General features: G+C 49.6%; 2 protein-coding genes across 3 annotated transcripts in view; one reads left to right on the top strand and one right to left on the bottom strand.

Moving 5' to 3' along the window:
• Positions 1–23464: 23464 nt before the first annotated feature.
• Positions 23465–79459, top strand: LOC147096851 (galectin-9-like). Its single transcript, XM_085973537.1, has 10 exons — positions 23465–23646; positions 47062–47150; positions 49303–49513; positions 52555–52680; positions 54403–54453; positions 55581–55646; positions 61403–61435; positions 63063–63148; positions 70008–70173; positions 78271–79459. The coding sequence occupies exons 1-10, from the start codon at positions 23617–23619 to the stop codon at positions 78415–78417; spliced, it is 1005 nt and encodes a 334-aa protein (XP_085829663.1). The 5' UTR covers positions 23465–23616; the 3' UTR covers positions 78418–79459.
• Positions 79460–100829: 21370 nt separating this feature from the next.
• LOC147096850 (galectin-9-like) overlaps positions 100830–121027 on the bottom strand; it is a 126450-nt gene continuing 106252 nt past the window's right edge. Inside the window, exons 5-11 of one of the 2 annotated variants that reach the window (XM_085973535.1) lie at positions 118016–118066; positions 116825–116890; positions 116087–116161; positions 110939–110971; positions 109511–109596; positions 105829–105994; positions 100830–102384 (exon numbers count right to left, since the gene is read on the bottom strand). In XM_085973535.1, the coding sequence (XP_085829661.1) occupies positions 102238–102384; positions 105829–105994; positions 109511–109596; positions 110939–110971; positions 116087–116161; positions 116825–116890; positions 118016–118066 (624 nt within the window). In that variant the 3' untranslated portion in view covers positions 100830–102237. The remainder of the gene's footprint in view (positions 102385–105828; positions 105995–109510; positions 109597–110938; positions 110972–116086; positions 116162–116824; positions 116891–118015; positions 118067–121027) is intronic. The other variant, XM_085973536.1, reaches the window with a different exon arrangement.

Raw genomic sequence — 121027 nt, 5'->3', positions numbered from 1 at the left:
AAACCTGCAATTTTTTTCTCCTTCAAGTATTTACCCAATTCCTTATTGAATCTGTATCCACCGCCCTATCAGGCAGTGTATTCCAAATCCTAACCAATTGTTGCATTAAAAAAGTTTTTCCTCATGTCGCCTCTGGTTCTTTTGCCAATCACCTTAAATCTTGCCCTCTCGTTATCGACACTTCAGCCATTAGAAACAGTTTCTCTTTATTTACTCTCTCTTAATTCTTCATGATTTAAACAGCTCTATCAAATCTCCTCTTAGCCTTCTCTGCTAGAAGGAGAACAACCCCAGCTTAGAGTCATAGAGTTATACAGCACGGATAGAGGCCCTTCGGCCCATCGTGTCCGTGCCGGCCATCAAGCCCTGTCTAATCTAATCCCATATTCCAGCATTTGGTCCGTAGCCTTGTATGCTATGGCATTTCAAGTGCTCATCCAAATGCTTCTTAAATGTTCTGAGGGTTCCTGCCTCCACAACCCTTTCAGGCAGTGAGTTCCAGACTCCAACCACCCTCTGGGTGAAAAAGTTCTTTCTCAAATCCCCTCTAAACCTCCCGCCCTTTACCTTGAATCTATGCCCCCTAGTTATTGACCCTTCTACTAAGGGAAAAAGCTCCTCAGTATCCATCCTATCTATGCCCCTAATAATTTTGTACACCTCAATCATGTCCCCCCTCAGCCTCCTCTGCTCCAAGGAAAACAAACCCAATCTGCCCAGTCTTTCTTCATAGCTGAAGCGCTCCAGCCCTGGTAACATCCTGGTGAATCTCCTCTGCACCCTCTCCAAAGCGATCACATCCTTCCTGTAGTGTGGCGACCAGAACTGCACACAGTATTCCAGCTGTGGCCTAACCAGTGTTTTATACAGCTCCATCATAACCTCCTTGCTCTTATATTCTATGCCTCGGCTAATGAAGGCAAGTATCCCATATGCCTTTTTTACCACCTTATCCACCTGTTCCGCCGCCTTCAGGGATCTGTGTACTTGCACACCCAGATCCCTCTGCCCCTCCGTCATGCCTAGGGTCTTACCATTCATTGTGTATTCCCTTGCCTTGTTAGTCCCCCCAAAGTGCATCACCTCGCACTTTTCCGAGTTAAATTCCATTTGCCATTGTTCCGCCCATCTGACCAACCCATCTATATCGTCCTGCAGACTGAGGCTACCCTCCTTGCTACTTACCACCCTACCAATTTTTGTATCATCTGCGAACTTACTGATCATACCTTTTACATTCATATCCAAGTCATTAATGTAGACCACAAACAGCAAGGGACCCAGCACCGATCCCTGTGGCACCCCACTGGCCACAGGCTTCCAGTCACAAAAACAACCTTCGACCATCACCCTCTGCCTTCTGCCACTAAGCCAGTTTTGTATCCAATGTGCCAAGGCACCCTGGATTCCATGGGCTCTTACCTTCTTGACCAGTCTCCTGTGCGGGACTTTATCGAAGGCCTTACTGAAATCCATGTATACCACATCCACTGCGGTACCCTCATCCACACACCTAGTCACCCCCTCAAAAAATTCAATCAAATTAGTCCGACATGATTTTCCCTTGACAAAGCCATGTTGACTATCCCTGATTAATCCTTGTCTCTCCAAGTGGAGACTAATTTTGTCCCTCAGACTTTTTTCCAATAATTTTCCTACCACTGATGTTAGGCTCACTGGCCTGTAGTTCCCCGGTTTTTCCCTACTTCCCTTCTTGAATAATGGTACTACATTAGCGGTTCTCCAGTCCTCTGGCACATCCCCTGTGGCCAGAGAGGTCCTGAATATATGTGTTAGAGCCCCCGCAATCTCTTCCTTTGCCTCACACAGCAGCCTGGGATACATTTCACCCGGGCCTGGAGATTTATCCATTTTTAGGCCTGCTAAAACCGCCAATACCTCCTCCCTCTCGATGTTAATATGTTCGAGCATATCACAGTCCCCCCGCCCTATTTCTATGTCTACATCGTCCTCCTCCATAGTGAAAACAGATGCAAAAAATTCATTTAGAACCCCTCCTACATCTTCCGGCTCCACACACAGATTGCCACTTTTGTCCCTAATGGGCCCTATTTTTTCCCTAGTTATCCTCTTACCCTTAATATACTTATCAAACATCTTAGGATTTTCCTTTATTTTGCTCGCCAGTGTTATTTCATGGCCCCTCCTTGATCTCCTAATTTCTTTTTTAAGTATCCCCCTGCACTTTTTGTACTCCTCTAGGGCTTCCTCCGTCTTTAGCCTTTTGTATCTGCCAAAAGCCCTCCTTTTTTTCCTAATCCATTCTCGTATATCCCCTGACATCCAAGGTTCCCTGTGGTTTTTGGAACCACCCTTGAACTTTACGGGAACATGTTGCCATTGTATGATCTCAATCTCCCTTCTGAAAGCCTCCCATTGCTCCGATGCGGATTTTCCTACAAGTAGCTGATCCCAGTCCATTTTGGCCAGATCCTGCCTTATCCTATTAAAATCGGCCTTCCCCCAATTTAGAACCTTTATTTCCGGCCCATCCCTGTCCTTTTCCATGACCACCTTAAATCTCACCATATTATGGTCACTGTCACCAAAGTGCTCACATACTAGCACTTTTTCCATTTGGCCGGCCACATTCCCTAGAATTAGGTCCAGTGCCGCCCCCTCTCTTGTAGGACTTTCTACATGCTGGCTCAAAAAGCTCTCCTGGATGCACTTTAAGAATTCTACACCCTCTGAGCCTTTCACACTCTGACTATCCCAGTTAATATTGGGGAAGTTGAAATCCCCCATTATTATTACCCTATTATTTGCACATTTCTCTGAGATTTGCCTACATATCTGTTCCTCTATCTCCCCCTGACTGTTTGGAGGCCTATAGTACACTCCCAGCAAAGTGCTTGCCCCCTTTTTGTTTTTAAGCTCCACCCATATGGCCTCATTAGAGGAACCTGCTAATATATCATCCCTCCTTACTGCAGTAATTGACTCCTTAATTAATATTGCGACACCCCCTCCTCTTTTACCTCCCCCTCTGTCTCGCCTGACGATTCTGTACCCCGGAATATTGAGCTGCCAGTCTTGCCCCTCCCTCAACCATGTCTCCGTGATAGCAACAATATCATACTCCCATGTGTTTATCAACACCTTCAGTTCATCCACCTTATTTGCAAGACTCCTTGCATTAAAATAGATGCCATCCAGCCTTGCCCTTATATATTTGCCCTGTCTACCAAGCTGACTTGTTTTTTTCTCTATAATTGGCAGCACATCACCCCCTATTTCAGCTCCCCTCTGTATCCCATCCCCCTGCCAAGTTAGTTTAAACCCCCCCCAACAGTGCTAGCAAACCTCCCCGCAAGGATATTTGTCCCGCTCTGGTTCAGGTGCAACCCGTCCGACTTGTACAAGTCCCGCCTTTCCCAGAAGCAGGCCCAGTGATCCAGGAAACTAAAACCCTCCCTCCTACACCAACTCTTTAGCCACGCATTCATCTGCACTATCCTCCTATTCCTATACTCACTAGCACGTGGCACTGGGAGTAATCCAGAGATTACAACCTTTGAGGTCCTGCCCTTTAATCTGTTACCTAGCTCCCTAAATTCTTGATGCAGGACCTCATCCCCCTTCCTACCTATGTAGGACTTTGACAGGAAGACCTGTCAAATATATGAATGGAGATCACCCCCAAAACATAGTAAAACTTGAAATAATTTTTTTTTTAAATCACATTTTTCAAATGACTTGAAATTACAATATATTAAATATTTTAAACAAAAATTTAATTTTTTGAAAGAAATAGTTACTTTACGGGGCTAAAAATCAACTTACCTTTTTTAAATGATAAATCAGTGACATTTTTAAAAACTTTTTTCAACTCTTTTTACCAGGTGTAAGAATTGGTTTTCTGCGGGCGGAGGGTCTCCAAAAGGCGGAACTCTCCCCCCGCAGAGGCCCTTCTCCAGGGCAGGCGGAGGATCTGTCACGACCATTCTTGACTGATCGGAAATGCCGGTTTCCAGCGCATGCGCTGTGCCTGCCTGAAACCGGCATTTCCGATGTCCCTACGGGTGGGTACACAGCGCGTCAGAATATCTGGGATCAGAATATCTGGGCCCATACGTCTAATTTTTCCTAACCCCGCTGTTAGTTCTCCGATTGAAACCAGGGATTCTCTTGCCTCTGAAGCAACATCTCCTGTTTGTCTATTTGTTACTTGAAGGAGTCCCTTTAGGTGGTTGTGCATTGTTCCATCATGTTGCCCACATTGCCTACAGTGTCAGCCAGTGGCTCAGTGGGCAGCGCCCTCGCCTCTGAGTCAGAAGGTTGTGAGGTTCAAGTCCCACTCCAGAGATTTGAGCACACAAATCTAGGCCGACACTCCCAGTGCGGTACTGAGGGAGTGCCGCACTGTCAGAGGTGCCGTCTTTCGGCTGAGATGTTAAACCGAGGCCCCGTCTGCCCTCTCGGGCGGACATAAACGATCCCATGGCCACTATATCGAAGAAAAGGAGGTTAGTTATCCCAACATTTATCCCTCAATCAACATCGCTAAAAACGCGATGATCTGGCCATCGTCACGTTGCTGTTTGTGGGAGCTTGCTGTGCGCAAAATCGGCTGCCGCGTTTCCTACATTACAACAGTGACTACACTTCAAAAAAAAAAAGTACTTAATTGGCTGTGAAGCGCTTTGGGACGTCTGGTGGTTGTGAAAGGCGCTATAGAAATGCAAGTCTTTCCTTTTTCTCTTAACCCTGTTCCGTGCCACTGTAGCCCCAGCTGCTCCTGTACCCATCAATTAATTCTCTTAACTCTTGGACCCTTGACTTTTTCCCCGACTTGGCATCAAAGGGAGCCAGCGTTCATCTAAACCTCTCCCGAATTGCACTAGGTAAATGTCGTGGCCTATATCTTTTAGCATTGCCTGATAAAAAAATCAAGGTGCGTTTGATTGCACAATGTGAAAGGCAAAGGTACAGAGGAAAAGGTCAACGCTGTAGGACGAAGCGCGAATCATTGCGTAAAGCTCCGTGTGTATGTGTAACTACAAGTCCTTCCAGAAGATGGCGACATTCGGCCTGCTTTATTTTCTGCGCCTCTCATTTTAAAGTCTTGATTCCAATGGTCTCCGTTTTAGATCGGGTTTGCAATCGGGGATGCCTGCAGGGAAAAGTCCATGGGTCTGTGCCGGAAAAATGGAAAGTTCAAAGTTCTTATACACCACTGGTTCTCGAGACTCCTGCTGCACAGCAGCCTACCCTCATACCAGACTGATACCTGGGATGGCAGGAATGACGTATGAGGAGAGATTGGGTCGATTGGGCTTATACTCGCTGGAGTTTAGAAGAATGAGAGGGGATCTCATTGAAACTTACAAAATTCTAACAGGACTAGACAGACTAGATGCAGGAAGGATGTTCCCAATGGTCGGGGAGTCCAGAACCAGGGGTCACAGTCTAAGGATAAGGGGTAAGCCATTTAGGACAGAGATGAGGAGGAATTTCTTCACCCAGAGAGTGGTGAACCTGTGGAATTCTCTACCACACAAGGCAGTTGAGGCCAATTCATTAAATATATTCAAGAAGGAGTTGGATATATTTCTTAAGGCTAAAGGAATCGAGGGATATGGGGAGAAAGCAGGGACAAGGTACTGAATTTGGATGATCAGCCATGATCGCATTGAATGGCGGAGCAGGCTCGAGGGGCCGAATGGCCTACTCCTGCTCCTATCTTCTATGTTTCTATGTCTTCCAGAGCAAGGAGTCGTCCGCGACCGAGTGTTGCAGACTGGCACATTTCAAGGTCCAGGAGGATGTGCTGAAGGACGCACTAAAGGCTGGTGTCGCCGCCGCCAAGGCACGATGGGGAAGGGCCACAGTTTAAGGCCCTCCCGCCAGTGTACACCGAGGGGCTGAAACCAGTAGAAAACCCCCCTCTCGGGCCGTATGACGCAGAAATGGCTCAATGAAAATGTACTTGGAACCTGCTTGTGTACAGCGAGCACTGTTGTGTATGTACCTTTAAGGGAAGAACTGGTTTTAGACTGCAGTACCGGCAGTGACCACCCCTGTATAAAAGGCCCTAGCAGGCTTCTGTATTTCAGTCTGACGTTACCCTCCGTTCAGTAAAGTACCTGTTAAACTGTTCTCCCGAAGTCCGTGTATCATTGAGGCATGGACTTTACAGTGGCGACGAGTAAGTTCGAACTCACCTGCAGTGTTGCATCATCTCACGGGGATCTCACCCTGAGAGGAGGTTTCTTGGAGGTCGAAGTCTGAGCAACGGGCGTCGACTGCGGGCAACCGCCCAAGGATTCATCGGTGTTTGGAGAATTGCGGGAGAGGCTGTGGAGAGCTGAGCTTGGCTCCCCAGTTAAGGTGTTCCAGCAAATCGTGCTGGTAGTAGGTAGTGCGCTGACCCTTCCGGAATGCGGCGGGCTCGAGCTCGATCGAGCGGCTCTACAAAACGGGCCGCGCAGCATCGCCGGGAAAAGAAAAAAAAAAGAGAGAGGGTGGAGCGCACAGGGCGCGGTCGGTGCTCAAGAACCGGGCAGCAGAGAGAAAATAAACGGGGGGAAGGAAAGTGAGACGCGCCGAAGCCGCTGGTCGCCGCCATTACCCTGTAGAACGCTAGGAGCAGCGTGGCAGCAAGGGGAAGAAGGAAAAGCGCGGGAGGCGCCATTTTATCCCGTTAGGGAAGAAGGAAAAGCGCGGGAGGCGCCATTTTATTCCATTGGGGAAGAAGAAAAAGCACGGGAGGCGCCATTTTAAATCACCCAAGATGCCGAAAAGTGGCAGTATCACTGCTTTCGACAATGAGGTAGAAGACTGGACCACGTATGTGGAAAGAATTGAAGTGTACTGCAAGGCAAATGAGGTGGCCGATGGAAAGAGGGCGTCGGTATTATTCAATTTGATGGGCGCGAGTACGTACGGCCTATTGCGGAATTTAATTACCCCAGCTAAACCAATGGAGAAAAGTTTTGAGGAGATTGTTAATATCTTACAGGAACACCTAAACCCTACACCGCTGCTGATAGCAGAAAGATTCAAGTTCCATAAAAGAAACCAGCACAAAGATGAGAGCAATGCTGACTATCTTACGGAACTACGCAAGTTATCGAAGCACTGCCAGTTCGGACGGAGCAGGACTGGCAGACACCTTACGGGATAAGTTTGTCTGCGGGCTCCAGAGTGAAGGAACCCAGAAACAACTACTTTCGAAAAAGGACCTGACGCTAGAACAGGCTTTCAGCGTGGCAGTATCCTACGAAGCAGCAGCACGGGGAGCTGCGGAAATACAACAGAAACCACAAGAATACAGCGCTAACGAAATGGCGTATGGAGCAGAAAAGTGCTGTCGCTGCGGCAGAACAACCCATGGGCAGAAGGACTGCTGGTTTAAGGACAAAGTATGCAGGCAATGCGGAAAAATGGGACATATAGCAAGAATCTGCAGGTCGGGAAAGAAAACCAACACTACAAGAACTACTAAGGAAAAGTACAAGAAAGTAAAGAAATTGACAGACAGTAGTTCGGAAGATCAGGAGAGTGATAAGGACTTCGGGAGCAGGAGACTAAGTTGTCTAAAGTTACACAACGTGATCGCAAAGGAGGATCACCGAACCATTTGGGTCACCCTCATGATAGCAGGGTCCCCAGTAAAGATGGAATTGGACACAGGATCAGCCCTAACTGTCATGAATCGACGAGACTATGAGCGGCTATTCTCACACATACCCTTAAAGGACACGTCCATTGTATTGAAGACATACACGGGGCAAAAGGTCTACCCCAGAGGAAAAATAAGGGTGCCAGTTAAATATAACGGCAAGGAAACACAGAAACGATATATGTATATACTACAAGATGGAGGACCACCATTATTGGGACGTGAATGGATCCGAAAAATACAATTGGATTGGCATTCCATTCAGGCGCTAACTGTGACTGACAAAAAGGATGATGACGTCGCACCTGGACGTCTGTCACAAATTCTAACTGACGCGGAAGAGGTGTTCCAACAAGGACTTGGGACTCTAAAAAGAGTAAAGGCAACGATAAAGATCGAAGATAACGCAAACCCAAAATTTTTTAAGGCCAGACCGGTGCCATACGCGATCCGCCCAGCCGTTGAAGCTGAACTGGAGAGTCTGGAGCGTTCGGGTGTGCTGTCCAAGGTGGACTGGAGCGAGTGGGCCACACCCATCGTTCCTGTAATGAAGAAAGCATTGAGCAGCACGCCTGGGGAGCCGAAGAAGGTTCGCATCTGTGGGTTCTTCAAGGTGACGGTGAACCCAGTCCTGCACACAGTACAATATCCACTTCCACGGATAGAAGATATTTTCGCCTCACTATCTGGAGGGAAACGTTTTACAAAGATTGATCTGGCCCAAGCGTATCTACAAATGGAGGTGGAAGAAGCATCTAGGAAATACCTCACGATAAACACTCACAAAGGCCTTTACCAGTACAATCGACTGGTATTCGGGGTAGCATCAGCCCCGGCTATTTGGCAGAGGGCGATGGAACAAGTCCTGCAGGGGATCCCGGGGACCCAGTGTTATTTGGACGACATCCTGGTTACGGGCAAAAATGACAGTGAACACCTTGCCAACCTGGAGCAGGTGCTCACGAGATTACAGGAATATGGGCTACGAGCCAACCGCCCCAAATGCGAGTTCTTCAGGAGACAAATCTCATATTGTGGCCACGTGATTGATGAGGAAGGGTTGCATAAGTCGCCGGACAAGATTGAGGCTGTAGTCAAGGCTCCAGCACCGGAAAATGTGTCGCAACTGAGGTCGTTCCTCGGGTTGGTGAACTACTACCATAAGTTCTTGCTGAATTTATCTACTGTTCTGCACCCACTGAATGCCCTGCTGCAAACTGGAGTAACATGGAAATGGAGTGATGGGTGTAAGCGTGCCTTTCAGGAATGTAAATGCCTAATCACTTCAAAAGAAGTATTGGCCCACTACAACCCAACACTACCAATTCGGGTGGCATGTGATGCGTCACCCTACGGCATTGGAGCGGTGCTGTCACACAAATTCCTTGACGGTTCAGAGAGGCCAATAGCCTTTGCGTCACGCTCGTTAACCTCAGCCGAGCGTAACTACGCCCAGATTGACAGGGAGGCCCTCAGCCTGGTGTGGGGAGTGAAGAAGTTCAATCACTATCTGCACGGGCAGAAATTCACCCTACTGACTGATCATCAGCCCCTGGTCTCCATTTTTAACCCAAAGAAGGGCGTTCCGGTGATGACGGCGCAACGGCTGCAAAGATGGTCACTTTTTCTAGGGGCACATCAGTACGACATAGAGTACAAGGGTACGAAACAGCATGGAAACGCTGATGGGCTGTCGCGCCTACCGTTGCCTACGGTAGAAGAAGCACCTGCAGTGGACCCTGTTGAGATATTCCATGCGACCATAGTCGAATGTTTGTGTAGTGTATGTACCTTTAAGAGGAACTATGTTTTTGAGGCCCCTGTATACTGTGGTACTGGTAGTGACCACTCGGGTATATAGGCCTGTGTAGCGTCTTGTGTAGTTAGTTCACCTCCAGACTTTGTTCAGTAAACACTTGTTAAATCAACTCCTGCATTCCGTGTCTCCATTAACACACGGATCTAACAGTGGCGACGAGTTAGAAACGAACTTACCTGCAATTCGGCAGCACCTCAAGGGGATCGATTCCTCAGACGAAGGTCGAAGCCAGAAGCAAGAAAAAAAAACTGTGGTTTCACCAGCTAAACGGGCTGGTGGCAGGTAGTGCACTGATTCTTCCTGGGCTGCGGCGGGCTAGAGCTCGATCGGGTAGCTCTGCAACGGGGCCGGGCAGCGAGTCGGGAAGCAGAAGCAAAGAGAGAGAGAGGGTGGAGCACTCAGGTCGCGGCCGGTGCTGCAAAGCAGGTCGGCGTTCGGACCGAGCAGAGGGAGGGGAAAGTCCCAGAGGGTCCGCTCCATGACGGGAACGGTTACATAGATACATAGATACATAGAAGATAGGAGCAGGAGTAGGCCATTCGGCCCTTCGTGCCTGCTCCGCCATTCGATGAGATCATGGCTGATCTTTTAATTCAGTATCCCGTCCCCGCCTTCTCTCCGTAACCCTTAACCCCTTTTGCCCGTAGAAATATATCTAATTCCCTCTTAAATATATTTAATGAGCTGGCGTACACTGCCCTCTGTGGCAATGAGTTCCACAGGTTCACCACTCTCTGAGTGAAGAAATTCCCCCTCATCTCTGTCCTAAATGGTTTAGCCCTTATCCTTAAATTATGTCCTCTAGTTCTGTTCTCACCCGCCAAGGGAAACATTCCTTCTGCATCCAGTCTGTCTAGACCTGTCAGAATTTTATACACTTCTATGAGGTCCCCTCTCAATCTTCTAAACTCCAGTGTGTACATCCCTAAACTACATAGTCTCTCCTCATAGGTCATTCCCGCCATTCCTGGTATCAGCCTGGTGAATCGCCGCTGCACCCCCTCCATGGCAAGAACATCCTTCCTCAGATGAGGCGACCAAAACTGTACACAGTACTCGAGGTGTGGTCTCACCAGTGCCCTGTACAGCTGCAGCAAGGTATCCCTGTTCCTGTATTCTAACCCTTTTGCTATGAAGGCCAGCATACCGTTTGCCTTCTTGACCGCCTGTTGCACCTGCATGCTCGCCTTCAGTGACTGGTGTACAAGAACACCCAGGTCTCTCTGTACTTCCCCCTCTCCCAATCTATTGCCATTTAAATAATAATTTGCCCTCCCGTTCCTGCACCCAAGGTGGATAACTTCGCACTTGTCCACATTATAGTGCATCTGCCATTTATCCGCCCAATCGCCCAGTCTGTCCAAATCGCTCTGGAGCTTCCTGGTCTCTTCCTCTGAGCCCACCCCCCCTCCTAGTTTAGTGTCGTCTGCAAATTTGGAAATGCTGCATCCGACTCCCTGATCCAGGTCATTAATGTAAATTGTGAACAGCTGGGGGCCCAGGACAGATCCCTGTGGTACCCCACTTGTTACTGCCTGCCATTCAGAAAATGAGCCGTTTATTCCAACTCTCTGTTTTCTATCTGACAGCCAGTTCCCTATCCACGCCAAAACTTTCCCCTTTATCCCATGAGCCTCAATTTTCCATGCTAATCTTTTATGTGGGACCTTATCGAAGGCCTTTTGGAAGTCCAGGTACACCACATCTACTGGCTCTCCCCCATCTATTCTACCAGTTACTCCCTCAAAAAATTCCAATAGATTAGTCAAGCACGATTTACCCTTTGTAAATCCATGTTGACTCTGTCCTATCCTGTCCCCATTTGCTAAGTGCTCCGCTATTTCATCCTTAATGATGGACTCCAGCATTTTGCCCACAACTGATGTAAGGCTTACAGGTCTGTAATTACCTGCTTTTTCCCTACCCCCCTTTTTGAATAGTGGGGTAACGTTAGCTACCCTCCAATCCATCGGCACTGTTCCCGAGTCTAATGAATTCTGAAAAATCATCCTTAGTGCATCCGCTATCTCTAGGGCCACCTCCTTCAGTACCCTAGGATGCATGTTATCAGGCCCTGGGGATTTGTCCACCTTCAATCCCTTTAGCTTCCTTAACACCATATCCTTAGAGATATTGATTTGCGTCAGTTCCTCCTTTGCCAATGTCCCTATTTTTCCCGATATCCCAGGGAGGTTTTTTGTGTCTTCCTTCGTAAAGACTGACCCAAAGTATGCATTTAGTTGATCTGCCATTTCCTTATTTCCCATTATATATTCCCCCGTATCTGACTGCAATGGACCAACTTTGGTTTTCACCAGTCTTTTCCTTTTGATATACTTATAAAAGCTTTTGGAGTTAGTTTTTATATTTTCCGCCAGCTTGTTTTCGTAAGCTATTTTGCCCCTCTTGATTATGCCCTTTGCCCTCCTTTGCTCTATCTTAAACTGTTCCCAATCTTCCGCTCTGGCGCTTTTTTTGGCTATTTTATACGCCCTATCTTTGGATTTTATGCTGTCTCTAATTTCCCCTGTTATCCACGGTTGAGTCACCTTTTTAGATTTCCTTTTATGCCAGATTGGTATAAACAATTTTTGCAATTTTGTCATTCTATCTTTAAATGTTTGCCATTGTTTATCTACCTCCAGTCCTCCCAGGAACGTTGTCCAATCAGACCTACTCAGTTCCCGTCTCATGGCATCATAATTCCCCTTGTTTAAATTCAGGACCTTAGTCTCTGAGTCAATTTCTTCGCTCTCCATTTCGAGTGAGAAATCGATCATGTTATGATCGCTCTGACCCAAGGGTCCCCGTACAACAAGATTACTGATTAGTCCCTTCTCATTGCACAGTACCCAGTCCAATATAGCCTGTTCCCGAGTTGGTTCCTCGACATATTGATCCAGATAACCATCCCTCAAACACTCAAGGAATTCCTCCTCCTCATTATTTTTACTGATTAGGCTAGTCCAATCTATATGTAAGTTAAAGTCACCTATGATGACAGCTGTGCTCTTATTGCACGCTTCTCTAATTTCCCTCGTGATGCCCTCCCTAACCTCTATTTTACTATTTGGAGGCCTATATACCACTCCTATTAATGTTTTTCGCCCCTCGCTATTTCTTAGCTCCACCCATATAGATTCTGTATTAACTGAGTTAATATCCTTCCTTTCAATTGCATTTATCCCCTCTTTTACTAGCAATGCTACCCCTCCTCCCTTTCTTTTTTGTCGATCCTTCCTAAATACTGAATACCCCTGTATGTTAAGCTCCCAGCCCTGCTCACCCTGCAACCATGTTTCCGTAATCCCAATTAGGTCATAATTATTAACCTCTATTTCCACAGCTAATTCATCTACCTTGTTCCTGATGCTTCTCGCATTAAGGTATAAAACCCTCAGGCTTTTTTTATGCTCACATTTTTTATGAATTAGTTTGGCCCTTTGTTTTTTGTTCCTCACCCTTTTATCATTTATTTCTGTCTGCCTTTCACTTTCCTCTATTTCACTACATAGGTTTCTAGCCCCCTGCCATACTAGTTTAAATGCTCCCGAACTGCTTTATCAAAAATTACCCAAGTAACGGAGAAACTATTGAAGCGATATATAAAAAAAAAATAGAAATACCGCGAAAAGCTGCAGGTCGCAACGGGAACCACGGAGAACAGCGTTGGCAGCAGCGGCGGGAAAGCACGAGAGGCACCATCTTAACTCGGCGGGGAAGAAAGAAAAGCGCGGGAGGTGCCATTTTGATCCATCGGGGACGGAGGAAAAGCGCGGGAAGCGCCATTTTAGATTTTCAAGATGCTGAAGACTGGCAATATTACTGCTTTCGATAGTGATATAGAAGATTGGACCACATATGTGGAAAGAGTGGAGGTATATTGCAAGGCGAATGAAGTAGCGGATGATAAAAAGGCATCGGTACTTCTAAATCTGATGGGCGCAAGGACATATGGGCTGTTACGAAAATTGATCACTCCAGCCAAACCGATGGACAAGAATTTTAAGGAGATTGTTGATACCTTACAGGAGCACTTAAACCCAACACCGCTGCTGATAGCGGAACGATTCAAATTCTTCAGGAGGAATCAGCACAAGAATGAAAGTAACGCTGATTACCTCACCGAATTAAGAAAGCTGTCAAAGCACTGCCAATTTGGGGCAGGACTGGCAGATTCTCTATGAGACAAATTCATCTGCGGTCTCCTAAGCGAAGGAACACAGAAAAGACTACTTCCTGAGAAAGATTTGACACTGGACAAGGCTTTCAGTGTGGCTGTATCATACGAAGCAGCAGCAAGAGGAGCTGCAGAGATACAGCAAAAGCCACAGGACTTCGGCACCCATGAAATGACACGGGGTTTCGAGAGATGTTATCGCTGCGGCAGATCCACCCATGACCAGAAGGACCGCTGGTTCAAGGACAAAGCATGCAGGCAATGCGGAAAGATGGGACACATTGCACGTGTATGCAGATCTGGAAAGAAATCCGCTGACAGTAAAAAGGTCAATAAGGAAAAGTACAGAAAGGTACAAATTATGACGGACAGTAGCTCCGAAGACCAGAAGAGTGATAGCGACTCCGGAAACAAGAGACTAAGCTGTCTCAAATTACATAATGTAATTGCCAAAGAAGATTACCAGACCATTTGGGTTACCCTCATGATAGCGGGGTCCCCAGTCAAAATGGAGCTAGATACAGGATCAGCTCTGACCGTCATGAGTCGACGGGATTACGAGCGGCTATTTCCGCATATACCTTTGAAAGACACATCCGTTATCTTGAAGACATATACGGGGCAGAAAGTATACCCCAGAGGGAAAATAAAGGTGCCTGTTGTATAAAACGGCAAGGAAATACAGAAGTTGTATTTATACGTTCTGCAAGATGGTGGTCCACCGCTGTTGGGACGTGAATGGATCAGAAAGATACGTTTAGACTGGCACTCCATTCAGGCACTGACGGTGACCAGTAAGAAAAAAAACGATGATGACGTCATACCTGGACGATTAAAAGAAATCTTGGCTAACGCCAAAGAAGTGTTTCAACAGGAACTAGGAACCCTGAAAGGCGCCACCGCCTCAATAAAAGTGGAAGATGCGGCAATTCCCAAGTTTTTTAAGGCAAGGCCGGTGCCATACGCAATTCGTCCAGCTGTCGAGTCAGAGCTGGAGAATTTGGAAAAAGCAGGCGTGTTATCCAAGGTAGATTGGAGCGAGTGGGCAACATCCATCGTCCCGGTCATGAAGAAAACGTTGAATAATGATAAATCTGAAGAACAGAGAAAAGTTCGCATCTGTGGGGACTTCAAGGTGACTGTAAACCCGGTTCTTCACACGGTACAGTATACTCTTCCGAGGATAGAAGATATTTTCGCCTCACTATCCGGAGGGAAATGTTTCACCAAAATTGACTTAGCACAGCCATATCTACAGATGGAGGTTGAGGAGGCCTCTAAAAAGTATCTCACGATAAACACACACAAAGGCCTGTACCAGTACAATCGACTGGTTTCCGGAGTGGCATCAGCTCCGACTATCTGGCAAAGAGCTATGGAGCAAGTCCTGCAAGGGATTCCGGGGACTCAATGCTACCTAGACGACATCCTTGTAACAGGAGAAAACGACAACGAGCACCTTGCCAACTTGGAGCAGGTGCTCACGAGGCTGAGAGAACGGGGCCTACGAGCAAATCGCCCCAAGTGCGAATTTTTCCAGAAACAAATATCATATTGTGGCCATGTCATTAACGAAGAAGGGTTGCATAAGTCACCTGAAAAAATTGAAGCGGTCATAAAGGCCCCAGCGCCTGAAAATGTCTCACAATTAAGGTCATTCCTGGGATTAGTAAATTACTATCATAAATTTTTACCAAACTTGTCGACGGTTCTGCACCCTCTTAACGCACTGCTACAAACGGGAGTAGTTTGGAAATGGAGCGAAGACTGTAAACGTGCCTTCCATAAATGCAAAGGCTTGATCACGTCCAGGGAAGTGTTGGCTCATTACAACCCATCACTGCCAATCAGACTGGCGTGCGATGCATCCCCTTACGGCGTGGGAGCGGTATTATCGCATAGATTCCCTGATGGCTCGGAGCGGCCGATAGCTTTTGCGTCACACTCATTGAACTCAGCTGAGCGTAACTATGCCCAGATCGACAGGGAGGCACTCAGCCTGGTGTGGGGGGTGAAGAAATTCAACCATTACCTACACGGACAAAAATTTACCTTGTTGACTGACCATCAACCCCTCGTCTCCATATTCAACCCTAAAAAGGGCGTTCCCATTATGACAGCGCAAAGGCTACAGAGGTGGTCCCTTTTCCTAGGGGCACACCAATATGAAATAGAATACAAAGGAACAAAACAGCATGGGAATGCTGACGGGTTATCGCGCCTACCATTGCCAACGGTGGAAGAGGCGCCTACAGTGGACCCAGTGGAGATGTTCCACTCGACCATAGTGGAATGTCTACCGGTGACAAATTCTACCATTGAAAAGGAAATGCAAAATGACCCGACTCTCTCACGAGTCTACGATTTAACGGTGAAGGGATGGCCAGCACATGGCGAACCACTGTTGCCAGCATTCTCGCAAAGAAGAGAACAGCTGTCAGTGTGCCGAGGAACCTTGATGTGTGGATCCAGAGTGGTGATTCCACCCAAACTCAAGGATAGAGTGCTAAAGGAGCTTCACGAGGGGCATCTGGGTGGAGTGAAAATGAAGAACTTAGCCAGAGCGTTTGTGTGGTGGCCAGGTATCGATGGAGACATCGAAGAAATGACCAAGAGCTGTCTAGGATGCCAGAAGGTCCAAAACGCCCCACCACAAGCCCCTCTACATCCATGGGAGTGGCCCTCATCTCCATGGCAAAGGGTACATATCGACTTTGCTGGTCCATTTATGGACTCAATGTTCTTAATCGCGGTGGATGCACACTCCAAGTGGCCGGAGGTAATAAAGATGTCCTCCACCACCACGGAAAAAACCATCACAGTATTAAGGACCATATTCGCCAGGAATGGGCTGCCTGAACAGATCTGTTCTGATAATGGACCGCAATTTGTATCCGAAGAATTCAGGAAGTTCTTAAAAAACAATGGGGTTAAGCACTACACGTCCGCCCCATACCATCCCGCCACCAATGGATTGGCTGAAAGGTTTGTCCAGACCTTCAAGAAGGCCATAAAGGCCATGGGTAATGAAGACATAAATCTACAACATAAGGTAGATAACTTCTTGTTTGCGTACAGGAATGCAACACATGTGGTTACAAACCAAACCCCCGCCATGATGTTTTTCAATAGAAGCCTAAGATGCCAGCTGGATTTGGTCAAGCCAAACGTCAGAAGGGACGTAGAGAACCGGCAATTTCAAAGCATGAATGAAAGGCCAACTAGAACCTTCCAGATAGGTCAACCAGTTTTGGTCCGGGACTACCGTAGCGAGAAATGGCAGCCTGGAACTATTTGCACACGACTAGGACCGCTGATGTATACCGTGGACATTGGAGAAAGCATAATAAGGTGCCATGCTGACCAGATCATAGAGTCATCCGAAAAAGGACAACCTACACCACAACTCTATACGCCTAGTGATGAAGCAGAGATACCCATAGTATCTACCTCCGATCCGGTGATACTGGAACCAGATGAATCCGACACTGGCATTGAAGCCGAATCGACCTTGCCAAAAGAACCTACGACACCACCGAGGCGTTATCCGGACCGAGTCAGGAAGCCTCCAGAGAGACTGAATTTGTAATTGATTACCTTCAGCAAATGTGTATATTATTGTTCTTGTAAAAATGTTATTTAATGATTACTTAAAATGTTATGTACTATTTATCTAAAAGGGGAGGAATTGTAGTGTATGTACCTTTAAGAGGAACTATGTTTTTGAGGCCCCTGTATACTGTGGTACCGGTAGTGACCACTCGGGTATATAGGCCTGTGTAGCGTCTTGTGTAGTTAGTTCACCTCCAGACTTTGTTCAGTAAACACTTGTTAAATCAACTCCTGCATTCCGTGTCTCCATTAACACACGGATCTAACAGTTTGCCTGTTACAAACTCAAGTATAGAGAAGGAAACCCGAAATGATCCGACACTCTCTCGGGTCTATGATTTGATGGTGAAGGGATGGCCAGCATATGGCGACTCACTGTTGCCAGCATTCTCGCCAAGGAGAGAACAGCTGTCAGTGTGCCGGAGGACCTTGATGTGTGGATCCCGAGTGGTAATTCCACCCAAGTTGAGAGATGGAGTGCTCAATGAGCTTCATGAGGGTCATCTGGGAGGGGTAAAAATGAAGAGCCTAGCCAGGGCATTTGTGTGGTGGCCGGGAATCGATAAAGAAATCGAGGATATGACCAAGAGATGCACAGGATGCCAGAAGGTCCAAAACGCTCCACCACAGGCCCCGCTACATCCATGGGAGTGGCCCTCATCTCCATGGCAACGGGTACACATTGATTTTGCTGGTCCATTTATGGACTCAATGTTTCTAATCGCTGTGGACGCCCATTCCAAATGGCCAGAGGTCATTAAAATGTCCTCCACCACCACGGAGAAAACTATTGCAGTCCTAAGGACCATCTTCGCCAGGAATGGGTTGCCAGAACAGATTTGCTCCGACAATGGGCCACAGTTTGTGTCTGAGGATTTCCGGAGGTTTCTGAGGAATAATGGGGTGAAACATTACACATCTGCCCCATATCATCCAGCCACAAATGGATTGGCTGAAAGGTTTGTTCAGACCTTTAAAAAGGCCATAAAGGCGATGTATAACGATGACATACCACTACAACACCAGGTAGATAATTTCTTGTTTGCTTACCGGAATGCGACACATGCAGTCACCAACCAAGCTCCAGCCATAATGTTCTTCAACCGAAGGCTAAGATGTCGCCTGGATTTGCTCAAATCAAACATAAGACGAGATGTTGAGGATAAGCAATTCCAGCACATCAACGAGAGGCCAACCAGGAGCTTCAAGATAGGGCAACCAGTCTTGGCCCGTGACTACCGAACAGAAAAATGGCAGCCAGGAACGATATGCACACAGCAGGGACCACTAATGTACACAGTGGACATTGGAGTGAGCATCGTGAGACGCCATGCTGACCAGATTCTGGAGTCTCAGGAACAAGCCAAACCTATACCGCGAGCATGTGCACCTGGTAATGAGCCCGAAGTACAGATTGCGTCTACCTCGGAAGCAGTGGTATTGGAAGCTGACGAACCAACCAATGACAATGAGCCAGAATCCACTCCACCGCAAGAACAGGATACTCGGAAAAGGTGCTATCCAGTCAGGATTAGGAAGCCTCCTCAAAGACTGAACTTATAAATAATTATTTCAGTTGATGTATATAGTACCCAGAAAATTGTAATTGCAATTAGTTATTATTTAGTTGTTAAATGAATGTTATGTACTGTTTATCTAAAAGGGGAGGAATTGTTGTGTATGTACCTTTAAGGGAAGAACTGGTTTTAGACTGCAGTACCAGCAGTGACCACCCCTGTATAAAAGGCCCTAGCAGGCTTCTGTATTTCAGTCTGACGTTAGTACCTGTTAAACTGTTCTCCCGAAGTCCGTGTATCATTGAGACGCGGACTTTACAGGTACCATGTACTGCTTTCATCTGTAATATGATTTGTGGATTGTATTGTAATGTATTCCAACAAGCATAATGATAAATGTATTGTAATTTGTAAATTGAGTGCCATGTACTGCAGTTAATTTGTATTGTACCAAGTGTGGACTGTATTAGAGTCATAGAGTCATAGAGTAATACAGCACGGATAGAGGCCCTTCGGCCCATCGTGTCCGCGCCGGCCATCAATCCCTGTCTAATCTAATCCCATATTCCAGCATTTGGTCCGTAGCCTTGTATGCTATGGCATTTCAAGTGCTCATCCAAATGCTTCTTAAATGTTGTGAGGGTTCCTGCCTCCACAACCCTTTCAGGCAGTGAATTCCAGACTCCAACCACCCTCTGGGTGAAAAAGTTCTTTCTCAAATCCCCTCTAAACCTCCCGCCCTTTACCTTGAATCTATGCCCCCTAGTTATTGACCCTTCTACTAAGGGAAAAAGCTCCTCAGTATCCATCCTATCTATGCCCCTCATAATTTTGTACACCTCAATCATGTCCCCCCTCAGCCTCCTCTGCTCCAAGGAAAACAAACCCAATCTGCCCAGTCTCTCTTCATAGCTGAAGCGCTCCAGCCCTGGTAACATCCTGGTGAACCTCCTCTGCACCCTCTCTAACGCGATCACATCCTTCCTGTAGTGTGGCGACCAGAACTGCACACAGTATTCCAGCTGTGGCCTAACCAGTGTTTTATACAGCTCCATCATAACCTCCTTGCTCTTATATTCAATGCCTTGGCTAATGAAGGCAAGTATCCCATATGCCTTTTTTACCACCTTATCCACCTGTTCCGCCGCCTTCAGGGATCTGTGTACTTGCACACTCAGATCCCTCTGACCCTCCGTCTTGCCTAGGGTCTTTCCATTCATTGTGTATTCCCTTGCCTTGTTAGTCCCCCCAAAGTGCATCACCTCGCACTTTTCCGGGTTAAATTCCATTTGCCACTGTTCCGCCCATCTGACCAACCCATCTATATCGTCCTGCAGACTGAGGCTACCCTCCTCGCTATTTACCACCCTACCAATTTTTGTATCATCCGCGAACTTACTGATCATACCTTTTACATTCATATCCAAGTCATTAATGTAGACCACAAACAGCAAGGGACCCAGCACCGATCCCTGTGGTACCCCACTGGCCACAGGCTTCCAGTCACAAAAACAACCTTCGACCATCACCCTCTGCCTTCTGCCACTAAGCCAGTTTTGTATCCAATGTGCCAAGGCACCCTGGATTCCATGGGCTCTTACCTTCTTGACCAGTCTCCTGTGCGGGACTTTATCGAAGGCCTTACTGAAATCCATGTATACCACATCCACTGCGGTACCCTCATCCACACACCTAGTCACCCCCTCAAAAAATTCAATCAAATTAGTCAGACATGATCTTCCCTTGACAAAGCCATGTTGACTATCCCTGATTAATCCTTGCCTCTCCAAGTGGAGACAAATTTTGTCCCTCAGAATTTTTTCCAATAATTTTCTTACCACTGATGTTAGGCTCACTGGCCTGTAGTTCCCCGGTTTTTCCCTACTACCCTTCTTGAATAATGGTACTACATTAGCGGTTCTCCAGTCCTCTGGCACATCCCCTGTGGCCAGAGAGGTCCTGAATATATGTGTTAGAGCCCCCGCAATCTCTTCCTTTGCCTCACACAGCAGCCTGGGATACATTTCATCCGGGCCTGGGGATTTATCCATTTTTAGGCCAGCTAAAACCGCCAATACCTCCTCCCTCTCGATGTTAATATGTTCGAGCATATCACAGTCCCCCTGCCCTATTTCTATGTCTACATCGTCCTTCTCCATAGTGAAAACAGATGCAAAAAATTCATTTAGAACCCCTCCTACATCTTCCGGCTCCACACACAGATTGCCACTTTTGTCCCTAATGGGCCCTATTTTTTCCCTAGTTATCCTCTTACCCTTAATATACTTATAAAACATCTTAGGATTTTCCTTTATTTTGCTCGCCAGTGTTATTTCATGGCCCCTCCTTGATCTCCTAATTTCTTTTTTAAGTATCCCCCTGCACTTTTTGTACTCCTCTAGGGCTTCCTCCGTCTTTAGCCTTTTGTATCTACCAAAAGCCCTCCTTTTTTTCCTAATCCATTCTCGTATATCCCCTGACATCCAAGGTTCCCTGTGGTTTTTGGAACCACTCTTGACCTTTACGGGAACATGTTGCCATTGTATGATCTCAATCTCCCTTCTGAAAGCCTCCCATTGCTCCGATGCGGATTTTCCTACAAGTAGCTGATCCCAGTCCATTTTGGCCAGATCCTGCCTTATCCTATTAAAATCGGCCTTCCCCCAATTTAGAACCTTTATTTCCGGCCCATCCCTGTCCTTTTCCATGACCACCTTAAATCTTACCATATTATGGTCACTATCACCAAAGTGCTCACCTACTAGCACTTTTTCCACTTGGCCGGCCACATTCCCTAGAATTAGGTCCAGTACTGCCCCCTCTCTTGTAGGACTTTCTACATGCTGGCTCAAAAAGCTCTCCTGGATGCACTTTAAGAATTCTACACCCTCTGAGCCTTTCACACTCTGACTATCCCAGTTAATATTGGGGAAGTTGAAATCCCCCATTATTATTACCCTATTATTTGCACATTTCTCTGAGATTTGCCGACATATCTATTCCTCTATCTCCCCCTGACTGTTTGGAGGCCGATAGTACACTCCCAGCAAAGTGCTTGCCCCCTTTTTGTTTTTAAGCTCCACCCATATGGCCTCATTAGAGGAACCTGCTAATATATCATCCCTCCTTACTGCAGTAATTGACTCCTTAATTAATATTGCGACACCCCCTCCTCTTATACCTCCCCCTCTGTCTCGCCTGAAGATTCTGTACCCCGGAATATTGAGCTGCCAGTCTTGCCCCTCCCTCAACCATGTCTCCGTGATAGCAACAATATCATACTCCCATGTGTTTATCAACACCTTCAGTTCATCCACCTTATTTGCAAGACTCCTTGCATTAAAATAGATGCCATCCAGCCTTGCCCTTATATATTTGCCCTGTCTACCAAGCTGACTTGTTTTTTTCTCTATAATTGGCAGCACATCACCCCCTATTTCAGCTCCCCTCTGTATCCCATCCCCCTGCCAAGTTAGTTTAAACCCCCCCCAACAGTGCTAGCAAACCTCCCCGCAAGGATATTTGTCCCGCTCTGGTTCAGGTGCAACCCGTCCGACTTGTACAAGTCCCACCTTTCCCAGAAGCAGGCCCAGTGATCCAGGAAAGTAAAACCCTCCCCCCTACACCAACTCTTTAGCCACGCATTCATCTGCTCTATCCTCCCATTCCTATACTTACTTGCACGTGGCACTGGGAGTAATCCAGAGATTACAACCTTCGAGGTCCTGCTCTTTAATCTGTTACCTAGCTCCCTAAATTCTTGATGCAGGACCTCATCCCCCTTCCTTCCTATGTCGTTGGTCCCAATGTGGACCACGACCTCTGCCTGCTCCCCCTCCCCCTTAAGAATGCCCTGTAGCCGCTCAGTGACATCCCAGACCCTGGCCCCAGGGAGGCAACAAACCATCCTGGAGTCACGTTTGCGGCCACAGAAACGCCTATCTGTTCCCCTTACGATAGAATCCCCTACCACTATTGCTCTCCCACTCTTTTTCCTCCCTTTCTGAGCAGCAGAAGCGTCCCTGGTGCCAGGAAGCTGGCTGCTGCTGCCTTCCCCTGGTGAGTCATCCCCCTCAACAGTATCCAACTTGGTATACTTGTTTGAAAGGGGGATGTCCGCAGGGGTTCCCTGCACTTCCTGCCTGCCTCTGTTGCTCCGCCTGATGGTCACCCCCTGTGCAGCCCTACCCTGAGGCGTGAACAACTCGCTAAACGTGCTATCCACGACCCTCTCAGCATCGCGCATGCTCCAAAATTCATCCACCGCAGCTCGAGCGCCGCAATGCGGTCTACAAGTAGCTGCAGCTGGATGCATTTCCCGCACACATGGTCGTCAGGGACACTGGCAGCGTCCCTGATTTCCCACATGGAGCAAGAGGAGCAGAACACGGGTCTGAACTCTCCTGCCATGACTTACTCCTTTAATTAATTAAAAAATTTATTCAATACCCCAGTTACAGGTATACTCTAGGGCGCTTTATTTACCAACTGTCCCCACTACACCAGAGACCCTAGAAATTTAACACCACAGAATTTTTATGAGTAAAGTATATATTTTTGAAATGGTGAAGACAGGCGTGTAATCTTATCTTACAATTTAGTTTGATAGAGGGTGGCCTGATGTGCCCTTGTGAAAGTTCCAATGGAGCACGTTGCTGAGGAGAAGTGAAACTAGAGTTGAGTTTCGTTTCCCCTGGTGAGGAGGAGTTAGATTTTTTGATGTGGCTTTTCCTGTGGTTGAGATACAAGGGGAAGTGAATTTCACTCTCGCACACACATCGTCGCAAGTGCACGAGTTTTCCAATTGGAGCAACGGACAGGCAGCCGGAAAACCAGCAGCATGGTGGAGCAACAACCCATTTACAACCCGGTATGTGCCTGAAACCCTCCCCAGACCCAGACCCTGACCCTGTCCCTCCCCAGACCCAAGACCTCGCAGCAAAATAGGAACAATTGCATTAAGTATTTTGCTTGTTTGATGGTTGTTTCTCTGCAAATATCCGCGATGTTAGATTCATTTTTGCACCCCCTCACTTTCGCGTTTTTATTCCGGTGCTGGCGACCCGCGATTGAATGAGGGGTGGGGGGGGGTGAGGGAGAGAGAGGGGAAGAGGGGGAGAGAGAGGGGGGGAGAGAGAGAGGGGGAGGGGGAGAGAGGGAGGGGGGAGAGAGGGAGGGGGGGAGAGAGGAGAGAATGGGAGGGGAGAGAGGGGTGGTGGAGGGAGAGAGGAGGGGAGAGAGAGGGGGAGAGAGAGAGGGAGAGAGGGGAAGAGAGAGAGGAGGGGAAGAGAGGGGAGGGAGAGAGAGGAGGGGAAGAGAGGGGAGGGAGAGAGAGGGGGAGAGAGAGGGAGAGAGGGGGAGAGAGGGGAAGAGAGAGAGGAGGGGAAGAGAGGGGAGGGAGAGAGAGGGGGAGGGGGAGAGAGAGAGGAGGGGGAGGGGGAGAGAGGGGAAGAGAGAGAGGGGGGGAGAGAGGGGAGGAGGGGGAGAGAGGGGAAGAGAGAGAGGGGGGAGAGAGGGGAAGAGAGAGAGGGGGAAGAGAGAGAGGGGAGAGAGAGAGAGGAGAGGGGAGAGAGAGAGAGGGGAGGGAGAGAGAGGAGAGAGAGAGGGGAGGGAGAGAGAGGAGAGAGAGAGGGGAGGGAGAGAGAGGAGAGAGAGAGGGGAGGGAGAGAGAGGGGAGAGAGAGGGGAGGGAGAGGGGAGAGAGAGAGAGGAGGGAGAGAGAGAGGGAGAGGGGAGAGAGGGGAGGGAGAGAGAGAGAGAGAGAGGGGGGAGAGAGGGGAAGAGAGAAAGGGGGGGGAGAGAGGGGAAGAGAGAGAGGGGGAGAGACGGAGGAGAGTGTGAGGTGTGGGGACCACTAACACAACAAGAATTTGCAAAATGGGACAAACACCCAATTGAGATCCTACATGCAGAATTCTGTAAAAGTATCCTCCGGACTCAAAGGAAAACCGTAAACAATGCATGCAGGGCAGAACTAGGCCAATATCCATTAATAATTACTATCCAAAAAAGAGCCACCAAATTTTGGAAACACCTAAAAATGAGCAACCCCTACTGCTATCATTACAAAGCCCTGAAATGCCAAGAGAGGATCATAAAGAAGAATACCCTCAGTCAACTAGTCCTGGGACTCAGTGAAGTAACTACTAACACTACTAACAATAACCAGCCCCAGGACAGTGACATCGTAGCACAGAGAATTCGACCCAACACAATTGTCACTAAGCAAAAGGAAAAATATCTGTCATATTGGGCAGAAACAACAAAAACCCAAAACAAACTCAATTGCTACTTGGCCCTAAACAGACAATACAACATGGCTGAATACCTGACCACGGTAAAAGATAGCAAATTGAGAAAAACCTTGACTATGTACAGACTTAGTGAGCATAGTCTCGCCATCGAAAAAGGCAGACACAGACAGACCTGGCTGACAAGAGAGAACAGGATATGCTCTCACTGCAGTCAGGGAGTGGTGGAGACAGAGATGCACTTCCTCACAGCTTGTGGAAAATATCAGGGCATAAGGGAGAATTTCTACCCAAAATTCACAAAAATATGCCCTGAATTCAGAAATTTGTATTACGACCAAAAACTCCCATACCTACTAGGGGAACAGAGAAATTGTGTAACCTTAGCGGCACACTATGTTACAGCTTGCCATAAACAGAGGGACAACCATTAAATCTAAGAAAAGAGTATATACAAATTATATGAATGTATATTTATACACTCCGGGGTATATCTGTTTATACACTGGATGGATAGATCTGCGTTTATGTGTTCAACCATAAATGTTTTTCGATGCTTTGGCAACATAAGATGTACCTTGTCATCATGCCAATAAAGCGAATTGAATTGAATTGAATTGAGAGAGAGGGGGAGGGGGGAGAGAGAGAGAGAGGGGAGAGAGGGGGAGAGAGAGGGAGGGAGAGGGAGAGAGAGAGAGGGAGGGGGGAGAGAGAGGGAGGGGGAGGGAGAGAGAGGGGAAGAGAGAGAGGAGGGAAGAGAGAGAGGAGGGAAGAGAGAGAGGGGGGTGTTAAATCCGTGTATCTTGATACATAGATACATAGAAGATAGGAGCAGGAGTAGGCCATTCGGCCCTTCGTGCCTGCTCCGCCATTCGATGAGATCATGGCTGATCCTTTAATTCAGTATCCCGTCCCCGCCTTCTCTCCGTAACCCTTAACCCCTTTTGCCCGTAGAAATATATCTAATTCCCTCTTAAATATATTTAATGAGCTGGCGTACACTGCCCTCTGTGGCAATGAGTTCCACAGGTTCACCACTCTCTGAGTGAAGAAATTCCCCCTCATCTCTGTCCTAAATGGTTTAGCCCTTATCCTTAAATTATGTCCTCTAGTTCTGTTCTCACCCGCCAAGGGAAACATTCCTTCTGCATCCAGTCTGTCTAGACCTGTCAGAATTTTATACACTTCTATGAGGTCCCCTCTCAATCTTCTAAACTCCAGTGTGTACATCCCTAAACTACATAGTCTCTCCTCATAGGTCATTCCCGCCATTCCTGGTATCAGCCTGGTGAATCGCCGCTGCACCCCCTCCATGGCAAGAACATCCTTCCTCAGATGAGGCGACCAAAACTGTACACAGTACTCGAGGTGTGGTCTCACCAGTGCCCTGTACAGCTGCAGCAAGGTATCCCTGTTCCTGTATTCTAACCCTTTTGCTATGAAGGCCAGCATACCGTTTGCCTTCTTGACCGCCTGTTGCACCTGCATGCTCGCCTTCAGTGACTGGTGTACAAGAACACCCAGGTCTCTCTGTACTTCCCCCTCTCCCAATCTATTGCCATTTAAATAATAATTTGCCCTCCCGTTCCTGCACCCAAGGTGGATAACTTCGCACTTGTCCACATTATAGTGCATCTGCCATTTATCCGCCCAATCGCCCAGTCTGTCCAAATCGCTCTGGAGCTTCCTGGTCTCTTCCTCTGAGCCCACCCCCCCTCCTAGTTTAGTGTCGTCTGCAAATTTGGAAATGCTGCATCCGACTCCCTGATCCAGGTCATTAATGTAAATTGTGAACAGCTGGGGGCCCAGGACAGATCCCTGTGGTACCCCACTTGTTACTGCCTGCCATTCAGAAAATGAGCCGTTTATTCCAACTCTCTGTTTTCTATCTGACAGCCAGTTCCCTATCCACGCCAAAACTTTCCCCTTTATCCCATGAGCCTCAATTTTCCATGCTAATCTTTTATGTGGGACCTTATCGAAGGCCTTTTGGAAGTCCAGGTACACCACATCTACTGGCTCTCCCCCATCTATTCTACCAGTTACTCCCTCAAAAAATTCCAATAGATTAGTCAAGCACGATTTACCCTTTGTAAATCCATGTTGACTCTGTCCTATCCTGTCCCCATTTGCTAAGTGCTCCGCTATTTCATCCTTAATGATGGACTCCAGCATTTTGCCCACAACTGATGTAAGGCTTACAGGTCTGTAATTACCTGCTTTTTCCCTACCCCCCTTTTTGAATAGTGGGGTAACGTTAGCTACCCTCCAATCCATCGGCACTGTTCCCGAGTCTAATGAATTCTGAAAAATCATCCTTAGTGCATCCGCTATCTCTAGGGCCACCTCCTTCAGTACCCTAGGATGCATGTTATCAGGCCCTGGGGATTTGTCCACCTTCAATCCCTTTAGCTTCCTTAACACCATATCCTTAGAGATATTGATTTGCGTCAGTTCCTCCTTTGCCAATGTCCCTATTTTTCCCGATATCCCAGGGAGGTTTTTTGTGTCTTCCTTCGTAAAGACTGACCCAAAGTATGCATTTAGTTGATCTGCCATTTCCTTATTTCCCATTATATATTCCCCCGTATCTGACTGCAATGGACCAACTTTGGTTTTCACCAGTCTTTTCCTTTTGATATACTTATAAAAGCTTTTGGAGTTAGTTTTTATATTTTCCGCCAGCTTGTTTTCGTAAGCTATTTTGCCCCTCTTGATTATGCCCTTTGCCCTCCTTTGCTCTATCTTAAACTGTTCCCAATCTTCCGCTCTGGCGCTTTTTTTGGCTATTTTATACGCCCTATCTTTGGATTTTATGCTGTCTCTAATTTCCCCTGTTATCCACGGTTGAGTCACCTTTTTAGATTTCCTTTTATGCCAGATTGGTATAAACAATTTTTGCAATTTTGTCATTCTATCTTTAAATGTTTGCCATTGTTTATCTACCTCCAGTCCTCCCAGGAACGTTGTCCAATCAGATCTACTCAGTTCCCGTCTCATGGCATCATAATTCCCCTTGTTTAAATTCAGGACCTTAGTCTCTGAGTCAATTTCTTCGCTCTCCATTTCGAGTGAGAAATCGATCATGTTATGATCGCTCTGACCCAAGGGTCCCCGTACAACAAGATTACTGATTAGTCCCTTCTCATTGCACAGTACCCAGTCCAATATAGCCTGTTCCCGAGTTGGTTCCTCGACATATTGATCCAGATAACCATCCCTCAAACACTCAAGGAATTCCTCCTCCTCATTATTTTTACTGATTAGGCTAGTCCAATCTATATGTAAGTTAAAGTCACCTATGATGACAGCTGTGCTCTTATTGCACGCTTCTCTAATTTCCCTCGTGATGCCCTCCCTAACCTCTATTTTACTATTTGGAGGCCTATATACCACTCCTATTAATGTTTTTCGCCCCTCGCTATTTCTTAGCTCCACCCATATAGATTCTGTATTAACTGAGTTAATATCCTTCCTTTCAATTGCATTTATCCCCTCTTTTACTAGCAATGCTACCCCTCCTCCCTTTCTTTTTTGTCGATCCTTCCTAAATACTGAATACCCCTGTATGTTAAGCTCCCAGCCCTGCTCACCCTGCAACCATGTTTCCGTAATCCCAATTAGGTCATAATTATTAACCTCTATTTCCACAGCTAATTCATCTACCTTGTTCCTGATGCTTCTCGCATTAAGGTATAAAACCCTCAGGCTTTTTTTATGCTCACATTTTTTATGAATTAGTTTGGCCCTTTGTTTTTTGTTCCTCACCCTTTTATCATTTATTTCTGTCTGCCTTTCACTTTCCTCTATTTCACTACATAGGTTTCTAGCCCCCTGCCATACTAGTTTAAATGCTCCCGAACTGCTTTATCAAAAATTACCCCGAGAACATCAGTTCCATCTCTGCACAGGTGTAGACCGTCCCTTTTGTATAGGTCACACCTACCACAAAACTGGTGTATGGTGTCCTTCAATAAATAGACAGAGACTGCAGAGGAACAATCAACAGGTGTTTACTGGATGAGGGTTACGCTAAAACTAACAGTACAGATCCCTACTCGGTTTATAAACAGGTGTGGTCACTGCCGGTACTACAGTATACAGGAGCTGTAAACGTAGTTCTCCCCTTAATAAAGGTACATACACTACAATTCCTCCCCTTTTAGATTAACAGTACCATAACATTCATTTAACAATTAACACTTTTAACATGCAACATTAACTGAAAATAGTCCATTTATAAATTCAGTCTTTGGGGCGGCTTCCTGATCCTTTCTGGATAGCGCCTTTCCTGAGTGTCTTGCTCTTGGTGCAGAGGCGATTCTGGCCCCCTGTCGTCGGTTGGTTCATCAGCTTCCGATGCTACTGTTTCTGGGGTAGATGCTACCTGTATGTCGGGTTCATCACCAGGTACGCGAGACATGGGGTTGACTCGTTCCCGTGACTCTAGGATCTGGTCAACATGGCGTCTCACAATGTTCTCCCCAACATCCACTGTGTACATTAGTGGCCCCTGCCGTGTGCATATCGTTCCTGGTTGCCATTTCTCTGTTCGGTAGTTGCGGGCCAAGACTGGTTGCCCTACATTGAAGCTCCTGGTCGGCTTCTCATTGATGTGCTGGAATTGCTTATTCTCAACATCTCTTCGTACATTTGGTCTGAGCAAATCCAGACGAGATCTCAACCTTCCGTTAAAGAACATCATGGCCGGGGTCTGGTTGGTGACTGCATGTGTCGCATTTCTGTAGGCTAACAGGAAATTGTCCACCTTATGCTGCAGTAGAATGTCGTCATCGCACATCGCCCTTACTGCCTTTTTAAAGGTTTGTACGAACCTCTCAGCCAATCCATTTGTGGCTGGATGATACGGGGCGGATGTGTAATGCCTTACCCCATTCCTTTTCATAAATTTCCAAAATTCTTCGGACACAAACTGTGGTCCGTTATCAGAGCAAATCTGCTCTGGCAAGCCGTTCCTGGCAAATATGGTCCGTAGGACTGCAATCGTTTTCTCCGTGGTGGTGGAGGACATTTTGATCACCTCAGGCCATTTTGAGTGCGCATCCCTGGCTATCAAAAACATTGAGTCCATGAATGGACCAGCAAAATCAATATGCACCCGTTGCCATGGAGCCGAGGGCCACTCCCATGGGTGTAGAGGGGCATGTGGTGGTGCATTTTGGACCTTCTGGCATCCTGAGCAGAAGGCTTTTCATTTTCACCCCTCCCAGATGACCTTCGTGAAGCTCATTGAGCACTCTCTCCCTTAACTTGGGTGGAATTACCACTCGGGATCCACACATCAAGGTCCCCTGGCATACTGACAGCTGTTCTCTTCTGGATGAGAATGCTGGCAACAGTGAGTCGCCATGTGTTGGCCATCCCTTCGCCGTCAAGTCATATACCCGAGACAGTGTCGGGTCATTTCGGGTCTCCTTCTCTATATCCGCGTTAGTTACTGGCAAGCGTTCAATTATAGTTGAATAAAATATTTCGACAGGGGCCACTGCGGGTGCTTCCTCCGCAGTAGGCAGTGGCAGGCGTGATAACCCATCAGCGTTTCCATGCTGTTTCGTGCCCTTATACTCTATTTCATATTGGTTCGCCCCTAGAAAAAGGGACCATCTTTGTAGCCATTGTGCAGTCATCACCAGAACGCCCTTCTTTGGATTAAAGATGGAGACAAGTGGTTAGTGGTCGGTCAGCAAGGTGAACTTCTGCCTGTGCAGATAGTGGTTGAACTTTTTCACTCCCCACACTAGGCTGAGGGCCTCCCTGTCAATCTGGGCGTAGTTACGCTCAGCTGAGGTTAGTGACCGAGACGCAAAGGCTACTGTCCTCTCCGAGCCGTCCGGGAATTTGTGCGACAGCACCGCTCCAATACCATAGGGTGATGCATCACACGCCAACCGAATTGGTAGTGCTGGGTTGAAATAAGCCAACACCTCTTTTGATGTGATCAATTCTTTGCACTTCTGGAAAGCTCGTTTACATTCGTCATTCCATTTCCATGGTACCCCCGTTTGCAGCAGGGTGTTCAGTGGGTGCACTACTGTAGACAAATTTGGCAAGAACTTATGGTAGTAGTTCACCAGCCCGAGGAACGACCTCAGTTGTGACACATTTTTCGGTGCTGGAGCCTTGACTACTGCCTCAATCAATTCCACCAGAATGTCTCCTGCCCCACAAGAGGGGAGAACACACGATCAAGTCTACACGAGCATTGTAGACGCTTACAAGGCCATTCCCTGCCCCCACCTTGGGAAGTCTGACCACCTCTCCCTGTTTCTAGCCCCGGCATACAAACCGCTCATCAAAAGAGAGAGAACATCAATGAGAGCAGTGAAAGTATGGCCAGAGGGGGCAGTATCGGAGCTTCAGGATTGCTTCGAACGCACTGATTGGGGCATGTTTGCCCACAATGACATCGAGGAATACGCATCCACAGTGCTATTCTACATCAACAGCTGCATCGAGGTCGTCAGGACCCACAAAAATATCAGGTCATACCCCAACCAGAAACCCTGGATGAACGGAGAGGTCCGCTCACTGTTGAAAGCACGCGACGCAGCATTTAAATCTGGCGACGCGGCGGCTTACAGAGCAGCTAGGACCAACCTAAAAAAGGGTATCAGGACTGCCAAATGGAAACAGACACTGCGGATAGAGGATCACTTCCGCAACAACTCGGACCCCCGGCGCATGTGGCAAGGCATCCAGTCCATCACTGACTACAAGGGCAAAAACACCAGTCCCCCGGTCAGCGACGCCTCCCTTCCGGAGGAGCTTAACAACTTCTACGCTCGCTTCGACAGGGACAACAAGGAGCCGGCTACCAAAGCCTTGCCACCCCCGGAAGACCAGGTGCTCACTCTGTCGACCTCCGACGTAAGGGGCGCTCTACGCAGAGTGAACACACGAAAGGCTACTAGACCGGATAGCATCCCTGGACGGGTACTCAAGGAATGTGCTGATCAGCTGGCTGATGTCTTCACCGCCATCTTCAACCTGTCATTGGCCCAGGCAGTAGTCCCTACATGCTTCAAGACCGCCACCATCATTCCTGTGCCTAAACAAGCGGCTGTGACGTGTCTGAACGACTATCGACCTGTCGCACTCACACCCATCATAATGAAGTGTTTCGAGAGACTGGTCTTAGCCCACATCAAAGCCAGTGTTCCTGCCTCCCTTGACCAACACCAGTTTGCCTATCGGGCAAACAGATCAACGGAGGATGCAATCACAACTGCTCTACACTCGGCACTGAACCACCTAGATGGTAAGGAGACCTACATCAGAATGTTGTTTATAGACTACAGCTCAGCATTCAACACTATCGTCCCCAACAAGCTGGCCACCAAACTCCAAACTCTTGGCCTGAACACTTCCCTCTGCAACTGGACCCTGGACTTCCTAACAAACAGACCCCAGTCTGTCAAATTAGGTAACCACACCTCCCCCCCCCCCCCGACCCTGAACACGGGGGCCCCACAAGGATGTGTGCTGAGCCCCCTCCTCTACTCCCTCTTCACCCACGACTGTGTGGCTGTTAATGGTTCCAACACCATCATCAAGTTTGCAGATGACACCACGGTAGTAGGCCAGATCACCAACAACGATGAGTCAGCCTACAGGGAGGAGGTCCAGCATCTCGTGAAGTGGTGCGCCGACAACAACCTGGCCCTTAACACCAAGAAAACAAAGGAAATAATTGTGGACTTCAGGAAGTCCAAAGGCGGAAGTCACACCCCCATCCACATCAATGGGGCGGAGGTGGAAAGGGTGGCCAGCTTTAAGTTCCTCGGAGTCCACATCACGGAAGACCTCTCCTGGTCCCTCAACACCTCCTCTCTGGTGAAGAAGGCCCAGCAGCGCCTATATTTCTTGAGGAGGCTGAAGGGATGTAATCTGTCACCCCTGATCCTCTCTAACTTCTACCGCTGCACTATAGAGAGCATCCTGACAAACTGTATCACGGTATGGTACGGCAGCTGTAGCTCCCATGACTGGAAAGCCCTGCAGCGGGTAGTCAAAACTGCCCAATGCATTACCGGCACCCGGCTACCGACCATAGAACATATATTTCAGAAACGCTGCCTACAGAGGGCACGGTCCATCATCAAAGACCCTACCCACCCCAGCCACAGTCTGTTCACCCTCCTACCATCTGCAAGACGCTACAGATGCATTCGCACCCGTACGACCAGATTTAGGAACAGCTTCTTTCCCAGGGCTGTCATCCTACTGAACTCCACAAATAAACACTAAAGCCTGCACATCTGCCGATGCACTTTATTATGGTCATATTTATGCTAATATATATGTACAAATGTATGTTGAAATGTTTAAGTGTCCTAATCCAAATTGTACACTCTCGGGAGCCGCAAGCCTACATTTCGTTGTACTGCACTTGTGCACTAACAATGACAATAAAAGTTGATTTGATTTGATTTGATTTGATTTGATCTTTTCAGGGGACTTATGTAACCCCTCTTCATCAATAACGTGGCCACAATACGAGATCTGCTTCTGGAAAAACTCGCATTTGTGGCGATTAGCTCGGAGCCCATATTCCTTCAATCTAGTGAGCACCTGCTCCAGGTTGGCGAGGTGATCACTGTCATTTTCGCCCGTGACCAGGATGTCGTCCAAATAACACTGGGTCCCTGGAATCCCTCGCAGGACTTGATCCATTGCCCTTTGCCAAATAGCCGGAGCTGATGCTACCCCGAACACCAGCCGGTTGTATTGGTAGAGACCTTTACGAGTGTTGATCGTGAGGTACTGTTTCGAGGCTTGTTCTACCTCCATTTGCAGGTACGCCTGGGCCAGATCAATCTTAGTGAAGCGTTTCCCTCCAGATAGCGAGGCGAAAGTATCTTCAATCCACGGAAGCGGATATTGTACAGTGTGAAGGACTGGGTTCACTGTCACCTTAAAGTCCCCACAGATGCGAACCTTCTTTGGTTCCCCAGGTGTATTACTCAACGACCTCTTCATTACAGGAACGATGGGTGTAGCCCACTCGCTCCAGTCCACTTTGGATAGTACTCCTGAACGTTCCAAACCTTCCAGCTCTGCTTCGACGGCTGGGCGGATCGCATAAGGTACCGGTCTGGCCTTAAAAAACTTTGGGCTTGCATTTTCCTCTATTTTGATCGTCGCTGTTATGCCTTTTAGTGTTCCGAGTCCCTCCTGGAACACTTCTTGTGCGTCAGTTAGCATTTTTGACAGTCGTCCAGGTGTGACGTCGTCATCCTTTTTGGCATCTACAGTCAGTGCTTGTATGGAATGCCAATCTAGCTGTATCTTCCGGATCCATTCACGTCCTAGTAGTGGTGGTCCTCCATCTGGCAATACATATAGGTCAATTTTTGGTGTTTCCTTGCCATTATATATAACGTTCACCCTTATTTTTCCTTTGGGGTAGACTTTTTGCCCCGTGTACATCTTCAAGACAATCTTTGTATCTCCCAAGGGTATATGTGAGAATAGCCGCTTGTAGTCCCTTCGGTTTATGACTGTTAGGGCTGATCCTGTGTCCAATTCCATTTTCACTTGGACTCCGGCTATCTTGAGCGTGACCCAGATAGTTTGGTGATCCTCCGTTTTGATCACATTATGTAGTTTCAGACAACCCAGCCCCTTGCTTCCGGAGTCTGTATCACTTTTCTGATCGTCTGAACTACTCTCCGTCACCTTATGTACCTTCTTGTGCTTCTCCTGTGGAGATTTCTTGCTGCTGGTTTTCTTTCCCGACCTGCAGACTCTTGCTATGTGTCCTACTTTTCCACACTGTCTGCACACTTTGTCCTTGAACCAGCAATCATTATGGTCGTGTGTATTTCTGCCGCAGCGGTAGCACTTCACTGTTCCGTATGACATTTCATTTGTGCCATATTCTTGCGGTCTCCGTTGTATCTCTGCAGCGCCCCGTGCGGCTGCTTCATGTGATACTGCCATACTGAAAGCCTTGTAAGATCCTTTTCTGATAGAAGCCGTTTCTGGGTTCCTTCACTTTGAAGCCCACACACAAACTTGTCCCTTAAAGTATCTGCTAGTCCCGTCCCAAACTGCCAGTGTTTCGATAGCTTGCGCAGTTCCGTTAAATACTCAGCATTACTTTCATCTTTATGCTGGTTCCTTTTGTGAAACTTAAATCTTTCTGCTATCAGCAGTGGTGTGGGGTTTAAGTGGTCCTGTAGGATTGCCACTATGTTTCAAAACCCTTTTCTACTGGCTTCTCTGGGGTTACTAGGTTCCATAGTAAGCCATACGTTTTTGCACCCATTGAATTTAACAATACCAGCGCTTTCTTATCATCTGGCACTTCATTCGCCTTGCAGTACACCTCCATGCGTTCGACATATGTCGCCCAATCTTCGACTTCATTGTCGAACGCTGTGACACTGCCACTCTTCGGCATCCCTGGGTGTGGTTAGACTGGCTCAAAAATGGCGTCTCCCGCGCTCTCCCTTCTTCTCCGCTGTGGCTCAAAATGGCATCTCCTGCGCTTTCCTTTCTTCTCCGCTGCGGCTCAGATGGCGTCTCCCGCGCTTTCCTTTCTTCCCGCGCTCTCCCTTCTTCTCGGCGGACGCTGCTTGGCCCTTGAGCACTGGCTGCGCTCTGCGCGTTTTCTTGCGCGCCTCTCTCGTTGACGCCGCTCGGTCCTGAACCCCGGCTGCGCCCTGTGCGCTTTACCCTCTCTTTTTTTTCGTTGACGCCGCTCGGTCTTCAACCCCGGCTGCGCCCTATGTGCTTTACCCTCTCTCTTACCCGTCGACGCTGCTCGGCCTTTTTCTGTGCCGTCGGTCGGCTCCCGCCACTGCTGTCCGGGAAGGGTCTGCGCCATACCTGTTGCCAGCCCGTTGCGCTGGATCGTCGTGACTGGAGAACCAAGCCCAGCTCTCAACAGCCTCCTCTGCGATGCTCAAGTCTTCTCTGGATGGTCGACGCCCGCACTTCTGGACTCGGCCTTCTTTCACTGTTCTCCAGGAGCGAATCCCTGGGAGGTGATGCAGAGTTGCAGGTAGGTTCGAATCGACTCGTCGCCAATGTTAAATCCGTGTATCTTGATGTATGGTGTCCTTCAATAAATAGACAGAGACGGCAGAGGAACAATCAACAGGTGTTTACTGGATAAGGGTTACTCTAAAACTAACAGTACAGATCCATACTCAGGGTTTATATACAGGTGTGGTCACTGCCGGTACTACAGTATACAGGAGCTGTAAACGTAGTTCTCCCCTTAAAGGTACATACACTACAGGGGGGAGAGAGGGGGAAGCGAGAGAGAGAAAGGGGGAGAGAGAGAGGGGGAAAAGAGAGAGGGGGAGAGAGAGAGAGGGGGAGAGACAGAGAGTGGGGGAAGAGGGGGAGGGAGGAGGGGGGAGAGAGAAAAGGGGAGGGGGGAGAGGGAGGGAGGGGGAGACGGGGAAGAGAGAGAGGGGGGGAAGAGGGGGAGGGAGGAGGAGGGGAGAGAGAAGAGGGGAGAGGGAGGGAGAGGGGAGAGAGAGAGAGAGAGGGGAAGAGAGAGAGAGGGGAAGAGAGAGGGGGAGAGAGAGGGGGGAGAGAGAGGGGGGAAGAGGAGGGGGAGGGAGAGAGAGGGGGGAAGAGGGGGAGGGAGGGGGGAGGGAGAGGGGGAGAGAGATGGAGGAGAGAGAAGCGGAGGGGGGAGAATTGAGAGAGGGGGAGGGGGTAGAGGGGGAGAGAGAGGGGGAGAGGGAGGGATGAGAGGGAGAGGGGGAGGGAGGAGAAAGAGAGGGAGGGGGAGAGAGCGTGGGGGAGGGGGAGAGAGAGGGAGTGGGGAGAGAGAGAGGGGGAGTGGGGAGAGAGAGGGGGGAGTGGGGAGAGAGAGAGAGTGGGGAGAGAGCGAGGGAGAGGGGGAGGGGGAGAGAGAGAGAGGGGGGAGGGGGAGAGAGAGGGGTGGGGGTGAGGGGGGAGGGGGAGAGAGAGGGGGGGAGGGGGAAGGGGGAGGGGGTGAGAGGGGGAGGGGGAGAGAGAGGGGGAGGTGGAGAGAGAGAGGGGTGGAGGGGAGGGGGATAGAGAGGGGGAGGGGGAGGGGAGGGGGGGAGAGAGAGGGGGGAGGGGAGGGGGGGAGAGAGAGGGGGAGAGGGAGGGGGAGAGATGGGGAGGGGGAGAGAGAGGGGGAGAGGGGGAGGGGAGGGGGAGAGAGGGGGAGGGGGAGAGAGAGGGGGGACTGGGGGAGAGGGGGGACTGGGGGAGAGAGAGGGGGGAGAGAGAGAGTGAGGAGGGGGAGAGAGAGGGAGGGGAGAGAGAGGGGGGAGGGGGGGAGAGAGAGGGAGGGGAGAGAGAGGGGGGAGGGGGGGAGAGAGAGGGGGAGAGGGAGAGAGGGGATGGAGGGGAGGGGGGGAGAGAGAGTGGGGAAGAGGGAGGGGGAGGGGGAGAGAGAGGGAGGGGGAGAGAGAGGGAGGGGGGAAAGAAGGAGGGGGCAGAGAAGAAGAGAGGGAGGGTGGGAGGGGATGAGGGAAGGGGAGGAGGGAGGGAGCAGGGAGAGGTGGAGAGGGAGATGGAGGGGAGGGAGGAGGAAGAGGGAAAGGGGGGAGAGAGGAAGGTGAGTAGAGGGAGGGGTGAGGAAAGAGAGGGGAGGGAAGCGTGTGAGTGGGAGGGAGAGGGCGAGGGGGAGATAGATAGAGGGAGAGAGAAGGAGACTAGGGGAGAGTGAGGAAGACTGTAGGAGGGATAAAGAGAGAGAGAGAGAAGAGTGAAGGAGACTGGGGAGAGGGAAGGAGACTGGGGGAAAGTGAGGGAGACTCGAGGAGAGTGAGGGAGACTCGAGGAGAGTGAGGGAGACTGGGGAGAGTGAGGGAGAGCGAGAGAGAGAGAGGGGGGAAGTGATGAAGACTGGAGAAGAATGGTGGGGACTGGGAGAGCGAGGGAGACTCGGAGACCGGGCACTGTGTGGGACAGGGCCTGGCATTTACAGCCAGGACCAGCAGCAACGTGGTGAGTGGGAACGGCACTGAGCAGATAAGGAGAGAGATGGGGCCTGTTAAAAACGGCGTCGATTGTGGCGCCTGACCACAACCCGTTGAGTGCAGGGGGATTCTGGCTGTAGTTACAGGGTGAACATCAGTGGGTTATAGGATTACTACTAGTTATAGTGTGGAGATGCCGGTGTTGGACTGGGGTGGACAAATGTAGGAAGTCACACAACACCAGGTTATAGTCCAACAGCTTTATTTGAAATCACAAGCTTTCGGAGCGCTGCTCCTTCGTCAGGTGAAGTGAAGAGTTGCATATAAGCACAGCATATATAGTCAGAGAATAATGCCACAATGTCTTCACCTTTGACAACCAGTTCTTTACCCAAACACACGGAACAGCCATGGGGACCAAATTCGCACCCCAATACGCCAATATCTTCATGCACAAGTTCGAGCAAGACTTCTTCGCTGCACAGGACCTCCAACCAACGCTATACACCAGATACATGGACGACATTTTCTTCCTATGGACCCATGGCGAAGAATCACTGAAAAGACTACACGATAACATCAACAAGTTCCATCCCACCATCAAACTCACCATGGACTACTCCTCAGAATCGGTTTCATTCTTGGACACACGAATCTCCATCAAAGACGGACACCTCAGCACTTCACTCTACCGCAAGCCCACGGACAACCTCACGATGCTCCACTTCTCCAGCTTCCACCCTAACCACGTTAAAGAAGCCATCCCCTATGGACAAGCCCTGCGAATACAGAGGATCTGCTCAGACGAGGAGGAACGCGATGGACACCTACAGACGCTGAAAGATGCCCTCGTAAGAACGGGATATGACGCTCGAAAAGGGTGTAAAAGAAAAGACAGCCATCCGTGGCTAAGTAAAGAAATTAAGGATAGTATTCGACTAAAAACAAGGACATATAAGGTAGCCAAATCTAGTGGGAGGATAGAGGATTGGGAAAACTTTAAAAGACAGCAAAAAATAACAAAAAGATTGATTAAGAAAGGGAAGATAGATTATGAAAGTAAATTAGCAAAAATATAAAAACAGATAGTAAGAGTTTTTATAGTTATATAAAAAGAAAAAGGGTGGCTAAAGTAAATGTTGGTCCCTTAGAGGATGAGACCGGGAAAAGAATGGTGGGAAATATGGAGATGGCAAAAACACTGAATGAATATTTTATATCAGTCTTTACAGTAGAAGACACTAAGAATATCCCAACACTGGACAAACGGGGGGCTAAAGGGGGGGAGGAGCTAAACACGATCAAAATCACTAAGGAAGTGGTACTCGGTAAAATAATGGGACTCAAGGCGGATAAATCACCTGGACCCGATGGCTTACATCCTAGGGTCTTGAGGGAAGTGGCGGTAGGGATTGTGGATGCATTGGTAATAATTTTCCAAAACTCCCTGGACTCGGCAAAGGTCCCGGCAGACTGGAAAAATGCTAATGTAACACCCTTATTTAAAAAGGGCAGTAGACAGAAGGCTGGAAACTATAGACCGGTTAGCCTAACATCTGTGGTAGGTAAAATTTTGGAGTCCATTATTAAGGCGACAGTAACAGGACATTTGGATAATCATAATTTAATAGGACAAAGTCAGCATGGTTTTATGAAGGGGAAGTCATGTTTGACAAATTTGCTGGAGTTTTTTGAGGAAGTAACATATAGGGTGGATAAAGGGGAACCAGTGGACGTAGTGTATTTAGACTTCCAAAAGGCGTTTGACAAGGTGCCACACAAAAGATTATTGCTTAAGATAAAAAATCACAGGATTGGGGGTAATATTCTGGCATGGATAGAGGATTGGCTATCTAACAGAAGGCAGAGAGTTGGGATAAATGGTTCATTCTCAGACTGGCAATCAGTAACTAGTGGTGTTCCGCAGGGGTCAGTGCTGGGTCCCCAACTCTTCACAATCTATATTAATGATTTGGAGGAGGGGACCGAGTGTAACATATCAAAGTTTGCAGATGATACTAAGATGGGAGGGAAAGTAGTGAGTGAGGAGGACATAAAAAACCTGCAAGGGGACATAGACAGGCTAAGTAAGTGGGCAGAGATTTGGCAGATGGAATACAATACTGGAAAGTGTGAGGTTATGCACTTTGGCAGGAAAAATCGTAGAGCAAGTTATTATCTTAATGGCAAGAAACTGGAAAGTACTGAAGTACAAAGGGATCTGGGGGTCCTGGTGCACGAAACTCAAAAGGTTAGTATGCAGGTGCAGCAAGTGATTAAGAAGGCCAATGGAATGTTGGCTTTCATTGCTAGGGGGATAGAATATAAAAATAGGGAGGTATTGCTTCAGTTGTACAAGGTATTGGTGAGACCGCACCTGGAATACTGCGTACAGTTTTGGTGTCCATACTTAAGAAAGGACATACTTGCTGTCGAGTCAGTACAAAGAAGGTTCACTCGGTTAATCCCGGGGATGAGGGGATGGACATATGAGGAGAGGTTGAGTAGATTGGGACTCTACTCATTGGAGTTCAGAACATATAAGATTGTGAAGGGGTTGGATCGGGTGGATGCGGGGAGGATGTTCCCGATGATGGGTGAAACTAGAACTAGGGGGCATAGTCTTAGAATAAGGGGCTGCTCTTTCAAAACTGAGATGAGGAGGAACTACTTCACTCAGAGGGTGGTAGGTCCATGGAATATGCTGCCCCAAAAAGCTGTAGAAGCTACATCATTACATAAATTTAAAACAGAAATAGACAGTTTCCTAGAAGTAAAGGGAATTAAGGGTTACGGGGAGCGGGCAGGAATTTGGACATGAGTCTAGGTTCGGATCGGTCATGGCCCTGTGGGTAGCGGAGCGGGCCCAGGGGCCGTGTAGCCTGATCCTGCTCCTGTTTCGTGTGTCTAATTCTGTTAGATTCAGGAGATGGTTCTGTGATAGTGGATTGGTGGTTAGGATCAGGTCAGCCATGATCTTATTGAATGGCGGAGCAGGCTCGAGGGGCCGATTGGCCTACTCCTGCTTCTATTTCTTATGTTCTTATGACTCATCGATCGACAGTTCCGACGGGCCACAGTGAAAAATCGCATAGACCTCCTCAGAAGACAAACACGGGACACAACCAACAGTGTACCCTTCGTCGTCCAGTACTTCCCCGGAGCGGAGAAACTACGCCATGTTCTTCGCAGCCTTCAACATGTCATCGATGACGACGAACACCTCGCTAAGGCCATCCCCACGCCTCCACTACTCGCCTTCAAACAGCCGCCTAACCTCAAACAGACCATCGTTCGCAGCAAATTACCCAGCTTTCAGGAGAACAGCGACCACGACACCACACAACCCTGCCACGGCAACCTCTGCAAGACATGCCAGATCATCAACACAGATACCATCATCACATGTGAGGACACCACCCACCAGGTACATGGTACATACTCATGTGACTCGGCCAACGTTGTCTACCTCATACGTTGCAGGAAAGGATGCCCTGGAGCATGGTACATCGGCGAAACCATGCAGACACTGCGACAACGGATGAACGGACACCGCGCAACATTCGCCAGGCAGGAGTGTTCCCTCCCAGTCGGGGAACACTTCAGCAGTCAGGGACATTCAGCCTCCGATCTTCGGGTAAGCATTCTCCAAGGCGGCCTTCGAGTCACACGACAACGCAAAATCGTCGAACAGAAACTGATAGCCAAGTTCCGCACTCATGAGGATGGCCTCAACCGGGAACTTGGGTTCATGTCACGCTACATGTAACCCCACCTGACGTAGAGTCATCCAGACTCGAGTCATCGTTGGCTTGTTCTCTCTACACAGATGCGGCTGGACCTGCTGTGATTTCCAGCAAAAAAATAGTTTTTTGTTTTTTGTTTTTCATACAGACCCCAGCATCTGCAACATTTGACCCCTTGTGACCCCACCTCATTGTTCTTTGATGTAATGTTTTCCTGACTGACCTGTTTGGACACCATTCACACCTGTGATTGCTGTGATTATCTCTCTGCCGAGGTGTGATAAAGGGCAGTTAGAAAGATTACCTGTAATCATCTGGCAGTACACTCTGACTACATATGCTGTGCTTATATGCAACTCTTCACTTCACCTGACGAAGGAGCAGCGCACCGAAAGCTTGTGATTTCAAAAACAGCTGTTGGACTATAACCTGGTGTTGTGTGACTTCTTACATTACTAGTTATAGGATTACTACTAGTTACAGGATTACTACTAGTTACAGATTGGAGCATTAAAGTAATTACTACCAGTTATGCATAGACTATCAGTGAGTTATTTCATTACTGTTGGTTATGAGGGGAATCTGAGTGTTATCAGTATTAATATTAGTTATTGGTGCAACTTCAATGAAATACTATTAGTTACTGGTAGAACAAGGTAGGATATAATAGGAAAAATAGTTTTAACAATGCAGTATTAACATCTTTGTATTATGAGATGTATTCTGTGTGATAGAGACTTGATGCATGGGCCTGAAGTTTCTGCTCGGAGCACAATTGGGAAAAGCTACTCAAAATGCGCTGGGAGTTGTGCCGGTTTAGCCGAGGTGAAGTTAGGCTCAAGTTTCCGCTAAAACGCATTGGCATAAGGCCGAACATAAAATCCCCCGCGACTTGGCGCAATCAAGCGCCGTTATTGGCCGTAATGAGCATTGGCTGCAACACATGGCCAACGGGGACCCAAGATTACTGAATCAAACTAATTTAAACCGATAATGGGCCGTATTTTCCGATGCCTGCGGGTGTGTATGCGCTGTGTACACACCTGTAGGGACATCGGAAATGCCGGTTCCAGGCATACACAGCGCATGTGCTGAAAACCGACATTTCCGATCAGTCAAGAATCCTCCTGACAGATCCTCCGCCTGCCCTGGAGAAGGGCCTCTGCTGGGGGGAGAGTTCCGCTTTCTGGAGCCTGCTGAAAACCCTTAGAAATCTTACACCTGGTAAAAGCAGCGTAAGGCTTTTTAAAAAAAGTTTAAAAAAAAATGATTTTCAATTATTTATCATTTAAAAATACTTTTAAACAAAGGTAAGTTTATTTTTAGCCCTGTAAATTTTTGTTTAAAATATTTAACTTATTGTAATTTCAACTCATTTTAAAAATGTGATTTAGAGAAAAAATTTATTTAATGTTTTACAGCGTTTTTGGGGGTGATCGCCATTCATATATTTGACAGGTCTAATCTGTCAAGCGTATGAAGGGAGATTCCCTTCTCCTATTGGCTCCCCATGGCCCACGTGATCCCAGGGACGCTTGCGAACCGCCTGCGCCCCTGGGATACGTGGGCCCTGCGCATTTCGAGTTTGGAGAGAAGTGTACGCACCTCGGGAGCCCTCGGGTAAGTGCGTCGATTTTTTTCACAATCGGAGGCCTCCGCACGCGGGAAGCCTCCGATTGGAAAATACGGGCCAATGTGTTCAAATAATCGGAACAGCTGAACAAACAGGCCAGTCGGTGGTTTCAGGTCTCGGGTCTTGCGTACCGAGGGCAGATCTCGGCACATTCACTTTAACGGGATTTTAAATCAATTGTAGTATCAGGGAGAGAAACAGACCTGAGTGAGGCTTCAGTTGTTTGCTGGTTGCTGCAGGCCAGTAATGATGGATTCATGTGACCACGGGCGCTTGTGCGCCCGAGAATCTGGGTGCAAAGTGACGAACAGCCTCCTGAACTTGCCATGCCAACCTGGGCTGGGGGTGGTGGTGGGGGGGCGGGGGTTACATGGGCAGATTTGTGGGCTCCGACTGCTTCGGGAGAAGTGACCTTTAAACGTGAAAGATGGCGTAAATGGGAATGGATGTAACCTGTTATGTCGAGGAACCGATCAGGCCATCTTAGACTGGGTATTATGTAACGAGAAAGGATTAATTAGCAATCTTGTTGTACGAGGCCCCTTGGGTCGGAGCGATCATAATATGATCGAATTCTTCATTAAGATGGAGAATGAAGTAGTTGACTCAGAGACTTGGGTCCTAAATTTAAATAAAGGAAACTACGATGGTCTGAGGCGCGAGTTGGGTAGGATTGATTGGGGAATGTCACTCAAAGGGTTGACGGTGGATAGGCAATGGCAAACATTCAAAGACCGAATGGATATACTACAGAATTTGTTCATCCCAGTTTGACATAAAAATAAAACAAAAAAGGTGACTCAACCGTGGCTAACAAGGGAAATTAGGGATAGCATAAGATCCAAGGAGAGGACATATAAATTGGCCAGAAAAAGCAATAATCCTGAGGATTGGGAGCAGTTTAGGATTCAACAAAGGAGGACAAAGGGATTATTAAGAAGGGGAAAATAGAATATGAGAGTAAGCTTTCAGGGAACATAAAAACTGACTTTAAAAGCTTTTATAGATATGTGAAGAGAAAAAGATTGGTGAAGTCAAGCGTAGGTCCCTTGCAGTCAGAATCAGGGGAATTTATAATGGGGAACAAAGAAATGGCAGACCAACTAAATACATATTTTGGTTCTCTCTTCACAAAGGAGGACACAAATAACCTCCCAGAGATGCCGGGAAACATAGGTTCTGATGAAAGGGTGGAACTAAAAGAAATCAGTATTTGTAGGGAAATGGTGTTAGGAAAATTGATGGGACTGAAGGCCGATAAATCCCCAGGGCCTGATAATCTACATCCTAGGGTACTTAAGGAAGTGGCCTTAGAAATATTAGATGCATTGCTGGTCATCTTCCAGAACTCGATAGACTCTGGAACAGTACCCATGGATTGGAGGGTAGCTAATGTTACCCCACTATTCAAAAAAGGTGGTAGAGAAAAAGTGGGGAATTATAGACCGGTAAGCCTGACATCGGTAGTGGGGAAAATGCTAAAGTCCATTTTAAAAGATGTAATAGCAGAGCACTTGGAAAGCAGTGACAGGATCGGACAAAGTCAACATGGATTTACAAAAGGTAAATCGTGCTTGACTAATCTACTGGAATTTTTTGAGGATGTAACTGGTAAAATAGATAAGGGAGAACCAGTGGATGTGGTGTATTTGGACTTTCAGAAGGCTTTCGATAAGGTCCCGCATAAGAGATTAGCGTGCAAAATTAAGGCACATGGGATTGGGGGCAAGGTATTGACTTGGATAGAGAACTGGTTGGCGGATAGAAAGCAAAGAGTTGGAATAAACGGGTCATTTTCTGAGTGGCAGGCAGTGACTAGTGGGGTACAGCAAGGATCGTTCCTAGGACCCCAGCTGTTCACAATATATATTAATGATCTGGACGAGGGAATTGGATGTGATATCTCCAAATTTGCAGACGACACAAAGCTGGGTGGGCGTGTGTGCTGTGAGGAGGATGTCGTGAAACTCCAGCACGATTTGGACAGGTTGGGTGATTGGGCAGAAACATGGCAAATGCACTATAATGTGGATAAATGTGAGGTTATCCACTTTGGTGGCAAAAGCAGGAAGACAGATTATTATTTGAATGGCAATAGATTGGGAGAAGGGGAAGTGCAAAGAGACCTGGGTGTTCTTGTGCACCAGTTGCTGAAGGTAAGCATGCAGGTGCAGCAGGCAGTTAAGAAGGCAAATGGTATGTTGGCCTTCGTAGCAAGAGGGTTCAAGTACAGGAACAAGGATGTCTTGCTGCAGTTGTACAGGGCCTTGGTGAGACCGAACCTTGAGTATTTTGTGCAGTTTTGGTCGCCTTCTCTGAGGAAGGATGTTCTTGCCATGGAAGGAGTTCAGCGAAGATTCACCAGGCTGATACCTGGGATGGCAGGAATGACGTATGAGGAGAGATTGTGTCGATTGGGCTTATACTCACTGGAGTTTAGAAGATTGAGAGGGGATCTCATCGAAACCTATAAAATTCTGTCAGGCCTGGACAGACTAGATGCAGGAAGGATGTTTCCGATGGCAAGGGAGTCCAGAACCAGGGGTCATAGTCTAAGGATAAGGGGTAATCCATTTAGGACTGAGATGAGGAATTTCTTCACCCAGAGAGTGGTGAACCTGTGGAATTCTCTGCCACAGAGGGCAGTGGAGGCCAGTTCATTAAATATATTCAAGAAGGAGTTGGATATATTTCTTAAGGCTAAAGGGATCAAGGGATATGGGGAGAAGGCAGGGACAGGGTACTGAATTTGGATGATCAGCCATGATCGCATTGAATGGCGGAGCAGGCTCGAGGGGCTGAATGGCCTACTCCTCCTATCTTCTATGTTTCTATGTTATGATTCTTATGATCCATAAAGAAAGACTTATGAAATAACACTGGACGGCCAGCTGGTGGCGCCGTCCAAGGAATATAAATAATCGGGCGTGGGCCCAGCTCTCCAGGACATTTTGTAAGACAGGAACTAGTGAAGTACAACTAGACCTCCATGTTCTGAAACAAGTTGATTAAAGCCTTGCTTTATACTCAAACCAAGTGCGTAGTGAGTTTTATTATGTCATATCCCAACTCATGTTTCAAATACAGCGATCTTGCGCTGTTTCGGCCGGTTCTGCCCAGATTGCACGGATACCTGGGTCGGCTGAGGGTTAGATTGTTGGGGATTCCGCAGGAGAATGCCCAGTAAGTGGGAGATGTCAGGTTAATGCGGTATCCGGTTAATATTTTGAGCTGTTAAAGACCTCCGACTCCCCAACCGTTATATTATCCCAACCGCTTTGGTCATAGTGATGGGGGCGGGAGGGGGGGTGGTTGGGTTGGGGGCCTTTTGTTGCTTGAGCTGGAGTATAGAGACTTTCACCTGAACACGGAAATCCACGGGCGATGCTTTGTATTGTAGGTACATCGGGATTGTTTTGGTAGCGAGGGGGCTGGGAGCATCCGTCTTTCTTGGTGTGTTTAGATAAGCAGCAATTTTTAATGGAATTACAGGCATCCCCACCTGCTCTACTACACTGGTTCGGAGTATGGTGTTTTTCCAGCTAAAAATCAACATTTTTTAAACAAACATTTTACAGGGGAAGGAGTTGGGGGAACACTGGGAAGGGGAGTCTTGAGAAGTGGGGCGATTTTCTGCGGGAATTCCGCAGCCATAAAATCTTGGGGGTAAAAATGTGGCCTTGAGTATTATTCTAAGTCTATTTCTCCCTCCTTTCAGATTATCCCCTTCACTGGGGCTATATTTGGTGGACTGCAAGATGGGAAGATGGTGATAATTCAAGGACAGGTGCCTGGACACGCTAAGAGGTAAGGCTAGTGGGACTCGAAATCGAAGATACCGCGGCCCTACAACCCGCCGAGATATCCGCGCTCCTCCAATTCTGGACCTCTTGCACGTCCCCTATTTCCTTCGCCCCGCCATTGGTGGCCGTGCCTTCAGCTGCCGAGGCCCGAAGCTCCCTAAACCTCTCCGCCTCGCTCTCTCCTCCTTTAAGACGCTCCTTGAAACCTACCTCCTCGACCAAGCTTTTGGTCACCTGTCCCTAACATCTGCCTATGGAGCTTGGTGCCACATTCTATCCGACAATCGCTCCTGTCTTGGGCTGTTTTACTGTGTTAAAGGGAATGTATAAATGCAAGTTGTTTGATGTACGCGATATAACACCAATATGATCATCTCTACTTGCAACTGTCTGCAAGAATTTCCTTGACAATTAGAAGTTGCAGAGGCTGGGCCTAGTGCGAGTTAAAGCAATCCTTTCCAAAGGAAATCTCTCCCACGCCCTCTCCTTCCTCTTACTGTTTGACCCACCCAAACGGCTTTAATGGATTACGATTCGAGTGAACCGGAAAGAAATACTTTAAACTAGTGGAGAGAGGAAAAATAGGAATGGAATGTAGCATTTCTTCTTGTTAATTCCGAAGATTATTTTTTTGAGGGCTTGCTCCCCTTGATGCAGAAGTTCCGATGGGAATTGTACGAGTTAAGCTTCTTTTGGGTCAGTTACAACGCACCCAAGCTCTGTTTTGTGACTGTTCGGAGCCGAGGGTCCCAACCTCTCCAGATTTGGTCCAAGTGATTTCAGTACGATGCCCCAAGAATTCCAAAAATGGAAACTGGACCACCTCCACCGCTAATATATAATGAAAGAAAGAAATCTAAATTAAGACAAAGACATCAACGTCACGTGCAGTGCTTATCAAAGTCTTCCGTGTTGAGGGACCAACCATAAATAATAGTACTGTCCCAGGGACCCCTTCAGATAATGGCACGCTCCCAGGGACCCCCTTCAGATAATAGCACGCTCCCAGGGACCCCCTTCAGATAATAGCACGCTCCCAGGGACCCCTTTCAGATAATAGCATGCTCCCAGGGACCCCTTTCAGATAATAGGACGCTCCCAGGGACCCCCCTTCAGATAATAGCACGCTCCCAGGGACCCCCTTCAGATAATAGCACGCTCCCAGGGACCCCCCCCCTTCAGATAATAGGATGCTCCCAGGGACCCCCCTTCAGATAATAGCACACTCCCAGGGACCCCCCTTCAGATAATAGCACGCTCCCAGGGACCCCCTTCAGATAATAGCACGCTCCCAGGGACCCACTATATATAAGAACATGACTGCAGTCTGGTGTTGCAGGAACAGAGATATCTGGGGCACAAATTGTTGAAGGTTGCAGGGCAGGTTGAGAAAGCGCTTAAAAAAGCATACGGGATACTGAGCTTCATAAATAGAGGCATAGAGTACAAAAGGAAGGAAGTTATGATGAACCTTTATAAAACACTGGTTCTGCCTCAACTGGAGCATTGTGTCCAATTCTGGGCACCGCACTTTAGGAAGGATGTGAAGGCCTTAGTGAGGGTGCAGCAAAGATTTAGGAGTCGGATTCCAGGAATGAGGGACTTCAGTTACGTGGATAGACTGGAGAAGCTGAGGTTTTTGACCTTAGAAGGTTGAGAGGAGATTTGATAGAAGTGTTCAAAATCATGAGGGGTCTAGACAGAACAGATAGAGAGAAACTGTTCCCATTGGCGGAAGGGTCGAGAACCAGAGGACACAGATTTAAGGTGATTGGTAGAAGAACCAAAGGCGACGTGAGGAAAAACATTTTTTACGCAGCGAGTGGTTAGGATCTGGAATGCACTGCCTGAGGGGGTGGTGGAGGCAGATTCAATTGTGGCTTTCAAAAGGGAGTTGGATAAGTAAGTACCTGAAGGAAAACAATTTGCAGGGCTACGGGGAAAGGGCAGGAGAGAGTGGGACTAGCCGAAGTGCTCTTGTACGGGCTCGACGGGACTCCTTCTGTGCTGGAACCATCCTGTAATTCTGTGAACGCGTTCGCTGGCCATGCTGGTGACTGAGGCCGTTCCCTGGCCGATGGGGGAGCTAGGCCCGGAGCAGCGTGCGCACTTGGGAGGAGGCTAACTTGACTGAACTTGTCCCTTGTGCCTTGCAGGTTTGGGGTGGATTTTCAGTGTGGCAGCAGTGTGAAGCCGCGTTCCGACATCGCCTTTCACTTCAACCTGCGCTATGACGAGGGCAGCGTGGTCGTCTGCAACACGTTGGAGCGGGAATGTTGGGGGACTGAGGAGAGGAAGCACCAGATGCCCATACCCTGTGGCTCATACTTTGAGCTGATCTTTAACGTGCGCGCTTACTGCTTCCAGGTATGGAGAGGGGCTAATTGTCTCCATGGGAACAGGCTCTAGATATTTTCCCTTCTTCCTGTGGGCAAGTGCCTGGCTTACATGACTGAAATATAGCGCTCGCTGTCCAGGTGATCTCAGGCCCCACACCCTTATTCCATCCCTCTAAGGTGCTTTGTGTTCTTCTTCTTAGGCAGTCCCTCGGGAACCGAGGATGACTTGCTTCCACATTAAAAATGAGTTCTCAGGTGACTGATGAGTCCAATGCGGGACCTACAGTCTCTGTCACAGGTGGGGCAGACGGTGGTTGAAGGGATGGGTGGGTGGGGTGCTTGGGTTGACGTGCGCTCCTTGCGCTTGGCTTCTGCTTGCCCCCGGTGAAGAGACTCGAGGTGTTCGGCGCCTTCCCGGATGCTGCTCCTCCACTTTGTGCGGTCTTGGGCCAGGGATTCCCAGGTATCGGTGGGGATGTTGCACTTTTTCAAGGAAGCTTTGAGGGTGCCCTTGAAGCGTTTCCTCTGCCCACCTGGGGCTCTCTTGCCGTGCCGGAGCTCCGAGTAGAGCACTTGTTTTGGGAGTCTCGTATCGGGCGTGCGGACAATGTGACCCGTCCATCGGAGCTGATCGAGCGTGATCAAAGCTTCGATGCTGGGGATGTTGGCCTGAGCAAGAACACTGACGTTGGTGCGCCTATCCTGCCAATGGATTTGCAGGATCTTGCGGAGGCAGCGTTTGTGGTACCTCTCCAGTGCTTTGAGGTGCCTGCTGTACATGGTCCATGTCTCTGAGACATACAGCAGGGTGGGTATCACTGCTGCCCTGTAGACCATAAGCTTAGTGCCGGGCTTGAGGTCCTGGTCTTCAAACACTCTCTTCCTCAGGCGACCGAAGGCTGCACAGGCACAATGAAGGCGGTGTTGAATGCTTTGTGTTACAGCATTGCTGAGAGCGGACATCAATGGGGTTACAGGAGTTAGAGAGTACAGGAGCAAGGATGTCTTGCTGCAGTTGTACAGGGCCTTGGTGAGACCACACCTTGAGTATTGTGTGCAGTTTTGGTTGCCTTGTCTGAGGAAGGATGTTCTTGCCATGGAGGGAGTGCAGCGAAGATTCACCAGACTGATACCTGGGATGGCAGGAATGACGTATGAGGAGAGATTGGGTCGATTGGGCTTATACTCGCTGGAATTTAGAAGAATAAGAGGGTATCTCATTGAAACTTATAAAATTCTAACAGGACTAGACAGACTAGATGCAGGAAGGATGTTCCCGATGGCGGGGGAGTCCAGAACCAGGGGTCACAGTCTAAGGATAAGGGGTAAGCCATTTAGGACAGAGATGAGGAGGAATTTCTTCACCCAGAGAGTGGTGAACCTGTGGAATTCTCTACCACAGAAGGCAGTGGAGGCCAATTCATTAAATATATTCAAGAAGGAGTTAGATATATTTCTTAAGGCTAAAGGGATCAAGGGATATGGGGAGAAGGCAGGGACAGGGTACTGAATTTGGATGATCAGCCATGATCTCATTGAATGGCCTACTCCTATCTTCTATGTTTCAATGGGTTATTGCTAACCCTCTAGCTATGCTCTGGAGTCGCCGGGAAAGACCTGGACTAATTCCAGGACATTTGCAGAGAGCATACCGGGAGAAAAATCATAGGAGGAATAACAAATTGTGTTTTAAAAACATTTTCTTTGAACGCATTTGTTAAAAATAAATGTTGGACATGGGTGGTGGTGGGGTAGAAAAAAGGCTGTTTGGCCGACAGTCAAGAATCAGTTGGCCTTTGAAGAGTCTATTCTATTTCCGATTGGCCTGTGAGGGTGGGGCCTCCGAGGGTGGACATCGCGGGTGACCAATGTCAGTGGTGGGGGGGGGGTGGCGGCGGGGGCGGAGGCGGAGGAGGTCATGTGACGAAACCTCCTGGAATATGTCCGACCAGAATTGGCAACGCAATCCTCAAGCAAGACACGGGTTGGCGATGTGGCCCTGGATGAAGAGATAGTGCCACTGTGCTGCTGGGCAGTACGTGTGAGCTGTGTACAAACGTTTAGTCAGAAGCGCAACATCTCAGCACAAGTGGATTTAATCCTGAATCTCGGGAACTGGATTTAGGTCTTATACAGGGAAGGGCGGGCTAAGAAATCCAAAAAGGAATTCAGGAGAATCTTCTTTATTCAGAGAGTGGTGAGAATGTGGAACTCGCTACCACAGGGAGCGGTTGAGGCGATTAGCATAGATGCTTTTAAGGGGAAGCTGGATAAACACGAGGGAGAAAGGAATATGTTGATAGGGTGAGATGAAGAGGGGTGGGAGGAGGCTCGTGTGGAGCATAAACACCGGCATTGGGCCAAATGGCCTGTTTCCGTTGTCTATGTAATTCCATGTAAAGATTTCATTCCTTAGAAGGGAGGCCTTGAAGCCTTACTTAAGATAAGCACCTGCCTGAGAAAGACCACGGCCTACAGCCTGAAAAGTTAGTGAGTGTGATTCTTTTAGTCAAGTAACGGGAGTTAGAAACAGAGATGTTTTGAAGGATGTTATTTGTACCTATGTCAATCATTGTAACATGGATCTCCAGCTGCAAGGACAGAAGATAAACCAGTATTGAATGGTAAATATGTAATGAAGAAGCATGTGAATTGTCACATAGAAAGGTAAGAAAAAGGAACCGACACTTTAGAACTCGATTAAGGTTTGATCAACCTGTACACCGTGCTCGGAATTGGAATGTGTTTGATTTGAGAAGTAAATTCTAAGAACACACACATTTACCCCTCCTCTAACAGTATCAAAGGAGGTGTCCGGAGCCTGTGCCTCACAGGCAATAGGCCCTTTGCATATGCAGATAACAACATAAGAACTTAAGAAATAGGAGCCCCTCATGGATGAGATGAAGTAAGGTGGGCGGAGGCTCGTGTGGAGCTTAAACTCTGTCAATGACCTGTTGGGCCGAATGGCCAGTTTCCTGCGCTGTAAATTCTATGTAAAATGCCAAGATAGAGGGCTGAGGACCTGAGATTTCATAAGTAACTTGATTGCTTTCCTTTCTTGCAAAGGTTTCTGTGAATGGTCAGCATTTTCTGGAGTACAACCACAGGCTGGCCTACAATAGAGCGGACACGCTCAAGATTTCAGGAGATGTCCGTGTGAATACCATTACCGTCAAAAGCCTAAGCCCAAATGTAAGTAGCTCGACACCATTTGCCAAGTCCAAAACGGGACAGAGAGGCGGAGTCCGCGGTTTTGGTTGCGACGCTTTGCTCTGCTGGTGATGGAGATTTTGATTGAAAAATCTTCATAGCCAACGCAACCATGTCACAAGGCAGAAGCAAATGCGAAAGGCGTCTTTTATTTCAAAGCCAGACTCTTGGGTCTGGATTTCCCTCCAATACCCTGCCCAAAAATCGGGCGGGATGGCGGTTGGCAAAGGGGAAGAAAATCGGACAGTGGGGCCTACACAGCCTGACCTCAATTTCTCTTCTTCCCCGGCCCAAAAGGCATGACCGCAGCTGGTGGCTCCTTCCCTGCTCACAGCATGGGAATGCCAAGTGAGTAGCTTTACCCCCCCCGCCCCCCGAAGCGATTTAAAGTACAGAAGAACGTGGATTATATCAGACACACCTTGTCACATAGCAGGAAGTCCTTCTGTACACTAAGAGCAGTGAACAGTTGGAATGAACTGCCGGATAGCGTAGTGGAGGGGAAAACCCTGGAACCATTTAAGAAACGATTGTACGCTGTAATAGGGGCACGGTAAGGGCCCCCAGGATGGCTAAATTAAGATGGACCGAATGGTTCACCAGACTGGTTCCTGGGATGAGGGGATTGTCCTATGAGGCGAGATTGAGTAGACTAGGCCTATATTCTCTAGTGTTTAGAAGAATGAGAGGTGATCTCATTGAAACATACAAAATTCTTACTGGGCTTGACAGGGTAGATGCGGGGAGGATGTTTCCCCTGGCTGGGGAGTCTAGAACCAGGGGTCCCAGTCTCAGAATAAGGGGATCGGCCATTTACGACTGAAATGAGGAGAAATTTCTTCACTCAGAGGGTGGTGAATCTTTGCAATTCTCTACCCCAGAGAGCTGCGGAGGCTCTGTCGTTGAGTATATTCAAGACGACTAAACCTCTCTGCTTCTCCACCTCTCCTCCTTTAAGACGCTCCTTAAAACCCCCCTCTTTGACCAAGTCCCTATCCTAACATCTCCTTCCTTGGCTCAGTGTCGATGTTTATCTGATAATCGCTCAATTCAATTCAATTTTATTTGTCATATATGCAGCAGATGTGTGTACTGCACAATGAAATGTTGATTTTTACGATTCCTCCCAACATTGGAATAAATATGGCATAACAATGATAAAAATACTAATAGAAATACAGTAATAATAAATAAAACAACAGTAATAAATTATTCGTTCATGAGTCTTATGGCCTGGGGGTAGAAGCTGTTTCGAAACCTGCTGGTACGAGACCGTATGCTTCGGTATCGCTTACCGGACGGGAGCAGGGCGAAGAGGTTGTGGCTGGGGTGGCTCGCGTCTTTGATGATTCTCAGCGCCTTCCCCCAGCACCTCTCGGGGTAGATATCCTGCACAGCAGGTAGTTTAATTCCTATAGTATGTTGTGCAGCCTTCACCACCATCTGTAGAGCCTTGCGGTCTGTGGCGGTGCAGTTGCCATACCAGGTAGTGATGCAGCCAGACAGGATACTCTCGATGGTGCACCGGTAGAAGTTGGTGAGAATCTGGGGGGCCATTCCAAATTTCTTCAGTCTCCTGTGAAATACCTTGGGACGTTTTACTACGTTAAAGGCGCTATATAAATACAAGCTGTTGTTCTACTCTTGGAATTTGTTACTGTTTATCCTCCCCAATCCTGTTAACTGATTCTGTTTGTGTTATAGGTTCATCCAGCGTATGCTCCTCCTGCTTACACCCCAGTTCAGGCTTTCAGCGTAAGTCTTGCTTCTTTCTTGTTGTGGAGTATTTTAAACCAACACTCGACACAAGGTTTTAGATCGATAGTCGAGTTGTCTTTATTGCACCGGTGGGGAGACAGTCTGCTCTGTCTTTAGCCAGACTTCTCCAAATTGTTACAGCAACATTTTTATACATTAAAATACACATGGCAGCCTCATGCACAATTCATTCCTGCCACCTGATTGGATCTTGGCCCGCATGCACCTTCAGGGATTGGTTACGAATCTTAATGTAAACATGTGTAAGCTACCTCCTCAATCAGTCACTCAAACTGCTGAATGCTAATTAAAAGATACCTTGGAATGTGACCTCGGTAATAAAGCTGTTAAAGGCTAAAGTTGTTGAACTCTATGTTGAGGTCCGAAGTTTGTAAAGTGCCCAAAAAAGAAAGAAAGACTTGCATTTCTATAGCGCCTTTCACGACCTCCGGACGTCGCAAAGTACTTTATAGCCAATGAAGTACTTTTTTTTTTTGCAGTGCCGTCACTGTTGTAGGAAAGATGAATTGGAAAGATGAAAGCATTCGGCACTTTACAGCCTTCCGGTCTCAACAATGAGTTCAACTTTAGATTTTAACCACCGTTTTTTTTTTTTGCTTCTTTATTTGTCCCGTTACCTGTCCCTTTTGTCATTTAAACACTCCTGCCCTCCACAGTCCGTCCCCTTTTCATTCTTTCCTTCCTCCATCCCCTTTTCTCAAAGAATCGTAGAATGGTTACAGCACGGAAGGAGGCCATTGGGCCCGTCGAGCCCGTGCCGGCTCTCTGCAAGAGCACCTCGGCTAGTCCCACTCCCTCCGCCCTTTCCCCGCAGCCCTGCAAAAAAAAAAAAATTCTTCTCCGCCTCTGCACTTGCTTAAAAACTGTTAAATCTCAAACTTCTTTCAGTTTTGATGAAAGCTCGTCGACCCGAAATGTTAACTCTGTTGCTCTCTCCGCAGTTGCGCAGCCGGTTCCATGGAGAAGTCTTTAAAACTCGCTTCTCAGCTCCGAGTTTTCGATTTGCGTCAGCTCGGAGAGATGTGTTATTTTCCAAGTTTTTTGTTTTCTCTCTGAAACAGACTGCACGGATGACACAAGGCGTTGTTGCATTTCTCTCCTAGGTTCAGTCTGCATTCGGTGCGAATCCTCTCTTCTCCTCTCCCGCCCAATGTGGCAAAGGAACTGCTGTAAGTTTCGCCTTTTACGGCTGAGTTTTATTTTCGACGGCGCCTCGCGGTAAACAGTTACGTGAGTCGTGCGCTAATTCGCGGCCGTGGTCAGCGCTGAGTGAGCCAAGGTGACCGACCGGTTCAAGGTGCGGGCGGGACTGGCCGGCTGGGAAGTGGCCAAATGAAAGGGTTCAGTGTAAAATCACATCGCGTGCGTGACCGACAAAAAAAATAAAATGTGACTAAAATGCAAATGTGATTACGTGGAAATGACAACAGGCGGTTCGGCCCTTCCAGTCCGTGTTCTCCGGCAGCGACAGGAACCGAATTACAGCCGTAGAGAGTGTGAAGACCACTGGGACAGGAACTTCCTTGGGAGTTCTCCCGAGCAGCCCCCCTGTAATTTGGTGCAGTTTGGACAGCGGATGAGACCTCCCCCTCGAAGAAATTCAACCCCTCCCCCCCCCCACCCCCTCCAAGCACAGCAGCGATGCAATTGCCAGCTCGCGACAAAGGGAACGTTATAAGGGGAATGAATTCACCAGAGAGTTTTTCACCATCCAGTCACGCGAGCACTTGCAGGCAGGCAGCTCACAAGCGTGTGACTACTGTGAACTAGGAGCTGCCCATGTTTGGAGGGGAGCTTTATAATCATATTGACTTTCCCCCCCCCACTCATCACAGGCCTCTCATTTAGTGGGTAATGAAAACTGTACGAGCACCCCGTGCCGGACAGGCGGGAGGCGTAATCGCTCCAAGGTGAGTCGCACTGAATGGATACGGGGAACTTTTAAGTCGCTCGCAAAGTGTGTGGAGGCTCGCGAGTGCTTTGAAAGGATGAAACCCAAGTACTGTCAGATCTGCACAGCCATGTTTACCCGTAGTATTACCACGGCAACAAGTTCAAACTACTGCAGAAGTCTCTCGATTTCGACTTGATGGCTCAGTCGGTAAAGTACACGGTGCCGGTGGCTACAGAACAGGAAGGGCTCCGGCCCCTCGGCTCCTGCCCAGGTAGCGAGGAGGAGACTGTTTTTTAAATCGAGGAAATAAATACTTGCATTTCTATAGCGCCTGTCACAACCACCGGACGTCCCAAATCGCTTTACAGCCAGTGAGTTACTTTTGAAGCGTAGTCACTGTTGGAACATAAGAAATACGGCAGCCAGTTTGCGCACAGCAAGCTCCCACAAACAGCAGTGTGAGAATGACCAGATCATCTGTTTTCGTGATGTTGATTAAGGGATTAATATTGGCCAGGACACCGGGGAGAACTCCCCTGATCTTCTTCGAAATAGTGCCGTGGAATCTTTTACGTCCACCTGAGAGAGCAGACGGGGCCTCGGTTTAATGTCTCATCCGGAAGACGGCACCTCCGACAGTGCAGCACTCTTATACTCATTGGAGTTTAGAAGAATGAGTGGGGATCTTATTGAAACATCTAAGATTCTGAAGGGGCTTGACAGGGTAGATACAGAGAGGATGTTTCCCCTCGTGGGGGAATCTAGAACTAGGGGGCATAATTTCAGAATAAGGGGAAACCCTTTTAAATCTGAAATGAGGAGGAATTTCTTCTCTCAGAGGGTCGTGAATCTTTGGAATTCGCTTCCCTAGAGAGCTGTGGAGGCTGGGTCATTGACTATGTTAAAGGTGGAGATAGACAGATTTTTGAATGGTAAACGACTGAAGGGTTATGGGGATCAGGCAGGGAAGTGGAGTTGAGGCCAAGCTTAGATCAGCCATGACACAAATCTTCTGAATCCGAGGCGAGAGTGCTTCCCACTGAGCCACTGGCTGACACACGAGTGGGGGGGAAAACCCTATCCCAGGGAGCTGAGTCAAGTTACGTTACCCTTCCCAATCCCCTGACTGAACTCCGCTAACTCAAGACGGATTGGAGATTGAACCTGTGCCCTTCCTGTTCTGTGTCGATTAGATCCACACTAGGCTGTGCTGTTCCCAACTGAGCATCAGGGAGGGGGCCTTGTTGTATATTTATACCCCAGCGTGTTAATCCCATTATAACGTTGTGAAGATTAATTTTTATCTCATTTCCTTCACCAGCAGCCTCGCACAGTGCTGCTGCTTCGGTTGGGTCCAAGTTCGAGAAACCTTGGCGGTCAATTGACTTATTCCTCCTCCCTCGCCATCCCTCCCCCCCCCCCCCACCCGTGGCTGTGACTGGCAGAACTTTCCCCCTGTATGGAGTCTGGATTAGCTTCCAAGCTCCTGTTGCTTGTCTCTGGTGCATGCTCTGTTTTGGGCTTTTGATTGAACTCTGAACTCTGATCACTCTGGGTGCGTTCAGTTCTGCCCCGATTCACTTCTATTTCCAAGTAACGAGGGACTTCAGTGTTGTTCAGGGTCCAACAGAGCCAAGGACCAATGCGAGCTTCATCGTGCCCCGATCTTCGATTTGCCAACCCACGGAAATACTTGTGTTTCTCTCGCCTTACCCCCTTTATCAGCTTGAACACCCCTACCAAATCCCCCTCAATCCTCACAGGGCAAGAGAATGCAAGCCCGCAAGAGACAGACAGACAGACAGCGAGGGAGTTATACAGCACAGAAAGAGGCCCTTCGGCCCATCGTGTCCGCGCCGGCCATCAAGCCCTGTCTACTCTAATCCCATTTTCCAGCACTTGGTCCGTAGCCTTGTATGCTATGGAGTTTCAAGTGCTCATCTAAATGCTTCTTGAATGTTGTGAGGGTTCCTGCCTCTACCACCCTTTCAGGCAGTGAGTTCCAGATTCCAACCGCCCTCTGGTTGAAAAAGTTTCTCCTCAAATCCCCTCTAAACCTCCTGCCCCTTACCTTGAAACTATGCCCCCTAGTTATTGACCCCTCTAGTAAGGGGAAAAGTTCCTTTCTATCTACCCTATCTATGCCCCTCATAATTTTGTACACCTCAATCAGGTCCCCCCCTCCGCCTTCTCTGCTCTAAGGAAAACAACCCCAGCCTGTCCAGTCTCTCTTCATAGCTGGACTGTATAAAGTCACATTGTAAGGTGGACAAAGGCAGTTGACCCTTTCATCAGCCAGCTGTTCTTATTGAAAACAAGATTTACCTCGGCCATTGCTGAATCTGCTTTAAGTTGCCAATGGCGAGCACCTGTTTAAGTGTTCAAAGTGCTGAGTACATCGTAATCACTTTCAACCCATACTAGTACCCTGTGCGGTCGTTTTGTTTTACTCTAAAGACAGGTGCTAATGAAAGGGTTGCGCCTCATTTGCATGTCTGTGATTGCATCCAAATCCTCACTAAAATAAATGCCTCCATCAATGAAAAATCTGAAGTATCTAGTCAAGCTGGTACTGCCACCCCTAGCTATACTGGGACCGGTGCCAGATTCTTCATTCCTCCCCCATCAGAATTAACACTGATGGAGCCGACCATAGATTGAGAATCAAACCATCTCTATTATTCCCCACCAATTAATTCACTGTTCCTTTCAACCTTTCTCCCTCGCTGTCTGTCTGTCTCTGGCTCTTGCGGGCTTGCATTCTCTTGCCCTGTGAGGATTGAGGGGGATTTGGTAGGGGTGTTCAAGCTGATAAAGGGGATAAGGCGAGAGAAACACGAGTATTTCCGTGGGTTGGCAAATCGAAGATCAGGGCACGATGAGCGCGAGATACAGCAAGGTGGGGGCGATTAGAAAAAACATTTTCATGCCCATTAGATTGCGGAACATAAGCTGTGTTCGATTCAAAATCCATCCACACGGGAGAAAAAATGTGCTGGGTAATCACTTGAAGAATATCAATGGGAAGAAAGCGAAGAAATTGAAAATAAACAGGAAAATTTCTCCCCCTCTTTCTTCCCCTCCCTCCTTTTCCTTTTTCTCTCCCTCTTTTTTTTCCTCTTTTTCTCCCTCTTCCTCTCTCTTTCTCCTTCTCGTCCTCTTCCTCTGCCTCTTTTTTTCCACTTCCTCTTTCTCTTCCTCTGCCTTTCTTGGGTTAGACTTGTTTGGTGTCACTAATCTGGACCTTTGCTTCTTTGACTATCCCCTACCTCACAACTGCTGACCTGTGTCTTTGAAGCCCATCGCTCCCCAGGTTCCTGATATCCTGACTTTTTTTTAACGTTTTCCCCCCTCCTGGATCTAATGCATTTTCTGTGATCTCGGAGAGAGGGAGGGGGGAGGGGGAGCTTCACCTCTCTCGGAACTGGCCACTTGTGAGAATAGGTCAGGAGAGATGGTTAAAGTCCTGGGATGTGGTGAATCATAGAAATATAGAAGATAGGAGCAGGAGTAGACCATTCAGCCCCTCGAGGCTATTCCTCCATTTAATGAGATCATGGCTGATCATCCAAACTCTGTACCCTGTCCCTGCCTTCTCCCCATACCCCTTGATCCCTTTAGCCTTAAGAAATATATCTAACTCCTTCTTGAATATATTTAATGAATTGGCCTCAACTGCCTTCTGTGGTAGAGAATTCCACAGGTTCACCACTCTCTGGGTGAAGAAATTCCTCCTCATCTCAGTCCTAAATGGCTTACCCCTTATCCTTAGACTGTGACCCCTGGTTCTGGACTCCCCCGCCATCGGGAACATCCTTCCTGCATCTAGTCTGTCTAGTCCTGTTAGAATTTTATAAGTTTCAATGAGATCCCCTCTCATTCTTCTAAACTCTCGCGAATATAAGCCTAATCGACCCAATCTCTCCTAATACGTCATTCCTGCCATCCCAGGTATCAGCCTGGTGAATCTTCGCTGCACTCTCTCCATGGCAAGAACATCCTTCCTCAGATAAGGCGACCAAAACTGCACACAATACGCAAGGTGTGGTCTCACCAAGGCCCTGTACAACTGCAGCAAGACATCCTTACTCCTGTACTCGAATCCTCTCGCTATGAAGGCCAACATAACATTTGTCTTCTTAACCGCCTGCTGCACCTGCATGCTTACCTTCAGCTACTGGTGCACAAGGACACCCAGGTCTCGTTGCACTTCCCCTTTTCCAAATCTATTGGCGTTCAGATAATAATCTGTCTTCCTGTTTTTGCCACCGAAGTGGATAACCTCTCATTTATCCACATTATACTGCATCTGCCATGCATCTGCCCAATCACCCAACCTGTCCAAATCATACTGGAGTTTCTCTGCATCCTCCTCACAGCACACACGCTCACCCAGCTTTGTGTCGTCTGCAAACTTGGAGATTTTACATCTAGTGCCCTCGTCTAGGTCATTAATATATATTGTGAATAGCTGGGGTTCCAGCACCAATCCCTGCGGTACCCCACTAGTCACTGCCTGCCACTCGGAAAAAGACTCGTTTATTCCAACTCTTTGCTTCCTGCCTGCCAACCAGTTCTCTATCCAAGTCAGTACCTTACCCCCAATCCCATGTGCTTTAACTTTGCACGCTAATCTCTTACGCGAGACCTTATTGAAAGCCTTCTGAAAGTCCAAATACACCACATCCACTGGTGAGAAATAGATTCTGAGGCCTGGGACATCTGGAGAAAGGCAGGCCGTAGAGATCACATTCAAAGGCAGCCAACCACTAGAGCAGCAATAAGGAACACTTCACTCCCAGTCGTCCTGTCCGGGTGCCCTGTGGTGTTAGCTGGCATGCTTTCTTAGTATTATCTTGGGTAATTTTCCTACCCTGGGGAAATGCCAGTCCCTTGTTGGTTTGCAGTGTCTCCTGGTGGTGGTATCTACATATTGTGACTGTACTTTGGAGGTTAGCTGCATGTGTGGGCAGTGATATGCCAACCAGGACCCTCCGTTCAAATACTAACCCATTTATCATTGTTTTTCAGAACACACCCACCCAAGTGACTGTGTCTAGCCCGGTAAGTATTTGCTTAGGTTTTGTAAAACTATACCTTGTGGTTTCATTCTTCCATAATTGACGCTGAATTTAAGATAGAACTCCGGGGAGGGGGGCGGAATTCGGTTGCTTTTCGCCTCCCGCGAAATTCAGTGGGAGGTTAGCAGCGGTGGTAACAGTTAGCGTCCTGGGTGCACAACACCCCAGCCGCGACCTTCGATAGCGCCCCCTGACTTACCGCCGGACGCTATGCGACGGGGTCAGGGGGGGCCTATCTGCGGCCGGGACGGCGCTAATTAAGGGCGAGGTGCCGGGCGGCCATTTTTGTTGCTGGCCGCCTGCCAGCACCTGCCCCCGTTGCCGCCCCCCCCGCAGAGTGCCGGCTGCGCTCCATGAGCCCGGCACTTTTCTTGAGCGCCGGGCTCTTTTGCCGGCACTCCCGATCCCTGGCGGCCCAGCGGGGCCCCGGGTCTCGCTGCGCAAGGACCCTCTCCTTTAAGAAGGGGAGGAAGGCCTGCAATATGCGCTGCGGCATATAGCACCGCGATATCCACCCGCAGTGCCCCAAAAGGGAGGGAGGGCGCTTCCAGTCTCGCCCCACTTCCCACTTGGGGCGCTACCAATGCATTTCGGCCGCGGGGTGCTAATTTTTTCAGGGCGCTAAAAGTAGGACACCTGGGGAAGGTGCTGGCTAGACACCTGGGGAAGGTGCTGGCTGGACACCTGGGGAAGGTGCTGGCTGGACACCTGGGGAAGGTGCTGGCTGGACACCTGGGGAAGGTGCTGGCTGGACACCTGGGGAAGGTGCTGGCTGGACACCTGGGGAAGGTGCTGGCTAGACACCTGGGGAAGGTGCTGGCTAGACACCTGGAGAAGGTGCTGGCTAGACACCTGGAGAAGGTGCTGGCTAGATACCTGGGGAAGGTGCTGGCTAGACACCTGGGGAAGGTGCTGGTAGACACCTGGAGAAGGTGCTGGCTAGTCACCTGGGGAAGGTGCTGACTGGACACCTGGAGAAGGTGCTGACTAGACACCTGGAGAAGGTGCTGGCTAGACACCTGGAGAAGGTGCTGGCTAGACACCTGGGGAAGGTGCTGGCTGGACACCTAGAGAAGGTTTTGACTAGACACCTGGAGAAGGTGTTGACTAGTGTTGCTTGCGAATGTTACCTGCCACTTATCAGTCCAAGCCTGAATGTCGTCCAGGTCTTGCTGCATGCGGGCATGGACTGCTTCATTATCTGAGGAGTTGCGAATGGAACTGAACACTGTGCAATCATCAGCGAATATCCTCACTTCTGACCTTAATATGGAGGGAAGTTCATTGATGAAGCAGCTGAAGGTGGTTGGGCCCAGGACACTGCCCTGAGGAACTCCTGCAGCGATGTCAAGTTAATAGAGAACAGTTGGGCAAATTTCGATTCCATATTCTCCGAATCCAATGCGCGGGTACCTGAGAACCTCCAGGTCCGCTTTTGCCCGATGTGTCTGTGAAAATGGTTGTGAAATTTTGATTTAAGAAAGTCCCCCCACCAGCGCCCCCCCAGCTGAGATGTTGGCCGACAGACCAAAGCTTGGCATCCTCTGGAGGCGAGAGTGTACCTGGCCTGGATTGACCTCCCGTTCATGGGCGTGCCATTTCTTTTCCAGGTGGTTCCATACCAGGCCTACATGGGAAGTGTCCGGCCACAGCAGAAGATAAAAATTGTCGGGACTGTGAAGCCCACGTCTCACAGGTAATCGGTTGGCACGACAGGCCTTAAAGCAGAGGTTTGAGTTTCTTTACAAAGTGTGTGTGACTAGGACACTACTATAAGAAGAAAACCCAGTCCGGCAACGCCTCAATTTTAATATTGTTGTCCTTTTGTTCAATTCTCTCCATGGCCTCACCCATCCCCCCACCCCCATGTCCGTAACCTCCTCCAGCCCTACAACCCTCCGGGATCTCTGCGCTCCTCCAATTCCAACCTCTTGCGCATCCCCCAATTTCTCTCGCCCTTCCGTTAGCGGCCGTGCCTTCAGTTGCCTGGGCCCTAAGCTCTGGAATTCTCTCCCTAAACCTCTCCGCCTCGCTACCTCTCTCCTTCTTTAAATCGCTCCTTAAAACCTACCTCTTTGATCAAGCTATTGGTCACCTGTCCGAATATCTCCTTATGTGGCTCGGTGTCGAATTTTGTCTGGTAACGCCCCTGTGAAGCGCCTTGGGACATTTTACTATGTTAAAGGCGCTCTATAAATGAGGTGTATAAAATTATGAGGGGCCTAGATAAAGTGGATAGAAAGGACCAATTTCCCTCAGCAGTGGGGTCAAAAACAAGGGGGCACAGATTTAAAGTAATTGGTGGAAGGTTTAGAGGGGAAATGTTTTCACCCAGAGGGTGGTGGGGGTCTGGAACTCACTGCCTGAAAGGGTGGTAGAGGCAGGAACCCTAACCACATTTAAAAAGTACAGGAAACTTTTTTTTATCTGGCACGGACTGGACTGACGTGGTGCCGGTTCATCAAAAATTCCGGATAACCGAACGCTATAGTAAAAGATACGGAGCTGAGAGCTCCGTGTAAAGCAACAAACCCTGTTGCTTAGCAACAGGTTCAGAACAATGGCCACAAGTTCCAAGCGTCTCTGTAGCTTAGCAACAGCTGCAGCCACACCCTTGCACAGCAACAGATCGAGGAAGGCAAGTAATAAAACTTACCTGAACCTACCCCTGAATTTTGCCGGTTAACCGAGATTTCCGGTTATTTAGGTGCCGGTAAATTGAAAGTTTCCCGTACTTGGATGTGCACTTGGGATGCTGTAACCTGCAGGGCTACGGACCAAGAGCTGGGAAGTGGGATTAGGCTGGATAGCTCTTTGTTGGCCGGCGCAGACACGATGGGCCGAAATGGCCTCCCTCCGTGCTGTAACTTCCTATGATTCTATGAAATGCAAGTGGTTGTAGTGATCTGGTGCTCTGTGTACAACTATCTTTTGTTTCCAAGTCTTGTGTCTTTTTAATCCCTCCTTTAATTTCACCCCCACCCCACCCAGAAGGTGCTGATTTAGAATCATAGAATGATCCAGCACAGAAGGAGGCCATTCGGCCCATCCTGCCTGTGCCAGCTCTTTGGTGGAGCTCTCCAATTAGTCCCGCTCCCCCTGCTCTTTCCCCACAGCCCTGTAAAATTTTACCCTTGAAGTATTTATCCAATTCCCTTTTGAAAGTCACTATTGAATCTGCTTCCACCGCCTTTTCAGGCAGCGTGTTCCAGATCACAACAACTCGCTGCCTAATTTGTTTTTTCCCCTGGCACTTTTGCCAGTTGCCTTAAATCTGTGTCCTCTGATTAGCGACCCTTCTGCCGCTGGAAACAGTTTCTCCCGATTCACTCTTCTCAAAACCCTTCGTGATTTTAACACTTCTGTCAAATCTCCTCTTAACCTTCTCTGCTCTGAGGAGAACAACCCCAGTCTCTCCACCTAACTGAAGTCTCCCCCCATCCCTGGTACCATTCCGGTCAATCTCCTCTGCACCCTTGTGCAAGGCCTTGACGTCCTTCCTAAAGTGCGGTGCCCAGAATCGGACACAACACTCCAGCTGAGGCCTATTCAGTGATTTATAAAGCACTAGCTGAAGTGCCCGGCGGTGCCGAGGGTCTTTTGAGGGCGTGTTGTTGTTGGAAGAGAGAGAGAGAGCGATGGGGGGTGGGGGGGGGAAGAGAGAGAGCGACTGGGGGGTGGGAAGAGAGAGCGCGACTGGGGGGGGGGGAGAGAGAGAGCGACTGGGGGGGGAGAAGAGAGAGAGCGACTTGGGGGGGAAGAGAGAGAGCGACTGGTGGGGAAGAGAGAGAGAGAGCGACTGGGGGGGAAGAGAGAGAGAGCGACTGGGGGGAAAGAGAGAGAGAGCAACTGGGGGGGAAGAGAGAGAGAGAGCGACTGCGGTGGAAGAGAGAGAGCGACTGGGGGGAAGAGAGCGCGACTGGGGGGAAGAGAGAGCGCGACTGGGGGGAAGAGAGAGCGCGACTGGGGAGAAGAGAGAGCGCGACTGGGGGGAAGAGAGAGCGACTGGGGGGGAAGAGAGAGAGCGACTGGGGGGGAAGAGAGAGAGCGACTGGGGGGGCAAGAGAGAGAGCGACTGGGGGGCAAGAGAGAGCGACTGGGGGGCAAGAGAGAGAGCGACTGGGGGGCAAGAGAGAGAGCGACTGGGGGGGAAGAGAGAGCGACTGGGGGGAAGAGAGAGCGACGGGGGGAAGAGAGAGAGCGACTGGGGGGAAGAGAGAGAGCGACTGGGGGGAAGAGAGAGAGCGACTGGGGGGCAAGAGAGAGAGCGACTGGGGGGGAAGAGAGAGAGTGACTGGGGGGGAAGAGAGGGAGCGACTGGGGGGGAAGAGAGGGAGCGACTGGGGGGGAAGAGAGAGAGCGACTGGGGGGGAAGAGAGGGAGCGACTGGGGGGGAAGAGAGAGAGCGACTGGGGGGGAAGAGAGAGAGCGACGGGGGGAAGAGAGAGAGCGATGGGGGGAAGAGAGAGCGATGGGGGGAAGAGAGAGCGACGGGGGGGAAGAGAGAGAGCGACTGGGGGGGAAGAGAGAGAGCGACTGGGGGGGAAAGAGAGAGAGCGACTGGGGGGGAAGAGAGAGAGCGACTGGGGGGAAGAGAGAGAGCGACTGGGGGGAAGAGAGAGAGCAACTGGGGGGGAAGAGAGGGAGCGACTGGGGGGAAGAGAGAGAGCGACTGGGGGGGAAGAGAGGGAGCGACTGGGGGGAAGAGAGAGAGCGACTGGGGGGGAAGAGAGAGAGCGACTGGGGGGGAAGAGAGGGAGCGACTGGGGGGAAGAGAGAGAGCGACTGGGGGGGAAGAGAGAGGGACTGGGGGGAAGAGAGAGAGCGACTGGGGGGGAAGAGAGAGAGCGACTGGGGGGGAAGAGAGAGAGCGACTGGGGGGGAAGAGAGAGAGCGACTGGGGGGGAAGAGAGAGAGCGACTGGGGGGGAAGAGAGAGAGCGACGGGGGGGAAGAGAGAGAGCGACTGGGGGGGAAGAGAGAGCGCGACTGGGGGGAAGAGAGAGCGACTGGGGGGAAGAGAGAGAGCGACGGGGGTGAAGAGAGAGAGCGACTGGGGGGGAAGAGAGAGAGCGACTGGGGGGGAAGAGAGGGAGCGACTGGGGGGGAAGAGAGAGAGCGACTGGGGGGGAAGAGAGAGAGGGACTGGGGGGAAGAGAGAGAGAGAGGGGATGGGAAGGGAAGGGGGGAGGGGGGGAGGGGGGGAGGAGGGGAGGGGAAGGGGTGGGGGGGTGGGGTGTGGTGGGGAAGGGGGGTGGGGGTGTGGGGTGGGGGGTGGAAAGGGAGGGGGGGGAGATATACTTAAAGTACAGGAAACTTTGTGCTATCCGGCTTGCCTTAAAACTGCCCTACTCTCCAGAGTTAATGTTGAGAGATACGGAGATTCTTATCTCCGTATTTGACAACAAACACTGTTGCTTAGCAACAGCTTCTAAACACTGGGTGTGGCCCTAAAGCTCGGCAGCTAAAGCTGTTGCTATAGCTACAGACCTTGCATAGCTTGACTGTTCAAACAAAGCAAAATAAAATAAAAAACGGCTGCTGATTTTTGTGGTGGCTCCAGATTGCCAGATAGCTCACCTCCGGATAGCACAAAGTTTCCTGTACTTATAAAACATTTTTGGTAAATCTTTCTATAACATACACTTTACAACCTCACCAATCTTTTTATTAAAAAAGGGGTCCTCACCTCTCAGTGTTGTACCACAAACAATGGCCGCCGCTTGCTTTTCAGTTGGAAAGATTAGGCCCCGCCCACACAGCCGATTGTCTGTCTCGGTCACCAGGACCCGATTTGGAGCACAGAAGCCCCACCCACTCTATGTTCCTGTACTAAGATGGCCGCGCAGGCACTCTGTTACACACTGAATCAAAATGGCGTCGCACTGAAACTTTTCGCCCTCCTTGACAAAGATGGCTGCCGTTAACCTGGGGCTGTCTGCAGAAGAAATTTCCTCAGCTGCAAACACAGGATCTTCAGATTATTATTCGGGACTTGCGACCTACCCCAGTTGCTTATGAGGCCTCCCCACCTACTGACCCTGGGAATGGAGCTGAGGCAGCACACCCTCTCTCCTCTGCCGGTGTTTGTCTCTGCCTAGGCCGGGAGCCTGGGTCTAGAGTTGCACTGCTGGCAGTTGGAGAAGCCTAGGCCCCGGGCCTGGAAAAACGGTGAAAGATAGGAGAATTATAGAGGTTAGAGAAAAGATTTACAAATTAATGAACTTTTTTTAAAAACAATTTGTGTTTTAAAAGCAACTTTTTTTTTGCTGGAAATGTAGATTTGAAAAGAAACACGCAGAAAGCGGGAAAAAGAAATGAAAAGTTTAGAATCAAGATGGCGGCGACTCACCTCGGTTCAGAACGATAAGGCCCGCCCACACACGCACCGATTGGTCGACCGTTAGGTCACCAAAGCGTAGGATTGGTCAATCGTCCCGTCACTCGACCGTAGGAGGGCCCGGCCGCACGCGCCAGGAACCCGCCGTACGATTGGTCGACCTCGACGTCACTCGATGCTAATGAGCGGATAATGAGCGGAACGTTGAACGTTTTTTGGATACCGCGGGCGCAATTTTTGTCTGGCCGAAACGTTAATACGCTTAGGACAGTTCTGGAATCGTCAGCTTTCTTTCGATGTAACACACGTGTAGGTACGCTCTATAACTTTCGAGTTTATTCAATACAGACAGACGGAATGACAGACAGACAGAAGAACCGCTTTATATCACAGAATCACAGAAACCCCACAGTGCAGATAGAGGCCATTTCGGCCCATCGAGCCTGCACCGACACATATCCCACCCGATCCCCGTAACCCCTGCACCAACACATATCCCACATATATATAAGAAGATAACTTCCTTGCTTTTGTACTCTCTGCCTCTATTTATTTATGAAGCCCAGGATGCTTTTTTAACAGCCTTCTCAACTTGTTCTGCCACCTTCAAAGATTTGTGTACGAACACCAGGTCTCTCTGTACCTGCATCCCCGTTAAAATTGTGCCATTTAGTTTATACTGACTCTCCTCATTCTTCACACTTGTGTTGGAATACAACAGGGAACGGTAGTGTAGTGGTTCTTTACTGGACGAGCAAGCCAGGAATCATGGCCTGTTTTTTATGGAGATGGTGCGGGGGAAGGCCAAGAATGCCCGAAGAACCCGGGCAGGCGGAGACCCCGCTGAACTCGACGGCGAGGCCTCATTGACATCTTGTAGCTCAGTCTCCCGCCCAGCCGCCGGCCAAATGGACAACCTGGCCGGCGGTCGGGAGGGAACGCCAGCGGCTGGAGACCGCAGCCAGGGGGTCCCTTGGCAACCAGGAGGGGAGAAAGGCCCGTGACCAGGGTGGGGGGGGGGGGGAGGTGGCTGCTGGTGGGAGGCTGGCGATTGGGGCAGGGGGAGGCCGAAGGCTTCCTGGAGGGGTCTGGGGGGGAGCACTCCTGCTCCTGCTGGCCCACAAGGAGTGCTTTATATAAAAAAAAATAAGGCACTTACCTTCTGGAGCCGGCAGTTCCCGTCTCCCTTTCACTACCGAGTTTCCCGAGCCCTGGGAAACCCGCGCAGCGCGAGTTAACTTCAAATCGGGCTCCCAATTGCACTGTGGGAGCTCGATTTTAAATATGTTAACGCTGCGCCTCTCCACACTGGGGCGCTCGGACACCCCGATATCCGCCGCCTTAAAAATCGGACCGTCCTCGCCCGCCCGTTGTGGGGGGGCTTAATATCGAGGCTCATGATTCCAAATGGAATTCAATGAATCTGGAAATTCGGGGACTGGCACCAAACAAAAGTGACCAGGAAGCTGTCGGATTGTCATAAAAATCCAACTGGTTCAGTGATGTTCTTCAGGGAAGAGAGCCTGCCGTCCTTGCCCTGCCCGGTCTGGGCTACAGGTGGCTCCAGTACACACTGGTGCCCTGGTTAGTCACTCCCTTGTCATTTGCAATGAGGAGAGTGCAGTTAATGGCAGACTTGTCACCATGTCCTGAGAACATGGTTGCTGGGAATCCTCCAGTATCTTGCCCAAATGACCATTTCCGTGCTTGAGCCCGGACAGCGATGTGGGCAGGCTGTTTGACTGTGAGGTGCATCACAGCTCCGCCTGGTCCTGTCGTCAACCCATGTTCAAGTATGCACATTCCAGCCGGATCGCCGTATAATAGGAGCAGGAGCACTGGTTGATTATTTCCCACTCAACCGCCCCCCCCTGCCCATCTTCCCTAACCAGGAGACATTAGGGTTGACTTTGATTACCTTCACCTGGTTTCAAACTGGAGCCGGTGGCCTTACCGCCCCGGTTAACACCGCTGATGTGGCCGTCGCCATTTTGAAAAGGGGCCGACTGCCAGCTGTCCAAATGGCTCGCCTACTTCAGACGCAAGGCCCCATTTTAATATGGAATCGGGGTCCCACGGCATTAACAGCACCCCGATTGCTATTTCAGGTTGGAACACATTTGAAGGAGTTGTCTGCAGTGCACCTGGAGTAGACAAGAGTGGGGGAGAGGAGGAAACCACAAGTTGCAAACTGAATCATCTGCCTTTTTTTTCAGGTTTACCATTAATCTGAAGGCGAGTTATTCTGATAACATTGCCCTCCACATCAACCAAAGATTCGATGAAAACACAGTGGTGAGGAACAGTCGTATCAACCAGTGCTGGGGTACAGAGGAGCGAAGCCTTCCCTTTCTCCCGTTCATTCCCGGCCAAACCTTTGAGGTATGCCATCCGACTGCGTGTTGAGCGATCCCTGCCGAGGCCCAGATGTAGATGAGGCACATGCCATAGAAACATAGATACATAGAAGATAGGAGCAGGAGTAGGCCATTCGGTCCCTCGAGCCTGCTCCGCCATTCAATGAGATCATGGCTGATCATCCAAACTCAGTACCCTGTCCCTGCTTTCTCCCCCTATCCCTTGATCCTTTTAGCCTTAAGAAATATATCTAACTCCTTCTTGAATATATTTAATGAATTGGCCTCCACTGCCTTCTGTGGGAGAGAATTCCACAGGTTCACCACTCTCTGGGTGAAGAAATTCCTCCTCATCTCTGTCCTAAATGGCTTACCCCTTATCCTTAGACTGTGACCCCTGGTTCTGGACTCCCCGACCATCGGGAACATCCTTCCTGCATCTAGTCTGTCTAGTCCTGTTAGAATTTTATAAGTTTCAATGAGATCCCCTCTCATTCTTCTAAACTCCAGTGAGTATAAGCCCAATCGACCCAATCTCTCCTCATACGTCATTCCTGCCATCCCAGGTATCAGTCTGGTGAATCTTCGCTGCACTCCCTCCATGGCAAGAACATCCTTCCTCAGGTAAGGTGACCAAAACTGCACACAATACTCAAGGTGTGGTCTCACCAAGGCCCTGTACAACTGCAGCAAGACATCCTTGCTCCTGTACTCGAACCCTCTCGCTACGAAGGCCAAAATCCCATTTGCCTTCTTAACCGCCTGCTGCACCTGCCATGCTTACCTTCAGCGACTGGTGCACAAGGACACTGTGGTAAACCACGTTCACTATCGTTAGCACTGTTCACCACTGTTCGTTATAACTGTATCACTGACCACTATTGTATCACGGTACGAGGTCGCCTCTTGCCACACTGCTATACCTGGGATGACCACTGCCGACTCCGCCTTGGCTCCACCCACCAGGCCAGGTATAAAGGTGAGCGACTGGCTGGTATTCCTCCTGCTTGGATCGGATCACCCACGAGAGTGGGCTGTTATTTAGTCAATAAAAACCTTTAGTCACCTTCGTAACTCTTCGCCTTTTATTGGAGGAATTGATAGGTATATCAATTTTATTGACTAAATTTAATGATGTCCGACAACGAGTCACAACCGGCGGAGGAGCCACCAGCGCAGCTCCCAGGAGCACAGCCACACCAGCCAGCTTGGCTGCGAGCCCTCAGACCGCCGTACCTGGACCTGAACCCACGAGCAGCAAACTCAGCCGCAGACTTTAAACACTGGCTGGTCTGCTTCGAATCATACCTGAGAGAATCCAGCGTCCCTCAGGCATCCAAACTAAGTGTCCTGCAGGCACAACTGAGCCCGAGAGTATACACTCTCATCGAGGACATGACTACCTACGAGACCGCCATCAACCTGCTGAAACAGAAGTACCGGACCCCGGTAAACTACATGTACGCTAGGCACCTCCTAAGATCACGGCCGCAACAGCCAGGAGAATCAGTAGCCGAATTCTCACAGGCGCTATATGCACTCGCCAGGAACTGTGACTTTAAATCGGTGTCGGCAGCCGAAAATACTGAAGATAATATCCGCGACGCATTCCTGAAAGGCCTACGGTCCGAGTACTCACGGCAAAGACTGCTGGAAGCTAAAGACCTCAGCATGGAAAAAGCTGAAGCCCTCGCTATCTCCCTGGAAGTGGCCCACCAAGATCAGGAAGCATTCACCAGGTACTGCTCGCGACCCTGGGACTCGGGCCCGACCCCTACCACAGCACCCTTCCCAGCGCCGCCCCCGGGACCTACCTCTGCGTCGGCGTCCCGGACCCGACCGGCCCCGCCACCCCCGGCACCGGCCCCGACATCGGGCATCCGCGATCGGGCCGCCGGCTGTTTTTTTTGTGGCCAGGAGAAGCACCCGAGGTCGCGCTGCCCAGCCAAGAACTCCATATGTAGAACCTGCCTGAAGAAAGGCCACTTCTCCAAGGCCTGCAGGAGCGGATCCTCAGAGGCCAGCAGTGCCGCATGCGAACTATGGGGGCGGCCATCTTCGTTTAGGGCAACTGAGGCCAGCATCCCCACACATGAGTCATGGGGGCGGCCATCTTTGTTTAGGGCAACTGAGGCCAGCATCCCCACACATGAGTCATGGGGGCGGCCATCTTTGATTAAGGCAACCGACCCCAATAGTGCCTCATGGGGCCCTACCTCGTGGGAGACGCCATTTTACTCACCACGCCCGACCGCCTCGCCCGCAGATGACAACGACTCGCTCAGCTACACACTAGCTTCCGTCACCCTGGACCAAGCCCGCCCGCACCATCTGTCCAAGTCAATGATGGACATCAAAGTGAACGGCCACGCCACGACCTGCCTGTTCGACAGCGGAAGCACGGAGAGCTTCATCCACCCAGACACGGTGAGCCACTACTCCCTCTCTGTCCTACCAACGCGCAGCCGAATCTCGATGGCATCGAGGTCCCACGCCACGGACATCAGCGGCTACTGTGTCGTGACCCTGTCGGTTAAGGGCACGGAGTATAAAAACTTTAAACTCCTCGTCCTCCCCCATCTCTGCGCTGCCGTCCTACTAGGGCTGGACTTCCAATCCCACCTCCAAAGCGTAACCCTAGCATACGGTGGACCCCTCCCCCCACTCACAGTCAACAACCAGCAAACGTTAAACCGCCCACCGCGTAACACCTGCAGCCTCTCCACCCTCAAGGTCCCGCCACCCTCTCTGTTTGCTAACCTTACCCCTGACTGCAAACCCGTCGCTACCAAAAGCAGGCGGTATAGCGCCGGGGACAGAGCCTTCATTAGCTCTGAGGTGCGGCGCCTCCTGAAAGAGGGCATTATCGAGGGGAGCAGCAGCCCCTGGCGTGCCCAGGTCGTAGTCGTAAAGACCGGCGATAAAAACCGCCTGGTCATCGACTACAGCCAGACCATAAACAGATATACCCAGCTGGACGCATACCCCCTCCCCCGCATATCTGACATGGTCAATCAGATTGCACAGTATAAAGTATTCTCGACCATCGACCTGAAGTCGGCCTACCACCAACTCCCTATCCACCCTGAGGACCGCCAGTATACCGCCTTCGAGGCGAATGGGCGCCTATACCACTTCCTTAGGGTCCCCTTCGGTGTCACTAATGGGGTCTCGGTCTTCCAAAGGGAGATGGACCAGATGGTTGACCAGAACGAACTGCAGGCTACATTCCCCTACCTAGATAACGTCACTATCTGCGGCCGCGACCAGCAGGAACATGACGCGAATCTGGAGAAATTCCTCCGTACGGCCCAACGGCTGAACCTCACCTACAATAAGGAGAAATGCGTGTTTAACACCACGCGCCTTGCCATCCTCGGCTGCGTAGTGGAGAACGGAATCATCGGCCCCGACCCAGAAAGAATGCGCCCCCTCATGGAGCTACCCCTCCCCCACTGCCCTAAAGCACTTAGGAGAACCCTGGGGCTTTTCGCCTACTATGCCCAATGGGTACCCAATTACGCGGACAAAGCCAGACCCCTCCTGAAAGCCACTTCCTTCCCCCTCACGGAGGAGGCGTGCGCGGCCTTCTCCCTCATTAAGGGAGACATAGCCAAGGCCACGATGCACGCAGTGGACGAGTCCATCCCCTTTCAGGTGGAGAGCGACGCCTCCGACTTCGCCTTAGCCGCCACCCTAAACCAGGAGGGGAGGCCAGTGGCCTTCTTCTCAAGGACCCTACAGGGCCCCGAGATCCGACATTCGTCGGTCGAGAAAGAGGCCCAGGCGATCGTGGAGGCAGTACGGCGCTGGAGGCACTACCTGGCAGGCAAACGATTTACCCTCCTCACCGACCAGCGTTCGGTGGCTTTCATGTTTAATAACAAGCTGAAGGGCAAAATCAAGAATGACAAGATTTTGAGATGGAGAATCGAGCTCTCCACCTACGATTATGAGATCTTGTACCGGCCAGGCAAGCTGAATGAATCCCCTGATGCCCTTTCACGAATGACATGCGCCAGCGCGCATATCGATAGGCTTCAGACCCTCCACGACCAGCTCTGCCACCCCGGAGTCACCAGACTCTACCATTTCATTAAGGCCCGCAACCTGACCTACTCCATCGAGGAGGTCAGGACCATGACCAGGAACTGCCAGACCTGTGCGGAGTGCAAACCGCACTTCTATAGGCCGGACCGAGCAAGCCTGATCAAGGCCACCCGCCCCTTCGAGCGCCTGAGCATCGACTTTAAGGGGCCCCTCCCGTCCTCTGACCGTAATGTGTACTTCCTCAACATCGTTGATGAGTACTCCCGTTTCCCCTTTGCCTTCCCCTGCCCCGACATGACCAGTAGCACGGTCATTAAGTGCCTGAATGCCCTCTTCGCCTTGTTCGGGTTCCCGAACTATATACACAGCGACCGGGGCTCCTCCTTCATGAGCGAGGAACTCCGGCAATTCCTCCTAGAGAGAGGTATTGCAGCAAGCAGGACCACCAGCTACAACCCCAGAGGTAACGGTCAGGTGGAAAGAGAGAACGCGACGGTATGGAAGGCCGTCCTCTTAGCCTTAAAGTCTAAGGGCCTCCCAACCTCCCGCTGGCAAGAAGTCCTCCCGACAGCGCTGCACTCCATCCGGTCATTACTTTGCACGGCCACTAACACCACCCCCCATGAACGAATGTTCGTTTTCCCCAGGAAGTCGACTACGGGAACCACTCTACCAACCTGGCTGACCGCCCCGGGGCCGGTCTGGCTGCGGAAACACGTGAGGACCCATAAAACGGACCCCCTGGTCGAGAGGGTGAACCTCCTGCACGCCAACCCCCAGTACGCCTACGTGGCGTACCCAGACGGGCGGGAGGACACTGTCTCCCTACGAGACCTCGCACCCTCAGCCGATCCGGAAACACCGCCACCACCCCCCCCAACCTCAGTCCAGGTAGACGGCATGCCGGAACCCCACGAGCCCTCGCCGACCACGCAAACACCAGCATCAACACCGGATAAGGCACCAGCACCGGATAAGGCAACACCACCGCTGCGGCGATCGGAGAGGCTTACGAAGCCTCCGGACAGACTGACCTACCAGAATTGGTAGTACACTTCACCCCGCCGGACTTAATTCTAAACAAGGGGTGAATGTGGTAAACCACGTTCACTATCGTTAGCACTGTTCACCACTGTTCGTTATAACTGTATCACTGACCACTATTGTATCACGGTACGAGGTCGCCTCTTGCCACACTGCTATACCTGGGATGACCACTGCCGACTCCGCCTTGGCTCCACCCACCAGGCCAGGTATAAAGGTGAGCGACTGGCTGGTATTCCTCCTGCTTGGATCGGATCACCCACGAGAGTGGGCTGTTATTTAGTCAATAAAAACCTTTAGTCACCTTCGTAACTCTTCGCCTTTTATTGGAGGAATTGATAGGTATATCAGACACCCAGGTCTCGTTGCACTTCCCCTTCTCCCAATCTATTGCTGTTCAGATAATAACCTGCCTTCCTGTTTTTGCCACCAAAGTGGATAACCTCGCATTTATAGAGCTAACTTGTGTGCTAACCTCTAGCCCCAATGACATAGAATCACAGAATGGTTACAGCACAGAAGGAGGCCATTCGGCCCGTCTAGCCCATGCTGGCTCTCTGCAAGAGCACTTCAGCGAGACCCCCACTCTTTCCTCGTAACCCTGCACATTTTTTGTCCCTCGGGTACTTATCCAACTCCCTTTTGAAAGCCGTGATTGAATCTGCCTCCTCCACCCTTTCAGTCATTTCAGCGCATTCCAGATCCTAACCACTCGCTGAATAAAAAAGTTTCCCCTCACGTCGCCTTTGGTTCTCCTGCCAATCACCTTGAATCTGTCCCCTCTGGTTCTCGACCCTTCCGCCAATGGGAACAGTTTCTCTCTGTCCAGACCCCTCATGATTTTGAACACCTCGATCAAATCTCCTCTCAACCTTCTCTGCTCTAAGGAGAACAAACCCAACATTGACGTTGTAGACCGTTTCTAGCACAGAGGGATCAGCTATTTGGAGTCTCCACCTCACTTTAATTGCTGTGGTGGTTATGGGACGGACTCGCAACTCAAGAGGTTAGGAGTTGAAATCTCACCATGGCGCGTTCTGATTTTGATACTTTATAGCACCACAAAATTACCTGTAAAAACCCAACTGGTTCACTAATACTCGTCAAGCCTACATGTGACTCCAGCCCCACCCAAATGTGTTTTACCCTTAATGCCGACCCTTAAAGGCTTCAAGCATTTATTGCCCATCCCTAATTGCCCTTGAGAAGTTGGTAGTGATGAGCCAGGCTAGGCCATTTCAGAGTCAACCACATTGCTGTGGGTCTGGAGTCACATATCGGCCAGACCGGGTATGGGCAGCAGATTTCCTTCCCTAAAGGACATTAAGTGAACCAGATGGGTTTTTACCACAATCTGATAGTTTCATGGTCACCATTACTGATACTAACTTTTTATTCCAGATTTATTTTAGTTGAATTAAAATTTCCCAGCTGCCGTGGTCAGGATTTGAGCTCATGTTGGCAGGTTATTAGTCCAGGCCTCGGGAATACTAGTCTGGTAACCTAACCACTGCGCTACCGTACCCGCAGTTAATCACTACCTTGCCCACATCACGGGAACAAATTTAAAAAATTGATTTTGTTTTAGATATTTATGATACTGTTGTTAATTATGTGGTGCAACTGAGCAGAAACACCAGCGTGGACCTCATTGGAATTTAGAAGAATGATCTTATTGAAACATATAAGATACTGAGGGGGCTCGACAAGGTAGATGCAGAGATGTTTCCGCTCGTGGGGGAATCTAGAACTCGGGGGCACAGTTTCAGAATAAAGGGTCGCCCTTTTAGAACTGAGATGAGGAGGAATTTCTTCTCTCAGAGGGTCGTAAATCTGTGGCATTCTCTGCCCCAGAGAGCCGTGGAGGCTGGGTCATTAAATACATTTAAGGTGGAGATAGACAGATTATTGCAAGATAAGGGAGTGAAGGATTATGGGGAGCGGGCAGGGAAGTGGCTTTGAGCCCAAGATCAGTCATGATCTTATTGAATGGCAGAGCCGGCTCGAGGGGCCAAGTGGCCGACTCCTGCTCCTATTTCTTATGGTCTTATGTTGGGCTGAATGGCCCGTTTCCGTGCTGTAAATACCATGCAATACTTTGTGAGGTGTGCTGGCAGGTTTAGAGGGTAAACCCACCGCCCTATTCGGCGAGATTGCGGGTCAGAGAGTTGGCGCTGCAGCATTTTATCCCTATCCCCGGCTCGCACTTCCTTTAGAAAGTGGCTCCCCATTGGGAGTGTGGGATCCGTGACCTTGCCTCGGAGTTACTGTCCTCGCTGCAGCCGCACCCAGGGTTTGCAGGATGCGGGTGGAGCCCCAGAGAAACACCGACAGCGTCACGTGTGTTGAGGGCCGCAGATGAGGCAGAGGTGGCTTCCAGTTTGGATTTTGAGTAGCAATGGCTTACACGTTGGGTTCTTAATAGAACCAAGGATCAGTAGGAGGATTGGCTGCTGCCACGGGTTAGTCACTTCTGGGATGAGCAAAGGTCACCTCTATCTGCCTGTATGTTTGGTGGTTCAGGTGGATGTTAAAGATCCCACGGCACAACTCCACGGAGAGCAGAAGAGTTCTCCCAGAGTCCCGGTCGACATTCCTCCCTCAACCATACAGCGCTTAACAACGGGCTGTCGTTTATCTCATTGGCATGATGAGACCCAATGCAAATACAAGTCTTTTGTTTCTTCGGACTTTGTGGCTGACCAGATTACAAAATGTCCCTCACTCAAGATCACTCGCTGAGGGAGCGCTGCACTGTCGGAGGTGCCGTCTTTCGGATGAGACGTTAAACCGTCTGCTCTCTCAGGTGGACGTAAAGGATCCCAAGGCACTATTTCGAAGAGGGAGCAGGGGAGTTCTCCCCGGTGTCCTGGCCAATATTTATCCCTCAATCAACATAAGAAAAACAGCTGCCGCGTTTCCCACATTACAACAGTGACCACACTTCAAAAAGTAATTAATTGGCTGTAAACTTTCTTTCCTTTCCTTCTTTCCACTTCATGATTTATTTGGAATTGTGTCTTGTCAGATGCTGATCATGGTTCAACCAAACTGCTACAAGATCACAGTCAACGGGAGACATCTGTTCAACTTTAACCATCGACTACAACCCCTGAACCAGGTCGATAATCTGGAGGTCACTGGCGATGTCACCCTTTCTCTCGTGCAGTATTAGCATTTTGAAGTAAATGATTTGCTCTCGTCGTGAAACTGAATCTGTGTACTTTGGAGAGTCGCACTTTTAACTCCTTCCTCTCTTGAAGAATAATCCTTAGTCGAAACTCCCCTGCACTGAGCCTGAAGGACGGCCATTTTGTTTGAGCGCAGTGAAGGAAGTCAACACCTCTCTTGCATGGCGCATTAGCCAATGACAATGATTCCCTTTGGGTTTGGCCTTGGCTTGTGTTTGGAAGCACTTTTTGTGGTGTGCTTTTTTTTTTAAAGTGCAGTTTCACCGAGCGAAACAGGTTCACACCCTGCGACACAGAGCAAGGGACGGGCACAGGGTCTGATCTCCACTCCGTTCCCAATCTGACATCGCTGCTACCTTTCCGAAATAAGGGTGTGGGGGAAACGGGAGGAGGGAATCATTTTTCTGGGTTGGTCCTCAAGGGTTAGCTTATGGAGGAGGCCACTTGTTGCAGGCTCGGCCCAGGCCACGTGTCCATTCTTGTCAGCTTCAGGGGCCAATCTGGGAGATCAAAGAAAAGTGACGAAAGCCAACTGGGAAAGTCGTCCCAAAGCCCGATTTTAAAAATCCACGAATCCCAACGAGCTTTGCTGCATGCAAAGCAGAAACTAGTGCAGACGATGCTTGAGAGAGTGCTGCTGATTAGCGGGGGGAAAAACATGGCTTCCTTTCAAAGAGTTTCAACTAAGGATCATCTAACAAAAATGTTGTGTAGAAGACTCGAGGGTAAGAGTTTCCCCTCCCGAGTGTCAGCCCGTGGCTCAGTGGGTAGCACCCTCCCCTCGGAGTCAGAAGGTTGTGGGTTTAAGTCCCACTCCAGAGACTTGAACACATAAATCTAGGCCGACACTCCCTTATTCAGGACTCCCTCCAACCAGAGTAAATCATCTCTCTCCACCTTCTAAAGCGAAATATAATGTAGAACGTCAAATATTGTTCAGTAATAATAACCTTTATACTGTTCTTTCTGTTTAATCACACAATCGTTACCTGTATTATTGTAATCTATGTAAACGAGCTGAGCCAAGTTCTTTTTTAAATCGAGGTTTTTTTTTTCTAGTTGAGGCCAGTGTCGAGGCAGTGTTCGCCACAGATGCAGGGTTAGATGCAACGTCTCCCGTACGCTGCGCGGCCTCCTGCGCAGCCTGCCTTCCCCCAGTGCGCGGCTCACTCAAATTTTAGCGAGTGTGCAGGACCTTGCGGATGACTGCATCGCCACTCATAGAAACATAGAAGATAGAAGCAGGAGTAGGCCATTCGGCCCCTCGAGCCTATTCCGCCATTCAATGAGATCATGACTGATCATCCAAATTCAGTACCCTGTCCCTGCCTTCTCCCCATATCCCTTGATCCCTTTAGCCTTAAAAAATATATCTAACTCCTTCTTGAATATATTTAATGAATTGGCCTCAAGTGCCTTCTGTGGTAGAGAATTCCACAGGTTCACCACTCTCTGGGTGAAGAAATTCCTCCTCATCTCTGTCCTAAATGGCTTACCCCTTATCCTTAGACTGTGACCCCTGGTTCTGGACTCCCCCGCCATCGGGAACATCCTTCCTGCATCTAGTCTGTCTAGTCCTGTTAGAATTTTATTAGTTTCAATGAGATCCCCTCTCATTCTTCTAAACTCTAGCGAATATAAGCCCAATCGACCCAATCTCTCCTCATACGTCATTCCTGACATCCCACTCAGCTTCGCGGGAACGTTGGTTTGATGGTGACCGAACTGTTCACAGCTCGTTCACCACCTGGACAGGGAGAGAGGCGAGACAGTGGGTTTGGTGGGAGGCTGTGCAGAGACTGGCATCAGCCGGCTGCGCAGAGACTGGCATCAGCCGGCTGCAGCGCTGCTTGCTAGGCCTGACCAGCAGCGAGAGGGTAAAGGTGCAGATATGCTGCCCGCAGTCACCAGGAGGCAGCCGTTGACTTTAACAGTCTTGTCAATTGATTTTAGGACTAGTTGCAAGGGGCTGATACTATACAAAGACCCTCCACCTTGTGAGCAAAGGTTGTGGCACCTTGCGGGCAAAGGTCGACGCTCCTTGCGGGCAAAGGTCGACGCTCCTTGCGGGCAAAGGTCGACGCTCCTTGCGGGCAAAGGTCGACTCACCTTGCGGGCAAAGGTCGGCGCTCCTTGCGGGCAAAGGTCGACTCACCTTGCGGGCAAAGGTTGTGACACCTTGCGGGCAAAGGTCAACGCACCTTGCGGGCAAAGGTCGACTCACCTTGCGGGCAAAGGTCGACGTGCCTTGCGGGCAAAGGTTGAATCTCAAGTATAGAGTTTATTGGGGAACAAAATTAAGGGGCCAGCTAATTCCTTTGACTTTGTGTGCCTCACTAACTTTGTCATCTCACTTTGGATCAAGGTTAGGTTGCTCAAACAATGAAGGAATGTTTAGATCGGGGGAGGCCATGGTTCTCGTTGCCTGTCTCACGGATCAGAGAGATGTGCTCTCGCTTCCTACTGCCTCACTGTGATGCTGCTCAAGACCTGTGGGCTCTTACTGACATGGGCCAGCTTAAAACTGACAAGTGTGTGAAGTAATAACAACAGAAGACGCTGGAAAAACTCAGCAGGCCAGGCAACATCCGTGGAGAGAGAAATAGAGTCAACGTTTCAGGTCGAAACCCTTCTTCAGAGTTCTGAAGAAGGGTTTTGACCTGAAACGTTGACTCTATTTCTCTCTCCACGGATGTTGCCTGGCCTGCTGAGTTTTTCCAGGGTCTTCTGTTGTTATTTCGGATTTCCAGCATCCGCAGTATTTTGCTATCGTACTAGTGTGTGAAGTAATTGGAATTGTTGGGTTTCTGATTTGAAAGCCAGCGGGCTGTGGCTGGAGGAATAGGTTGGGGGCCAAAACATGCCTCTTCCAAGATGGTGGCAGATCAATGCGTCCGAAGGATTGCTTTTTATTTCCCACCCCACCCCCCCTCCCATGAATGAAATTTTTACTTATTTCAAACTGGACCACGAAGTACAAGAAGGAACAGTCGGGAGTATAAACCACAGCTGATAGCAAGCCCAACTGGTGGCTGAAATAGTCAGGACCTTCCAGACTGGTGCCCCGGCACAATCAAGTTTGATGGAACAACAGAAGGCAATCCCCATCTCTGTCCCTGGATGGGGATAATCTCCTCCTACTATCCCCCCGGGATAGCTCCCCTAGGACTCGTGACCCGGGGAGGTCGGGGGTTAAGTCTCAATCTAATGCCCAGCGGTTAATTCAAAAGCTTGGAATGCTGTGTGACATTACTGTACAAACCCTTAACCCACTGGGATCAAATTCCTTTGGCTATTTTGAGCGCTGTTCCACCCATTTACAATACCTGGGCTAACTGCTCTGTTTAACATGGCAGCGAGTGGAACTTCAGTAGGAAGGCATTAAGCTAACGTGGAACAGCGCACTTTCAGGGCTAACGAGGTTAATCGGCGATGGTTCTGTATCACTCGCTGAATGGGAAGAGTCATAGAGTCATAGAGTTATACAGCACAGAAAGAGGCCCTTCGGCCCATCGCGTCCACGCCGGCCATCAAGCCCTATCTAATCTAATCCCATTTTCCAGCATTTGCTTCCTCCACCTTGCATGTTGTTGCCATGGTGAACCAAACAAATCCAAATCAGAGGAACAGAAACCCCGCCCCGGGGAACATTGGAAATCTGCACCAGAGGATGCTGGGGACGCACGGTGGGCCCCCGGAGGAGAAAGGACAGCTCGCCATTCCGGGCCAAGGACCTCCCGCCTGGCACAAAATGGAGACAATTGTAGACCTTCCTCCAAGATTCCTTCCCAGAAGGTGGATGGTCCTGGGACGGAGAGCTGAGGAGATTGAGATGGGCCTCCCACCAAATCCCCGGCCCTTGACGTTGGCCACTGATTTGCCTCTCGCCCCTCCCCCCACACTGCTGTGGATGACAGCGCCCTCCTAGTCACGTGTAAGTGATGGTGAGGGGTTGGGACTTTGGGCCAAGTCCCCATTGTTCTCGTCTCTGCACCGACAGTGGGGGAAGGTCAGCAGGTAGGAGGTGCTGAGGTGGCGAGACTGCGGAATGAATTTCTTGGCTGCAAGGGCAGGTGTTCTGGACACTTCCTCCTCTCCCAAACCCGCCGACTACCTTTTGCTTTTGAGGATTGAGAGCTAATGGGAAAGTATCCATCAGGAATGTTTCTGAAATTACTCTATTCCCATTTCAGCAGCTGCAGTGAGCATCTCACGGGAGCAATGTAATGTCTCTCCTCCCCCTGCAATTGTCCGTTCTGGCTCAGTGGGTAGCACACCCGCCACGAAAGTCGGAAGGTTGTGGGTTCACGTCCCACTCCAGGGATCTGAGCACAAAATCCAGGCTGACGCTCCAGTGCAGTGCTGAGGGAGTGCCGCACTGTCGGAGGTGCCGTCTTTTGGATGAGACGTTAAACCCGAGGCCCCGTCTGCTCTCTCAGGTGGACACAAAAGATCCCACGGCGCTATATTGAAGAAGAGCAGTGGAGTTATCCCTGGTGTACTGGCTGATTGTTACCCCTCAATCACCATCACTAAAACAGATTATCTGGTCATTATCACATTGCTGTGTGTGGGAGCTTGCTGTGCGCAAATTGGCTGCCGTGTTTCCGACATTACAACAGTGACCACACTTCAAAAAGCCCCGAGGTCGTGAAAGGCGCTATAGAAATGCAAGTCTTTTTTTGAATTTCTGTAATATGGCACCAATACTCTATCCCCAATTTTAGTCGCATTGGTTGGTGTAAGGCAAAATATTGCTCGCCCGCTCGGGCATGAAGTGTCCCCGTGCTCGTCAGTTGTAACACAAACCTTCCTCTCTCCGAGTAGGTGACATTGATCCTTTTCGAATTCCGTCAAGCGATTTGGGGGTTCTTTATCCAGGGTGAGACCACAGGCTGGCAAAACGTCACACCTGCACAACCAGGCCGCACTTCTCCTGGAACAGAATGCAGTGTCTCGTGCTTTCCACATCCCTTCCTTTCCCCGCACTATTACCCTCGGAGAATCCGCAAATTCCTTGTATTCCAAACACGTCTAACATAGAAACATAGAAGATAGGAGCAGGAGTAGGCCATTCGGCCCCTCGGGCCTGCTCCGCCATTCGATGAGATCATGGCTGATCATCCAAACTCAGTGCCCTGTCCCTGCTTTCTCCCCATATCCCTTGATACCTTTAGCTCTAAGAAATATATCCAACTCCTTCTTGAATATATTTAAAGACTTGGGCCTAGAAATTGAGTGGGCTTAGCGCCCATTTTGCGGCGCTAGAGGGCATTGCGCTGGACTTACAGCCGGTTTTGAAATTGACTAGGGCCCAACATCGGCGTTACACCGGTAGCGCTGCGCCGGCACCGATGACGTCATCGGTGTGCGCAGCGTCCCGGTTGCCGTGGTGACGGGCCCCAGCGCCGAAATTCAGTTGCGGCCGCCTCGCCCGTGGCAGCCGCAACTAAGACTCTGGCAACAGAGTCTTGCACGACTTTGCGCCGGCGCATAAAGGTGGAGCGGCGGCCGGCCGCTTTCCCGCCGGCCGCCTGCCCGCACCTCCCTTCCCGGACTCCCCCACCCCCCCCCGCGGAACAGATGCTTCTCGGCTGCGAGCCCGGCACTTCCCCGAGGTGCCGGGCTCATTTTTGTGAAGATTTTACCGGCCAGCGGGCGGGTGCAGGCAGCTCCTCCTTAACTGAAGGAGGAGGCCTGCACTTCCCGAGCCTGCCGCACCGCATCGGGCGCCGGAATAGCGCCGCAATGCGGCGCGTAGCGCCAGTTTTCAGGCGCAAACAGCCTTCAGTAGCGCCGGCAGCCGTTTGGGCGCGGCGCTACTGAATTTTTGGCGCGCACAGCGCGACTTAGCACCGGCGCTAAATTTCCGGCGTTAAGCCCCGGCGCAGCGCAACCTCAATTTCTAGGCCTTGGCCTCAACCGCCTTCTGTGGTAGAGAATTCCACAGGTTCACCACTCTCTGGGTGAAGAAATTCCTCCTCATCTCTGTCCTAAATGGTTTACCCCTTATCCTTAGACTATGACCTCTGGTTCTGGACTCTCCGACCATCGGGAACATTCTACCTGCATCTAGTTTGTCCAGACCTGTCAGAATTTTATAAGTATCGATGAGATCCCCTCATTCTTCTAAACTCCAGCGAGTATAAGCCCAATCGACCCAATGTCTCCTCATATGTCATTCCTGCCATCCCAGGGATCAGCCTTGTGAATCTTCGCTGAACTCCTTCCATGGCAAGAACATCCTTCCTCAGATAAGGCGACCAAAACTGCACACAGTACTCAAGGTGTGGTCTCACCAAGGCCCTGTACAACTGCAGCAAGACATCCTTGCTCCTGTATTCAATCCCTTTCGCTATGAAGGCCAACATACCATTTGCCTTCTTCACCGCCTGCTGCACCTGCATGCTTACCTTCAGCGACTGGTGCACAAGGACACCCAGGTCTCGTTGCACTTCCCCTTCTCCCAATCTATTGCCATTCAGATAATAATCTGCCTTTCTGTTTATGACACCAAAGTGGATAACCTCGCATTTATCCACGTTATATTGCATCTGCCATGCTTCTGCCCAATCACCCAACCTGTCCAAATCATCCTGGAGTTTCTCAGCATCCTCCTCACAGCACACACGCCCACCCAGCTTTGTGTCGTCTGCAAATTTGGAGATATTACATCTAGCGCCTCAACTTTGAATACTTCCAGTGGTTTCTCGTCAACAGATAGCAATGGGATTGTCACTTTTATCAAAGGAATCAGTCCCAAAATAATGTCATTTTGCTAGCAGGGCTTTGCAGATTTTAAATTTGTCTGTCCAATATAAAACATGGGATCCGATTGTTTTCTACATCAGTTAACTCCTTTTGAGCTTGATTCAGCGAAACACTCCATACACGCGGCAAGTGAGCACCTTTGAGAGCAGTTCTCTAAAATGTTGGTTGTTCTGAATGATTATTAACTTTGGGCCGTATTTTCCGATCGGAGGCTTCCCGCGCGCTGAAGCCTATGATCTGGGAAAAAATCTACGCCCTTACCCGAGGGCTCCCGGGACGCACACACTTCCGATCCTGGGCCTCTCGAACTCCAAGTGCGCAGGGCCCACGTATCCCAGAGGCGCATGTAGTTCGCAGCGTCCCTGGGATCACGTGGGCCATGGGGAGCCAATCACAGAAGGGAATCTCCCTTCATACACTTAGAGTCATAGAGTTATACAGCACGGATAGAGGCCCTTCGGCCCATCGTGTCCGCGCCGGCCATCAAGCCCTGTCTAATCTAATCCCATATTCCAGCATTTGGTCCGTAGCCTTGTATGTTATGGCATTTCAAGTGCTCATCCAAATGCTTCTTAAATGTTGTGAGGGTTCCTGCCTCCACAACCCTTTCAGGCAGCGAGTTCCAGACTCCAACCACCCTCTGGGTGAAAAAGTTCTTTCTCAAATCCCCTCTAAACCTCCCGCCCTTTACCTTGAATCTATGCCCCTTAGTTATTGACCCTTCTACTAAGGGAAAAAGCTCCTCAGTATCCATCCTATCTATGCCCCTCATAATTTTGTACACCTCAATCATGTCCCCCCTCAGCCTCCTCTGCTCCAAGGAAAACAAACCCAATCTGCCCAGTCTTTCTTCATAGCTGAAGCGCTCCAGCCCTGGTAACATCCTGGTGAATCTCCTCTGCACCCTCTCCAAAGCGATCACATCCTTCCTGTAGTGTGGCGACCAGAACTGCACACAGTATTCCAGCTGTGGCCTAACCAGTGTTTTATACAGCTCCATCATAACCTCCTTGCTCTTATATTCTATGCCTCGGCTAATGAAGGCAAGTATCCCATATGCCTTTTTTACCACCTTATCCACCTGTTCCGCCGCCTTCAGGGATCTGTGTACTTGCACACCCAGATCCCTCTGCCCCTCCGTCATGCCTAGGGTCTTACCATTCATTGTGTATTCCCTTGCCTTGTTAGTCCCCCCAAAGTGCATCACCTCGCACTTTTCCGGGTTAAATTCCATTTGCCATTGTTCCGCCCATCTGACCAACCCATCTATATCGTCCTGCAGACTGAGGCTACCCTCCTCGCTATTTACCACCCTACCAATTTTTGTATCATCCGCGAACTTACTGATCATACCTTTTACATTCATATCCAAGTCATTAATGTAGACCACAAACAGCAAGGGACCCAGCACCGATCCCTGTGGCACCCCACTGGCCACAGGCTTCCAGTCACAAAAACAACCTTCGACCATCACCCTCTGCCTTCTGCCACTAAGCCAGTTTTGTATCCAATGTGCCAAGGCACCCTGGATTCCATGGGCTCTTACCTTCTTGACCAGTCTCCTGTGCGGGACTTTATCGAAGGCCTTACTGAAATCCATGTATACCACATCCACTGCGTTACCCTCATCCACACACCTAGTCACCCCCTCAAAAAATTCAATCAAATTAGTCAGACATGATCTTCCCTCGACAAAGCCATGTTGACTATCCCTGATTAATCCTTGTCTCTCCAAGTGGAGACTAATTTTGTCCCTCAGAATTTTTCTACCACTGATGTTAGGCTCACTGGCCTGTAGTTCCCCGGTTTTTCCCTACTTCCCTTCTTGAATAATGGTACTACATTAGCGGTTCTCCAGTCCTCTGGCACATCCCCTGTGGCCAGAGAGGTCCTGAATACAGCTTCTCAAGTCTAGCCACGGAACCGTACTCCCTCATCCCCTGGAACCATCCGAGTAAATCTCTTCAGGAGTAGGGATTTCCCTGATTTTCATGTCTATCCGTGGGGAAGGTCACCTCAAGTACGGGAGTGACACCGTTTGAGGCAATGATAGGCCGCACAATGTGGCTACCAGAGCACCTTTTCTCTGACAGGATTACAGAAAGAGGCAGTAGCCAAGGAACGGTGGGTGCAGCACACACAGGTAGCAGCAGCAGCAAGGGATCAACATCAGCAAAAAGATGCAGCTGTACTTTAACTAAAGGTGCAACACTTGTGAAGCATTAACGGAAAAAGACTTGCATTTATATAGCGCCTTTCACAACCTCAGGATGTCTCCCAAAACGCTTTAAGAACATAAGAAATAGGAGCAGGAGTCGGCCATTCGGCCCTTCGAGCCTGCTCCGCCATTCAATGAGATCATGGCTGATCTTCTGCCTCAACTCCATTCACCGGCCCTAGGTAAATCAATTCATTAAATATATTCAAGAAGGAGTTAGATATATTTCTTAAGGCTAAAGGGATCACGGGATATGGGAAGAAGGCAGGGACAGGGTACTGTGTTTGGATGATCAGCCATGATCTCATTGGATGGCGGAGCAGGCTCGAGGGGCCGAAGGGCCTACTCCTGCTCCTATCTTCTATGTTTCTATGGCCATATCCCTTGATGCCTTTACTAGTCAGAAATCTATCGACTTCTGTTTTGAATATACCCAATGACTGAGCCTCCACAGCCCTCTGGGGTAGAGAATTCCAAAGATTCACCACCCTCTGTGTGAAGAAATTTCTTCTCATCTCAGTCCTGAATCGCCTACCCTTTATCCTGAGGCTGTGGCCCCTGGTTCTAGACTCCCCAGCCAAGGGAAACATTCCCCCAGCATCCACCCTTTACAGCCAATGAAACACCTTTGAAGTGTGCTCACTCTTGTGATGTAGGAAACGCAGCAGCCAATTTGCGCACAGCAAGCTCCCACAAACAGCAATGTGATAACGACCAGGCGATCTGTTTTTGTTTGGTGATGTTGACTGAGGGTAAATATCGGCTCAGGACAAGTGGAAGATCGGGTGATTTGTGAAAAAGACCTTTTTCCGAGCCCACATGGGAAGGGCTGTACGTTATTGTACAGAAAGCGAGCCCTCAGCCTATCTGGTGCGATTAGACAGTAGCAAGTCGGGAACTGACTCCACTGTGTACACTTGAATTAATTTATACGGCACCCCCACACTAAACTGATCGGGGGTTCTCGGAACTACCGGTGGGTTTCTTTCCTTTTGTCTTTTACAGGCATCCGTGAGAATGCTGCTCATCCTGATGGCGGCTGTAAGCCATGGAGAGCGGGTGCTTACATCACACAGGGTCAGAGGTCGGGGAAGCAGCACAGGGTCTAACGTGCCAAGCGGTGGTCCCGTTGTCCTTGCACGACAGCAGAACCAGAGGTGACACGAGGAAACATTTTTTTTAACGCAGCGAGTTGTTGTGGCCTGAAAGGGTGGCGGAAGCAGATTCATAACTTTCAACAGAGAATTGGATAAATACTTGAAGGGCAAAAAATTGCAGGGCTCCGGGGAAAGGGCAGGGGGAGCGGGATTGAATGGAGAGCTCTGGCAAAGAGCCGGCACAGGCACGATGGGCCGAATGGCCTCCTTCTGTGCTGTATCATTCTCTGATTCTCTATGAATGCAACATCAGATTGCCTATATAGAAACATAGAAGATAGGAGCAGGAGTAGGCCATTCGGCCCCTCGAGCCTGCTCCGCCATTCAATGAGATCATGGCTGATCATCCAAATTCAGTACCCTGTCCCTGCCTTCTCCCCATATTCCTTGATCCCTTTAGCCTTAAGAAATATATCCAACTCCTTCTTGAATATATTTAATGAATTGGCCTCAACTGCCTTCTGTGGTAGAGAATTCCACAGGTTCACCACTCTCTGGGTGAAGAAATTCCTCCTCATCTCTGTCCTAAATGGCTTACCCCTTATCCTTAGACTGTGACCCCTGGTTCTGGACTCCCCCGCCATCGGAAACATCCTTCCTGCATCTAGTCTGTCTAGTCCTGTTAGAATTTTATAAGTTTCGATGAGATCCCCTCTCATTCTTCTAAACTCCAGCGAGTATAAGCCCAATCGACCCAATCTCTCCTCGTACGTCATTCCTGCCATCCCAGGTATCAGTCTGGTATGAGGGTAGGCTGCTGTGCAGCAGGAGTCTCGAGAACCAGTGGTGTATAAGAACTTTGAACTTTCCATTTTTCCGGCACAGACCCATGGACTTTTCCCTGCAGGCATCCCCGATTGCAAACCCGATCCAAAACGGAGACCATTGGAATCAAGACTTTAAAATGAGAGGCGCAGAAAATAAAGCAGGCCGAATGTCGCCATCTTCTGGAAGGACTTGTAGTTACACATACACACGGAGCTTTACGCAATGATTCGCGCTTCGTCCTACAGCGTTGACCTTTTCCTCTGTACCTTTGCCTTTCACATTGTGCAATCAAACGCACCTTGATTTTTTTATCAGGCAATGCTAAAAGATATAGGCCACGACATTTACCTAGCGCAATTCGGGGAGAGGTTTAGATGAACGCTGGCTCCCTTTGATGCCAAGTCGGGGAAAAAGTCAAGGGTCCAAGAGTTAAGAGAATTAATTGATGGGTACAGGAGCAGCTGGGGCTACAGTGGCACGGAACAGGGTTAAGAGAAAAAGGAAAGACTTGCATTTCTATAGCGCCTTTCACAACCACCAGACGTCCCAAAGCGCTTCACAGCCAATTAAGTACTTTTTTTTTTGAAGTGTAGTCACTGTTGTAATGTAGGAAACACGGCAGCCGATTTTGCACACAGCAAGCTCCCACAAACAGCAATGTGACGATGGCCAGATCATCGCGTTTTTAGTGATGTTGATTGAGGGATAAATGTTGGGATAACTAACCTCCTTTTCTTCGATATAGTGGCCATGGGATCGTTTATGTCCGCCCGAGAGGGCAGACGGGGCCTCGGTTTAACATCTCAGCCGAAAGACGGCACCTCTGACAGTGCGGCACTCCCTCAGTACCGCACTGGGAGTGTCGGCCTAGATTTGTGTGCTCAAGTCTCTGGAGTGGGACTTGAACCTCACAACCTTCTGACTCAGAGGCGAGGGCGCTGCCCACTGAGCCACTGGCTGACACTGTAGGCAATGCGGGCAACATGATGGAACAATGCACAACCACCTAAAGGGACTCCTTCAAGTAACAAATAGACAAACAGGAGATGTTGCTTCAGAGGCAAGAGAATCCCCGGTTTCAATCGGAGAACCAGCAGCGGGGTCAGGAAAAATTAGACATATGGGCCCAGATATTCTGATCCCAGATATTCTGACGCGCTGTGTACCCACCCGTAGGGACAGCGGAGATGCCGGTTTCAGGCAGGCACAGCGCATGCGCTGGAAACCGGCATTTCCGATCAGTCAAGAATGGTCGTGACAGATCCTCCACCTGCCCTGGAGAAGGGCCTCTGCGGGGGGAGAGTTCCACCTTTTGGAGACCCTCCGCCCGCAGAAAACCAATTCTTACGCCTGGTAAAAAGAGTTGAAAAAAGTTTTTAAAAATGTCACTGATTTATCATTTAAAAAAGGTAAGTTGATTTTTAACCCCGTAAAGTAACTATTTCTTTCAAAAAATTAAATTTTTGTTTAAAATATTTAATATATTGTAATTTCAAGTCATTTGAAAAATGTGATTTAAAAATTTTTTTATTTCAAGTTTTACTATGTTTTGGGGGGTGATCTCCATTCATATATTTGACAGGTCTTCCTGTCAAGTGTATGAAGGGAGATTCCCTTCTGTGATTGGCTCCCCATGGCCCACGTGATCCCAGGGACGCTGAGAACTACATGCGCCTCTGGGATACGTGGGCCCTGCGCACTTGGAGTTCGAGAGGCCCAGGATCGGAAGTGAGTGCATCCCGGGAGCCCTCGGGTAAGGGCGTAGATTTCTTCCCAGATCGTAGGCTTCCGCGCGCAGGAAGCCTCCGATCGGAAAATACGGCCCAAAGTTAATAATCATTCAGAACAACCAACATTTTAGAGAACTGCTCTCAAAGGCAATCACTTGCCGCGTGTATGGAGTGTTTCGCTGAATCAAGCTCAAAAGGAGTTAACTGATGTAGAAAACAATCGGATCCCATGTTTTATATTGGACAGACAAAATTAAAATCTGCAAAGCCCTGCTAGCAAAATGACATTATTTTGGGACTGATTCCTTTGATAAAAGTGACAATCCCATTGCTATCTGTTGACGAGAAACCAGTGGAAGTATTCAAAGTTGAGGCGCTAGATGTAATATCTCCAAATTTGCAGACGACACAAAGCTGGGTGGGCGTGTGTGCTGTGAGGAGGATGCCGAGAAAATCCAGTATGATTTGGACAGGTTGGGTGATTGGGCAGAAGCATGGCAGATGCAATATAACGTGGATAAATGCGAGGTTATCCACTTTGGTGTCAAAAACAGAAAGGCAGACTATTATCTGAATGGCAATAGATTGGGAGAAGGGGAAGTGCAACGAGACCTGGGTGTCCTTGTGCACCAGTCGCTGAAGGTAAGCATGCAGGTGCAGCAGGCGGTGAAGGCGGCAAATGGTATGTTGGCCTTCATAGCGAAAGGGTTCGAGTAGTGGAGCAAGGATGTCCTGCTGCAGTTATACAGGGCCTTGGTGAGACCACACCTTGAGTATTGTGTGCAGTTTTGGTCACCTTATCTGAGGAAGGATGTTCTTGCCATGGAAGGAGTTCAGCGAAGATTCACAAGGCTGATCCCTGGGATGGCAGGAGTGACGTATGAGGAGAGATTGGGTCGATTGGGCTTATACTCGCTGGAGTTTAGAAGAATGAGGGGATCTCATCGAAACTTATAAAATTCTGACAGGTCTGGACAAACTAGATGCAGGTAGAATGTTCCCGATGGTCGGAGAGTCCAGAACCAGATGTCATAGTCTAAGGATAAGGGGTAAACCATTTAGGACAGAGATGAGGAGGAATTTCTTCACCCAGAGAGTGGTGAACCTGTGGAATTCTCTACCACAGAAGGCGGTTGAGGCCAAGTCTTTAAATATATTCAAGAAGGAGTTGGATATATTTCTTACAGCTAAAGGTATCAAGGGATATGGGGAGAAGGCAGGTACGGGGCACTGAGTTTGGATGGTCAGCCATGATCTCATCGAATGGCGGAGCAGGCTCGAGGGGCCGAATGGCCTACTCCTGCTCCTATCTTCTATGTTTCTATGTTAGACGTGTTTGGAATACAAGGAATTTGCGGATTCTCCGAGGGTAATAGTGCGGGGAAAGGAAGGGATGTGGAAAGCACGAGACACTGCATTCTGTTCCAGGAGAAGTGCGGCCTGGTTGTGCAGGTGTGACGTTTTGCCAGCCTGTGGTCTCACCCTGGATAAAGAACCCCCAAATCGCTTGACGGAATTCGAAAAGGATCAATGTCACCTACTCGGAGAGAGGAAGGTTTGTGTTACAACTGACGAGCACGGGGACACTTCATGCCCGAGCAGGCGAGCAATATTTTGCCTTACACCAACCAATGCGACTAAAATTGGGGATAGAGTATTGGTGCCATATTACAGAAATTCAAAAAAAGACTTGCATTTCTATAGCGCCTTTCACGACCTCGGGGCTTTTTGAAGTGTGGTCACTGTTGTAATGTCGGAAACACGGCAGCCAATTTGCGCACAGCAAGCTCCCACACACAGCAATGTGATAATGACCAGATAATCTGTTTTAGTGATGGTGATTGAGGGATAACAATCAGCCAGTACACCAGGGATAACTCCACTGCTCTTCTTCAATATAGCGCCGTGGGATCTTCTATGTGCACCTGAGAGAGCAGACGGGGCCTCGGGTTTAACGTCTCATCCAAAAGACGGCACCTCCGACAGTGCGGCACTCCCTCAGCACTGCACTGGAGCGTCAGCCTGGATTTTGTGCTCAGATCCCTGGAGTGGGACGTGAACCCACAACCTTCCGACTCTTCGTGGCGGGTGTGCTACCCACTGAGCCAGAACAGACAATTGCAGGGGGAGGAGAGTGTGGTAAACCACTGTTATAGTTATCACTGTATATTGTTCTCACTGTTCTCACTGTCACATCACTACACGAGGTCGCCTCTTGTCGCACTGTTATACCTGGGCTGACCACCTCCGACTCCGCCCATTACCTGCCCAGGTATAAAGGTAGCTGACTGGCTAGTATTCCTCCCTGTTGGATCGGATCACCCACGAGGGTGGGCTCTGGTATTTAGCCAATAAAAACCTTCAGTTACGTTCTTAACTCGTCGCCTTTTATTGGACTAATTGATAGGCATATCAATTTTATTGACTAAATTTTAAAGATGTCTGATAATGAACAGCAACAGCAAGGAGCTCACCCAGCAGCACAGCAACAGCAGCCTCTAGACAACGGGCCACACCAGCCGGCTTGGCTGCAAGCCTTGAAACCACCATACCTGGATCTAAACCCACAGGCACCAAACTCAGCCAACGACTTCAAACACTGGCTGGACTGCTTCGAATCGTACCTGGAGGAAGCCGTCGTCCCTCAGAGATCCAAACTAAGAGTCCTGAAAGCCCAAGCGAGCCCGAGAGTATATACACTCATCCAGGACATGACTACGTACGACGACGCCATCAACCTACTGAAACAGCAGTACCGGAGCCCGGTAAACTACATGTACACTAGGCATCTCTTAAGATCTCGCCAGCAACAGCCAGGAGAATCGATAGCTGAATTTTCACGAGCGCTGAGACAACTCGGCAGGAACTGTGACTTTAAAGCGGTGACGGCTACTGCGAACATGGAAGACAATGTCCGCGACGCCTTGGTGAGAGGCCTACGTTCCGACTACACACGGCAAAGACTGCTTGAAGCTAAGGACATAGACCTGGACAAGGCCGAAGCCCTCGCCCTCACCCTAGAGGCCACCCAGCAAGACCAGGAAGCGTTTGCCAGGTACTATTCGCGACCCTGGGACTCGGGCCCGACCCCCACCCCACCACCCTTCACAGCGCTGCCCCCGGGACCTACCTCAGCGTCTGCATCACGGATCCGACCGGGCCCGCTAGCCCCGGTACCGGCCCCGACATCAGGCAACCCCGATCGGGCCGCTGGCTGCTTCTTTTGCGGCCAGGAGAAGCATCCGAGGTCGCGCTGCCCAGCCAAAAACTCGACCTGCAAAACCTGCCTCAAGAAAGGCCACTTCTCCAAGGCCTGCAGAAGCAAATCCTCAGAAGCCAGCAGTGCCTCATGCGAACCCTGGGGGCGGCCATCTTTGTGCGGGGCAGCCGAAGCCTGCAGAGCCTCATGGGAAAACCAGGGGCGGCCATCTTTGTGCGGGGCAGCCGAAGCCTGCAGAGCCTCATGGGAACAGCAGGGGCGGCCATCTTTGTGCGGGGCAAACGATTTAAACAGAGCCTCATGTGAACTACGGGGGCCGCCATCTTCGCCGCCATCTTGTCATGACAACGACGCGCTCATCTACACCCTAGCTTCCGTGACCCTGGATCAAGCCCGCCCGCACCACCTGGCCAGCTCAATGATGGACATCAAAGTCAACGGCCACGCCACGACCTGCCTGTTCGACAGCGGAAGCACGGAGAGCTTCATCCACCCAGACACGGTGAGCCACTACTCCCTCCCCGTCCTGCCAACGCGCAGCCGCATCTCGATGGCATCGAGGTCGCACGCCACAGACATCAGCGGCTACTGTGTCGTGACATTGTCGGTTAAAGGGACAGAGTATAAAAATTTTAAACTCCTCGTACTCCCCCAGCTGTGCGCTGCCGTCATACTAGGGCTGGACTTCCAATCCCACCTCCAAAGTGTAACCCTAGCATACGGTGGACCCCTCCCCCCACTCACAGTCGACAACCAGCGAAAGTTAAACCGCCCACCGCGTAACACCTGCAGCCTATCCACCCTCAAGGTACCGCCACCTTCCCTGTTCGCTAACCTCACCCCCGACTGCAAACCTGTCGCTACTAAGAGCAGGCGGTACAGCGCTGGGGACAGAGCCTTCATTAGCTCTGAGGTGCAGCGACTCCTGAAAGAGGGCATTATTGAGGGGAGCAGCAGCCCCTGGCGTGCCCAGGTGGTGGTAGTCAAGACCGGCGACAAAAATCGCCTGGTTATCGACTACAGCCAGACCATAAACAGATACACCCAGCTCGACGCATACCCCCTCCCCCGCATATCGGACATGGTCAATGAGATTGCACAATACCGCGTATTCTCGACCATCGACCTCAAGTCGGCCTACCACCAACTCCCCATCAGCCCGGAGGACAGCCAGTACACCGCCTTCGAGGCGAATGGCCGCCTCTACCAATTCCTTAGGGTCCCCTTTGGTGTCACCAACGGGGTCTCGGTTTTCCAACGGGAGATGGACCGGATGGTTGACCAGAACGGACTACAGGCCACTTTCCCCTATCTCGATAACGTCACCATCTGCGGCCGCAACCGGCAGGACCATGACGTGAATCTGGAGAAATTCCTCCGTACGGCCCAACGGCTGAACCTCACCTACAATAAGGAGAAATGCGTGTTTAACACAGCGCGCCTTGCCATCCTTGGCTGTGTAGTAGAGAACGGAGTCATCGGCCCCGACCCCGAAAGAATGCGCCCCCTCATGGAGCTACCCCTCCCCCACTGTCCAAAAGCACTTAGGAGAACCCTGGGGCTTTTCGCCTACTATGCCCAATGGGTACCCAATTATGCGGACAAAGCCAGACCCCTCCTGAAAACCACATCCTTCCCCCTCACGGAAGAGGCGTGCGCGGCCTTCTCCCTCATTAAGGGAGACATAGCCAAGGCCACAATGCACGCAGTGGATGAGTCAATCCCCTTCCAAGTGGAGAGCGATGCATCCGACTTCGCCCTAGCCGCTACCCTTAACCAGGAGGGTAGGCCGGTAGCCTTCTTCTCAAGGACCCTACAGGGCCCCGAGACCCGACACTCGTCGGTCGAGAAGGAAGCCCAGGCAATTGTGGAGGCAGTACGGCGCTGGAGGCACTACTTGGCAGGCAAACGATTTACCCTCCTCACCGACCAACGCTCGGTTGCCTTCATGTTTAATAACAAGCTGAGGGGCAAGATCAAGAACGACAAAATCTTGAGGTGGAGAATCGAGCTTTCCACCTATGATTATGAGATCTTGTACCGGCCCGGTAAACTGAACGACCCCCCTGATGCTCTTTCACGCATTACATGCGCCAGCGCGCAAAGTGATAGACTTCAGACCCTCCACAATGACCTCTGCCACCCCGGAGTCACCAGACTCTACCATTTCATTAAGGCCCGCAACCTGCCATACTCCATCGAGGAGGTCAGGACCATGACCAGGAACTGCCAGATCTGTGCTGAGTGCAAACCGCACTTCTATAAGCCGGACAGAGCAAGCCTGATCAAGGCCACCCGCCCCTTCGAGCGTCTGAGCATCGACTTCAAGGGGCCCCTACCGTCATCCGACCGTAATGTGTACTTCCTCAACATCGTTGATGAGTACTCCCGTTTCCCCTTTGCCTTCCCCTGCCCAGACATGACCAGTAACACGGTCATTAAATGCCTGAACAAACTCTTCGCCTTGTTCGGGTTCCCGAACTATATACATAGTGACCGGGGCGCCTCCTTCATGAGCGAGGAACTCTGTCAGTTCCTATTGGAGAGGGGTATTGCAGCAAGCAGGACCACCAGCTACAACCCCCGAGGGAACGGCCAGGTGGAAAGAGAGAACGCGACGGTATGGAAGGCCACCCTCTTAGCCTTAAAGTCTAAGGGCCTCCCAACCTCCCGCTGGCAAGAGGTCCTCCCGATTGCGCTGCACTCCATCCGGTCACTACTTTGCACTGCCATTAACACCACCCCCCATGCTCGAATGTTTGTCTTCCCCAGGAAGTCGACTACGGGAACCACCCTACCAACCTGGCTGACCTCTCCGGGACCCGTCTTGCTGCGAAAGCACGTGAGGGCCCATAAAACGGACCCCCTGGTCGAGAAGGTGAACCTCCTGCACGCCAACCCCCAGTACGCCTATGTGGCTTACCCAGACGGACGGGAGGACACTGTCTCCTTACGAGACCTCGCACCCTCACCGCCCCCTCCCAACCCCCCGAGTCCAGCCGAGGTAGACGGCATGCCGGAACCCCACGAGCCTTTGCCGACTACGCAGACACCAGCTTTAACACCGGATAATGTAACACCGCCGCTGCGACGATCGGAGAGGCTAACGAAGCCTCCGGACAGACTGACATACCAGAGCTGGTAATACACTTCACCCCGCCGGACTCTAATCTAAACAAGGGGTGAATGTGGTAAACCACTGTTATAGTTATCACTGTATATTGTTCTCACTGTCACATCACTACACGAGGTCGCCTCTTGTCGCACTGTTATACCTGGGCTGACCACCTCCGACTCCGCCCATTACCTGCCCAGGTATAAAGGTAGCTGACTGGCTAGTATTCCTCCCTGTTGGATCGGATCACCCACGAGGGTGGGCTCTGTTATTTAGCCAATAAAAACCTTCAGTTACGTTCTTAACTCGTCGCCTTTTATTGGACTAATTGATAGGCATATCAGAGAGACATTACATTGCTCCCGTAAGATGCTCACTGCAGCTGCTGAAATGGGAATAGAGTAATTTCAGAAACATTCCTGATGGATACTTTCCCATTAGCTCTCAATCCTCAGAAGCAAAAGGTAGTCGGCGGGTTTGGGAGAGGAGGAAGTGTCCAGAACACCTGCCCTTGCAGCCAAGAAATTCATTCCCCAGTCTCGCCACCTCAGCACCTCCTACCTGCTGACCTTCCCCCATTGTCGGTGCAGAGACGAGAACAATGGGGACTTGGCCTAAAGTCCCAACCCCTCACCATCACTTACACGTGACTAGGAGGGCGCTGTCATCCACAGCAGTGTGGGGGGGGGGGGGGGGTCGGCGAGAGCCAAATCAGTGGCCAACGTCAAGGGCCGGGGATTTGGTGGGAGGCCCATCTCAATCTCTGCAGCTCTCCGTCCCAGGACCATCCACCTTCTGGGAAGGAATCTTGGAGGAAGGTCTACAATTGTCTCCATTTTGTGCCAGGTGGGAGGTCCTTGGCCCGGAATGGCGAGCTGTCCTTTCTCCTCCGGGGGCCCGCCGTGCGTCCCCAGCATCCTCTGGTGCAGATTTCCAATGTTCCCCGGGGCGGTGGGGTTTCTGTTCCTGATTTGGATTTGTTTGGTTCACCATGGCAACAACATGCAAGGTGGAGGAAGCAAATGAAACACAACGGGCTCTTTTTTTTGCAAACGTTTATGGATTTAAAACACAGTCAGTGATTAGGACGGAATTCGATCAATCAACAGCTGCATCATTTAGCCTTTACAATGAAACGTTATGGAACATGAATAGGTGGGTTTCTGTTCCGGGGTAAAGATGTCACAAGAAGGGACGATTCCTTGTTCCAAGATGGCGGCAGATTGAAACCCATCCCAACCTCTACAGTCTAGCATACAAGGCTATGGACCAAATGCTGGAAAATGGGATTAGATTAGATAGGGCTTGATGGCTGGCGCAGACGCGATGGGCCGAAGGGCCTCTTTCTGTGCTGTATAACTCTATGACTCTTCCCGTTCAGCGAGTGATACAGAACCATCGCCGATTAACCTCGTTAGCCCTGAAAGTGCGCTGTTCCACGTTAGCTTAATGCCTTCCTACTGAAGTTCCACTCGCTGCCATGTTAAACAGAGCAGTTAGCCCAGGTATTGTAAATGGGTGGAACAGCGCTCAAAATAGCCAAAGGAATTTGATCCCAGTGGGTTAAGGGTTTGTACAGTAATGTCACACAGCATTCCAAGCTTTTAAATTAACCGCTGGGCATTAGATTGAGACTTAACCCCCGACCTCCCCGGGTCACGAGTCCTAGGGGAGCTATCCCGGGGGGATAGTAGGAGGAGATTATCCCCATCCAGGGACAGAGATGGGGATTGCCTTCTGTTGTTCCATCAAACTTGATTGTGCCGGGGCACCAGTCTGGAAGGTGCTGACTATTTCAGCCACCAGTTGGGCTTGCTATCAGCTGTGGTTTATACTCCCGACTGTTCCTTCTTGTACTTCGTGGTCCAGTTTGAAATAAGTAAAAATTTCATTCATGGGAGGGGGGGCGGCGGACGGGGGAATAAAAAGCAATCCTTCGGACGCATTGATCTGCCACCATCTTGGAAGAGGCATGTTTCGGCCCCCAACCTATTCCTCCAGCCACAGCCCGCTGACTTTCAAATCAGAAACCCAACAATTCCAATTACTTCACACACTAGTACGATAGCAAAATACTGCGGATGCTGGAAATCCGAAATAACAACAGAAGACGCTGGAAAAACTCAGCAGGCCAGGCAACATCCGTGGAGAGAGAGCAATAGATTCAACGTTTCAGGTCAAAGCCCTTCTTCAGAACTCTGAAGAAGGGTTTCGACCTGAAACGTTGACTCTATTTCTCTCTCCACGGATGTTGCCTGGCCTGCTGAGTTTTTCCAGCGTCTTCTGTTGTTATTACTTCACACACTTGTCAGTTTTAAGCTGGCCCATGTCAGTAAGAGCCCACAGGTCTTGAGCAGCATCACAGTGAGGCAGTAGGAAGCGAGAGCACATCTCTCTGATCCGTGAGACAGGCAACGAGAACCATGGCCTCCCCCGATCTAAACATTCCTTCATTGTTTGAGCAACCTAACCTTGATCCAAAGTGAGATGACAAAGTTAGTGAGGCACACAAAGTCAAAGGAATTAGCTGGCCCCTTAATTTTGTTCCCCAATAAACTCTATACTTGAGATTCAACCTTTGCCCGCAAGGTGCCACGACCTTTGCCCGCAAGGTGAGTCGACCTTTGCCCGCAAGGTGCCACGACCTTTGCCCGCAAGGAGCGTCGACCTTTGCCCGCAAGGAGCGTCGACCTTTGCCCGCAAGGAGCGTCGACCTTTGCCCGCAACGAGCGTCGACCTTTGCCCGCAACGAGCGTCGACCTTTGCCCGCAACGAGCGTCGACCTTTGCCCGCAACGAGCGTCGACCTTTGCCCGCAAGGTGCCACAACCTTTGCTCACAAGGTGGAGGGCCTTTGTATAGTATCAGCCCCTTGCAACTATTCCTAAAATCAATTGACAAGACTGTTAAAGTCAACGGCTGCCTCCTGGTGACTGCGGGCAGTATATCTGCACCTTTACCCTCTCGCTGCTGGTCAGGCCTAGCAAGCAGCGCTGCAGCCGGCTGATGCCAGTCTCTGCACAGCCTCCCACCAAACCCACTGTCTCGCCTCTCTCCCTGTCCATGTGCTGACCGAGCTGTGAACAGTTCGGTCACCATCAAACCAACGTTCCCGCGAAGCTGAGTGGGATGGCAGGAATGACGTATAAGGAGAGATTGGGTCGATTAGGCTTATATTCGCGAGAGTTTAGAAGAATGAGAGGGGATCTCATTGAAACTTATAAAATTCTAACAGGACTAGACAGACTAGATGCAGGAAGGATGTTCCCGATGGCGGGGGAGTCCAGAACCAGGGGTCACAGTCTAAGGATAAGGCGTAGGTCATTTAGGACAGAAATTAGGAGGAATTTCTTCACCCAGAGAGTGGTGAACCTGTGGGATTCTCTACCACAGAAGGCAGTTGAGGCCAATTCATTAAATATATTCAAGAAGGAGTTAGATATATTTTTTAAGGCTAAAGGGATCAAGGGCTATGGGGAGAAGGCAGGGACAGGGTACTGAATTTGGATGATCAGCCCTGATCTCATTGAATGGCGGAATAGGCTCGAGGGGCCGAATGGCCTACTCCTGCTCCTATCTTCTATGTTTCTATGAGTGGCGATGCAGTCATCCGCAAGGTCCCGCACACTCGCTAAAATTTGAGTGAGCCGCGCACTGGGGGAAGGCAGGCTGCGCAGGAGGCCGCGCAGCGTACGGGAGACGTTGCATCTAACCCTGCATCTGTGGCGAACACTGCCTCGACACTGGCCTCAACTAGAAAAAAAAAACCTCGATTTAAAAAAGAACTTGGCTCAGCTCGTTTACATAGATTACAATAATACAGGAAACGATTGTGTGATTAAACAGAAAGCACAGTATAAAGGTTATTATTACTGAACAATATTTGACGTTCTACATTATATTTCGCTTTAGAAGGTGGAGAGAGATGATTTACTCTGGTTGGAGGGAGTCCTGAATAAGGGAGTGTCGGCCTAGATTTACATGTTCAAGTCTCTGGAGTGGGACTTAAACCCACAACCTTCTGACTCCGAGGGGAGGGTGCTACCCACTGAGCCACGGGCTGACACTCGGGAGGGGAAACTCTTACCCTCGAGTCTTCTACACAACATTTTTGTTGGATGATCCTTAGTTGAAACTCTTTGAAAGGAAGCCATGTTTTCCCCCCCGCTAATCAGCAGCACTCTCTCAAGCATCGTCTGCACTAGTTTCTGCTTTGCATGCAGCAAAGCTCGTTGGGATTCGTGGATTTTTAAAATCGGGCTCTGGGACGACTTTCCCAGGTGGCTTTTATCACTTTTCTTTGATCTCCCAGATTGGCCCCTGAAGCGGACAAGAATGGACACGTGGCCTGGGCCGAGCCTGCAACAAGTGGCCTCCATAAGCTAACCCTTGAGGACCAACCCAGAAAAATGATTCCCTCCTCCCGTTTCCCCCACACCCTTATTTCGGAAAGGTAGCAGCGATGTCAGATTGGGAACGGAGTGGAGATCAGACCCTGTGCCCGTCCCTTGCTCTGTGTCGCAGGGTGTGAACATGTTTCGCTCGGTGAAACTGCACTTTAAAAAAAAAAAGCACACCACAAAAAGTGCTTCCAAACACAAGCCAAGACCAAACCCAAAGGGAATCATTGTCATTGGCTAATGCGCCATGCAAGAGAGGTGTTGACTTCCTTCACTGCACTCAAACAAAATGGCCGTCCTTCAGGCTCAGTGCAGGGGAGTTTCGACTAAGGATTATTCTTCAAGAGAGGAAGGAGTTAAAAGTGCGACTCTCCAAAGTACTCAGATTCAGTTTCACAACGAGAGCAAATCATTTACTTCAAAATGCTAATACTGCACGAGAGAAAGGGTGACATCGCCAGTGACCTCCAGATTATCGACCTGGTTCAGGGGTTGTAGTCGATGGTTAAAGTTGAACAGATGTCTCCCGTTGACTGTGATCTTGTAGCAGTTTGGTTGAACCATGATCAGCATCTGACAAGACACAATTCCAAATAAATCATGAAGTGGAAAGAAGGAAAGGAAAGAAAGTTTACAGCCAATTAATTACTTTTTGAAGTGTGGTCACTGTTGTAATGTGGGAAACGCGGCAGCTGTTTTTCTTATGTTGATTGAGGGATAAATATTGGCCAGGACACCGGGGAGAACTCCCCTGCTCCCTCTTCGAAATAGTGCCTTGGGATCCTTTACGTCCAACTGAGAGAGCAGACGGTTTAACGTCTCATCCGAAAGACGGCACCTCCGACAGTGCAGCGCTCCCTCAGCGAGTGATCTTGAGTGAGGGACATTTTGTAATCTGGTCAGCCACAAAGTCCGAAGAAACAAAAGACTTGTATTTGCATTGGGTCTCATCATGCCAATGAGATAAACGACAGCCCATTGTTAAGCGCTGTATGGTTGAGGGAGGAATGTCGACCAGGACTCTGGGAGAACTCTTCTGCTCTCCGTGGAGTTGTGCCGTGGGATCTTTAACATCCACCTGAACCACCAAACATACAGGCAGATAGAGGCGACCTTTGCTCATCCCAGAAGTGACTAACCCGTGGCAGCAGCCAATCCTCCTACTGATCCTTGGTTCTATTAAGGACCCAACGTGTAAGCCATTGCTACTCAAAATCCAAACTGGAAGCCACCTCTGCCTCATCTGCGGCCCTCAACACACGTGACGCTGTCGGTGTTTCTCTGGGGCTCCACCCACATCCTGCAAACCCTGGGTGCGGCTGCAGCGAGGACAGTAACTCCGAGGCAAGGTCACGGATCCCACACTCCCAATGGGGAGCCACTTTCTAAAGGAAGTGCGAGCCGGGGATAGGGACAAAATGCTGCAGCGCCAACTCTCTGACCCGCAATCTCGCCGAATAGGGCGGTGGGTTTACCCTCTAAACCTGCCAGCACACCTCACAAAGTATTGCATGGTATTTACAGCACAGAAACAGGCTATTCAGACCAACATAAGACCATAAGAAATAGGAGAAGGAGTCGGCCACTTGGCCCCTCGAGCCGGCTCCGCCATTCAATAAGATCATGACTGATCTTGGGCTCAAAGCCACTTCCCTGCCCGCTCCCCATAACCCTTCACTCCCTTATCTTGCAAAAATCTGTCTATCTCCACCTTAAATGTATTTAATGACCCAGCCTCCATGGCTCTCTGGGGCAGAGAATGCCACAGATTTACGACCCTCTGAGAAGAAATTCCTCCTCATCTCAGTTCTAAAAGGGTGACCCTTTATTCTGAAACTGTGCCCCTGAGTTCTAGATTTCCCCACGAGGGAAACATCCTCTCTGCATCTACCTTGTCGAGCCCCCTCAGTATCTTATATGTTTCAATAAGATCATTCTTCTAAATTCCAATGAGGTCCACGCTGGTGTTTCTGCTTAATTGCACCACATAATTAACAACAGTATCATAAATATCTAAAACAAAATCAATTTTTTAAATTTGTTCCCGTGATGTGGGCAAGGTAGTGATTAACTGTGGGTACGGTAGCGCAGTGGTTAGGTTACTGGACTAGTATTCCAGAGGCCTGGACTAATAACCTGCTAATGTGAGTTCAAATCCTGACCACGGCAGCTGGGAAATTTAAATTCAACTAAAATAAATCTGGAATAAAAAGCTAGTATCAGTAATGGTGACCATGAAACTATCAGATTGTGGTAAAAACCCATCTGGTTCACTTAGGGAAGGAAATCTGCTGCCCTTACCCGGTCTGGCCGATATGTGACTCCAAACCCACAGCAATGTGGTTGACTCTGAAATGACCTAGCCTGGCTCATCACTACCAACTTCTCAAGGGCAATTAGGGATGGGCAATAAATGCTTGAAGCCTTTAAGGGTCGGCATTAAGGGTAAAACACATTTGGGTGGGGCTGGAGTCACATGTAGGCTTGACGAGTATTAGTGAACCAGTTGGGTTTTTACAGGTAATTTTGTGGTGCTATAAAGTATCAAAATCAGAACGTGCCATGGTGAGTTTTGAACTCCTAACCTCTTGAGTTGCTAGTCTGTCCCATAACCACCACAGCAATTAAAGTGAGGTGGAGACTCTAAATAGCTGATCCCTCTGTGCTAGAAACGGTCTACAACGTCAACGTTGGGTTTGTTCTCCTTAGAGCAGAGAAGGTTGAGAGGAGATTTGATCGAGGTGTTCAAAATCATGAGGGGTCTGGACAGAGAGAAACTGTTCCCATTGGCGGAAGGGTCGAGAACCAGAGGGGACAGATTCAAGGTGATTGGCAGGAGAACCAAAGGCGACGTGAGGGGAAACTTTTTTATTCAGCAAGTGGTTAGGATCTGGAATGCGCTGAAATGACTGAAAGGGTGGTGGAGGCAGATTCAATCACGGCTTTCAAAAGGGAGTTGGATAAGTACCCGAGGGACAAAAAATGTGCAGGGTTACGAGGAAAGAGTGGGGGTCTCGCTGAAGTGCTCTTGCAGAGAGCCAGCATGGGCTAGACGGGCCGAATGGCCTCCTTCTGTGCTGTAACCATTCTGTGATTCTATGTCATTGGGGCTAGAGGTTAGCACACAAGTTAGCTCTATAAATGCGAGGTTATCCACTTTGGTGGCAAAAACAGGAAGGCAGATTATTATCTGAACGGCAATAGATTGGGAGAAGGGGAAGTGCAACGAGACCTGGGTGTCCTTGTGCACCAGTCGCTGAAGGTAAGCATGCAGGTGCAGCAGGCGGTTAAGAAGGCAAATGGAATGTTGGCCTTCGTAGCGAGAGGGTTCGAGTACAGGAACAAGGATGTCTTGCTGCAGTTGTACAGGGCCTTGGTGAGACCACACCTTGAGTATTGTGTGCAGTTTTGGTCACCTTATCTGAGGAAGGATGTTCTTGCCATGGAGGGAGTGCAGCGAAGATTCACCAGATTGATACCTGGGATGGCAGGAATGACGTATGAGGAGAGATTGGGTCGATTGGGCTTATACTCACTGGAGTTTAGAAGAATGAGAGGGGATCTCATTGAAACTTATAAAATTCTAACAGGACTAGACAGACTAGATGCAGGAAGGATGTTCCTGATGGCGGGGGAGTCCAGAACCAGGGGTCACAGTCTAAGGATAAGGGGTAAGCCATTTAGGACTGAGATGAGGAGGAATTTCTTCACCCAGAGAGTGGTGAACCTGTGGAATTCTCTACCACAGAAGGCAGTGGAGGCCAATTCATTAAATATATTCAAGGAGTTAGATATATTTCTTAAGGCTAAAAGGATCAAGGGATAGGGGGAGAAAGCAGGGACAGGGTACTGAGTTTGGATGATCAGCCATGATCTCATTGAATGGCGGAGCAGGCTCGAGGGACCGAATGGCCTACTCCTGCTCCTATCTTCTATGTATCTATGTTTCTATGGCATGTGCCTCATCTACATCTGGGCCTCGGCAGGGATCGCTCAACACGCAGTCGGATGGCATACCTCAAAGGTTTGGCCGGGAACGAACGGGAGAAAGGGAAGGCTTCGCTCCTCTGTACCCCAGCGCTGGTTGATACGACTGTTCCTCACCACTGCGTTTTCATCGAATCTTTGGTTGATGTGGAGGGCAATGTTATCAGAATAACTCGCCTTCAGATTAATGGTAAACCTGAAAGAAAAAGGCAGATGATTCAGTTTGCAACTTGTGGTTTCCTCCTCTCCCCCACTCTTGTCTACTCCAGGTGCACTGCAGACAACTCCTTCAAATGTGTTCCAACCTGAAATAGCAATCGGGGTCCTGTTAATGCCGTGGGACCCCGATTCCATATTAAAATGGGGCCTTGCGTCTGAAGTAGGCGAGCCATTTGGACAGCTGGCAGTCGGCCCCTTTTCAAAATGGCGACGGCCACATCAGCGGTGTTAACCTGGGCGGTAAGGCCACCGGCTCCAGTTTGAAACCAGGTGATGGTAATCAAAGTCAACCCTAATGTCTCCTGGTTAGGGAAGATGGGCAGGGGGGGGCGGTTGGGTGGGAAATAATCACCAAGTGCTTCTGCTCCTATTATACGGCGATCCGGCTGGAATGTGCATACTTGGACATGGGTTGACGACAGGACCAGGCGGAGCTGTGATACACCTCACAGTCAAACAGCCTGCCCACATCGCTGTCCGGGCTCAAGCACGGAAATGGTCATTTGGGCAAGATGCTGGAGGATTCCCAGCAACCACGTTCTCAGGACGCGGTGACAAGTCTGCCATTAACTGCACACTCCTAGTTGCAAGTGACAAGGGAGTGACTAACCAGGGCACCAGTGTGTACTGGAGCCACCTGTAGCCCAGACTGGGCAGGGCAAGGACGGCAGGCTCTCTTCCCTGAAGAACATCACTGAACCAGTTGGATTTTTATGACAATCCGACAGCTTCCTGGTCACTTTTGTTTGGTGCCAGTCCACGAATTTCCAGATTCATTGAATTCCATTTGGAATCATGAGCCTCGATATTAAGCCCCCCCACAACGGGCGGGCGAGGACGGTCCGATTTTTAAGGCGGCGGATATCGGGGTGTCCGAGCTCCCACAGTGCAATTGGGAGCCTGATTTGAAGTTAACTCACGCTGTGCGGGTTTCCCAGGGCTCGGGAAACTCGGCAGAGAAAGGGAGACGGGAACTGCCGGCTCCAGAAGGTAAGTGCCTTATTTTTTTTTATATAAAGCACTCCTTGTGGGCCAGCAGGAGCAGGAGCGCTCCTCTCCAGACCCCTCCAGGAAGCCTTCGGCCTCCCCCTGCCCCAATCGCCAGCCTCCCACCAGCAGCCCCCACCCCCCACCCCGGTCACGGGCCTTTCTCCCCTCCTGGTTGCCAAGGGACCCCCTGGCTGCGGTCTCCAGCCACTGGCGTTCCCTCCCGACCGCCGGCCAGGTTGTCCATTTGGCCGGCGGCCGGGCAGGAGACGGAGCTACAAGATGTCAATGAGGCCTCGCCGTCGAGTTCAGCGGGGTCTCCGCCTGCCCGGGTTCTTCGGGCATTCTTGGCCTTCCCCCGCACCATCTCCATAAAAAACAGGCCATGATTCCTGGCTTGCTCGTCCAGTAAAGAACCACTACACTACCGTTCCCTGCTGTATTCCAACACAAGTGTGAAGAATGAGGAGAGTCAGTATAAACTAAATGGCACAATTTTAACAGGGATGCAGGAACAGAGAGACCTGGTGTACGTACACAAATCTTTGAAGGCGGCAGAACAAGTTGAGAAGGCTGTTAAAAAAGCATCCTGGGCTTCATAAATAAATAGAGGCAGAGAGTAAGGAAGGAAGTTATGCTTTATAAATCACTGAATAGGCCTCAGCTGGAGTGTTGTGTCCGATTCTGGGCACCGCACTTTAGGAAGGATGTCAAGGCCTTGCACAAGGGTGCAGAGGAGATTGACCGGAATGGTACCAGGGATGGGGGGAGACTTCAGTTAGGTGGAGAGACTGGGGTTGTTCTCCTCAGAGCAGAGAAGGTTAAGAGGAGATTTGACAGAAGTGTTAAAATCACGAAGGGTTTTGAGAAGAGTGAATCGGGAGAAACTGTTTCCAGCGGCAGAAGGGTCGCTAATCAGAGGACACAGATTTAAGGCAACTGGCAAAAGTGCCAGGGGCAAAAACAAATTAGGCAGCGACTTGTTGTGATCTGGAACGCGCTGCCTGAAAGGGCGGTGGAAGCAGATTCAATAGTGACTTTCAAAAGGGAATTGGATAAAAACTTGAAGGGTAAAATTTTACAGGGCTGTGGGGAAAGAGCAGCGGGAGCGGGACTAATTGGAGAGCTGCACCAAAGAGCCAGCACAGGCAGGATGGGCCGAATGGCCTCCTTCTGTGCTGGATCATTCTATGATTCTAAATCAGCACCTTCTGGGTGGGGTGGGGGTGAAATTAAAGGAGGAATTAAAAGGACACAAGACTTGGAAACAAAAGATAGTTGTACACAGAGCACCAGATCACTACAACCACTTGCATTTCATAGAATCACAGGAAGTTACAGCACGGAAGGAGGCCATTTCGGCCCATCGTGTCTGCGCCGGCCAACAAAGAGCTATCCAGCCTAATCCCACTTCCCAGCTCTTGGTCCGTAGCCCTGCAGGTTACAGCATCCCAAGTGCACATCCAAGTACGGGAAACTTTCGATTTACCGGCACCGAAATAACCGGAAATCTCGGTTAACCGGCAAAATTCAGGGGTAGGTTCAGGTAAGTTTTATTACTTGCCTTCCTCGATCTTTTGCTGTGCAAGGGTGTGGCTGTAGCTGTTGCTAAGCTACAGAGACGCTTGGAACTTGTGGCCATTGTTCTGAACCTGTTGCTAAGCAACAGGGTTTGTTGCTTTACACGGAGCTCTCAGCTCCGTATCTTTTACTATAGCGTTCGGTTATCCGGAATTTTTGATGAACCGGCACCACGTCGGTCCCGTCCGTGCCGGATAAAAAAAAGTTTCCTGTACTTTTTAAATGTGGTTAGGGTTCCTGCCTCTACCACCCTTTCAGGCAGTGAGTTCCAGACCCCCACCACCCTCTGGGTGAAGAAATTTCCCCTCTAAACCTTCCACCAATTACTTTAAATCTGTGCCCCCTTGTTTTTGACCCCACTGCTGAGGGAAATTGGTCCTTTCTATCCACTTTATCTAGGCCCCTCATAATTTTATACACCTCATTTATAGAGCGCCTTTAACATAGTAAAATGTCCCAAGGCGCTTCACAGGGGCGTTACCAGACAAAATTCGACACCGAGCCACATAAGGAGATATTCGGACAGGTGACCAATAGCTTGATCAAAGAGGTAGGTTTTAAGGAGCGATTTAAAGAAGGAGAGAGGTAGCGAGGCGGAGAGGTTTAGGGAGAGAATTCCAGAGCTTAGGGCCCAGGCAACTGAAGGCACGGCCGCTAACGGAAGGGCGAGAGAAATTGGGGGATGCGCAAGAGGTTGGAATTGGAGGAGCGCAGAGATCCCGGAGGGTTGTAGTGCTGGAGGAGGTTACGGACATGGGGGTGGGGGGATGGGTGAGGCCATGGAGAGAATTGAACAAAAGGACAACAATATTAAAATTGAGGCGTTGCCGGACTGGGTTTTCTTCTTATAGTAGTGTCCTAGTCACACACACTTTGTAAAGAAACTCAAACCTCTGCTTTAAGGCCTGTCGTGCCATCCGATTACCTGTGAGACGTGGGCTTCACAGTCCCGACAATTTTTATCTTCTGCTGTGGCCGGACACTTCCCATGTAGGCCTGGTATGGAACCACCTGGAAAAGAAATGGCACGCCCATGAACGGGAGGTCAATCCAGGCCAGGTACACTCTCGCCTCCAGAGGATGCCAAGCTTTGGTCTGTCGGCCAACATCTCAGCTGGGGGGGCGCTGGTGGGGGGACTTTCTTAAATCAAAATTTCACAACCATTTTCACAGACACATCGGGCAAAAGCGGACCTGGAGGTTCTCAGGTACCCGCGCATTGGATTCGGAGAATATGGAATCGAAATTTGCCCAACTGTTCTCTATTAACTTGACATCGCTGCAGGAGTTCCTCAGGGCAGTGTCCTGGGCCCAACCATCTTCAGCTGCTTCATCAATGAACTTCCCTCCATATTAAGGTCAGAAGTGGGGATATTCGCTGATGATTGCACAGTGTTCAGTTCCATTCGCAACTCCTCAGATAATGAAGCAGTCCATGCCCGCATACAGCAAGACCTGGACGACATTCAGGCTTGGGCTGGTAAGTGGCAGGTAACATTCGCAAGCAACACTAGTCAACACCTTCTCCAGGTGTCTAGTCAACACCTTCTCCAGGTGTCTAGCCAGCACCTTCCCCAAGTGTCCAGCCAGCACCTTTCCCAGGTGTCCAGCCAGCACCTTTCCCAGGTGTCCAGCCAGCACCTTCCCCAGGTGTCCAGCCAGCACCTTCCCCAGGTGTCTAGCCAGCACCTTCCCCAGGTGTCCTACTTTTAACACCCTGAAAAAATTAGCACCCCACGTCCGAAATTCATTGGTAGTGCCCCAAGAGGGAAGTGGGGCAAGACTGGAAGCGCCCTCCCTCCCTCTTGGGGCGCTGCGAGGGCATATCGCGGCGCTATATGCCGCAGCGCATATTGTAGGCCTTCCTCCCCTTCTTAAAGGGGAGGGGCCTTGCGCAGCGAGACCTGGGGCCCAGCTGGGCCGCCAGGGATCGGGAGTGCCAGCAAAAGAGCTTGGCACTCAAGAAAAGTGCCGGGCTCATGGAGCGCAGCTGGCACTCCGCGGTGGGGGGGGGGGGGGGGCGGCAACGGGGGCAGGTGCTGGCAGGCGGCCAGCAACAAAAATGGCCGCCCGGCACCTCGCCTTTAATTAGCGCCGTCCCGGCCGCAGGTAGGCCCCCCCTGACCCCGTCGCATAGCGTCCGGCGGTAAGTCAGGGGGCGCTACCGAAGGTCGCGGCTGGGGCGTTGTGCACCCAGGACGCTAACTGTTACCACCGCTGCTAACCTCCCGCCGAATTTCGCGTTGGCGAAAAGCAACCGAATTCCCCCCCCCTCCCCGGAGTTCTATCTTAAATTCAGCGCCAATTATGAAACCACAAGGTATAGTTTTACAAAACCTAAGCAAATACTTACCGGGCTAGACACGGTCACTTGGGTGGGTGTGTTCTGAAAAACAATGATAAATGGGGTTAGTATTTGAACGGAGAGTCCTGGTTGGCATATCACTGCCCACACATGCAGCTAACCTCCAAAGTACAGTCACACTATGTAGATACCGCCACCAGGAGACACTGCAAACCAACAAGGGACTGGCATTTCCCCAGGGTAGGAAATTTACCCAAGATAATACTAAGAAAGCATGCCAGCTAACACCACAGGGCACCCGGACAGGACGACTGGGAGTGAAGTGTTCCTTATTGCTGCTCTAGTGGTTGGCTGCCTTTGAATGTGATCTCTATGGCCTGCCTTTCCCCCGATGTCCCAGGCCTCAGAATCTATTTCTCACCAGTGGATGTGGTGTATTTGGACTTTCAGAAGGCTTTCAATAAGGTCTCGCGTAAGAGATTAGCGTGCAAAGTTAAAGCACATGGGATTGGGGGTAAGGTACTGACTTGGATAGAGAACTGGTTGGCAGACAGGAAGCAAAGAGTTGGAATAAACGAGTCTTTTTCCGAGTGGCAGGCAGTGACTAGTGGGGTACCGCAGGGATCGGTGCTGGGACCCCAGCTATTCACAATATATATTAATGATCTAGACGACGGCACTAGATGTAAAATCTCCAAGTTTGCAGACGACACAAAGCTGGGTGAGCGTGTGTGCTGTGAGGAGGATGGAGAGAAACTCCAGTATGATTTGGACAGGTTGGGTGATTGGGCAGATGCATGGCAGATGCAGTATAATGTGGATAAATGCGAGGTTATCCACTTCGGTGGCAAAAACAGGAAGACAGATTATTATCTGAACGCCAATAGATTTGGAAAAGGGGAAGTGCAACGAGACCTGGGTGTCCTTGTGCACCAGTCACTGAAGGTAAGCATGCAGGTGCAGCAGGCGGTTAAGAAGGCAAATGGTATGTTGGCCTTCATAGCGAGAGGATTCGAGTACAGGAGTAAGGATGTCTTGCTGCAGTTGTACAGGGCCTTGGTGAGACCACACCTTGCGTATTGTGTGCAGTTTTGGTCGCCTTATCTGAGGAAGGATGTTCTTGCCATGGAGGGAGTGCAGCGAAGATTAACCAGGCTGATACCTGGGATGGCAGGAATGACGGATTAGGAGAGATTGAGTCGATTAGGCTTATATTTGTGAGAGTTTAGAAGAATGAGAGGGGATCTCATTGAAACTTATAAAATTCTAACAGGACTAGACAGACTAGATGCAGGAAGGATGTTCCCGATGGCAGGGGAGTCCAGAACCAGGGGTCACAGTCTAAGGATAAGGGGTAAGCCATTTAGGACTGAGATGAGGAGGAATTTCTTCACCCAGAGAGTGGTGAACCTGTGGAATTCTCTACCACAGAAGGCAGTTGAGGCCAATTCATTAAATATATTCAAGAAGGAGTTAGATATATTTTTTAAGGCTAAAGGGATCAAGGGGTATGGGGAGAAGGCAGGGACAGGGTACAGAGTTTGGATGATCAGCCACGATCTCATTAAATGGAGGAATAGCCTCGAGGGGCCGAATGGCCTACTCCTGCTCCTATCTTCTATATTTCTATGATTCACCACATCCCAGGACTTTAACCATCTCTCCTGACCTATTCTCACAAGTGGCCAGTTCCGAGAGAGGTGAACCTCCCCCCTCCCTCTCTCCGAGATGACAGAAAATGCATTAGATCCAGGAGGGGGGAAAACGTTAAAAAAAAAAGTCAGGATATCAGGAACCTGGGGAGCGATGGGCTTCAAAGACACAGGTCAGCAGTTGTGAGGTAGGGGATAGTCAAAGAAGCAAAGGTCCAGATTGGAGACACCAAACAAGTCTAACCCAAGAAAGGCAGAGGAAGAGAAAGAAGAAGTGGAAAAAAAGAGGCAGAGGAAGAGGACGAGAAGGAGAAAGGAAGAGGAAGAGGGAGAAAAAGAGGGAAAAAAAGAGGGAGAGAAAAAGGAAAAGGAGGGAGGGGAAGAAATTTTCCTGTTTATTTTCTTCGCTTTCTTCCCATTGATATTCTTCAAGTGATTACCCAGCACATTTTTTCTCCCGTGTGGATGGATTTTGAATCGAACACAGCTTATGTTCCGCAATCTAATGGGCATGAAAATGTTTTTTCTAATCGCCCCCACCTTGCTGTATCTCGCGCTCATCGTGCCCTGATCTTCGATTTGCCAACCCACGGAAATACTCGTGTTTCTCTCGCCTTATCCCCTTTATCAGCTTGAACACCCCTACCAAATCCCCCTCGATCCTCACAGGGCAAGAGAATGCAAGCCCGCAAGAGCCAGAGACAGACAGACAGTGAGGGAGAAAGGTTGAAAGGAACAGTGAATTAATTGGTGGGGAATAATAGAGATGGTTTGATTCTCAATCTATGGCCGGCTCCATCAGTGTTAATTCTGATGGGGGAGGAATGAAGAATCTGGCACCGGTCCCAGTATAGCTAGGGGTGGCAGTACCAGCTTGACTAGATACTTCAGATTTTTCATTGATGGAGGCATTTATTTTAGTGAGGATTTGGATGCAATCACAGACATGCAAATGAGGCGCAGCCCTTTCATTAGCACCTGTCTTTAGAGTAAAACAAAACGACCGCACAGGGTACTAGTATGGGTTGAAAGTGATTACGATGTACTCAGCACTTTGAACACTTAAACAGGTGCTCGCCATTGGCAACTTAAAGCAGATTCAGCAATGGCCGAGGTAAATCTTGTTTTCAATAAGAACAGCTGGCTGATGAAAGGGTCAACTGCCTTTGTCCACCTTACAATGTGACTTTATACAGTCCAGCTATGAAGAGAGACTGGACAGGCTGGGGTTGTTTTCCTTAGAGCAGAGAAGGCGGAGGGGGCACCTGATTGAGGTGTACAAAATTATGAGAGGCATAGATAGGGTAGATAGAAAGGAACTTTTCCCCTTTAGTAGAGGGGTCAATAACCAGGGGGCATAGTTTCAAGGTAAGGGGCAGGAGGTTTAGAGGGGATTTGAGGAGAAACTTTTTCACCCAGAGGGCAGTTGGAATCTGGAACTCACTGCCTGAAAGGGTGGTAGAGGCAGGAACCCTCACAACATTCAAGAAGCATTTAGATGAGCACTTGAAACTCCATAGCATACAAGACTATGGACCAAGTGCTGGGAAATGGGATTAGAGTAGACAGGGCTTGATGGCCAGCGCGGACACGATGGGCCGGAGGGCCTCTTTCTGTGCTGTATAACTCCCTCGCTGTCTGTCTGTCTGTCTCTTGCGGGCTTGCATTCTCTTGCCCTGTGAGGATTGAGGGGGATTTGGTAGGGGTGTTCAAGCTGATAAAGGGGATAAGGCGAGAGAAACACAAGTATTTCCGTGGGTTGGCAAATCGAAGATCGGGGCACGATGAAGCTCGCATTGCTCCTTGGCTCCGTTGGACCCTGACCAACACTGAAGTCCCTCGTTACTTGGAAATAGAAGTGAATCGGGGCAGAACTGAACGCACCCGGAGTGGTCAGAGTTCAGAGTTCAATCAAAAGCCCAAAACAGAGCATGCACCAGAGACAAGCAACAGGAGCTTGGAAGCTAATCCAGACTCCCTACAGGGGGAAAGTTCTGCCAGTCACAGCCACGGGCGGGGGGGAGGGGGAGGATGGCGAGGGAGGAGGAATAAGTCAATCGACCGCCAAGGTTTCTCGAACTTGGACCCAACCGAAGCAGCAGCACTGCGCGAGGCTGCTGGTGAAGGAAATGAGATCAAAATTAATCTTCACAACGTTATATTGGGATTAACACGCTGGGGTATAAATATACAACAAGGCTCCCTCCCTGATGCTCAGTTGGGAACAGCACAGCCTAGTGTGGATCTAATTGACACAGAACAGGAAGGGCACAGGTTCAATCTCCAGTCCGTCTTGAGTTAGCGGAGTTCAGTCAGGGGATTGGGAAGGGTAACGTAACTTGACTCAGCTCCCTGGGATAGGGTTTCCCCCCCACTCGTGTGTCAGCCAGTGGCTCAGTGGGAAGCACTCTCGCCTCGGATTCAGAAGATTTGTGGGTTCAAGTCCCACTCCAGAGACTTGAGCACAAAAGTCTAGGCTGACACTCCCAGTGCAGTGTTGAAGAACCTAATGTAGGAACAGGTCATTTGGCCCCTCGAGCCTGCTCCGCCATTCAATAAGATCATGGCTGATCTGATCTTGGCCTCAACTCCACTTCCCTGCCTGATCCCCATAACCCTTCACTCCCTTACCATTCAAAGATCTGTCTATCTCCACCTTAAATATATTCAATGACCCAGCCTTCAGAGCTCTCTAGGGAAGCGAATTCCAAAGATTCACGACCCTCTGAGAGAAGAAATTCCACCTCATCTCCGATTTAAAAGGGTTTCCCCTTATTCTGAAATTATGCCCCCTAGTTCTAGATTCCCCCACGAGGGGAAACATCCTCTCAGCATCTACCCTGTCAAGCCCCTTCAGAATCTTAGATGTTTCAATAAGATCCCCTCTCATTCTTCTAAACTCCAATGAGTATAGGAGTGCTGCACTGTCGGAGGTGCCGTCTTTCGGATGAGACATTAAACCGAGGCCCCGTCTGCTCTCTCAGGTGGACGTAAAAGATCCCACGGCACTATTTCGAAGATCAGGGGAGTTCTCCCCGGTGTCCTGGCCAATATTAATCCCTTAATCAACATCACTAAAACAGATGATCTGGTCATTCTCACACTGCTGTTTGTGGGAGCTTGCTGTGCGCAAATTGGCTGCCGTATTTCTTATGTTCCAACAGTGACTACACTTCAAAAGTAACTCACTGGCTGTAAAGCGCTTTGGGACATCCGGTGGTTGTGACAGGCGCTATAGAAATGCAAGTCTTTATTTCCTCGATTTAAAAAACGGTCTCCTCCTCGCTACCTGGGCTGGAGCCGAGGGGCCCGAGCCCTTCCTGTTCTGTAGCCACCGGCACCGTGTACTTTACCGACTGAGCCATCAAGTCGAAATCGAGAGACTTCTGCAGTAGTTTGAACTTGTTGCCGTGGTAATACTACGGGTAAACATGGCTGTGCAGATCTGGCAGTACTTGGGTTTCGTCCTTTCAAAGCACTCGCGAGCCTCCACACACTTTGCGAGCGACTTAAAAGTTCCCCGTATCCATTCAGTGCGACTCACCTTGGAACGATTACGCCTCCCGCCTGTCCAGCATGGAGTGCTCGTACAGTTTTCATTACCCACTAAATGAGAGGCCTGTGATGAGTGGGGGGGGGAAAGTCAATATGATTATAAAGCTCCCCTCCAAACATGGGCAGCTCCTAGTTCACAGTAGTCACACGCTTGTGAGCTGCCTGCCTGCAAGTGCTCGCGTGACTGGATGGCGAAAAACCCTCTGCTGAATTCATTCCCCTTATAGCTTTCCCTTTGTCGCGAGCTGGCAATTGCATCGCTGCTGTGCTTGGAGGGGGTGGGGGGGAGGGGTTGAATTTCTTTGAGGGGGAGGTCTCATCCGCCGTCCAAACTGCACCAAATTACAGGGGGGCTGCTCGGGAGAACTCCCAAGGAAGTTCCTGTCCCAGTGGTCTTCACACTCTCTACGGCTGTAATTCGGTTCCTGTCGCTGCCGGAGAACACGGACTGGAAGGGCCGAACCGCCTGTTGTCATTTCCACGTAATCACATTTGCATTTTAGTCACATTTAATTTTTTTTGTCGGTCACGCACGCGATGTGATTTTACACTGAACCCTTTCATTTGGCCACTTCCCAGCCGGCCAGTCCCGCCCGCACCTCGAACCGGTCGGTCACCTTGGCTCACTCAGCGTTGACCACGGCCGCGAATTAGCGCACGACTCACGTAACTGTTTACCGCGAGGCGCCGTCGAAAATAAAACTCAGCCGTAAAAGGCGAAACTTACAGCAGTTCCTTTGCCACATTGGGCGGGAGAGGAGAAGAGAGGCTTCGCACTGAATGCAGACTGAACCTAGGAGAGAAATGCAACAACGCCTTGTGTCATCCGTGCAGTCTGTTTCAGAGAGAAAACAAAAAACTTGGAAAATAACACATCTCTCCGAGCCTACGCAAATCGAAAACTCGGAGCTGGGAAGCGAGTTTTAAAGACTTCTCCATGGAACCGGCTGCACAACTGCGGAGAGAGCAACAGAGTTAACATTTCGGGTCGACGAGCTTTCATCAGAACGGAAAGAAGTTTGAGATTTAACAGTTTTTAAGCAAGTGCAGAGGCGGAGAAGAATTTTTTTTTTTTTGCAGGGCTGCGGGGAAAGGGCGGAGGGAGTGGGACTAGCCGAGGTGCTCTTGCAGAGAGCCGGCACGGGCTCGACGGGCCCAATGGCCTCCTTCCGTGCTGTAACCATTCTACGATTCTATGAGAAAAGGGGATGGAGGAAGGAAAGAATGAAAAGGGGACGGACTGTGGAGGGCAGGAGTGTTTAAATGACAAAAGGGACAGATAACGGGACAAATAAAGAAGCAAAAAAAAAAACGGTGGTTAAAATCTAAAGTTGAACTCATTGTTGAGATCGGAAGGCTGTAAAGTGCCGAATGCTTTCATCTTTCCAATTCATCTTTCCTACAACAGCGACGGCACTGCAAAAAAAAAAGTACTTCATTGGCTGTAAAGTACTTTGAGACGTCTGGAGGTCGTGAAAGGCGCTATAGAAATGCAAGTCTTTCTTTCTTTTTTGGGCACTTTACAAACTTCGGACCTCAACATAGAGTTCAACAACTTTAGCCTTTAACAGCTTTATTACCGAGGTCACATTCCAAGGTATCTTTTAATTAGCATTCAGCAGTTTGAGTGACTGATTGAGGAGGTAGCTTACACATGTTTACATTAAGATTCGTAACCAATCCCTGAAGGTGCATGCGGGCCAAGATCCAATCAGGTGGCAGGAATGAATTGTGCATGAGGCTGCCATGTGTATTTTAATGTATAAAAATGTTGCTGTAACAATTTGGAGAAGTCTGGCTAAAGACAGAGCAGACTGTCTCCCCACCGGTGCAATAAAGACAACTCGACTATCGATCTAAAACCTCGTGTCGAGTGTTGGTTTAAAATACTCCACAACAAGAAAGAAGCAAGACTTACATTGAAAGCCTGAACTGGGGTGTAAGCAGGAGGAGCATACGCTGGATGAACCTATAACACAAACAGAATCAGTTAACAGGATTGGGGAGGATAAACAGGAACAAATTCCAAGAGTAGAACAACAACTTGTATTTATATAGCGCCTTTAACGTAGTAAAACGTCCCAAGGTATTTCACAGGAGCGATTATCAGATAAACATCGACACCGAGCCAAGGAAGGACATGTTAGGATAGGGACTTGGTCAAAGAGGAGGGTTTTAAGGAGCGTCTTAACATAAGAAATAGGAGCAGGAGTAGGCCATACGGCCCCTCGGGCCTGCTCCGCCATTCAATAGGATCATGGCTGATCCGAACCTAGACTCACGTCCACTTCCCTGCCCTCTCCCCGTAACCCCTAATTCCCTTATCAGCTAGGAAACTGTCTATCCCCGTTTTAAATTTATTTAATGTCGCAGCTTCCACAGTTCTCTGAGGTAGCAAATTCCATAGATTTACTACCCTCTGAGTGAAGAAGTTTCTCCTCATCTCAGAATAAGGGGCTGCCCTTTCAAAACTAAGATTATGCCCCCTAGTTCTAGTCTCACCCATCAGTGGAAACATCCTCCCCGCATCCACCCGATCAAGCCCCCTCACAATTTTAAATGTTTCGATAAGATCGCCTCTCATTCTTCTGAATTCCAATGAGTAGAGGCCCAACCTACTCAACCTTTCCTCATAAGTCAACCCCCTCATCTCCGGAATCAACCGAGTAAACCTTCTCTGAACTGCCTCGAGAACGAGTATATCTTTTCTTAAAGGAGAGAGGTGGAGAAGCGGAGAGGTTTAGGGAGGGAATTCCAGAGCTTAGGGCCCAGGCAGCTGAAGCCACAGCCGCCAATGGTGGAACGACTGAAATCGGAGGAGGCGCAAGAGGCCAGAATTGGAGGAGCGCAGAGATCTCGGAGGGTTGTGGGGCTGGAGGAGGTTACAGAGCTAGGGAGGGAGGGGCGAGGCCGCGGAGGGATTTGAAAACAAGGATGAGAATTTTAAAAATCAAGATGTTGCCGGACCGGGAGCCATTGTAGGTCAGGGAGCACAGAGGTGATGGGTGAGCAGGATTTGGTGTGAGTTCGGACATGGAAATCAGGAAGAAAAACCCCATACTCTGTGTTATAAATCTCATCATTCATCAATGGTGTGGAGATGCTGGTGTTGGACTGGGGTGGACAAATGTAAGAAGTCACACAACACCAGGTTATAGTCCCAACAGTTTTATTTGAAATCACATGCTTTCGGAGCGCTGCTCCTTCGTCAGGTGAAGTGGAGAGATGCATAAAGACACAGCTTATATAGTCAGAGAATAATGCCAGATGATTACAGGTAATCTTTCTAACTGCCATTTATTACACCTCGGCAGAGAGTTAATCACAGCGAAACTGATAGCCAAGTTCCGCACTCATGAGGACGGCCTCAACCGGGATCTTGGGTTCATGTCACGCTACATGTAACCCCACCTGACGTAGGGTCATCCAGACTCAAGTCATCGTTGGCTTGTTCTCTCTACACAGATGCGGCCGGACCTGCTGTGATTTCCAGCAAAAAAAATGTTTTTTTGTCTGTTTTTTGTTTTTCATACAGACCCCAGCATCTGCAACATTTGACCCCTTGTGACCCCACCTCATTGTTCTTTGATGTAATGTTTTCCTGACTGACCTGTTTGGACACCATTCACACCTTTGATTGCTGTGATTATCTCTCTGCCGAGGTGTGATAAATGGCAGTTAGAAAGATTACCTGTAATCATCTGGCATTATTCTCTGACTATATAAGCTGTGTCTTTATGCATCGCTCCACTTCACCTGACGAAGGAGCAGCGCTCCGAAAGCTTGTGATTTCAAATAAAACTGTTGGACTATAACCTGGTGTTGTGTGACTCCTTACAATCATTCATCAAGAAACTACTCATGAAATAACGCTGGACGGCCAGCTGGTGGCGCCGTCCAAGGAGTATAAATACTTGGGCGTGGGCCCAGCTTGCTCAGGGACATTTTGTAAGACAGGAACTAGTGAAGTGCAACTAGACCTCCATGTTCTGAAACAAGTTGATTAAAGCCTTGCTTTATACTCAAACCAAGTGCGTAGTGAGTTTTATTACGTCACTCTGATTTAACTGCCATGTATTTCCAGAGGGTCAAATAGGAAGGTAAACTAACATTTTGGGAAAGATTTCTCATCAGAGTTTGGATTTAAAATGTATTTATCAGAATGAGCACAAAGATTGGATCGGAGTCCCTTTAGATTTCTTTGCCTTTTTCAAGGGCGAGTCTTCCTCAACTAACGGTATTTTTGTACATTCGCTTGTTGCTGCACCACACACCTGCCCCCAGCAGAAGGAACGGTGACCTTCCTCCCAACCGCCCCCGCCCGTCTCCACCAGTGTCATTCTGAAGCTGGCTACTGAGTGATGCCCAAGAGGGTCAGCCTTGCCTCCACTCCCGTGGGCAACCGTCTGATTTCTGCCCGCCGTCTCCGCACGAGAGGTCAGAGGCTCAACCCTGTGGAGGTCACAAGATGAGGAAGGCCATAAGAACATCAGAAATAGGAGCAGGAGTGGGCCATTTGGCCCCTCGAGCCTGCTCCGCCATTCAATAAGATCATGGCTGATCTTCGACCTCATCTCCACTTTCCTGCACTATCCCCATATCCCTTAATTTCCAAATATCTATCGATCTCTGTCTTGAATATACTCAACGACTGAGCCTCCACAGCCCTCTGGGGTAGAGAATTCCAAAGATTCACCACCCTCTGAGTGAAGAAATTTCTCCTCAGCTCAGTCCTAAATGGCCGATCCCTTATTCTGAGACTGTGACCCCTGGTTCTAGACTCTCCAGCCAGGGGAAACATCCTCCCCGCATCTACCCTGTCAAGCCCAGTAAGAATTTTGTATGTTTCAATGAGATCACCTCTCATTCTTCTAAACTCTAGAGAATATAGGCCTAGTCTACTCAATCTCTCCTCATAGGACAATCCCCT

This window comes from Somniosus microcephalus, chromosome 34 (assembly GCF_052327205.1).
Source record: "Somniosus microcephalus isolate GS21.2 chromosome 34, FLI_Smic_1.0, whole genome shotgun sequence".
NCBI lineage: Eukaryota > Metazoa > Chordata > Chondrichthyes > Squaliformes > Somniosidae > Somniosus > Somniosus microcephalus.
Note: the sequence above shows the minus strand (reverse complement) of the source record. Positions and strands in the feature narration are given on the sequence as shown.

What these genes read in the sequence shown, in the direction of transcription:
- LOC147096851 (XM_085973537.1), top strand. Translation starts at nt 23,617, where the DNA reads ATGGTGGAGCAACAACCCATTTACAACCCG. An exon ending in TGCGCGCTTACTGCTTCCAG is followed by an intron (nt 49,514 to 52,554) that starts GTATGGAGAGGG and finishes TTTCTTGCAAAG; the next exon opens with GTTTCTGTGAATGGTCAGCA. An exon ending in AATGTGGCAAAGGAACTGCT is followed by an intron (nt 55,647 to 61,402) that starts GTAAGTTTCGCC and finishes ATTGTTTTTCAG; the next exon opens with AACACACCCACCCAAGTGAC.